The 144,179-nt window shown below is 41.8% G+C and overlaps 4 protein-coding genes across 18 annotated transcripts; 2 read left to right on the top strand and 2 right to left on the bottom strand.

The window, feature by feature from the left end:
• Positions 1 to 2,692: 2,692 nt before the first annotated feature.
• Jchain (joining chain of multimeric IgA and IgM) lies at positions 2,693 to 11,513 on the bottom strand. Its single transcript, XM_048424907.2, has 4 exons — positions 11,253 to 11,513; positions 7,804 to 7,924; positions 4,764 to 4,844; positions 2,693 to 3,604 (listed from the first exon to the last, which is right to left on the bottom strand). The coding sequence occupies exons 1-4, from the start codon at positions 11,317 to 11,319 to the stop codon at positions 3,391 to 3,393; spliced, it is 483 nt and encodes a 160-aa protein (XP_048280864.2). The 5' UTR covers positions 11,320 to 11,513; the 3' UTR covers positions 2,693 to 3,390.
• A 21,765-nt stretch (positions 11,514 to 33,278) lies between these two features.
• Positions 33,279 to 34,944, top strand: Utp3 (UTP3 small subunit processome component). Its single transcript, XM_048424915.3, has one exon. It carries the CDS (start codon positions 33,479 to 33,481, stop codon positions 34,886 to 34,888), a length of 1,410 nt encoding a protein of 469 aa, XP_048280872.2. The 5' UTR covers positions 33,279 to 33,478; the 3' UTR covers positions 34,889 to 34,944.
• A 9,849-nt stretch (positions 34,945 to 44,793) lies between these two features.
• On the top strand, positions 44,794 to 125,083 carry Rufy3 (RUN and FYVE domain containing 3). 14 transcript variants are annotated; one of them, XM_085691668.2, is made up of 19 exons: positions 60,491 to 61,354; positions 77,423 to 77,476; positions 89,488 to 89,661; positions 91,347 to 91,464; positions 92,197 to 92,298; positions 94,513 to 94,636; positions 97,240 to 97,301; positions 98,736 to 98,801; positions 101,379 to 101,448; positions 103,269 to 103,361; positions 105,705 to 105,788; positions 107,038 to 107,205; positions 109,148 to 109,245; positions 113,390 to 113,509; positions 114,666 to 114,762; positions 118,166 to 118,230; positions 119,609 to 119,636; positions 121,651 to 121,831; positions 123,627 to 125,083. In XM_085691668.2, the coding sequence occupies exons 1-19, from the start codon at positions 61,177 to 61,179 to the stop codon at positions 123,659 to 123,661; spliced, it is 1,917 nt and encodes a 638-aa protein (XP_085547794.2). In that variant the 5' UTR covers positions 60,491 to 61,176; the 3' UTR covers positions 123,662 to 125,083. The 14 variants fall into 14 exon arrangements, with proteins under 14 accessions (XP_085547791.2, XP_085547790.2, XP_087765020.1 ...); XM_048424922.3 differs by having other exon boundaries at positions 60,493 to 61,354; positions 121,651 to 121,719; XM_085691665.2 differs by lacking the exons at positions 60,491 to 61,354; positions 77,423 to 77,476 and adding an exon at positions 44,794 to 45,139 and having other exon boundaries at positions 121,651 to 121,719.
• A 2,042-nt stretch (positions 125,084 to 127,125) lies between these two features.
• Positions 127,126 to 143,520, bottom strand: Grsf1 (G-rich RNA sequence binding factor 1). 2 transcript variants are annotated; one of them, XM_087908897.1, is made up of 10 exons: positions 143,117 to 143,520; positions 141,123 to 141,279; positions 139,939 to 140,094; positions 139,017 to 139,160; positions 138,132 to 138,267; positions 133,528 to 133,715; positions 131,994 to 132,148; positions 131,066 to 131,201; positions 130,456 to 130,532; positions 127,126 to 128,803 (listed from the first exon to the last, which is right to left on the bottom strand). In XM_087908897.1, exons 1-9 carry the CDS (start codon positions 143,468 to 143,470, stop codon positions 130,483 to 130,485), a joined length of 1,476 nt encoding a protein of 491 aa, XP_087765023.1. In that variant the 5' UTR covers positions 143,471 to 143,520; the 3' UTR covers positions 127,126 to 128,803; positions 130,456 to 130,482. The 2 variants fall into 2 exon arrangements, with proteins under 2 accessions (XP_087765023.1, XP_087765024.1); XM_087908898.1 differs by having other exon boundaries at positions 132,027 to 132,148; positions 143,117 to 143,515.
• Positions 143,521 to 144,179: the final 659 nt, after the last annotated feature.

Genomic DNA, 144,179 nt, shown 5'->3' with positions numbered 1-144,179 from the left:
AACTTTGGATGGCATCATCCAGGCTTCAACAGTGTTCAGCAATCCACTCCCACACCTCCACCTCCCACAATACATACAGTATCTCTCAAGCTGACTCCACTCTGTGAATTCGACTTTCCTTAGTGGACACCCAAGATCCTGGCTTCCTCAGCATCCTGAGGTCTCCATTCCTACTTAAGTGTCAAAGCTTCTAAGTAAGACTCAAGAAAGAGGCCTCCAAGGCTCTTCTTGCAAGAAATCCCATCATGTCACATATCAGCTTTTCAAAACCATGGCGCAAGCCTTTGTGACTCTGCAGTTCTTGCATTCTGTTTTTCCTGCAGATCCAGAGGCCACCTCAAGATGTAGTTTGGCCTTCTCTTATAGTTGTAGTGGCCTCTGTGTACCTTGGAAGCTGAACCTAGGGAGTTGTTTTCAAGAAGAGAGTCCTTCACCTATATTCTTGCTATCAAGATACCTTTTCTATTGTCCCCACACATTGTTGACAACTTTATAAATTTTCTCACACTCCTTTCCTTGCCAAAATGCACATTTCATATCTTTCCGCTCTATTAGATATTCTTGCTCACTGTGAATCTGGATAAGAACACTAATCAGTAAGTAACCCACAGTCTGAATGCTATTCTGCCTTGAAATTTTCTCTACCAACTAACATAGTCTATTATTTTTTAATTCAGCCTCACTCAAATTTCCAGGACACTGGCAAAATTCAGTCACATTCTACTCTAGAAAGTAGCATGAAGAGCCTCTATGGTCAGTTCTCAACAGAGGCTTTCCCTTCAGGAATTTCATGAGAGGCGTGCACTGTTCACATTTCTCTTGGCAGTCTGATCTTCTCAACTGCCCCCAGAATAATCTATTAAGTTCACTTGACAGCAGTCAAGACTTCTCTAGCCTATAGCTTCAAATTTTTCCACATTCCTCCTGAATATCAGTTCCAAAGGCCTCTGACCCATATGGTCAGGCTCATTACAGTCACACCCTCACTACTCAGTACCAATTTCTCTGTATTTGTTGCTTTTTGATGCTCTAAAAGAGCAGTTTGTTTGGTTCACAGTTTGAAGGCACAGTCCATCATGTCAGGGAAGGCATGGTGTCAAGAGAATGAGTCACACTGCATCTGTATTCAGAAAGCAGAGGGCCATGAATGCTGGGGCTCAGCTTGCTTTCTTTTCTTTTTTCAGTCTAGAATGGACCCAGCCATGGGATGCGGCTGCCCACATCAGAAACCTGCCTATAGGTTTATCTCCTAGGTGATTCTAGATTCTGTCAAGATGACAGTATCAAGAGTCACAGCAACTTAAGGAAGGAAACTGGTTCATGGTTTTGGGAGCATAGTCCACAGTGGGGTGTTGGAGCAGTCATAGTGTTACCTACTCCGACAGCTATCCTAGGTGACACATGAGCATACACATATATATGGATATATCCTTGTTTCCATTGACACATACTAAATAAATAAATGTAACTGTCAAAAACTTTAGGTGAGCTACTTGTAAAGTGAAGATAGTCTTCACAATCCTATGAAGACTAAAGGAGACATGCATATTTAAAAACTCATAGTCACTGTACTTTGTAATCCAACCACTAGGTGGAGGTAGAGGGTCATAATCCTAATGCTATGGCTGAGCTGTCCACAGCAGCAGAAGTTGGGAAATTTTAAGAGCTGCAATTCCCCCAGCTTCCACACCCCAAAACTACTAAATCAGCATCTTTGGGGGAGAAATTTAGTAATCTATTTTCCTGAGTCTCGGCTTATTCTCGTGCACTCTGAAGTTAAGAACCACCGTGCACAGCTGTGTTATTCACTTGTTTGTTGCCTTGGCAGACAAAAAGAAACTTTGAGCAAAAAGAAAATATGAGCAAAAAGAAAATTTACACATAATAACAACTGTAATTTACCAACTATTGCCAACTACTATGACAGATATACGAAATGACATCTAGGCACACATACATACACTGGCTATAAAAATCTATAGGATAGTTATTGTAATTCCATTTTTAAAACAAATGATATTAAATTGAGTTACCTTGCCTGATGTTAATTCAGCCACTTAAGAGTTTGTGTTTTAACTTGGGCCATTAAAGTTACGTATTAGATGAATACACATTTCAGTCAAAACCTGGAGAGTCCACCACTATTCCCAGGTCAGAAGTATCTACACGCTGGCTTCTGAATCAGCATTTACTTTCCGTAGTGCCCTTAGATAAATACATCCGTTGGACATAGCTTTCTGACATATGATTTCTTTGTATGTGATCAGTTATTACTTTGAAATAGCCCTACCATTTATGTGAGAGCTTTCTACTTAGACAAAACTAGATTAGGTTTTTTGGTTTTTTGTTTTGCTTTGGTTTTTTATTTGTTTGTTTGTTTGTTTTTGAAGGGGCATATTTTGTTTTCTTCTTTTTGCAGTTCTGGACATCAAACTCAAGGCCTTAAGCATGATAAGCAAGCTCTCTAGCACTGAGTGTACCTCCTGTTTCCATAGGATGCTACATGCTGCGGAATTTACTTCATTTTAAGTGTGAATTGGCAAAGATTTCTCAGATATTTACTCACATAAACTTAGTGATGAACGTACCATTACATCATAGTTACAATATTTGCCAATAATAAATTATGTTTAATTTACATAAAAGAAGGTTAAACACAAGCAAATTGTTAATAAATTATTTCACACAGGGATATGCTTATTAATCTATTTAATTGTTCAAACTGTGCTAGAGAATACATATTTAGGAATACAAATTTCATTAGATTCAGCTGCAATACAGAGGATTCCTCTAAGAATTTCAGACAATAAGCTGATTGTCAAAAAAATTATCAAAAAAATTTAGTGCCAAGTCTATTGTTATATCAAAATTTCTCATTTGTGCATCAAATTATATCACTTTCAGCAAAGTGGTTTCGCAAATATTAGTAAATAGTTTAAAATGTGCCCTTTCGCCTTTTAGTGAAGATATGCAACTGCCCTCTGTTTATGTGTGTGTTCTCTACACAGTGAGACATTAAAAGAAAGAAGAGTTAGAATGTGCAGAAGCTCCAGCTCTCCACAGCAAAGTAAGAAAGAAAAATAATTCAATTTAATTATGCCTATTAATTTTATTTTTGGAATTTTACTTTCTCCCCTTTGTTTATGTTTTTGAAAACTAGAAAATGAACTCTTGAAAATACCTCCTCAGGCAGGCATGAGATTTAATACATAGGATTGAGAAAGAATTACAAAATAATGATGCACAGTTGATATTTAATTATTTAAAGGGAATGTTAGTTTTTCAAAAGGAAAAAAATACTGATTTCAAATTCATTAGCAGTGAGTATTCCTTCTGGGTATAAATGGAGAGCCCCTAAAGATAGAGTTGCATAGTGAGCAATGACTTGAACTAGTCAGAGTAGCAAGAATCAGGGGTCAAGGCTGATGTCACCATTTTGGTCTCACCACGATACATAAGTGGGACCATATTTACATAACACTTGTTTCTGTCATACATGTAGCAGGTCTCTGGAACAGCGCTGTCTTCATTGCAGATAGTGCTCTGGCTGGCAGTAACGACCTGATTGTCCAGCTCCACTTCCACGGGATCGCATTTCTTACAGCTGAAACAAAGTATGTATTAGAAATCCTCCAGTAACTGTCATCTCAGTAGACAAGTCACTATAGATGTTTATCTAATGTCTGCTAGTTCTTTCAGCTCTAACCTACAATAAACAGTGAGTCTTTCCGGACCTAACCATCTGCACAACAAAGAATAATTTATAAAATTCTGTAATCTTTCATGTACAAAAAGTACTTGAAAAGAAGCAATATAATTAATGATATGATGATATGATCATCTTACTTACAGTATCCAGCAGCTTCCACTGTGTTAGCGTATCCCTAGCTATATGCTTGTTTCAGTGAATTCAGTTCTAGTGACAAGAGGACTTATAAGTAGATACTCATATACATACAGATGTATTTAGGGGAACATAGCTCATGATGGTCAGAAACCGCCAGTACTCCTATTTCTGCACCATCCTCTTGAGGGAATTTTTTGGTTTTCTAGGCTTGATTTTCAAGACAGGGTTTCTCTATGTAGTCCTGGATGTTCTGGAACTGACTCTGGAGACCAGGCTGCCCTTGAACCCAGAGATCTGCCTGTCTCTGCCTCCTGAGTGCTAGGATTAAAGGCATGTGCCACCATACCCAGTGAGGGACTTTTTTTCTATCATCTGCAAAAAAAACATATACATGCTAAAACCTAAAACTCCTTATTAAATATGGAGACAAAATGATTCCTTCTACATAAATAACAATAATTTCTTCTTTGAAATAAAGTTATCATTACTATTTTTCTATGACCAAGTTTTTATGAAGTTTTGGTACTTAAATTAACATAGGATCAGTATATCAAAAGATCATACATTTGTCAATGTTTATATCCTGCTGTAGGAATTCCTACCACCAGTAGTCTTTAAGTTACCTGCCCACTTGGGCATGGCCCGTTATACTATTTATGCCGATGTAAAGCACAAGTCTGGCCTCTTTTTCTGGCTGTGGGATTCAGTTGCTGTTCTCTGTTCCAGCAGAGGATTGTGATTTATGAGTCTACCCCTAAATATATAACCCTTTATTATTCTCAATTCTGAGTTAGTGTGGGATTTCTTTTAAGCATCCTTCTTCAATATCCCAATGTATTTTCAGAAATATCATTATTAATAAGGTTAATTAAGAGTAATTAACTTAAAAATACGTAAGTATGAAGGAAAATCTTACAGGTCTGACAAATGGTACACAAATTTCGTTCTCACTGGAGAGGTGGGATCCGAGATATTCTCCCTGCTGTTCAGAGGGACACTAAAAAAGAGAGAGAAAACAATAAAACAGTAAATACAAATACTGTTGCTTCTGGCACTGAAGTCCTGCAGGACCAGTATTGACTATCTAACGAGAACAGTGCTCACCATGACTTCACTCGATTGTAACTATTACTCAAGCTTCACAACCACCTGTTATCTGTATCAGTTTCTTCTCTATAGTCTAGTTCTTTTCCGAGGCTATATATGGCTCTATATATATAGGTGCTCATTGCTTGCAGAATAAACAGAAAAAAAGATATAAAATTATAAATTATTTTTATTCATTTATTCTATGTGTACAGGTATTTTGTTTGCACATATGTCTGTCTACACCATGTTCATGTAATACCTCTGGGAGCCTGTCATATTTTATGATTTGTTGGGGGGAGTTTTTGTCTGGTTTTTGTTTGAGGATGGGTTTTATTGTGTTTTCATTTCTTTCTTTAGTTTTGGAGGGGTTGTTTGGTGTAATTTTTATTGTTTGGGTATTGAGATGGTGCTTCGTATAGCTCAGGTTTGCTTCAAACTCACTTTGTAGCAAAGGATGACACTGAACTCCTAATTCTTTTGTCTCTGTCTCCCAAATGCTGAGACTACTCAGTGTGTCACCACTCCCAGTTCAGCACAGACTACTTTATATAATTTATATTGCATTCCCAGTACTAATCCTTGAAATTGGCTATTCCCTAAATAAAGATTTTTTGAATGAATTTATCTATTATTTTATTTGATAAGGGCTCTTATGATATTAGAAAGGTTTTTTAACACTTGTTTATATACTATACGTATGTGCTGATGGCCAGTGTGCTCATGCCACAACACGTGTGGAAGTAACTTACGGAGTTAGTGCTTTCCTTCAGGACACCATGCAGGGTCCTGAAGATCAAATCCAAGTTGTCAGCCTTGGCAGCAAATATCTTTATGCAGTGAGTCATCTCATTAACTCAAGAAAAGGTTTTAAATGAAGGGCAATAAACATTTATAAGGGTTTGCTGTGAGCTAAACATTGTTCTTGCATAAATTTATGTTATATAGTCTAAGCCCTAAATACAAATATCTATACATGGTTATCTTTTTTTCACAGCTTAGAAATAAGGTTCAGATTAGGCACATAACTTCCATAAAGCCACATACCATTACACTAAGTAATAGACTTGGCAATGGTGATGTAACGACACAGCAATGGCAATATTCTTTCCGGGGGTGGGGGGACGTCAATACACATCAAGCAAAGTCTCCATGAAGTAAGTAAATTATTTAATTTCAGTAAACTATACAAGTAAAAGATGAATTAGAAAACCATGGATGCCTACTTAAACAACTGCCCCCTTGGGATTCAAACATAAGTGGTTCTTCAATATAGTTTATGTGCAGTGTCATGGACAGTGATTTAATTGTATGTCTCTGTAAAAATCTATAATGGATTTCTCCAGTGATTTCTGTGGGCAAGATCTGAACAAAAACTTCTACCCTCAACTTCTATAAAATTTCTTCAGCTTGTTAACAAAATTCAACTTCATTTAAATTGTGACTCAATATCATTAAAGGCTCTACACATCAAAAGAAGGTTTAAGACACTACATTTAAACAAGGCAATCCCCTTTAAGACCACTCCCTGATAAAGGAAGCTGTTTCTGAAAATTTCCCATGGAAATCAAGGGCTAAATTAAGACACACAGACTGAGGAAGGGTTAACCAAGTTGAATGGGGTGACAGAAATACCTCTTGAACAGACGACCCAGTAGATTTAAAAAAAGAATATAAAAAAATGTGAAAACAGGTAGAAAACACTATAAACATGAGGAAATAAAGACACACCACACAATTTCTAAGTGGGGTTTTTGTTGGTTTGTTTGTTTGTTTGTTTTTAACACAAGGGAAATGAGTGAACAATCTTGAGAATTATGCTAAGCTCTGTAGGCAAGTAAGGCACATTTGTAACAATACTGAAAACAATACTGGATAAAGCACCAAGTGCATTTTATCAGGGTAGTGACACAATGTTAATTCACATAGTGAAGTAAATAATAGTATTGTTTAAATATGTGACAGAAACCATACGATCTTTAAAAAGAATAGATATTCTCAAATTTTAAACAATAATCTATCAGGCTCATCTTTTCTTCTATTTAAAGATGAGAATTTTTCAGTTTGGAGTAGACAAATAATTTGATTATTTTTTGAGCGTACACAGTTACAAACTGATGCAGTCAGACTTTTGAAACAATTTTTTAAATATACTTCCCCCATTGATAGCTAAAATTGATTGTTATGTTCTTTTCCTACAAGAGGTATTTGATTGGACAAAACTATTAAGGTGGGAGTATTTAGCAAGTAAAATTTGTCACTGATTGGACCAAGTAGAAATCTTATTTCTCAAGTATTATCAGTATTCTTGCTATTGATTAAGAGCTACCAAGTATATAAGTCTGGGCTCAATGTGAAATGAAATGAATAGCTCTGAGTCCAATTTATGAGTGAAAAGTCAATTCACCAGTTTTAATTTGCCTGTCTTTATGAAGACAATGTAAAATACTCAAAAATCAATAGTTATGGAACAAAATTAGTGTTTCCCATCATCTGAAGTTGCAGTTCAAGCTGACTAAGAGTAACTGAAAGTTCTGACTCAAACTGAAATCACTGCATATAACTGGCATGTTGGTGACTAACTAGAAGCCTCTGGTTTCCTTTGCTTCTTCTCTCAACTTCTGTAAAATTTCCTCAAGCTTGTTAACAAAATTCAGCTTCAGCTAAGACATGATTTGATCTCATCAAAGGTGCCACACAAAAGGGGATTAAAGACACTTCATTTAAACAAGGCAACCCCCTTTCGGGTTCCCTCCCTGCTACAGAAAGCTGTTTCAGAAAACCATGATTGCCTTTTAAAAGAAAAGAAAGTTTAATAACACACAGTACTCGACTGTAAGAGAAAGAAAGGAAATGTGAACGTCACCTACACAATTCGGATATTTCTCTCCACGATGTCCTCATTAGGATCCTCGCTGGACGGGATGATCCTGGAAGTAACTCGGGCACACATGCATTTGTTGTCAGCAAGAATGGTCTTTTCCTTGTTACCTTGGGTTTGAAAGGTAAAATATATCATGAAAAAGGAAAATAAAAGTTTATATTGTCCTGGGTGTCATGGCACAGGCCCACAATACTAGTGCTTAAAAAATTCAGGAGGAAGGATGGAAAATTCAAGGTCTGCCTGGGTTACCTAGTAAATTTCAAGACAGTCTGCATTACATAAAAAGATATTGTCTCTCAAAAAATGTTCATGTGTTTTAAGATGAATTAATTTGCTTTTCTTGCCTGAATATATAAGACAGTCTCATGTAGCCCAGGCAGGACAGAAACTCACTTTGCAGCTGTGGCTGGTTGTGAACTCTCCATCCCCTGCTTCCACCTCCTGAGTTACAGGTGTTCGACCACATCTGGATCAAAAACTTTAATTTCTATTGTTCATCAATCCTGGTCTTTCTATTTGTTTTATTTTCTAATCTAAAAGAGCAAAGGAAATCTAAATATAATCTAAAAGGAATTTTCTTCTTCATTGTAAAAATTAATAAGAAACTAGGCTGAAAAAAATCTGATTTCTATTTAATGCTTCTAATTTTTTAATGGTGTTACCTAGTAAAAATCAGTGATAAACACAAAGATGAAACATAAAATAGAAATATACATTATTTCTCAACTAAAGCAAATGCTTGAAAGTAAACAACATGAAGCATTTATAAATCCAACTGGAAACACTGATTCATTCCAGAACTCTCATTTCTTCCTGTAAAAAAAAAATTCCCCTTAAATTGTACTAAACAAGTATCTATCCTCTCAAGTCTATGTTATTTCGTAAGATTTAATATTCTTCACCAAAACATTCCTAAACTATTTTCCATAATAGTTACAGTACAGAGATTCAACCAAAAAGAGTAACAAGAGATATACTAATATTTCATAGAACTCTTTTAAAGAAGAGCATGTATATCAATGTAAAACACTGCCTGCAAAGTATTGCTGCAAAAGCAGTTTAGAAAATATTGCTAGGTATGAGTTCAATTAATATACAATATCATTATACAAAAAATTAACAAACATAGGTATGTATTAAAGCTTTAACTTTAGAGTGAATATTTGTTCTCGGATCTGTAGTTCAAAGAGATCTGGTAAATGCTGCAAAGAAAAAATTTTAATTAGCTGATGTTGAATCAAGGTCATTTAAGAACCAATAATAGTATTATTTTACTACTTCTTGTTAAATAACAATGATTGTCAGTATTCTTTTTCTTATAACTTCAGGTAAGCAATATTTAAAATTTCCCCCACTTAGTTTCAGCTAAAACAAAAAACTCATAAAGGGGCTGGGGAGATGGCTCAGTGGTTGAGAGCACCGACTGCTCTTCCAGAGGACGCAGGTTCAATTCCCTACACACACTGTAGCTCACAATTGTTTGTAACTCCTGTTTCAGGGGATCTGACAACCTCATACAGACATACATGCAGGCAAAACACCAATGCACATGAAATAAAAATAGATTTTAAAAACTCATGAGAATTTAGTACAGTCAAACTATAAGGGCTTAAGGGTCAGGACAGACAGATATCATTTTACTTGGAGACCTAAAGCTCCTAAAGCAGAGAGAACTTAATTGAGATTCAATCTTAATGATAATAACTGTTTCAAACATTTTAAGATTGTTATTGCATTTGTAATTGTTTGAAAAACAATGCATTAGTATGCTACGATTCATAAATTCTTAATAAACCACCAAAAACAAGTAAGCATGGTGCTGGAAAAGAAATCTCAGAGGGCAATTTCAGATAATGATACAGCACTTATTAATTCTCTAAAAGGGCAAAATAATTCAATGGTGTTCTCTTCCTTACGTCTGTGTCCATTATTCTTAAATTCTTCTCTTAATGAAATATACATGAGCATGTAATGTCTGATCAAAGATATACATTAATAAGAGTCAAGAAAATTACTTCATTAGTAAGTATTAAATAGAAAATAGCCACACTCTATAAGGCCTATTTATTTCCTTTCCAGAAACCTAAGAGACCATCACTGCTATTCACATTTTTTTAAATCAGGAAGCTTAATACACTTACCAGAAAATGTGAAAAATCATTTTATTTATCAAGACCTAGACTATAACATTTTCTCCCTAACATTAAGTATTTTTCCTAACAAATTATTTTATTTAAAAGCATCTGAGACACAGTAGATGTGCACTAAAATATTTGTTAAATTTTATTGAGTTCAGACAGACAGAATTACATAACACTGTGCTGTGGCTATGACTTCAGTGAGTTCACTAAAAGGTGGCTTCACTGTGCAGACAAAAGATCCCAGTTAGGAACGGGGGTTAAAAGGTCAAATTGCCCAATCCTACCTATCAGTTGCTACTGTGAGCTCAGGTCAGTTATTTCGCCTCAGTGACAAGTGTTTCAACTTGTTGGAAATAAGAGAAGTAGACAGAAAAGGGTATTGTGAGAATTAAGTGGAATGTTATAGGTAATGCTGTTAGCATAATACCAAAATACCATAATAGACAGTTCAATAAAGTGTAACTGGCCAGGTATGATGGCATAAACCTGCAATCCCAGCACTGGGAAGGCAGAGGCAGAGGAATTTGAACTTTGAGATCATCCTGGTCTACATAGTGAGATCCTATCTCAAAAAAACAGAAGATAGAGAACGGCTATTTTCTAAATAGCTACATCTATTTTATACAGACATCTTACAGATATATAAACATGTTTGAAAACACAAGTGTTTATATATACATGTTTTGTTGGTAGTATTTTATATTTTAAATATTATTTTTGAAATATATTATGTTGTTAAAAATATAAAGTGATTATGGTTAACTAGATTTCTGTATTGAAATAAGGATATACTTCTCTATTCAGAGTATGTCCCTTTATTCAGTTTTCTGGAAGACAAAAAACCAAAGTATCAGCAGTTCATACATCATGAATAACACAAAACATTTGTAAATGGTTATGGTGTAAGGAAGTTGTTGAAAATGGTTCCATTTCTCTGAGGAGATAAAATCAAAATACATTTCTATATCATAATTCCACAGTTATTATTTCACTTCTCTAGAATGGTAATCACAGAGACTCAAGAAGAGGACTATTGATTTTTTAAGTTAAACATGGAAATTTACATGTATTACCTATATGTACCCCAAAATATTTATTTTCTCATGGTATAGGCTGAAGTAGCCAAACACAAGGAAAAAAGAACAAAGAATACAATGAGCATTGTCTGTGTATGTATCACCGCCCAGTAAGATCAGAAGGCCACTGTCCAACTAGAAGCATAAACATAAATCTTTAGACCTAAGACTCAGTCTACTCTCTAGTTACCTGGCTTTATTGTATAGGTGTCACCTACCGGTTACAAGGACGGCCTTGACAAAAATGGCCAGGACTCCCCAGAGCAGCAAGTGGGTTGTCTTCATCTTGTCTTCACTTTTGAAACAGTGAAGCCAGAAAGCCGGGGCCAAGGTGTGTGTCTATAAGGAGCGTGCAAATGATGCTGCTTCTGCTTTCTTAAAATAACACCCCAGGCATCAGGCAAGCTGCAAACAATCACAATTGTGGTTCAGGCTTGAGCTGTATTCTACCCTGGAAAGAAGCATGTGGTTCAGATTTAGGTATTTGTTTCCAATCTAAAGCTTTGCTGCAAAGCCAGGGTTTGATGAATCATTTGTGTTTTGCATTTATGCTACAGCAATGAATAAACCCCAAGCCTAATAAGAAGTGGAGTCAGAACTCTATTGAGAATGTTTAAATATGAGTTCTCAACTTTATCATCTTATTAGATGATTTATTTATCATCACATACTTATTAGCCTTCAAATCAAATATTTGGCATTTTTATGGCTGTAACAATAAGTGCAGGAAAAGAGAAGAAAAAGAATAAAGGAACAGAAGTAACAAAGGCCTTCCAGGTTTCTAATTGTATACTGTTTTAGTTTCTCTGCTAGTCTTGAATTAACCAAATTATCATACTTAACATCCATGCGTTTACTTGTACCACTTTCAGTTTATTTTATAAGTTCAGACACGGAAGTAGAATTTGAAAGTGATAGGTCCTGAACCAATGTTACATTTTATTCTGCTAGGACTGAGACAGACTTTCTGCTTTCCTCCTAGTAATTCCTTCTAGAACCCTGCACTACAACATTACCATATTGTCTCAACAAAAAACTGAATCCCTGTAATATTTGTCGCAAATTTTTTCATTTAGTTATTGTCAAATTTAAAAACAAAAAAAAGAAACCTTAGTTTCTACTCCTACCTCCAACATCCTAGAATTTCTTGTCTTGGAAACTAGATGGCTACATTTGTATTCAATATCAACAAATGTGTATTATTTTGATTCTTACCTATAATCCTCTAAAAGTATCCTAAAACTTTGAGTGGTAATAAACAATACTTCAGGTTCATAAGCAGGCAGCCTAAGTGACAGAAGTGACAGAGGTATGAAACTCTAGCACATAATTACAATCCTTCAGAGAATCTGCAGTGAGGGGTTGGGGAGACGGTTTAACAGGTAAGAGCACTGGCTTCTCCTCCAGAGGACCTGGGTTCAATTCCCAGCAGCCACAAGGCAGCTTTCACCTGTCTGTAACACCAGTTCCAGAGGGTCCAGCACCATCTTGTGGCTTCCACAGGTACCAGATAAGTATGTAATACACAGACATACATACAGACAAAAACCTGTACACACAAAATAAAATAAATTTTAAAAAGAATCTTTAGGGGGCTGGAGAGATGGCTCAGCGGTTAAGAGCACTGACTGCTCTTCCAGAGGACCTGGGTTCAATTCCCAGCACCCACAAGGCAGCTCACAACTGTCTGAAAATCCAGATTCCGGGGGATCTGACACCTTCACACCAATGAACATAAAATAAAGTTAAATAAACCATAAAAAATACTAAAAAAAAAAAGGAATCTTTAGTAAAAAGTCTAGCAAAAGCAAAGTATCGGGCACTATTACAAACGATGCCACTGTACCATCAGTGTGTATTCTTGCCAGGGAGTGGTGACACACGCCTTTAATCCCAGCACTTTAAAGGCAGAGGCAGGCAGATCTCTGTGAGTCCAAGGCTAGCCTGGTCTACAGAGTGAGTTCCAGGACAGCCAGAGATACACAGAGAAACCCTGTCTTGAAAAAAAAAGTGTATGTTCATTTTAATACCACTCTGAATGGGATTTAAAAATTACTTAGGTATAAGAAAAATTAATTCTCCTGGTTCTGAGTGTGATGGTGCAAGTCTGTAAACAAGAGTTCAGAAGGCTGAGGTAAAAGAACCATGAGTTCAAGGTCAGTCTGCCTATGCAGCAAAACTCTGACTCCAGAAAAAAGGAAAAGGAGAGAGGGGGGGACACAGGGAGGGAGGGCGTGACGGGAACACAGCAACAGTTTTATCTATCAGAAAAGCAAACAGATCTAAATGGATATTTGGCGTAGTTACGGAAATCAAAACAAATATCAACTATTTTAAGTTCATTACCCCAACTCTAGTTTCTAGACAACTGACTCATTCTATAACACAGAGAGAATGTGAACAACAATGACTGAATGGGTGAACAGAGCTGAGCAATCAGCCACCTATAATCCCAGCACTTGAGAAGTAGAAGCAAAAAGAGCTCATGAGTTCAAGGCTTAACTACATAGCAAACCTAAGGTCAGTCAGTCTGAGCTACATGAGACCCTGATTCCCTCTTACCCCTAAAAGTTAAGTGAGTATTTTAAGTCACTGTTTCCTTGAAAATATGCTCATTTCACCTGCCTCCCTCAAGTAACTTGGAGACATCCCTGGAGAGAGCAATGTTTTCTCAAAATCTTCTTTTGTATAAAAGCAAAGAATATATTTGTGATTACTAACATAAAGGAAAGCTCTGGGCTTGGTGTTTCTGTCTCTAAATCTTATAATTTTTGTCAGCATTTTTTTTTTCTGAGACAGGGTTTCTCTGTAACTTTGGAGCCTGTCCTGGAACTCATTCTATAGACCAGGCTGCCCTCGAACTCACAGAGATCTCTGCCTCCCAAGTGCTGGGATTAAAGGCGTGCGCCGCCACCACCCAGCTTTTGTCATCTTTTTAATCGTGTAGTTTAGTGTCTACATGTAAACTACATATCTAACTAATGAACAGGCGCTGTGCTGTACTTTTGTCACAGAAAGGGAGTAGCCTAAGCTGGCGAAATAGGGTCTGAAACCGTGTTTGCCTGTGCACTCTAGGGATCATCCCTAAAATCACTTGAAACATTAGTTAAAATAGGATTTCCTGTGTACACTGAGACAATTTCTGGAGATATGTCCCAAGAATATGTGTTTTCAAAGGGCACCCCATTTGACTCTGCCGTACTTTAAAGTTTGAAAACTGGTGGATAAGAAGCCTATGGGCAGAGTGGGCACCAGCATTAAGTATTTATGAAGGAGCACGAGTTTAAAAAAAAAATAAAATTTTAAAGCAAATAGTATCACACTGAAAGCAAGTTAGCTGAAATGCTCTTTGGTTTGAGAGGAGGGGTTCTCATATCTTCCTATGTTATCCTAGCTGGCCTGGTACTGACTATGGAGCCAGGTTGGCCTCAAACTCTGAGTAATCCTCCTATCAAAGCTTCCTGAGTGCTGGAGTTCTAGGTCTATGCCGTCATGCTTCTCATGCTTAATACTTAAAAGTGGGGATTTAGATGCGAGATTTGGCCATGGCCTAAGTATCAGACCAACATCACAATCTTTTTTAATCAATATTTTGCAGATAAGTATGTTAGTTTTTTTCTCTCAATTTCGTAATATATGAAAACATGACACATGTGTCATCAGATTTAAATTATTAAGAAACAAATTCAAGGGGGCTGGAGAGATGGCTCAGTAGTTAAGACCACTGGCTGCTCTTCCAGAGGTCCTGAGTTCAACTCCCAGCAACCACATGGTGGCTCACAATCATCTGTAATGAGATTTGGTTCCCTCTTCTGGCGTGTGGGCATACATGGAGGCAGAACACTGCATACACAATAAATAAATCTTTAAAAAAAAGAAACAAATTCAATGGGGTAATACAGGAGAATTTTCTATGATATACCCCTAAAGTCTTATCTACAACCAATAATGGCCCATTAAAAAGTACATTTGTGTGTAGCAATTCATCTCAAGTTATGTTATATAGACATGACCACAAAGACTGAGACTTTGTGTTTTCTTGTTGTTGTTGTTGTTGTTGTTGTTGTTGTTTCAGACAGGGTCTTCACAATGCACCCCAGACGGAACTAATACTTAACTGTATGGTTCCGTGTAAGCTTGAACTCTAGCCTCAGCCTCAGAAGTGCTGGGATAACAGGCATGAGCCACCAAGACCAGCTTCAGATGAAAATGTCCCTTTTCATCCACAAAGAAACAGTGAGTTCTCAGCAATATAGCCAATCCCTCCTTTAACCTCTGTCTTCAGTACCATTGCCCTGTGAAAGCCTCTTCATATAAAGGGATCTTTGATGGCATCCTGGCATTCTGCCACTTAAACACTTTAAGAAGTGATATTTTAATAGTCTTCCTGGCTGAGTCTAAGTCAGAACAGAAATCTCTTGATTTTCTTTTTAAAGGATTATGTTCTACATCTAATGTAATGCTGCATATTTCCCATTTGTCCTAGAACTACAAGTGGAAAAAAACAGGTTTTAATAATAAGAAAAATTTCCCAATCAGTCACAACAAATAGTAAAGGCAGGGCACACATTAAATATTGAACTAAATGTCAGTCTGTAAATTTCAAGTAACCTAATAATCTTTTAGATTTTAAAAGTAAGTTCTGGGGTTAGAGAAATGGCTCAATAGTTAAGAGTACTGGTTGTTCTTGCAGAGGACCTAAATTTAGTTCCCAGCATCCACATGGCAGCTAATAATCATCTGCAACTTTAGTTCTAGGGAATTTGACCCATTTCCTGGCTTCCTTGGATACCTAGCACACATGGTACATAAACATGCAAGCACACAAACACCTAGATACATAAAAAAATACCATTTAAAAACTATCTTCTTAGTATTTCCAAAAATGCTACAAAAAGTACAATATAATGTGAATCCTTAATATGTTTGATAGTGCCTTTGGCTATTTTCATAAAGGATGCATGAGGTAAAAGAGAATAATCACTCTTCAAATTCTCTTATTACCTTCTTTTGCTTTCTTAGCATTCTTAGAAACAAACTCTAAAACACACTGATTTTAAAAAGGAAAAATTAACAATTTTAAAAGAAGACTAACAGGCATACTTGAGACAATGTATAACACATGCAGTCAGTTATAGAGGAACTTCATAGCTGTGTTTATAACCAAGAACCCCTAACACCAGAAGTCCACAATTAGCTGACACTCTCATAAGGACAGTACATGAGGAGAAAACTGGCATGAAAGATTTCTCTCCCGTCAAACACAGCTCATTGTGTGGATATGCTAGTGAGCCATCAGAAACAGCATTTACCATGTCTCCACATAAAGTCTTTCTCTAGCTTTTATAACACTGACACAAAAGACAAAGCAGAAATAATTGTTGGATCAACTCAGAGAAGTAAACTAAGGGAAGATTCTATTAGCACTGGAGGGAAAATCTTCAAAGTAGAGAGAGGTACAGAAAGTAAAACAAAACATTCATAAGTGAAAACTCTGATGTCCCTATAAAACACATGCGACAACATTATCAGTACAACATTAAACAAACTAAAACTTCCCAAATGTCTCTAGTATCATGCACCTGGTTACTAGTGGAGGATAAAGGAGATTTCAGCTAGTCATGGTATCTCACTCCTGCAATCTCAGCACTCATGTGGCTGATATAGAACTGCCATAAGTTCAAAGTCAGCCTAGGCTACAAAGTGAGATGCTGTCTGGAAAGGGAAGGTGGTTTATCCTATTTCAAAACTGAGCTAAAACCTTTGTTCTTACTGACAATCTAACTTCCTGACTAAGGTCCTTGCTGTGTTTTTATCAATATTCTACAAGGGCCTGTTTTCCAAGACATTATACTTTGATGGGTGAGACAGACAAGAAAAAGAAAGTTAAATAAAGACTCACACATGGTGATAAATTTCCCAAAAGAAATCTGCACAGGAATAAAATGAGAGCGTGTAGGGCAGAGTTGGAGTCTGATGTAGATCATCAGACAATGTACTTTGGAAAGGCTCTGAGGAATCACATCTAGACAGAAGCATGAACTAATAAGATGAAGTTTATGCTAGCATCACAAATAATCACACAGAATGATTTAAAACATCATTGTTTTAAATGATTAAAATCATTGATTATTCCAGAATTATGTTACATTCCTATTTAGGCTAAGCTAATGACTCCACTCCAGGTTTGCACTGTAGACTAAAGTGTCCATCAAACTAAGCTGGGGATTTGGGAGTTTCTGTTATTTTTGTCATGACAGATATTGAACTGGAGGGCTATGCGCTGGACAGCAGTCAATTACCAAGCTACATCCCTTGCTCCCAGATTCTCATCTCAACACACTGAGAGATAATCCACTTTCAAGCTTATTCAAATTGTTGGCAGAATTCATGCCTTGCCATTGTTAAGACCTATTCCCCATTTCCTTGCTGGCTAAAAGTTCTTCTGAGCTTCTAGAAGTGAGTGCCTGCCCTGACTTGTAGTCCCTTATCATCAAAATCAGCAAATGAGGTCAGAAGAGGGCATCAGATCCCCTGGAACTGGAGTTATGGATGGTTGTGGGTCACCATGTGGATGCTTGGAATAGAGCCTGGGTCCCCTGAAGAACAACATATGCCCTTAACCATTAAGTTATCTTGTGCATTAAGTTATGCACAAGGCATGGACAGTTTGAAGGACCATTATTCTGCCTACTACAGAAACAAAAAGCACTGCTACAAGAAAACAAAACAGCAAATAAACGGCATTTGACCTGCACAGGTCAAGGAACAAAGAAGAAAAGTCCCTAGATGCAGCAGAGGAGGAAAATGTAAACAACACTGTATGCTTCGTTATAAGAATAATTGTTGTGGAATATTTGATCACACTTTGAAACTCCGAGACTGTGTTAATAAAATTAACTTTGAATCAGGAAAAAATAATAAAAGATAATACTTTTCCTGTTGCGAAAAAATAATACTTTGCCTTCAGAAAAATATAACCAGCCAGAAAAGGAACCTCCCAACACTATGGTTGGGGCAAGGTTTTGTTTTTCTTTCCAGCAGAATAAAATCATCCAGCTATGGAATCTAAAGACCACTGGATAATAAAACATTTAAAGAAAAAGAACAAATTATCAAGAGAAAATGTACCAAGAAAAATAAAAAATTGGCCTAATGCTATAACACAATTCCACTGTCAGAATTTCATTAATTTTCCCAAATGTTTGTTTTTGTTGCTCTGTGCAAACATAAAAGGTAAATGGTCTTTTTGTGGTTACCAACTCAATTAAAAATCAGAGCTGGCTTTGGAATTGGAACATGGCTCTCTCCTTCTCTACCAAGCAAGAATGTTAGGGAAAATCCAAAATCTGTCTCATGTCAGAAGAGTCACCTGGCATAGGACAGAAGAAAATCATAATTAAGGAACTATTCTATTGTAACTAGTTTCACAATCTTTTGGTTTTAGTTTAACTCTTTAAAATTTTCCTAAAGGTATAAATATTATCTCAAAATCTATAAGATCACACACACACACACACATACACACTTTCTGTCAGGATACTAGTAGTCATGCAGAGTACTAACTAATTTTAGAAATAAACTTATCTAGTTTCCTGTACATGTTTTCAGGTTTGAGTTTGAAGCAGGTAACTAGAAACCAAATTTACTCCGAATGTACTTAATAGATTGTGGTCCTCTACTCTTTGGGAGATCTGCTGTATATGACATTTAAAACATTTAAGTTTTCTACAGTGAACCGTGAGCATTCCTAGCAGTGACTTTTGAGGTCTCCAAGAAGAAAATGGGGCTCTGCAATGGTGATACTGCCTGGATTGTGGTGACAAACACCAAAGATCAGCTTCAGGCTAGAAACTGCTCAGGACAACTTCAAACCTGTTTGCTAAGATAGTCCAGCCTCATAGACTACTTGAGGCCAAGACTTCAGAGAAGCCCTGTACTTTTCCATCACACAGAGACTGGACAACAAATGATACAGCTAGCTCTCCTAGGATTTGAACATTATCCCAATTTTTTCAGGGTACCCCGCCCCCAATGATACTATTACCCCCAGACAGAAGGAACTAATTTTAAGAACATGATGCCCACATTCCAAGAGGTAGGGTATGAGTGGTTTTTGTCATTCAGTGTGTTATGGATGTTTATCGTTGTTTTAGGGGTTAGTTGCAAGTTGTTACTGACCATGGTCAAGGAGGAAATTAAGCAAAGGAGATTAGATTCAGGGATCTCTTTCTGTAAATAAGAAAGGGGGAAATAGGAATAATAGGATAAAAGGGTAGATATTGAATCTACTTTTAGACTAAAAAGCAATTACTAGTCTCAAATATTTTATATTCATATGGACTTTTGTATACTGATACAAAATTAAGGTTATTTTTGCTGTAAGGTATTATATCTATGCAACTCATTTAAAATTGTAATGTAAAGTTCAAGTCCTTGAACACTACTATTACAAACTATTTAGGATAATTAAGATAACAATAAAACTTGTAGCAACAGTTTACATGTAGACAGAAATAAACTTTATGTAACCTCATGTATTTTTTAAATAGTCTTCAAACACTTCAGAGATCTACAGAATATGGCATTTAAGATGTTTTAATACTATAAGGCTTTTCATGACAGTGAGACACATCTGCTTCTGGCAACACTAATATACATCAAAAGGGATGATGGGCATTGAAGAACCTCCATATGGAGTTTGTTTCAAATGTGAGCCAAGTTAGCCATTGGACAAGAAACTGCCCTTGCCTCAACTTCTGACAGTGTTCTGTCCAAATTGGACAAGCAGGACACAAATGAGTATGACTACTGAATTTTGCCAAGACAAGATAGGTCAGTCCTTCAAAGTTCCTGCTACACAGAAAAGTCTGTCAGATATTCTAGGTCTGTAGGCCAAAAATGGATGCCCCAACATTGCAGAGGAACCTTGGGTGACTGTCCAGGCACTCATATGTTTTTGTCATTTCTATAGTTTTGGGAGTTGCTTTCTCTGTATTTCCAGTTTATTTGGGTAATCTTTCATCCTTCTCAGGTCTCTGATGGTAGTTAAAGATTAGATAGTTATACCACTTTCTTTTATACCAAATTCAGAAAAGAAACTTACAAAAGAGGTACAAAATGTATACGGTTGGGAGACATAAAAGCTTAAGTGTTTATCTAAGAAAACTTTTTAAGGTCTAAAAAGATATTTTTACATTGATAATACAAGTTATGATATATATATATATATGGTATAGAACTCTGAATTCAACAAGATAGGATAGATATTAATTTTCTCCAAATTTGTCAATTACTACTGGACATTATGAATGTAATTTTTAACTGATAATTGTTCTTTTTGTTTGTTTCTGGTTTTTATTTTTTGAGACAGGGTTTCTCTGTAGCTTCAGAGCCTGTCCTAGAACTAGCTCTTGTAGACCAGGTTGGCCTCAAACGTACAGAGGTCTGCCTGCCTCTGCCTCCTGGGTGCTGGGATAATGGCATGTGCCACCACCGCCTGGCTCTGATAATTGTTCTTCTTGCAAATACTTCTATATTAGAGTTAAAATCTTTCCTTTTTATTTAGACAATATCTGATCATTTTTTCTTATTGTATTTAGTTTTACTGTGTTAGAGTTAAAACAGGGAGCGTTACATTTGATCGCAATATGAAACTCCAAGACTGTTAATAAAATTAACCTTGGATTGGGGGCAGAGGCAGTGACTAATTGACAATAATTAGCCATCGAGAGTACAGAAGACCTGGGAAGATGGATAGAGAGACACACAGGAAGGAGCAGGAAGAGACTTGGAGATTTGTAGGCTTTTTAGATTTGGAATGTGCAGTTGTTCCCAGCCACCCAGACCCGAAATAATCACACAGAAAATATATTATTTGCAATACTGTTTGGCCAAAAGCTTAAGTGTATTTCTAGATAACTCTTACATCTTAAGTTAATCCATTTCTATTCTATGTGTATTGTCACGTGGTTGTGGCCTACTGGTAAGGTCCTGCCCAACATCCACTATCTATCTCCTGTGGCAGCTACATGACCTCTCTTTGACTTTGCCTACTCTCTCCTCCTCTGTCTGCTTGGAATTCCTGCCTTGCCCTATTCTGTGCTGCAGTAAGTCCAAAGCAGCTTCTGTATTAACTAATGGTATTCACAGCATACAGAGGGGAATCCCACATCACCTGCCCTTTTCTGTTTAAATAAAAAGGAAGGTTTTAACTTTAACATAACAAGATTACATACAACAAAACAGTTATTGAGCAAAAATTACAGTTACAATATTTATTTTTACTTTATCTTTTATCATAACTATGAAGAACTATATCTATTCTTCAACTCCATCAAAGACTCCAGAAAGATAGATTACCTAAGTTAACAGGAAGTGCACTGTAAGCAACTTCCAAAACTCTAGAACTGACAGAGACATCTGGCTGCCTAAACAGTCACCCAAAGTTCTTCTGTATCATTGGGGCACCCATCTTCAGCCTACCGGTCCATAGTTTCTGGCAGACTTTTCCATAAAACAGGAAATTTCAAAGACAGTTCCACCTATAAGAATGGTATGGAGAAAAGCTCTATTACTAGGTCTCTGGCAAAAAAAAAAAAAAGTCAACTGGCTGCTTCTCAGCTTCTCTAATCTAGCAGGTTTTAAATCCAATATCTAATTCCTGCGTCTTTATTGGTAAATAGAACAATTTAGATTAAAACACGTAACTGTACCAATCATTTTACTTATTATTATTATTGTGTATATATAATGTGTGTATGAGTGAGGCCTTCTGTGCCACAGTGTATATGTGGAGGTTGGAGGACAACATTTGCGAGTCAGTTCTTTCCTTCCCCTGTGAGTTCTAGCATCAACTCAGAGGTCAGGCTTGGGTCATAAGCTCTTCTACACACTAAGCCAGATCACTAGTCCAAGAGAAACATTTTTTTTTCTATCTTAAATTGTGTAGATTTTTCTAGGCACAGTGGCACATGCCCAGAGTTTCATCACTCTGGCAGATGGAAGCGGGATGATCCAGAGTTTGAGATCATTTCTCAGCTACATAGTAACTTAGGTCACATGGCATCCTACCTCAAAATGAAAAGAAAAAAACAGAAAGAAAAATATGATCTATTTTAAATTTTTGTTTGTTGCATCTTTGTTGAGACAGTGTCTCATGTAGCCCAGGCTGGCCTCATGCATGGTATGGAGATGAGGCTTGCTCTGAACTCCTAGTTTTCTTACCTCCAGATCTGATGTCCTGGGATCACAGATATAGGCCACACACTCAGGTCTAATTTGGATTTTAGAATCACCATCGCCACCTTAAAAGTAAAAGTGGAATCTGGACCTAGCTTCCAGCTTAGTTGACCTTTAAAAGTACCAAAATCCTAGACACTAATTTTTCCACATGTGTATGGAGAAATCTCATAAAAGTGGTATTTTTTTATCCCTAAGTATTTCAGCTTTTGCATGCAGAAATTGCAATGCTGGTGTTTAGTCAATCACCATATTTGTCAAATTTGTATATAGATATCAGAAAGCAAAATCTTACATCTAAAAAGAACTCAAAACAAGAGGTATAAATCTTATTATAAAATGCTTCTAAAAATTAAAAACTAAGGCACCAAAAACTGAACCTGTTTTCTCCCACAGCTTTCCCCACAGACCCTTAGGGCAGGTTTGTGGTTAAATGTTTATGAGGAGACTCGCACCTGGGCCGTGGTCTGTTTTTAAATAAACCTGCACCTGCAGTGGCTTTTCACAGAACTGCCATAGGGATCTGCCTGTCAGTTGGCTGGCATCATCCTGCACTTCCCCTCACCCACGGGTCCTAATCTACAAGTGGCCTACTTCCAAACTTCATCTGAGAAAGTAAGTGTAGAGTTCATGGCCATGTATCTGGAGACACATAATAACAACAATGCAAGGTTTTAGGCCATCAACCCCAGCAGTCTGGTCTAGCTGTGCTTTCAGGAAACAAACATATCATCTCTTTGGGGAGGAGGCTGCTGCTAGGCAAATCTGACTTATTTCCTTTCCTATAATACACAATTTTTTATTTCTTGTTTTAGAACCCTCTTTTACCCTGTCATTTCCTTACCAGAAATGTAACTGTTTCCCACACAATCCTTCTCAAAAATTCTAAATTACTTTAATTGTAGCAAGTCACTATTAATTCAAGCCACCCTTTACTCTTAAAATAAATTGCAGTGCACTCCTCTTGTGTCCCCACATTACCTTTTATAAAGGTTAGCACGTTACTTTACCCTCTTAAGTATTTTCTTCATATGTATACAATTTCTCCAATATACTAAATGGATGCTCCCTTGAAGCAGAGTGGGGTTCATAAAAAGTAGTATCAAGTGGCACATATTAAAAGAATATGGCCAGGTGGTGGTGGCACACATCTTTAAACCCAGCACTTAGGAAGCAGAGGTAGGCAGATCTCTGAGTTTGAGGCCAGCCTAATCTACACAGTTCCAGGACGGCCAGGGCTACACAGAGAAACCCTGTCTTGAAAAAAAAAAAGGAATATGAAGAGAAACCAAACAAGAACCATAGGGCTAGGGGTATGACTCAGTGAGTTCTACCACTACCAACACACACCACACACACATACTCAACACAACACATACACATGAACACATACATCACACACATGCATACATATTCACACACATACACCATACACAAATACACACACATACACAGAGGCACATACTCCATACACACACATACCACACAAACATACACAAATGCACATACACACACATGCATACATACACCACACATACATGCATAACTATGCACATACACACACACATACACAGATGTCATATATGCACATACATAAGGAAATAAACATGTTATATATTTGGGGAGGAGGCTGTTGCTATAGGCACCATACACATACGTACACCACACACACATACACATACTCACATAAACACAGACATGCACACATACACCATATATACATACACCACACACATATGCATACATACACCATGCACACATACACATATGCACACATACACCACACACATACATACACACACCACACACACATACACACACACATTTACCTATATACCACACACACACGAGCCCACACAAGCACACACATACACATACAGCAGGTTTTTTTTATAAAAGAGCCAGACTCAATTCTGGAGACTGAAGCAGGAGGACTATCAAGAGTCTGGAGATTGTCAGGCTACACATTAAACCCCAAGCCAGTTTCAACTACAATGTGAGCAGTGGTTCTCAACCTGTGGGCTGCATATCAGATATTTACATTACAATTCATAACAGTAGCATAATATTTTATGATTGGGGTTCACCACAATATAAGGACTGTATTAGTGGATCTCAGCATTAGGAAGAGTGAGAACCAGTGTGCCAGAAAATGGGGGAAAGAGAATAGAAAATAAAATACATGTTTTCCATGTTCTAATTCTTTTGTCAGGTGTTTGCATTTCTGTCAATACCATACTAAATACATTTTTTCTTAAGAACAAGAAGAAAGAATAATATATATGAGGAATAACAAATTGATTATTTAAAAATGTCAGGCAGATGCAGGCCTGTGGTTGACTCAGTCACACACATGCATGTATGTGTGGTGTATGTATGCATGTGTGTGTATGTGCATTTGTGTATGTAGTGTTAAAAGCACTATAAGCATGAGGACTTGAATTTGAAGTACAGAACCCAAACTTCAGGTGTGCTGACCAGTGCTTCTCATCTCAATGCTGAGAACATGGGACCGGCAGGATCTGTGGGTCTCACTGGCCAGTCTGGCCTAGCCTGTGCACTCTGGACCAATGAGACCCTATCTTATAGGAAGTGAACCACTCCCCTGAGGATGACACACAAGGTTGTCCCTCCAACCTTCGCAAACATACACACATGCTATTGCACCACACACACTCACAGATTCCCCCAAGAACATACATATGCACATAACACATACATATGCAACTGTAAAGATATGCTGAGAAAAATCTCAATTTTCCTATGAATCCAAAGCCACAGATCCATAGTCAGATATTATCTGGGTTCAATAGGATTTTGGAAAGCTATTTAAAATTTCTTTTCCTGGGCTATGGATGAAGTGAAATAGTAGAGCACTTACCTAACATGCATAAAGTCCTGGGGGTTTTATCTATAAGCACTGAAAAACAACGAAAAACTCTCTTCTTAGGTTTCATTTGTATGACTGTGGCATGCATGTCATCAAAGCTAATGAGAATTAACAAGTACAAAGAGCCTAGAACGTGGCTGAGATGTAACAGCACTACTCTTTTAGCATTTATTTTTACTATTAACATTACTGAAGAGCAGCCTTTTTTTCTCCAGATCAACATGAATACTAAGTATGTCATGTCCTTAAGAGCGCGTGAATAAGCTGTATTACACAGCAGAGAGGCATTTGGGTTGGAGTTGGAGTTAAGGTTGCTAATCAATTGGCTTTCAGATGTTTTAAATTGTCCCACTGGATCCAAGATAACCAACCACAAAATTCTTATTGCTGAGAGGCCACAGCAGAGCAAGGGAGAGACGCTAGGATCCTGAATCACTCACTGACTTTGAGATTAAAGGAAGGAGCAATGGCAAGATAATGTGGCAGCAATATCTAGATCTAAGAAAGGCATGGAAACAGACTCTCCCCGAGAGACTCCAGTAAGAACACAGCCCTTCCAACACTTTGACTTTGATTCAAAAAGACCACATCTGGCCTCTAAACTACTGAAAGAAACAATAATTAATGTTTGGTTTTGACCTTTGGGGGTCCAGATGGTCTGCAGTTCCTTCCTCAAGCACAAACCGTGACTGAGATGTGGCCACATGACTTTGGAAAACTGCAGGCTTTAAAGCCTAGGTGGAATGTCTTCTGAAGCAACTCAACACCACAAGGGCAGAGAAGTACCAAACAGAAACTCAGGTAAACGGATCAAAGACACTGTTCAAGCTCTGCTTGCAATGTTATGTCTACTAGCTATCTTTACAATATACAAACAGCATTTGGAGAAAAATCAAAGCTATTCGTTTCTGAAATGAACCCAGAGTCCTGTGTTTCTGTCTAAAATAGTGTTCCTTTCCAGGTCCCTGTGTTGTCTACAACCCTTCTGGCTGTAGTACTGAGCCACTAAGTTTGTGGTTATTTATTATAGCACCAATAAGAGATCAATACTTCCATCTTTGAAGTCCATAACTTCCTTGTATAATTGGAGCAACCACATATTTTCATTTAAAATTTCTCAATGTGGGTCTCTGTCTCAATCTCCATCCATCGCCAGATGAAGGTTCTATGGTGATAAGCAAAATATTCATCAGTATGGTTATGGGCCAAGGCCGGTTCAGGCACCCTCTCCTCTGTCCAGAGAACAATCTGGGGATCTCTCCTTGGACCTGGGATCCCATTTAACTCCCTAGGTCCAAACAGAAGGAAAGAGAACGTGAGCAAAGAAGGCAAGACCAGAGGGAACCTTCATCCGATGATGGATGGCGATACAGATGGAGACCCACATTGAAGCACCGGACTGAGCCCCCCATGGTCCAAATGAGGAGCAGGAGGAGGAAGAAAATGAAAAAGGAAATCAGGACCGCGAGGGGTGCGATCACCCACTGATACAAGGGGACTGATCTAATGAGAGTTCACCAAGGCCAGTTGGACTGGAACTGAACGAGCACGTGATCCAACCAGATTCTCTGAATGTGACTGGCATGGGGTCTTTCTGAAAAGCCATTGACAATGACACTGGGACTTGTTTCCTCTGCATATACTGGATTTTTGGGATCCAGTCTGTTTGGATGCTCACCTTCCTGGATCTGGAGGGAGGGGGGAGGAATTTGATCTTCCCACAGGGCAGGAAACCCTGACTGCTCTTAGGGATGAAGGGGGGGAGTGGGAGGGTGTTGGGAGGAGGGACAGAAATGGAAACTTTATAAATTAATAAATTAAAAAAAAAGAAAAATAATAAAATAAAATTTCTCTTTAAGGCAAACTAAAACAGGGATGCTAGCAGAAAGGCCAAAGCTGCTTTCTTGGTCTTTAAAGTAAATGGTTTTGGTCATTCTTTCAATTGTTAAATATACACTGGCATTTATTCCAAATGGCTGGGCTACACGGAAATGAAGTATGATCTGCGATCAGAGACAAATACAGCCCCGTAGGTAATTAGGATATCTTCACAGCTTTATAAGGTGGAGACAGTTCAGATTATAGAAGGCCTCCCAGAAGAAGTAATATTCAGGCTAAGATTGAAGAGTAAGTAGCAATCAGGCATGAGTGGGATGATGAATGCAGTCTAGGTAAAGTCTGTAATGTCACTGACAAACTGGGAGCTCAAAGAAACCATGCCCATTCAACAAGATAAACTACAGTATACCTAAGACTCTATGCTTCATTTTTTTCAATATAAATATCCTTGAGTATCTAAGACAGTTTATAGAAGACTATAAGATTCTAAATGGGTGTAAATTTGGATTTTATATAGATGATTGTAAAATATATTTGGTTACCTAGTTCAAGTCATTATCAACATGAACTACATTTTCAGAAATAATATCAGAATATTATCAGGGACTTACTCATACCTGAAAATAAACACTTAGGTAATATACTCATTATTATTTTAAATGTTTGCTGGGACAGTAAGTACACGAGTTAGCAGTCATAGTACTAAATGCTTTAATATAACAATCAGGATAGATAAAAATATTGAAAGAAAATCAGTGAATAGATCATCTTTTTATTTTTAAAAATAAATTGTTTCGTTCTTTATTCTGTGTGAATGTGTAAGAGAAAACCTCCAGGAGGTTTCTGTTCTCTCCTTCCACCATGTGAATACCAAGACTTGAACCCAGGGTGACAACAGGTATCTGCCTGCCTCAACGGCCTCAATTAGACAATCTGTCAGGGTGGGGACATAGCACACACCCTGAGTTTCACCTGTACTGCAAACATAGCAAGGCCCCAAAATAAAAACAAGAAAATAGCAATACAATGATGCTCACATTTATTCACATTTGTCTTTACATTGGGCATAGCAGATATGTCTCTAAGTATTGTCAGTCTCTAATCCTGAGGGTTCCAGTTTTCCTAGTACAAACTACCCTGTTGGCTTTTCACGAATGATAGAATGTAGACTAAGAAATAATGCAATAAATCAGAAAGCCAAGGGAAAATAAGAGGCAGATAAAGGAAGGTCATGTATTTTAAGCTAAGGACTATTAGTCTCAAAATGGGGCTGTTTGTTGTAAAGAATGGGAAGAGGGGTGTAGACATGGAGTGCTTGCCTGGCACGGACACAGTCCTGAGGTCAGCACCCATGAGACGAAGAATGGTGGCCCAAACCTGTAGTTTTTCCTAGTTATCTTCAGCTATCTCAAGAGTGTGAGGCCATCTTAGTCTACATGACCCTAGCTCAAAAACAAACAAACAAACAAAAAAACAACAACAACAAAATCAGTCATTCAGGTAACCAAACCAAACTCTTTTTATGATATAAGCTTATAAACTTTCAGTGCTTACACACATTGCCAGGGAGGTTTCACATTATCTCACTTCCAACTCACTTCTAGGTCTTTTGTGACTTAAAATAGATACAGAGCTTATTTGCAAAAGGTTTCTATCAATATTAGTCTCAAAATAAGTGGTTTCTAACGAAAACCAGTGGAAACTATACTTCATCTCTTCCATTTTCTTTCTTACACCTAAAAATAATCCTTCTTTCTTTTTGTACCAAAAATAGTGAACTGTGTGGTACTGATTTGTCTCAATAAGTTAGCAGCTATTAACACCACCATATATTTCCTACTATTCTCATATCAAATTATTAATATTACTATTACTACCTCCTTGAAAGTGAAAAAAGGAACAAGCTACTTTGGACAATTTCAATCATCTGAAACTAGCCAATAGTTCCGGGATATAAATAAATATTAATTTAACTATTATTCCAAGTTCATAAAAACTGTATTTAATATTTCATCATTCAAATACAAATTACTACAAAAAATTTAAAAACCTATCTTGCTGGGCATAACAGTAAATATTTTTAATCCCTACACCCAGGAGGTAGAGGCAGAAGAATCACAAATTCAAGATCAGTCTAGGCTCCATAATGAGATAACCTCAAAAAAACATGGATGTGTTGTCAGGCACCGGCAGTCTCAGCGCTCAGGAGGTAGAGTCACAAGAGTCAGCAGTACAAAGCCAGTCCAGGATACACAGCAAGTTCAAGACCAGCCAGGACTGCTCAAAACTGTCAAAACTGTATCTCCAAACACAACAGCGAATATGCAAAGAAAAAAAGAGGTGATGGAGATATGACTCATTGTTTCAGAGCGACTGTTGCTCTACCAAAGGACATTGGTTCGATTTCGAGCACAGGCATGGTAGCTCACAAATATCCATAATTTCAGTTCCATCGTATCCAACACCTACTTCTGGCCTTTACAGGGTACCAGCAAACATATAAAGCATATAGTACACCTAAAAGAAGAAGAAAAAATAAAAATAAAATATGACAGAACCTGAAACATACAATCACTTAATAGTGTGGGTCAGGGTGTCTTTAAAAATCAAAATCCTCCTGCCTCAGCCTCCTGTCTACTAGGATCTTAGCACACCCAGTATAAATACCATTTTCTTGAAAAAAAATTCCCTCAATTAAGTGGTAAGTAATTCTAACATCAGACTTGGAAAATAAATACTGTAATAGAAGAAATGACTTATAAGCTATTATTTATTTAAAGGATCTCAGATAATTAGACTAGAACATTAATATTGAAACTATTCTAGCCAGGTGGTAGTAGCAAACAGCTTTAGACCCAGGACTCAGAGGCAGAGGCAGGCTGACGTTTGAGTTCCAGGTCAGTCTAGTCTACAAAGTGAGTTCCAGGTCAGTCTAGTCTACAGAGTGAGTTCCAGGTCAGTCTAGTCTACAGAGTGAGTTCCAGAACAGCAGCTAAGGCTACACAGAAAGACCTCGTCTTGAAAAACCAAAAAAAAGAAAGAAAGAAAGAAAAAGAAAAATATTGTAACTATTTTAAATAGATAGGAAATGTTTAGAATAAATGATATTAGTCTAGTCATTCCCATTTAAGATATTTGAAATAGTTTTTAACTTATCTATAATATGTTCATTTTGATCAAAGTATGACTAAGTTTAAGTTTTCACATACTTTGAAAGAAAAAAACGAACAGAACACAAAAGAATTTCATAATAAATGGAAATTTTTAATGCAGTATAATTATAGCCCCCATTTATAATTTAAATGTAACAGTCTTCAAAAACAAAATTCTTGAAATGATCTCTCGGGCCTTTTTAATCTGTCACGGTGTTGAATATATTTCAGTGGCCTGCCTGAGTGCCTTGCCCTTGATGGCGAACTCTGTGAGGTCACATCTTTTCTATCTGATGACATCTTCCTTGACTGTTCAGTTTGCCTTTGGATCCACAGCAGTATAAACTGTGTGCCACAGACCATTAGCCACTAACATAGCATAAACCACAAGCAGTTAATACCTACTAAAGCTTACATTCAAAGGCACCACTCTGCTTTTCCCCACTTTTCCTTAATAATTTATATTCACTTTGCCTTGAAGAAGAAGAAGAAGAAGAAGAAGAAGAAGAAGAAGAAGAAGAAGAAGAAGAAGAAGAAGAAGAAGAAGAAGAAGAAGATCCTAGCACTCAGAAGGCAGAAACAAGCGGATCTAAGTTCAAGGTCAGCCAGGTGTACAAATCAAGTTCCCAGTACAGCCAAGGCTAAGCAGGAAAACCCTTTCTGGGTGGGTGAGGGAGAGGAAGAGGTTGTGGAAGAAGAAAGAAGAAATGGAGGAAAGGAAACCTTTAAGATTCAAATATGAAGTTTATGTTTATTGTCAAAATATGGGCTTCCAGTCACATCTTATTGGTTAAATTGTATTATCTAAAATTGTATAAAGTCTTCTAAAGATTTCAGAAATCTTGGACACTTGTGTACTTTAAGATATCACTTGTTTGAAAAATGTATTAATGTTCTCTTTTTATAGGGTAACATTCTGTTACAGAATTTAAAACCATCATTTTATGATACTGTACCACCCGTATGATGCTCAAGTGGCTGACACACAATATGGATGTCAACTAGCTCACAAGAAATCAACTGCAATGCACACATGCATTTTCTCAACATAACAGGGGACAGATAACATCTAAGCATGAAGTCCTGGTGCAGGTAGGTAGGTAGAGGTTTATGGGCCTGATTTCTTTTTCTTTAATTTTTTTAAAAAGAAAATAAACTATCTTTTTTCATTATACATACCCAATTCAAGTTCCCACTTCCTCCCCTCCTCCCACTCCCTCCACTTACTCCCCAACCCCACCCCCTCCATCCACTCCTCAGAGAAAGTAAGGTACATTGCTTTGGGGAAGGTCCAAGGCTGAGCAAGGTATCCATCCAAAGAGTACAAGCAGTAGGGATAAATCCTGGTGCCAATTCCAGTGGGCCCTCAGTCTGCCCCAGCCATGCAACTGTCACCCACATTCAGAGGGACTAGTTTGAACCTATGCTTGTTCCTTCCCAGTCCAGCTGGAGTTGGTGAGCTCCCATTAGCTCAGGTAGACTCAGTGGGTGTCCCCATCATGGTCTTGACCTCTTTGCTCATATTCTCAATCCTCCCACTCTTCAACCGGACATATGGAGCTCAGTCTAGTGCTCCGATGCAGGTCTCTGTATGGCCCTGATTTCTATAACAGACTCCCTAGTAGAATTACTGCAAGTCTCTGTTTCCACATGTGTAAAACTGAAGTTGAAACTAATGATCGCTGAACCCACTCTAGTACAGTTTAGAGATGGTGCATTTGTATACATCATTCATTAAGCTTTATATAGCTCCTAAGATACCTAGTGAAATAAACTTTTTATATATATATTCATTCAACAAATACTGAACATTCCTCTATCAAATTTAGGGAAAACTAGAGGGCCTTTTTGTAAGTAACTTAAGCTATGATTTTATTCACAACACAAATCCCTTAAATTTGGGCAGAATACTAAACTCCTTTTAAGAGGTTTTGTTGTTGTTGTTAAGGAAGCTGGAGTGTAAAAAGACAGAGACTTGAAGATGACTTAGTCGGTAAAGACGCTCTCTGCTAAGACTGACTCGAGTTCAATCCCCAAGACCCACATGGTGGAAGCAGACTACTACAGGGCCACACTCTTGTTTAAAAGACAGGTAAACCCCACGCTGGTTTCCACCATTGAACGTGTTCTGCTTGGTGCACAACTGCGACCCCCTAGACCGCAAGCTCTCCAAGCTCGGGGAAATCATTTATTGTGGCCACTACCATTCTCTCGCCTAACTACACGCAGCCCAGCATGTTTGGCGCTAAGTCAACGCTGAAGAACACACACTGAAGAGCTGTTCAACACCGTAATTCGATCCTACACCTAGGGGCCAATCCTTTATCAAACCCGCCCCTGAGAGCTTCAGTGTGTCTTCTGCGGAACGTCTAGAAAAACGAAGCTTTTCCAGCACAAGGAAAACCGCGGCGTCTTTTCCCCTTCCCCAGGAGCATCGCCCCCCGAAACTCTCCCGCGCTCCTCCCCGGGGCTCTGCCTCTCGCCGCAGCCCTCGGTCCTAAGGGTGCACTGACTCCTGTCGGGTGGTCCGGGCGTGAGAGGGAGAGAGGGAGAGAGGGAGAGAGAGGGAGAGAGAGGGAGAGAGAGGGAGAGAGAGGGAGAGAGAGAGAGAGAGAGAGAGAGAGAGAGAGAGAGAGAGAGAGAGAGAGAGAGAGGGACGGACGGACGGACGAACGGAGACAAAGAGACAGAGAGAGAGGAACCAAGCTGGTGTAACCCCGCGCCTGGATAACCCGGCGAGGCCCTGCTTCAAAAGTTAAGAGAGAAGGAAAAACAAACAACCTGCCTAACTTCCATTCTGAGGAGCGGAGAGAGCAGACCGTGAGCTGGAGAACTCTCTAGCGCAGCCCACTGGGCGCCGGGCGCCGGGCGCCGGGCCGACCTGTGATGACGGAGACATTCGGCGCCCTCTGCCGGCCCAGAGCGGCCTCGCGGTGCGGACAGGATTCCCGCTCCACGCCCGGGCTCGCGAGAGACGGCCCGGAAGTCGCCCTCTGAGGCCCAGCAGAACGGAATGCCCTCGCCCGATAGCGTTTCCACCCGGAGCTATTTTAATTCGCCGGAACCGACTGGGTTTAAGAAGCACGGTGAGACTAGACTTCCGGGGGCGAGCGGAAGTTCGGCCGCTCACGCTGTGCGGAGAGCATCCTGGGAGCGGAAGGGAGAGGACTTGTCCGCCGGTGATCCCGTGTCCCGCAACACGTGTGGCGCGGAGCGTGTGGGTGTTGGAAGCCTCTGCTCGCTGGAATTGTTCTTTCCGCGCGGAGGTCAGAAGTGGCGTGAATCGCGGCGTCTCTGGGGAACACGAGACGGCGTGAGGGCCATGGTGAAGAAATCCCGGCAGCGTGGAGCGGTCCAGTGGGCAGCTGTCCGGGCCAAGGCAGGTCGCAGCACCACGGACGAGAATGAGGACGATTTAGGGTCGCCACCCTCTCCGGGGGACTCCAGCTACTACCAGGATCAGGTAGATGAGTTCCATGAAGCCCGATCTCAGGCGGCCTTGGCTAAGGGCTGGAACGAGGTCGACAGCGGGGAGGAGGATGACGATGAGGAGGAAGAGGTGCTAGCCCTAGATGTGGATGATGAAGCCGAGGAAGAGAGTTCGGAGGACGAGGAGGATGGCGAGGACGATGATGGTGGGAGCTCTGTGCAGAGTGAGGCTGAGGCCTCTGTGGATCCCAGCTTGTCCTGGGGTCAGAGAAAAAAGCTTTATTATGATACAGACTATGGCTCCAAATCCCGAGGCCGTCAGAGTCAGCAAGAAGTAGAAGAGGAGGAGAGAGAGGAAGAGGAGGAGGCGCAGGTAATTCAGCGGCGCCTGGCCCAGACCCTGCAAGAGGATGATTTTGGAGTCGCTTGGGTAGAGGCCTTTGCAAAACCGGTGCCCCAAGTGGATGAAGCTGAGACTCGGGTCGTGAAGGATTTGGCTAAAGTCTCCGTAAAAGAGAAGCTGAAAATGTTGAGAAAAGAATCACCAGAGCTCTTAGAGCTGATAGAAGACCTCAAAGTCAAGTTGACGGAAGTGAAAGATGAGTTGGAGCCACTGTTAAAGTTGGCGGAGAAGGGAGTCATTCCCCCTGGGAAAGGAAGCCAGTACCTGAGGACCAAGTATAACCTCTACTTGAACTACTGCGCCAACATCAGTTTTTATTTGATCTTAAAAGCCAGGAGAACCCCTGCACATGGACATCCTGTTATAGATAGGCTTGTCACTTACAGAAATCTGATCAACCAGCTGTCAGTGGTGGATCAGAAACTGTCTTCCGAAATCCGTCACCTACTCACGGCCAAGGATGGTGCTATAAAGAAAGAACTGAATCCAAAAGCAAAATTACCCAAAACGAAGCCAAAGTCTGCCTCACAGACTCCTGCTGCTGTTGCTGATCTGTCTGATGATGCTGATTTTGATGAAGCTGCACTAAGACACGATAAGGAAATGGAAGACAGGCAAAAGTTGAAAAGAAAGAAAGAAGAAATTAGTACTGAAGAACAGGTTCCCGAAGATCAAAATGCGAAGAGAGCTATCACCTACCAGATTGCTAAAAATAGGGGACTTACGCCTAGGAGAAAGAAGATTGATAGAAACCCCAGAGTCAAGCATAGGGAGAAGTTCAGAAGAGCCAAGATTCGAAGGCGAGGCCAGGTCCGTGAGGTTCGTAGAGAAGAGCAGCGGTATACTGGTGAACTGTCTGGCATTCGTGCTGGAGTTAAAAAGAGCATTAAGCTTAAATAATCTCTGGCCTAGTTTTTGGCAGCAATTTTAGATCAATAAAATTATTTTGAACTAAAGTGATTGTGTTAGTATGTAATGCGTAGTTTTTATTATGTTTAAAATTGGTCAGCAGGGAAATTGGGGGGGAGGTATTGTTTTGGGCTTGTTGGTTGATCTTTGTACTGGGTGCCACGGTTTTGAACCTGGAAGCTGCATAACTAGCCAGGCACTCTTACCAGAGAGCTATTTTAAGCTTGGGCTACTACTTTATTTGCCCATGAAAGTTCTACAAAGAATTGTGGAAATTATAATTGGAAAGAAAAAAAAATACGGCACTGAAAAGTGTTGCGATATTTTAGCAAATATTAGCCAAGAAGAATTCCTGTGCTAGTTGTGAAGTGTTATTGGTGTTTAAAGCACTTTTATGTAGGTCTTCATATGGAAAGAATGAATCTTTGATAGTCAAGGGTTTCTGTAAAAAGGACCAGGCAGATTTCAATTACAATTCTTGGGGCAGGATATTTACATTTATGGGTTTGATGTTAAAATGGGTTCCATACATCTGTGGTAGAAACTACTTTGGTTAAATGTGACCAAAAGAAGTGGGGAAAAGATGCCTTAATTACACCAGTTGAATTTTTTTAATAATCCTTTTTGTGGTCAATAAGGTAAGAATTCCATATCCCCTCTGCTGGCAATTCACTGCGCTTACTCTTTGGGCTTATTCTCAGTTTGCTGACATTTCTTAAGATTGTGGTATAAAGCTGTTGATCATCCTTAAAGTAACAGGTAGGTACAGTCATTTTACTATCACAGATGAAGAAGCTGCAGTTGTTTTTTTTTTGAAGAGGTTATTTAATGTTCTAGAGCCCTCGTTCTGCAAGTATTCAGACTTGTTTGAATCCCCAACAACAAAAACAAACATGGCTGTTTGGTCTTGTAACCCCAGTTTTGGGAAGTGGAGACATCCCTATAACTCACTGGCCAGCAGCCAGGCCAAAAACAAGCTTCCAGCGCAGTGAGGGACCAATCAAGGCAGTAAGGCAGGAAGGGAAAGAGGAAGACACCAAGGTACCCTGCTCTGGCCTACACATAGCTGCAGTTATGTGAGATTAACTTGCTATAACATGCTAAGGACACCTGCTTGGAATCTGAACAAACCAACTTTAATATTTATTGTCTTAACCTGACAGCTATTTCCCCAGTGAAGCACACATGCCAAATTATTTTTTTTCTTAGAAATAAAAGATGGCTCGGAAATAACATACTAAAATAATTTTCTGATCACTTCATTAGTATTTATTTCCTTATTCTTCAGCATCAAAGTAGCAAATGTTATCTGTATAAATGAATACTGCTTTAGGTCTGTAGAATGTAGGGGACAACGAGAGTTGGTTCTCTTCCTTCAGAGTTGTAAGAATTGAACCATGGCATGGGGACAAGTGCCTTTACCCCGTGATCCTTCACTGGTCCTCTAGTCACATTTGAAGATGAGGAAATTTGAGGCAAAGGGAATTAACTTTGAAAATCACAGGTAGGATTTTAACCCATTTTGCTGACTTCAAAGCTAAACTCCATTCTTCCTTTTTGATAAGTAGAAAACAAAAGTTTCCTGGGTGACTTGAGTTCCATTTTCTCCATCTGTTAATATAACAGTGTTTAAGAGCAGACTGATCAAGCCACGTGAATTCCAAACCACAATTGTACTTAGTAGCTGTGACTTTTGACAAAGTACTTCATGTTTCAGGTTTGTTTTGTTATTTGTGTAAAATCCGGGTAGTGGGGACTGAGGATGTGCTCATTTAGTATAATGCTCGCCTAGATTGCAGGGAGGCCTTGGATTCGGTCCTGCACACTTCCTAAAGTAGACATGACAGGGCACACCCATAATCCCAGCTCTTGGGATGGAAGTGTCAAAATCAGAAATTTTTAAAGGAATTTTCAGGTTCACAGCCAGCTTTTCTCAAAAAAATAAATAAATAATGGCTAAGAGTATTACCTACTTTAGAGGGCTTTTATGAGGATTAAGTGAAGTCATACATGAAATATTTAGAACATATGTTACCTAGCGTCACCTAATAAGTGTTATCAGTAGTGAGTTAATATCCCTGTCATAATAGTTAAAGGATAGCTAGGCTGTGTGTTTCAAGATTATGCTTAGACATATGGTCTAACACAATTATGAGTTTGGCCTCGGGTTAGATGAGTTAATAGTCTCCATTCTAACACTGAGCATGTGGCTGGTCTATTTCACCTTTTCCTCACATTGAACAGTAGATTATTAAAACCATTTAAATAGCCATGTGACAGGTCATGCCTAGGTACTGTTTTAAGGGTTTTTAGTCCAAGAGTTGGGGCTTAAGATAATCTCATGCAGTTCAGGCTGGGGTTGACCTAGTTATGTAGATGGCAGTGTACCAACACCCCTGGCCAATAAACTTTCTTAAACTAAAATGCTAGAAGTCCCATTGGTAAATTTATAATGTGTACTCAGCCAGCTTCTGTAAGCCCCAGGCAGCTCTGGTTTTAACAGGCACTCCAGAGATTCTGGTTCAGATGGGCTATGGGACACTGCAAAATTCTAGGTTGAGCATACTGTGGTAAGTTTCTCCCAGCTGTAACAGGTATATGGATTAACCAAAAGAATGAGGCAAGAAACTACAAAACTGGATAGTCCTAGAGAATGTGTTCCAAACAATGGAGTTTTTTCCTCTAAAACCATAGGATAGAAGTGATCACAATTCATAAGTGAATTACATGGACCCAGAAGCCCCAAAGAGTTTGGTAAGAAAAACCTTAATGGGGTAATGGGGAGGGGGCACTGAGGTGTAGCTCAGGGGTGGAGTGCTTACTTAGAAATGCAGTCAATCCAAGAACTACAAGACAGCCCCATAAAATCTGCAGGGTTGGCCATGGTGGCACTTGGGAGGCTGGAGCAGGAGGATTGCCATGAGTTGTTCAAGACCAGAACTGGCTATGAAATCAGACCCTATATTAAAAAGAAAAGTTAGAGCTGGGCATAGTGGTACAAACTTTTAGTTCCAGCACTCCAGATGCAGAGGCAGGCAGATCTCTGAATTCAAGTCCAGCTTGGTCTACAGAGAGAGTTTCAGGATAGCCAGGGCTACATGCAGAAACCCAGACTTCAAAAACAAAAAAGAAAAATTAGAAATACCATGGAGCTGGGCAGTGGTGGTGCACACCTTTAATCTCAGCATTTGGAAGACAGAGTTCAAGGCCAGCCTGGCCTAAAAGTGAGCCCAAGGGCGACCGAGACTACACAGAGAAACCCTGTCTCAAAAACACAAAACTAAATAAATACTATGGAATTTTCCTTTTAACCTTAGAAGTTGCTTCATTTGTCCTGGGTTTTTATATTAAGTGATCACTTGTAGACAGTTTTATTTCTATTGTATTTAGTATACCTTAAAAATGGGATTAAAAGTCAAATTATTCTTTAAACCCCAAGACTTTTGATATACTTTTAGGAGTTTGAGAATTACTTAAATCTTTTTGTGCATTACAAAATAGAAAAAATAATAAATATGCCAACTTTGGGAGCAAACATAAATAAAAGTAATTAGCCACTTACAAAAGATTTTGTTGGGCCTCAAAAAGGGAGGATAAACCTTTCTAGGTTGAGATATGAGAAAAGCTGTGTATCCATTGGTGCAAAATGCTGGTAGAAAATTGGAAGTAGGGAAAGCAACCTGAGGAATGCCAAGTATGCTGGATCAAAAGCAAGAATGTGAAGCAAGGTAGGAGATAAAACTGGAAAGGTAAGGAGAATTACATCACACACACACACACACACACACCCCTTTACAAACCGCTTAAGGAGCTTAGGTTATATTCCTGACAGGGAGAAGGCAACCAAGATCTCTCGAAAAGTAAGCTGACTCTATGGAACAGAGGAACTGGAATAGATTAAAGTCAGGGGAACCAGCCATTTAAGCACTTCACATCAATGCTGGCATGTAACGATTTAAACTAAAGCACAGAACAAATGAAACCAGAGAGAGATTCAGAGAAGGCAGTGGAGAGCATCAGAATTAAAGCAGGATGAAGTTAGCAACCTTAAGGGGTTGACCGAGAGGGCTGCCATGAATTCCAGCCTGGCCTGGGTACATAGGGTAAAATCTACCACCACCACCACCCCTAAAATGTACTAAACACTATGCACAAAATACAGAAAGCTTATACAGGGCAGAGCTCCAAAGTCTACAGAATTCTGTTTTCCACAGAATAAGCATGGAAGGCAGTTTTACTGCTAATATGATCTTCATAAAAGAAAGATACAAGCCAGGTGGTCGTGATAGTGCACACCTTCAATCCCAGCACTTGGGAGGGAGAGGCACAAGAATCTCTGAGTTTGAGGCCAGCCTGCTGGCCTGCAGAGTAAGTTGCAGGACAGCCAGGGCTACACAGAGAAACCCTGTCTTAAAAAAAAAGAAAGAAAAAAACAGGAAGGAAGGAATATCAAACATAAACTAACAATTCAACATGTTTTATTAGTAGTATAAAATTAATATTGACTGGTCATGGGCACATCCATAATTCCAGCATTTGGATGTAGTCAGAAACAGCTCTTTGATTCACGGCCACCCAGGCCCGAATAATTACACAGAAACTATATTAATTACAACACTGCTTGGCCAACAGTTTAGGCATATTCCTAACTAGCTATTTTTTTATTTTTACTTTTATTTTCGAGACAGGGTTTCTCTGTAGCTTTTGGAGCCTGTCCTGGAACTAGCTCTTGTAGACCAGAATGGCCTCGAACTCACAGAGATCCGCCTGCCTCTACCTCCCGAGTGCTGGGATTAAAGGCATGCGCCACCACTGCCTGGCTCCCACCTAGCTCATCTTAAATTATCCCATGTCTATTAATCTGTGTATCAACATGAGGCTGTGGTTTACCAGGGAAGGTTCTGTTCTGGCATCTACATGGCGTCTCCCTGACTCAAGCTACTCTCGAGATCTCTGATAGGATTTCACGCCTGGCTTTCTGCCCTGCCATAGACCAAAATGGCTTCTTTATTAATCAATGGTAATAAGACATACTCACAGCATAAGCATACAGAGGGGAATCCCACATATTTGGAGTCTGAGGAAGGAAGGTTACCAGAACTTTGAGGCCAGTTTGGGCTAAATAGTGGGTTTCAGGCCAGCCAGGGTTACACAGTGAGGGTACTTCTCAGAAAGTTTTTTTCTTGTTGCTTTTTGTTTTGTTTTTCGAGACAGAGGTTCTCTGTAGTTTTTGAGCCTGTTCTAGAACTCATTCTGTAGACCAGGCTGGCCTCAAACTCACAGACATCTGCCTATCTCTGCCTCCTGACTGCTGGGATTAAAGACATGCATCACCATCATCTGGTTCAAAAAGTTTTTAAAAACATTAAAAGGCAAAATACCTTTTAAAAAAATTTTTAGACTGGCAAATACAAACACATAGGAACATACACCCATGTTTCTACCACCCAAAAGGCTACCATTAACACTTAAGAAAATGTACAACAAATGACAGAAAACCTAATTATCTAATTTTTTTAGCTAATGTTTTAGAAGAATAAAGTTAGTGGGAGCCATCAAAGCCTAGAAGTTCAGAAGTAAAGAACTAGATGTAGTTGTTAATTTCAGATAGGGCCTCGCGTATCCCTGACCAATTTCAAGCCCTCTAAGCAGCCCAGCCGGTCTTGAGCTAAACTTCCTGTGTCTCCCTCCTGAATGCTGGGATTCCAGGCAAATGCTACCACACTCCAGAAAGAACTGAGTTCTGCAGAGCTCTCAGATTTGAGACATACTGACAAAAATTTCTGCATTAAAATAAGTTTAACACGAAGCAGTATACTGACTATATTGTTTTCAGATAAGACATTTTCAAATTCCCACATTATGTCACACAGACGAGTCAAGAAAATGATTGTTTAGAGTGACAAGTGCACACCTTTAACCCCTCAGAAGCAGAGGCAGATGGGGCTCAGAGTCCGGGGTCAATCTGGTCTACCTAGCAAATTCCAGGACATCCAGGACTACGTAATTGAGGGATCTTGTCTCAAAAAACAAATAAATAAAATAACAATAATATTATGCAATACTATGCAATACAGGGAGATGTAAAATCATAATTTATAGTTAACCCGAAAATGTTACCAATTTGAAGACTTGAATTTGCTCTTAAATAAAATATCTCCTCTTTGATTTTTAACATAAAAATAGAATAATTTATGTATTATACTAAAAAGGATAATCAGTTCTTCTCAAGTGATGACTTTTCTCACAGCAGAAAGAAGCTTATACTAAAAATACATGATCATCCATGGCATTAATCTCTACAAGGCTTTATACGTTGTATTATAAATATCTATCCTTGAACTCACCAGAGCTTTCGAAACTCAAACATGGATGACTAAAACTTCAAACCAAATCGAAAGGCACCTTCTGCTTCGTTTCACAAGAAAACAGAGCTAGAGTCTTAATTACAGTGATGGACCTTGTCGTTTTTTTCTTAAACGTCCAGGGAGATGATCTGTTCACTTTCCAGAAGGAACAGGTTCAAGCTTGTTTTTCATAATCTTGGCCTCTGTCATTGTGTCAAGCAGCTGAATCAGCCCATTACGCGTCGCTCACTAACGCTAATGCATAGCTGTGATTCTATTATTGATCAAAAACCTAAAAGCATATGAAAATTGGGAACTTGGAGTACCATCGACCTTTTTTTTTTTTTGCAGACAAAAAGTTCAGAAGTAGCCCTATACATTTTAGCAGACTCATATTTCAGCTGATTTCGTGTATTCATTATGCTGCCATTTAATTAGTGGTAGCAAAACATAAATAGAGTAGCTATTAAAAGCAGAGAAGCACAGACACCAATTCGCTGAAGGACTCCACAGCGTGTACTGTTTCTGTAGCTATGACATCTTAGCTCACCAAGGAGAAAGCTGGAGTTTAGACGGAATTTCTTTTCTTGCTTTATAGACAAGAGACTGTCACCTGCCATTTCCTCACCCAGGAGATGTAGTTCATCCCTGGTTGATTCCTCATCTTAACAATGATTTGTGAAAAGTCTGCTCTTCCTCTACCTCATCCCAGGTATATGCTGTCATAGCTAGACTCACACTCGACTGAAACATTGCCGGGCACCTTTAGGACTGGATCTGACAAGAATATGATTCGTAGGAGTTTCTACATGAAAAATCAAGAAGACCAGTTAAAGTACCGACCCTGGGCTTTCCTCTTTAACAGAATTTTGAAATTCCTAAGAGACAAAATGTCTTTTTTTTTTTAAATCAAGATTCCCACCCTCATTGAAAGATTCAAACGAGCTGGGCTATACTATTACATGCTTGTAATCCCAACATTCAAAAGCGCCAGGATCAGGAGGATTATGAGTTTGTGACCAACCCTGTGCACACTCCCAACCCCACTCAAGCCTTATTTTTAACTAAAACACACACACACACACACACTCAACAAGGGGCTGAAGGGATATAATCATCAGTTAGGTGCTTGCTGTGCCAGGCAGTGGTGGCACATAGCTTTAATCCCTCCGGAGGCAGAGACAGCCAAATCTCTGTGAGTTCTAGACCAGCCTGGTCTACAGAGCAAGTTCCAGGACAACCAGGGTTACACAGAGAAACCTTATCTGGAAAAAACAAACAAACAAAAAAAAAAAAACAAGTAAGCAAAATAGTGCTTGCTACTATTGCCTAGGACTGGCAGATGCCAGTACTCATGTTGGGAAGATCACAGGTGCCTGTGGCTCCAGCTCCAGGGACTCTAACATTGCCTTCTGACTCTTGGGTACACTGAGTCTACACAAACACAGATACAGGTATGAAAATAAATTAATAAATAATGCACCTTGAAAAAGAACACTCCCAGGATGACCAAAGTTATCATGGGAACTCTCCTCTCAACTTGACTTGCTTTGAATTTTTAAAATTATCTATTTGTTATGTACACAGTGTTCTGACTGCTTGTATGCCTGCACACGACAGGAAAGGGCACCAGATCTCATTATAGATGGTTGTGAGACACCATGTGGTTGCCAGGAATTGAACCCAGGACTTCTGGAAGAGCAACAAGTGCTCCTAACCTTGGAGCCATCTCCCCAGTTCGTGTTTTCTTTTCACTTTTTTTAAAGTTACATTTTGTTGCTGGCGTGATGGTGCAGGCCTTTGATCCCAGCACTCAGGAGTCGGAGGCAGATGGATCTTTGTGAGTTAGAGGCCACCCTTGTCTAGGAAGTTAGTTTCAGGATAGCCAAGGTAACCAAGAGACACCTTGTCTAGAAAAACCAAAAAGTTACCTGGTGTTAGTTAGGCTAGACCTACATCTGTAAACTGAACTGAGCACTCTGGAGGTAAGCAGATCTCTGTGAGTTCAAAGTCAGCCTGCTCTACCTACTGACTGCCAGATCAGCAGCCAGGGAAACAAAACAAAACAAAAACAAAAAGACCAAAAAAAAAAAAAAAAAGGAGAGGGAGTAAAAGTAACACGCTGTTTTGTCAAATTAAGGACACACAGCTAGCAATTATTCGATCTTGTGTTCAACCACGTTGTAAAGGATTTATTTACTCTTCTTATTTAACCTTTGCAACATTTCTATAAATAATTTTAGAGAAGAGGTCAAATAACTTAGGCAGAAACTAAAAGTTTCTAGTTAATTTTCTAAGGGTGTTTAGAGTTAGCTTTCTGTAATGTAAACACTTCCTTTTCTAATGTTTATTTAAAAAAAATTGAAGTCTGGCATTAGAAGTCCCGTGAGAATTTCTAGTGGTAACTCAAGAGCCATTTGTAGAATAACAAAGATTTTCTCTCTGAAAGTTTATCTTCCTTTCCGGGGGCAGGGGGCGAGGAGGAGAGACAAAATGTACCAAACGTCAAGACAGTGATTTCTAATTGAGCCCATACAAATTCTGTGCCGGCATTTTGCGAGTCGAAGCTAATCAGCAAGCAACCCACGATAAATAAGAGTGAGTTGTCATGCCTGTAAATGCCACCCTTTGGAGTTGAGGCAGGCATTTCAAGTGGAACCTAGCCTGCGCTTCCAGTGAGCCCTCCCATCCCCTCAAACAAAAAACTAGGAATTTTCTTTTGGGGGGTAAAGTTTACTTTGGGCACTTACTGATGCAAATATCTGAAATAAAATAGCAACACCCAATTTACTAACAAAACACAAACACTACGAAAGGGAAAACTACCACCCTGTAATAGACGAGTGTGCTTTAAATTTTGAATTAGCTGGTTTAACCAACCCATGCGCTCCTGGAGATCTGGAAAACCAGGGAACAAAGTAAAAGCAAATCCACGGTTTCTACATCTCCCTCATGAAAAAGAAAACCGGTGGAAAGAATATCGTCTCCTAGTTTATCGTATATAAAGTTCCTGAATCAAAATCATGAATTAACGGTTGAAGTTCTAGTGTTTGAACAGCAAACTATAGTTCAACACCGGGAGTGGGGGCTGTCACTAATAATGAGCGTTGGCCTTTCAGGCCACATCTCTGTGCCTCTTACTATCATATCAAGTTGGCGGCCGCACACAGAAAACGCCGCCCGGTTCGAGCGCCGCACCTGACCTGCAGGGTCGAGCCGGGCGGCGGCGGACCAGGCCCCGCACACCGTCGGCTCCGGGGTTCGGGAGGGATCGGTGCGCCGGAGGAGCGGGGCGGGGCGGCGGCGGAGGACGCTGCCCTCTAGGGGCGCCGAGTCGCGGCGGGGGGCGGCGAGAGGGGCGGAGGCCGGAGGCGGTGCTGGGCAGGCCGCGCCGTCGGGCGGGGCGGTCCTCGGCTGGCCGGGCCCCGGCGGGGCGGGCAGAACACCGAGCCCAAGCGGCGGCGGCGGCGAACGGCGGCGGCTGCGCGGGCACGACGGAGCGCGGGATCCTCACCGTGAGCCTCGGGCTCGGGCCTGGCGAGGCGGCGACACCGCGAAGCCACTACCAGCGAGATGGCTGAGTCCCCGCCGCCCGGCGCGGCCGCTCAAAGTTGCGGCGAGGACCTGGAGAGGGGCGGGGAGCGGCGATCGGAGGAACCCGAGGAACCGCGCGGTGCTGCCGCCCGCGGCACGGACCGGGAGGACGAGGCGGGGCCCTCAGAGCAGGACTCGCCGGTGGCCGCCCCCTTCTTCCTGCTGTACCCGGGCGATGGAGGCGCGGGCTTCGCAGCGCGGCCCCCGCCGCAGCGCGCCTGGAGGACCCCGCCGTCGCCCGGCTCCCCGCTGCCCTTCCTGCTTCTGAGCTACCCGAGCGGCGGGAGCGGCGGCAAGCACCGTGAGTGTTGGGGACGGGGACGCGGCGGCGGCGACCGGCTCAGCAGAGCCCCGCCTCTCGCCTGGCTCCGAAGCCGCGCGGGCTGGGGCTGGTGGGGTCCGCGCGCGGGGACGGGGGCGGTGGCCGTGCCCCTCGGTGGCCGTGTCCCCTCGGTGGGATCCACCTCGTCTCGCCCAGGCCGCGGCCCCGGCGGCAGCTCGCTCCCCCTCGGCCTCCACGTGCTGGGACCGAGGCGTCCCCTGGCGCCGGCCGGCGGCGCCGCGCACTGGCGCCCTTCCCGGAGGAACCTCGGAGCTGGCGTCCGGGTCCGGCTGATGCGCCCCCGCCGGTTCCCAGCCGCCTTGGCCAAGTAGGTGTGGCTGCCGCGCCGCCGCCCTGCGGCCTCAGCCCGGCGGGGCGAGGGAATTTCTCGGAGCTGTTCCCAAACCCATAAGTGAGAGACGTAACCACCCCCTACCCCACCGCGCAAGTGAGAAGCAAAATGGTTTCGGGGTGCGCGAGAAGAAGGGAAGAGAAAGTGTGGCTCGGGAAGGGCACCTCCCAGTGTTGTGTCTTTTGTCAGGAAGATGCTTCCACATCTTAAAGCCATGGCCACACTCTAGCCCCCTAAATGCCGCGACTAACACTCCCCCCCCCACCCCCCGCCGCCGCCGCCACCGCTGTTGTTTCAGGCAACAAATGTTTGTGGCCGCTGGCCATGAGCCGGCCTTTAAGAATAGGTAATGTGAGGACTGAAGTGTCGGGATGGTTTAAAGAGACAAGACCTTTCGATAAGAAAATGTCGCTGATAACTCAAAGGATGCTACTGTAAATGCCAAACACCTTGCTATAGGTAGAAGTTCTGAAAAGGGAAGGAAAGTTGCCTGGGTGGGGTAAGTGAGGCTGCCCCTCCCTCCGTATTTTTAAAGCTCTTCGGTGCATATCTTGATTTGCAACCAAGAAACTGACTTGGCCTTTTCTGTCTCCCCATCCAACTCTGTGGAAAAGATAAACATTTGTTGAATGTCTCATATGCACATGTACCGTGATTATCATGGCTTTCAAGTCTCCGTGAGTGTACAGTGCCCCCTTTTCAAATGAGGAAACTGAAGATCAGACTAAATTACATTATTTGTCCTCAGTAAACCTAAGAGAAACAAACATGACCCAGATTCCTTCTCTTCCATGACGGTGCTCTTTAATCAAACATCAGATGTCCAAAACTGAGTTTGTAGTGTATGTCAGGAAGTTAGCAGGAAGGAACTACTGGATTCAGCTAGTGTAAGTCTCGTGGTTGTCTCTCTGCTTGCCTAAAAGGTGGTCCTAGATTGACCTGGCTGAGTCTCACAAATGCCGCGTTTTGTTTGAGGAGTGTGCTCAAATCTCCAGATAGGAAGAATTCAGGTAGGAGTTCAGTCCCTTTGTATGGCGGAGAAGGTAAATTAAGAATTTTCTCCATACTGAATACTTTTCATTTTCAAGGAAGAGGCTTGCTTTGTGCAGCTGTTCCTTTTCTGTGTGTTCTGCTTGTTACCACCGCATCACTGTAGAATGAAGGAGGCACTCTGAGGAGTTCTCCGTGCAGCAGCTCTGCGTGATTTGACATCGATTTTCTTTTCACCTGTTGGCTATTTCCAATTGTAGGGATTATTTTAATTCTTCTTCATTTCATTTGACTCTCTCTGCTCAGAAAAGACTGACTTTATTTTCAAGTATTTACTTTTAAGTATTATTAGAACTGAGGAGCTAAGTGTGACCATGATAGGAATCAAAGTTTCTGGGGTTGAATCTTGCACATGCCAAGCAAGCACTCTGCCACCCAAGGTCATGCGTGTGATGTTACACTGTGGGCCTGGTACTAGCATGTGGACTGATGTCTTAGCACATAAACATCTTAGAATTAACTTTTTTTTCTGAAACAGTTCAGGTATAAAAGCTCAGAAGAATACTGAGAAAGCATGACTCCCCCTCCTCTGTTTGACTAGTTATTGACTGTCCATTCTAGAAAAGCATCCTGGACTGTGTCTCACTATGTAGCTCTGGCTGTCCCGAAACTCTTTTTGTAGACCAGGCTGGCCTCAAGCTCACAGCGATCCACCTGCTTCTGCCTCCCAAGTGCTGGGATTAAAAGTGTGCACCACTATGCCATGCTACATACTCCTGAAAAGATTTGTTTTTAATTACATGTATGTGTGCATGTGTAAGGGAGTGCCAGTGCCCATAGGAGTGGTTAAGAGTGTACTGAAGTCCCAGAGGACCCGAGTTCGGTTCCCAGCACCCACTCCAAGCAGCTCACAGCTGTCTGTAGTGCCAATGGGCATCCACTCCTGTGGAGCACTGGCTAGCCTGGAACTTAGTATGCAGACCAAACTGGCCATGAACTCACAGAGATCTACCTGCCTCTGCCTCCTGAGTGCCGGGATTCAAGGCATGCGTCTCCACGCCTGGTTATGCTCTCGTTCCTAAATTTTATATTTTTTACCATACTTGTGAAAATTAACTGTATAATAACTACAAATAGCACATAGATCTGCTGTCATTGCTTAGATGTTTTATGGGACAAGTGTTCGACATGGAAAGTGCCTTTCTGTTTCGTGGGCCCCAGGCCCACTACCCCATCACGTCCAATGTCAGATGACACCACACTTTTGAACTGGATGAACTTCCAGGACTTTTTCATAATTCGAGTGCATCTATGTTCATATTGTATGGTCTCTTTTCCCTCTTGGTATATGTGACCTGTGACTTCTGATCAGCTGTTTTGCAGTTGACTTTTAATGCCTTCCTTTTTCTGTTGCACCATACAGGTCTTGTTGTGAGTAGACAGCACAGAGTTGTAAACTCACTTAAAGCATGAGACGAGGGGGCATGGCAAGCTTTAATTATCAGCTTCACACAATCTAGAATCACCTGGGAAAAGACGCTCAGTGGCGGATTATATAGATGAGGTTGTCACGTGAGCATGGATGTGAGGTGTTATCTTTGTTACATTATAGAAGCAAAAAAGACCTTCTCATTGTGGGGAACACCATTGTTGGGCAGGGGATCTTGGACTGTGTAAGTATAGAGGGTGCTGAGTATAAGGAGCTCTTGTCTGTGGATGAGACTAATTGCTTCAAATTCCTGCTTTGACTTTCCCACAATGATAGACTTGTCACGTTGAATTGTCAGCCAAACGAGCCCTTTCTTCCTGGAAGTTGCTTTTGTCGCCGTGTTTCTCCTGAAGCCACAGGAGACAGACATGGTCCAGTGTGTGTAGTTGTGAGTGGGCACGCACGGAGAGGTCAGAAGACAGCTTTGGGGTATTGGTTCTTTCCTTCTGTTGTGGGTTGCAAGAATCGAACTCGGGGCATCATGCTTGCACAGCATGTGTTTTTACCTGCTGGGCCATCTTGCTGACCTAGTTGTTGTTTTAAACTTGGTTACACAGTTCTTCAGCAGGAGCTTTGTAGATGACAAGATTGTGTATCAGAAGGCTGACCTCCCCGCCCCACAAACACATAGCCTCTATCTGTAGTAATTCTCTTTTCTGTATATCAAGGTGGCTTCAAGCTCCGCTCAGCCCGCCTCTGCCTCCCAAGGTCTGGGATTAAAGGTGTGCCGCTGCCACAGCCCCCAGGAGTTCTTCTCTTCGTCCAACTCACAGAGCTACAGCAGATATTTATGTTTAAGGTTATGCAAGGAAAAGAACCCACACCTCTTGTCATTTTTTTTCCCATTACAACAGGATACAAACTACATCTCGTTCATAAAAAAGACACTGTCATCCTGTCTTTGTGTGTGCCTGTTTGAGACTGAAAAGAGCTAGAAGAGAAATAAGGGTGGGGGGGTAAGAATCTCAAAAAAGCCATTGTCACTGTGACTACTTATTTCAAAGACTACCCAACAGTGAGGACCATGGTTGACTCCTGATAGCTCTGATGATGAGACATGGAGGTGAACTTGATTCTCGGGAGTGCACTTGCAAATCCATAATGTGTGCAGGGAACTTCTAGATTTACAAATAAGTGTATGGATGTCATGCCTGCATGTATGTCTGTACCGTGTGTGCGTGTAGAAAAGGACATCAGATCTCTGGAACTGGAGTTACAGATGGTTGTGAGCTGCCATGTCAGTACTGAGAATTGAACCTGGATCAAAATTGCGAGCAGCATGCAACAGTCCTGAGTTTAATCACCAATGCAGAAAGAAAGAAGCAAAACAAATTATATGGAAGGAAGTATTTTCAGAATTACAAAGCAGGGGCACTTAGAGGGCACTAATAGGGTTGTGACCTGTACATCTCCTTTTCTCTGTAAGACAGGAGCTTGTAATGTGCCACAGCTGGCTTCAAACTCATGCTCGTAGCTCATCCTTCTCAGTGCTGGGGTTACAGATGTGCACCATTATACTCTGTTTACTGCAGCTGTTTTCTGGATAACTGTGGAAAGATCCATAGTCCTAAAACTTCCCAGGGCTCCTGGCCAGAATGGCATTCCTCTTGGTAAAGCCTAATTAGCAACCCACTGGCTCGAATCTTTTTCTTTTCTTTTTCTTTTGGTTTTTTCGAGACAGGGTTTCTCTGTAGCTTTGGGGCCTGTCCTGGAACTAGCTCTTCTAGACCAGGCTAGCCTTGAACTCACAGAGATTCGCCTGCCTTTGCTTCCCAAGTGCTGGGATTAAAGGCGTGCGCCACCACCGCCTGGCATGGCTCTAATCTTGTTTGGTATCAAGTGGACTGGACGCTCAGCTTATGTTGGAAGGACTGGGAGTGGGGCAAAGGTGAGAGAGTTTGAAAGAATATAAGGTCTGCTCAAGTGCATGAGAAGAGATCGGCAGGACAAGAGGCATGGGAAAGGAGAAGTCATCTAGAATGTAAATCTTCTAACTTTAGAATCTGTTAGGGACTCTCCACGGATGTTTCTCTACTTCTGCTGTCCCTTTTACAGTGTTAATACTTGGTAGAATCCTGACCCATCACTCCTCCTTCCTCACAACATGAAAATTATCACAGTGAACCCTTTGCTCACACCTGCTTTTTTCCTGAGTTGCTCTCATAAACATCTGTCTTTACAAATTTGTTGTGAAGAGAACCATATTTTGTTTCGAGCATTCTCAGAAGCAGAAGCACTTACTGTAATGGTGGTGGCTGGCGCTACTTACTGCTTGCTCCATGCCAAGTGCCGTGCCAGCACTTTATTTAATTCTAAAGTAGCTAACACTGTTTCCTGTTTGGTAGTGAGAAACGCACAAAGGCAGAAGCAGGTAGATCTCTGAATTCAAGGCCAACCTGGTCTATACAGAGGGAGTTCCAGGCCAGCCAAGGCTGCACAGTGAGACCCTGTCTCAAGAGAGAGGGAGAACCGGGAGGAACAGACACGTTAGTTGGGAAAGGTTCCTTGGTTTCTCTGTGGTGACAGAGGACTCCCTGAGGACTTTCTGCTTCTAGAGGCGACGTGGCTCTACCAAGAACCTCTCCTTTCCTTTTTCTTTTCTTCTTTTTTTTTTTTAAAAAAAAACTTTATTTAACTTTATTTCATGCATATTGGTATAATGATGTCAGATTCTCTTGAACTGGATTTATGAACATGGCAGCTGTGAGCTGCCATGTGGGTGCTGGGAATTGAACCCAGGTCCTCTGGAGGAGCAGTCAGTGCTCTTAACCACTGAGCCATCTCACCAGCCCCTCTCCTTTCCTTTTTCATTTGGAATCACGGCCTAGATTGGGCTTGTCTTTTCAGGCAACAGCCCTCTAGAGTTTGTTCTTTACTAAAACCATCTCTGCTATCAGTGAATGAATGGACTACTGAAATCGTAAGTCATAAATTTGATAGAATAGTTTATGTATGTACTGACGGGTCCACGTGTGTGACAGGGACTTTGGAACTTCGTGGACACCTGTGGCGCTGCTAGTGTAGTCCTTGTTTTTTCTTCAGTCTTTCCAAGTTAACACGCTGTTCTTGCCCTGTGTGTGTTAAGTGCCTGAATCTTGTATGCACTGGAAAAGGTCCTTTGGGAAGCTGGGGTGGGAGGATCTTAAGAGGAGGCCAGCTCGGGCTACATAGCAAGACCCCGTCAAAAAGGAAGGGAAGAAGGGAAAAACATTCTGGAATCTTGTTTCTTGCGTTTAGTTTGATTGTGTAGAACTGAAGATTTTTCAAGGTTGAAGTGTTTTGTTTTGTTTTGTTTTTTAAGTGGGAAAATACTGCTATATAGAGTGAGTGCTCTGACATTGCATCTCTCCACCAGTAAGCATCCATGGGCACTGATGTTTGGTAGTTACTGTGCTGAGTGACATCTGTACATTTCTTCTCATGGGGCTGTGCTCTCTGCAGCGCTGGTTATTTGGTTTATTTTGTGGCTGAGCAAATGGAGGGGAAGGGAGGAGAGAGTTCCCAGAGACATTTAATAGTAAGCTGTTGAAGTCAGCATGTGTAAGCCGTTGCTTTCTGCCCCTGAGCCATGAAGTCAGCTCTACATCCCAAGGTGGAAGTTATTTCTGGTCTTATGCTGGTTAATTTTATTAAGTAAAGATGAGCCGTTGCAGTCCTCCACTGGAATTTGCTTCTGGCAAAATAATAACTCAGCTTCCTGGGTATAATCATTTTATACTCGCTTATTGTCATCTTTGGTTAATATCTACAAACTGATAATGAGCCTACCGAGTATAGAAACCTCAGATTGCAGAATTCTGACAACTCCAGGTAAACCTGGTGGATTTTGGTGATGGGAAAAAAGATATTGGAGGAAAGAGTGGACCGTGTGAAATACCCGTGCTCTTGGCCCTTCTACCAGTTTTAAGATGGTGGAAACTAGTTCGAGTTTTCCTGGTTCTGGATGTGGTCTGTTACTTGTAATAATCATGTCAAGACAACAGTCAGTAGTGAAATGGGAAGATATTTTTCTTGAGTCGTGAAACTATAAACCCAGAAAGAAGCATTAGGAAACAGAATTTTATGAGTATCTGCAAATTGATTTAGACAATCTTTTGGGGGGGGGTGTTTCAAGACAGGGTTTCTCTGTGTAGCTTTGGAGCCCTTCCTGGAACTCACTCTGTAGACCAGACTGACCTTGAACTCATAGAGATACCTCTGCCTCTGCTTTCCAAGTCCTAGAATTAAGGATTAAAGGCGTGTACCACCACCACCCAACCAAATTGACAATTTTTAAAGAGCCATTATGTGCAGATCAGGAACTGTAGTAAGGAGGCCACTAGTTAGTTCCCAGCCGCTTAGCCTCAAAATAATCACAGAAACTGTAATTTTTTTTTGTGTGTGTGTGTGTATGTGGTTATCTTTTTTTAAAAATTTTATTGATTTTTATTGAGCTCTGCATTTTTCTCTGCTTCCCTCCTTGCCTTTCCCCTGCCCTTCTACCCTCTCCCAAGGTCCCATGCTCCCAATTTACTCAGAAGATCTTGTCTTTTTCTACTTCCCATGTAGATTAGATCTATGTATATCTCTCTTAGGGTCCTCATTGTTGTCTAGGTTCTCTGGGATTGTGATTTGTAGGCTGGTTCTTTGCTTTATATTTAAAAACCACTTATGAGTGAGTACGTGTGATTCTTTCTGGGTCTGGGTTACCTCACTCAAAATGATGTTTTCTAGCTCCATCCATTTGCCTACAAAATTCAAGATGTCATTATTTTTTTTCTGCTGTGTGGTACTCGATTGTGCAAATGTAACACATTTTCCTTATCCATTCTTCCATCAAGGGGCATTTAGGTTGTTTCCAGGTTCTGGCTATGACAAACAATGCTGTTATGAACATAGTTGAGCACATGTCTTTGTGGCACAATTGAGCATCCTTTGGATATATACCCAAAAGTGGTACTACTGGGTCTTGAGGAAGGTTGTTTCCTAATTTTCTGAGAGATCGCCTCACTGCCATCCAAAGGGGCTGTACCAGCTTGCACTCCCACCAGCAATGCAGGAGTGTGCCCTTTACCCCACAACCTCTCCAGTGTAAGTTCCTTTAATAACCGATATTCACAGCATACAGAGGGGAATCCCACATCACCTCCTTTTTTCTGTTAAATGAAAAGGAGGGTTTTAACTTTAACATAGTAAAATTATATATAACAAAGCCTATATCAAGCAAGAATTAGCTACAATATTTATATCTACTTTATCTTTTATCATAACTAAGAAAAACTGTATTATTACTATCTACTCTTCAACTCCATCAAAGACTCCAGAAGGATATAATACTACCTAAGCAAACAAGAAGTGCATAAGCAGCTTCCAAAACTCTAGAATTGAAGGAGACATCTCTCTGCCTGGACAGTCACCCAAAGGTCTTTGTACTGTTGGGGCATCCATCTTCAGCCTACAGGCCCATAGTATCCAGAAGACTTTTCCATGATGCAGAAAATTTCAAAGACAGTTCTACCTGCATTGGCAGTTTGTCAGTCACTTTCTTCTGTGTCTTACAGAATGTCTGGCAGACTCTTTCATGAATCCGGAACCCCGAAGGATCATCTCACCTTTAGGCAAGTTCCGCAGTCGTTTCTCTGTGATCCTGCATGTCCAGTTTATATAACAGTCCAGGCAGAGCAGTTTCTTGCCCAAATGGCTAACCAATTCCATAAGGAGCCTCTTCAATGCCCATCTTCCTCTTGAAGTAGATTGGTGCTGCTAGGAGCAGATGTGTCTCATTATCAGGAAATGTCCTAAGTTCTTAAGACGTTTTAAATGTCATATTCTGAAGGTCTTTGAAAGATTTGAAAAATGCCTATTTAACTGAAATATATCTCTATATATCTAGAAAAATCTAACTAACATGACTAGATTCTTGACTATTATAGATGACTCTCTATTAACCTATTTTTCTTAATTATACATTACATTTTTAAATGAGCTTCACAAACACAATACCTTAATCAAGAGCAGAAATATACATATAATAAAATTGACCTTAAATTTGTATCAATAAACCAAGATCCATATCAATACAAATCTCTAGAGCAAGGAGCTAAAGAAAAACAGGAGGCGACTAAGTTGAGGCGTGAGAAGTGGAGCTCAGTTGGGAGAGGGCATGACTTGCATGCACAAAGTCCTGTGTTCTATCCCTGGCAGCCCATAAACTAGCCCTGCTGCTATACACATAGAATCTCAGAACTCGGCAGGTGGCAGCCAGAGGATAAGAAGTTCAGGACCATTAAGCTACATAGTGAGTTCAAGGCCACCTGAAATACCTGAGACCCTGTCTGTAGAACATGGAGAGAGGGGGAGCCTGGGCATGTAGTTCAAGTGGTGGAGTGTTTGCCACTCAAGCATGAGGACCCAGTTTTAATCCCCAGATTCCAGTTAAAAAGCTGGGTGTGGTAGCACCTGCTGTAAGCACTGCAGAGAGAGACAGGTGGACCCCTGGGTCTTCTGTCTAGCCAGTCTAGCCTGTTTGCTGAGCTTCAGCACAAATGAGAGACCCTGTTTCAAACAAGATTAATGGCACCTTTACAACAGCACCCAAGGTTGACCTTGGACCTCCTTGTGCTTCTGTTGTTGGTGTGTGGAGCTGAAGCAGTGAAGTACTTACAAGGACAAGGACCTATCAGTCCTTGGGCCTATGAAAAATAGTCAGACCTGCATGGAGACAGACAGGTGAATCCTGGGATTTGCTGACCACAGACAGCCTACCTTAACTGCTAAGTTCTGGGCTAGTGAGAGACCCTGTTCAGATGAGTGTGCATAACACACACACACACACTCACAGTGTGTGCACACACACAAATGTACACACGCACACACAGTAAATATACAATATTGAGTGAAAGACTTAGAAGTTATTTATTATCATGAAACTTTATTAGAACCAAGCTAAATGTATTGTTCATATATTCATATATTTGTGATCTTTTTTGTTTTGTTTTGTTTTGTTTTGAGACAGGGTTTCTCTGCGTAACAGCCCTCGCTCTCCCGGAACTAGCTCTGTAGACCAGGCTGGCTTCGAACTCACAGAGATCCTTCTGCCTCTGCTTCCCAAGTGCTGGGATTAAAGGTGTGCACCACTACTGCCCAGCAGTGTGATCCTGTTTTTAAAGTAAAGAAATATTTTTTCTTTAAAAATAAATAAATAAGGTCTCATATAGCTCAGACTGGTCTCTAATTCAGTATGTAAATTTTGATCTTCCTGTTAGGGATTGTATGTATGTGCTATTACACGTAAGATAATATGACATAACACCCAGAATATGGTGTCCATATGGAAGGAAAACAAGGACTGGAGATATGGTGCAGCTGATAAGAGCTCTGTTCTTGCAAAGGACCTGGGTTTGGTTCCCAGCACCTACATGGCAGCTTACAACCATCTCTAACTCCAGTTCCTAACATCTGATGCCCCTTTCTGGCCTCCTTGGAAATGAGAAACTAATGTTGTGCACAGGACATGAATGCATGCAAATAAAACATTGCTCATTGCCGGGCGGTGGTGGCCCACGCCTTTAATCCCAGCACTCGGGAGGCAGAAGCAGGTGGATCTCTGTGAATTTGAGGCCAGCCTGGACTACAAGAGCTAGTTCGAGAAGCCACAGAGAAACCCTGTCTTGAAAAACCAAAAACAAAAAAAAGACACTTGGCCACCTAGAGTGAAAATAAACATTTGAAAAGCAAAGGTTGAGTACTGCCCCTACTGCAGTTCCTTTTGAAAAGCAAAGGCAGTTCAGAGGAGAGAGCGTGCACACATACATCCTTGTCAATCATTGGTCCATTTCTCCAGCTGAGCCGTTTTTTCATAGATGATGGTTAATGCTTTGCAGAATTAAAACTGTACAGTGAAGCAGTTCTTTAAAAGCCTGCAGGGCTCATTTTAGAAGATGATTTTCCCTTCATTTATCTTCTCCCTGGATCTGGATGTATCATATGTTCTTTTTTTTTCTTTTTTTGGTTTTTTTGTGACACGGTTTTCTCTGTGTAGCCCTGGCTGTCCTGGAAGTCACTTTGTAGACCAGGCTGACCTCGAACCCACAGAGATCGACTTGTCTCTGCCTCCCGAGTGCTGGGGTTGAGGGCGTGCGCCACCACTCCTGTCTGCATCACGTGTTCTTAACCTAGAGGTCTACCTGAGTAAACAGTACACAGTGAGGTGGTTTCCAGCTGTCTCCCCAGGTGACAGCAGAGGGAACCAAGTGAGGCATCCATCATGGTGTCTGGGGGCAGGGCTAGCCCTCGCCACCACAGAACAGGAAGAATGTGAGAGGGTTGGTTCTCCCTCTCTCAGAAGCTTTCCATTTATGAAGTGTTTCTGAGCTGAGTGTGGAAGCCTAGGGGAGAGGGAGGCCAGGAGGAGCTGGTTTGTGAGACTTCAGAGTGTGAACTAAAAAGGCTGATTTTTAAAAGGTTCTCTTCAGATCAGGGACTGGACACTCATGTTTAGGATCTTTGGAAGGACCCTGCCTGAGTGCTGAAGTTGCAGAGTGTTAAAGAAAACAGCTTGGGGGTGTCACCTAGGTGACCCAAGCAGCGTGGAGGAGCAGACAGCAGATCGGCCACCTGGCCATTGCGTGATCCTGGGCCTGTTCCTTATGTGTATGAGGATACACTAGTGTCTGCTCTGCAGCGTGCTTGGGAAAACTCCGTGTGGCATTTTGTAAGCACCTAACAGAAAACAGAAATTCCGTGAATGAAGTCATTACCTTGATGAGAGTTTTTCCATACTGCACAACAGGGGCCTTGGACCTAACAAGTCAGCCTTTGTCTTGTAGCCACATCTGAGCGAGAGCCGCAGTCTACGAGGAATGTAACTTCCACCCAAGATGTGCGTCTTGTTTGCTTTGAGTCACTCAGTGTAGAAAACTCAAGCTGTATAAACAGGTAGAGCACAATCCATAGTGGTTTGGGTTCCATGCCTTCACCCTTCTCACAGCCACCTTGCAAATACATGCGCTTATTGACAAATAGGACAGATGAGGAAAACAGTCTAATGTAGCTCATAGTTAGTGTATACAGGAGAAAAGGTAATGTTTTTCGTGATGCTGGGGACAGAACTTAGTGCATGCTAGGGCAGTAATGCTACCAATACTAAACCGTTCAGAAGTCCAGATTGCATGTCTTACTGATGGCTTAATGTTTTCTTTTTATGTGACGACGCTGATGTATTTATGTATTAGTAAAGACCATGTATAAAACGGCACTTTGAAATACTTTGAAATGTTTTTGTTAACTTCTTTAAGTTGTGCTGTTTTATAATAATTTCATTGCTTTTGAACAATGAGCTATTGTGATGATGACTCAGTGGCCTTTATCTGATGGGCAGGTGTAACTCACGGTGAAGGTAAGGGTGCTCTTACCAGATGCTGTTGTTTTTTTAAATCACTCCAATCCTGCCACAGACTGACAGATAAGGCAAATTAATAGTATTGGGTTTTCCTCTCCTAGTCAAAGCTGTAGTTGCAGTGGGTTCTCTCTCTGTGTCCTCTGGCTGAGTAGAATGGGATTGGGAGAGGTCAGAGGGATCTTAGCCAAGCTTCTTACTCCATAACCAAACATTCCTGCTGTGCTGTCTTCATCAGTCTGGATCCCTTTCATGGTTAGTAAGGTTACCTGGCTGGTGAAAAGATAGCATATCATAGTTTGTGACCAGTCTGAACTAGTTCAGTTTTTGTCCATTAGCATGATTCTTGTTTGGGGATTCACTCTCTGCAGCTCCACTGTAGTCTGAAAACTCTAAGGTGAACATTCCAGAACCCTTCGAGACAGGGTTTCTCTGTAGCTTTGGAGCCTGTCCAGGAGCTATCTCTTGTAGACCAGGCTGGCCTCAGAACTCACAGAGATCCGCCTGCCTCTGCCTTCCGAGTGCTGGGATTAAAGGCGTGCGCCACCACCACCCAGCTTAATTTCATTAGTTTTAAATTGCACTCCATTCTAAAGAGTGTTATGAGATCTCTCCTCTTTCTGCTCCTGAGCTCAAAGCATGGATCTCTTTGTCTAGTGCATTCACCCTGGAGGTGCTGCCCTCCTGTTACCAGGTCAGCTGCCCTGTGGTAGTGTTCTCATTGTGCTGTCGTCTGACACTGTCATAATGCCCCATAATCCACCACAGCCGGCCATGGTACCATCTTCTATCATTGCAAGAAGAGACGGGAGTTCAGGGAAATAAGGTGTGTGTATGTGTGTGCGCACACACGTGAGCATGTGGAGGCCGCAGGAAATGTTCCACAGGACGGCTCCACCTTGGTTTTTGAGACAATCTCTCATTGGCCTGGATTTCATCCATTAGGCTAGGCTGACTGCCCAGCAAGCCCCAGGAATGCACCTGTCTCTGTCTCCCTCGAGCTGCGCCCCCAGGCCCAACTGCTTTACTTGGTCCCTGGGGATTGAGTTCCGGTCCTCATCCTCCCTTGACATGCCCTTTCCTGACTGAGTCATCTCTACAGCACAACAAGATGTTTTAGGGGCTGGGAACATAGTTCAGTTGGTAGAATGCTTTCTTAGCATTGCACAATGTTCTGGAATTGATCTTCAGAACAGTATAAACCACATGTAGTGGCAAAACCCGTAATTTTCGCACTTGGGAGATATGAGCAAGGAGATCAACTGTTTCACCCTTAGCTATATAGGGAGTTCAAGGCCAGCCTGTACCACACAAGTTCCTGTCTTAAGGAAAAAGGAGGAAAAGGTTATTTTCAACAGGCCACATGCATTTAACCTTTACTGCAATATTTTAATAATTCTATTTTATAATTAGATATCGATTTCTTTGGTTTTGTTTGTTTTTCAAGACTGGATTTCTCTGTATATCCCTGGCTGTCCAGGAATTCCCTCTGTAGATGATGCTGGCCTTGAACTTGGGTATCCACCTGTCAGTGCCTCCTGAGTACTAGGATTAAAGGCACGTGTGCCCCGCAGTTACTAATCCCTTCTTACTGTACCTAATTTATAAATTTAGCAGTCATATGTACGTACAGTATAAGAAAACAGCTATCATTGCTTTCAGACATCTGGAAAACATGGAATATATCCCTGCAGATACTGGGGGAGTCTGTATTGGACCCTAGACAAACACAGAGCATCCAAAGTTATTATGTATATGTTGTCCTATGTTTTCAACTATGTCATTGACCTGGAGCCTTTTCTCCCCCCATGCTCCTCCTCACCCATCACTTTTTTGAGACAGAGTCTCGTGTGGCCTAGGCTGGACTGGTGTCAAACTTGCTATGTGGCTGCCAAGCATGTGCCATTCTCCATGCCTGCCTGGATTAGATTTCTTTATGTGATAGGGTCTCTCTCTCCATAGCCCTCGCTGTTTGAGTTAGACTTCTTTTCTTTTTAAAATAATTTATCTTTATTTTATGCGCATTGGCATTTTGTCTGTGTGTATGAGGGTATCAGTTCTTGGAGTTACAGACACTTGTGAGCTGCCATGTGGGCGCTAGGAATTGAACCTGGCTCCTCAGGAAGAGCACTCAGTGCTCTCAACCACTGAGCCACCTCTCCAGCCCTGAGTTAGATTTCTCGAAGAGATATTTTTTCTCCTTTAAACTGAAATCCTTAAATGGGAGGAAGGTGTCTTTGGTCACTAAAATATTTTAAAAGTGTTGTTCTTTCCTCTTAGGTCAAGGCTTTGTGTGGTCAGGGCATGAATAGTAACACAAATTGCTATTGCACACATATTGACTGATTTAAGAATTTAATTATGTGTCCAGTACATTCCAGGAAAGGAAGATTTTTAAAAATATAACATGGTTTTAATTTCTTTTTAGAAATGCACTTCTTATTTATAGCAGACACTTAGTTAATATATCAAAAGCAAAAGGAGTTGGCATTGATCAGGAAGGATTTTATTTTTTTTTTAGCTTTAAGATTGTGTGTGTGTGTGTGTGTGTGTATGTGTGTATTCCTGTACTGTCTTAAAAAGCAAGTCCTTCGTATTTTATAAAACCAAATTATAAATGCCTAAGAATAAGATACCTTATAAAACCCATTTTAGCTGTTCATAAAATGTCATCTTTTGCCAGGTGGTGGAGGCTCATGTCTTTAACCCCAGAATTCAGGAAGCTGAGGCAGGCAGATCTATGTAAGTTCAGGGCCAGCCTGGCCTACAGAGTGAGTTCCACGACATCCAGGGCTGCACAGAGAAACCCTGTCTTGAGGGGAGGGGGAAGAAAAAAGTCAGCTTTTATGTAGTCAAGAATTTTAGTAACAGAATGTACAAGGGGAGAAGTGAATCAAGTGCTTAGTAAATTTTTCTGATTGCTTCTTATCACAGAGCATTATTTAATATTGCCCTACTTTCCTGCCCTTCTGCTCAAGAGAGTAAACAATTGATGAGGATCTGTGCATTGTGTTAGGTCTGATCATAGTTTGACTAGCACAGTCTGGAAGTGGGCTGTGCAGGATGAGAGAAGCAGCCTAATTGCTCTTCCTGCATCAGCAGCATCTATAAAGCATCCTGGGAATTGCTCGCCCAGCGCTCTCTCGGAGCAGCTGGTCACATGAGCCTGAATTTTCAGTTCAGTTCATTAGTCAGCCATTTTGGTCAACACCCTGCTTACTGCGCACAGCCAATCCTGTTAGAACTCAGCATCCCGGCTCGTCTGAGCAGGTCCTGTAGTGATTTCTGCTGCTCAAATTTTTTTCAGATAAATTTAAAATATAGGTTGATTTTTTTTGTATTTTTTCTTTTGTATTTTTTTCTGCACAAAGAAGGAGGATTTTTTTATTTATCCATGCTAAGACCAATTTTTGAAAACCAGCTTTGTAAGACAGCATTGGGTGTGTAGGATTTTAGCCTATAGATAGCCTGGCTGGAATAAAGGGAAAGGAAGATAAAGGAGAGGACGCTGGGAGAAGACGGACACCATCTAATTTTGCTAACTGTTAGGAATTGTCAGTAAGAAAAGATAGTATAGAATTGTTTATTTTGAGCAATTTGCACTACAAGACATTTTTATTTTCTCTTTCTTTTTTTCCCCAACGTCTCCTATTCCATTTTCTGAAAGCTTTGTTTAAGAGCTTGGGATTTGGTAATTTTTTTTTTTTTGGTTCCAAGGTCTTATTTGTTTGTGTGTGTGTGTGTGTGTGTGTGTGTGTGTGTGTGTGTGTGTGTGTGTGTGTGTGTGTTGTGGTCCCAGCTGAGTCATCATGTCGGCCCTGACGCCTCCGACTGACATGCCAACCCCCACCACTGACAAGATCACACAGGCTGCCATGGAGACCATCTACCTTTGCAAATTCCGAGTGTCAATGGACGGAGAATGGCTCTGCCTGCGAGAGCTGGATGACATCTCCCTTACACCTGACCCGGAGCCTACCCACGAAGGTACGGTCAGATCCCAGCTGTTTCAGATCCCAGCTGTTAGCACCGCTCTCAGCAGCTGGATGACATCTCCCTTACACCTGACCCAGAGCCCACCCACGAAGGTACGGTCAGATCCCAGCTGTTAGCACCGCTCTCAGCAGCATCCTCATTGTCTCAGGGCCGGGAGGGTCAGAGGAGGAGAGAAGCCCCTCTTGGCTTTTCTTATTATCTAGGGCTCAGCTTCCCTGCATCCCCCGCCCCACCCCTGTCTCTGCCTACTGGGGAAAGGATTTTTTCCCTACCCCCTCAGGTCTCCTCTCAGCACAGGCTTGTGTTCTATTACAGTTCTTTGTCTGAAAGCCCTTCAAAGGGAACAGTTGAGGTCATTTAGACATCGGTTGCTAACAGATAGGGAAAGAACTATCAATTGTGTTTTCTTTAAAATATCGAGATTAGTGATTTCTAACAGTAAATTAAGAAAGCACAATTGTAGTTACAGGATATAGCAAATTCAGTGGAAAAGCTAGAGGAGTGTTCTGTCAGCTGGATATTGGGAAACAGGCGATGGCACCCAGAAAACATGCAGAAAAGTTACTCTTTTTAAATAGTATTAAGTGGGAAAGCAGTTTCCAATTCATTGCTTAAGGGATGTGGACTCTTATCAAAAGCCTATCTTGAAGAGGCTAAGCGTTATTAGTAAGGTCATTCCTGTGTCTTTTTGTACATGGATATGTGTGTGTGTGTGTGTGTGTATACATATGTACGTGTATATGTATACACACACAGACTTATTTACCTATGTTTACAGTTGCAACTAATCTTGTAGGGTGTTTTTAGCTTATACTCCTTAATTTCCCTGATGCCAAGCTGCTGCAAATATAGTGGCTTCTTGGCTATGTTTTTCTTTAAAAAACAAGAATAAAAACATCAGCGTGCAACAAGAAATCCTTTATGAACGCCGACTGGTACTTAGGCTTCTCTGCAGGACAGGTGCACTGCCCGTAGCAGGTTGGAGTTAGGAAAGTGATTCCACGCCTTTGACCTTGGATTGCAATTGGGTTGCAATTGTATCCTGATTCAGATTGATTCTACTATGTGTGGTGAGGATTTCTTCTTTCCAGTCAGATCGAGCCTTGAGAAAGTTTTAGAGTTAAGATAACAAAACAAAAGCCGTCACTTTGTATGTTTCTTCCTAACAATGTTTTAGTAGTTTCAAAGATGTTTGGCATTTGTTAAGTTGAACAGCTTCCTTTAGTTATGTTTCAGAATGTGCGCAAGGGTTAGAGGCCAGCAGCTGGGATTCTGTACGCTGCCGGTACTGTTTACACACCTCCAGCGCTTTGGCCGTCTTTACGAAAGAAAATCACAGTCCCAAGAAGTCTTTTAGCTAGTGCTCTGAATGTATTTGGTTTGAGAGTCCCCATTCATTTTGAAAGTCATACTATGAAATATTACCCTAATTATAAAACCTAGTTTCTCCATTTCCTAAAGATACTTTTGAGTATGTATTTGCCTCTGTGGTGAGCACAACTTTGCTGTTCAGTTTGTTTAAACATTTGTAATAATACTGTTTGAATTCTTCATTGAGAAATGTGTCGCTGCTGACAGGAGCTTTAGTAGTAAGGACAAAGAGTGAGAGGTGCAGACTATCAGGGCACACCCTGATCTAGGAAGCCAGGCCCCTAGTCATTTAGAAAGGATGCGAAACTTAATAAGATTCTAACAGTATATTGGGGGCATTTTACCTTAAATTGATTGAAAGAAACAATTATTTCACATGAATTTTTTTTTAGTATAAAGCCAAGGAAACATTTGAATTGTAATGTTATAGAAAACCAGGAGGTACTCCATGGGAGGTTTATTTCCTTGCTCTACAGACTGTGTCTAAACAGTGATTTAGACTCAAAAAATGTCTGCTTTCCTTCTAAAACCCTTGACAATTATTCAGTTCAACTGTGTGGTCAGTGGCTGTATGAGTAACTGAGAAACTGGAATTCCTAATGCCTAGACTGGCCCCTGGTTGATTTATACAGAAAAGATCTGACCACTCAAAATCCCAGAGACCCCTCGATTTCACAAAAGAAAATGGACAAAATCGTTCTCTCTGGAGATGACGTGGACTCCAAGTCTTGTTTTCTGAAACAGTTCCTGTCCCTCACCATGAAGGCACCATGTAGGAAGGCCCTTCTGCCCACTGCAGTGCCTCACCATGAGGACACCATGTAGGATGGCCTTTCTGCCCACTGCAGTCCCTAGAGAATAAGCGCTTTGATTCCTTCACTCCGTGCTTATTGGCATTCAAAATGACCCCTCATTCTTGTGTATCCTCTCCCCAAACTAAAAGCTAATCTGGTCAGAGAAAAGGATTGAGTCTGCTGGAAAGGAGAGGGAGGGGCCAGGGAAGCTTCACGGCACGGGCCTGAGCTAGTCCTTGAAACATAACGGATGTGGGGCAGGGCTCCTCCGTCTGTCCTGAGTTATCCCTGTCAAGGAAGAGCAGGTGGTCAGAAACCTGCAGCACTGTGTGTGGCATCGCAGGGCGTGAGGTTGGAAAGATAACTCTGGCGCGGGGCACCTGGGCTTGACTCTAAGCTGTGGGGCTTTATACCTAGGCATACTGTGAATGAAGTTTCTTAATACAGAGTGAGCACGCTTGCAGCAACGTTGTGGATAGATCAGGACGATAAATGCTCTCTAGGGACCCTAGCCATGACGATTAAAATCATCCAGGTGAGATAGCAAATCCAGTCTAAAGCAGTGAAAAGTGAACACAGAGGGAAGGCACAGCCACCTGAGGAGTGGAAGTTTCTTGATGAAAAGTGGCCAGCCCGTGGGGCTGGAGATGCGAATGTCACAAGTGTTAGCCTGGGGTGGCTGCCAAGCTTTTATCTTCAGGTCCCGAGTCCCTTTTCACCAGTAAAGAATGCAAAAGCAAGACAAGGCTTGCTGTCTGTGCTAATAGACCATGATAAAGGAGGCTTTATCATGTCATCGTTTAACCTTCCAGCCAACCCCAACACGGCTCACGTTGACTCTCTACTAATTAGTATCCAATCCTGTCATATAAACAATATACAGCTCCCTTAAAGAGCTGAATTTAATGTTTTAGGATATGACTTGTTTTCTTTTGCCTTGTCAACACCAGAGGAACAGTCTCACCTGTGTGAAATTGAGTTTTTTTGGCTGTTGTGTTGTTTTGCTTTTGAGACAGGGTCTCCTAAAGCCCAAACTGGCCTTGAACCTGCTATGAAGGCTTGGCTGGCCTTAAACCCTTGATCCTCCTGCCTCCACTTCTCAAGTACTTTGATTGCAGATATGTGCTGATTTAGAAACACAGCTGCCGCTGAACTGAACTACCAAAAATAGTCTTTTTAAGTTTCTGGAAGCATAGTGAAAGTTTGAAGTAAAGGACTTGTAAAACTAGCATACCCTACATGGCGTGGGTCTGGGAGCCGGCTGGGGCAGTGAGGGGAGAAAGGACAGACACACATGCAGAAGAGCTGGGCTCACATCGAGTGGCACCAACTACCGCAGCAGTCAGGAACCTCTGTGTGTGTTGTGCTCAGTATTGAGGGAGGAGTCAGCTAGTCTCCACGGGTATCCAAGGATGAGCAGTCTCAGGCAGTAAACATCCAGGAGGAGGGAGCCGCACTCACTAGTTTCTGCACACACTGGTCAATCATTTGTAAACACTCATACTTGGACCAGACCAAGGCCTTCCCGGTCCTGAGCTGGGCCCGTGTCAGACAACATACATGGACTGAGGGCTTCCTCAGCCCGCTCCATGAAGCACTATGGGTACTCAGAGACTGTGCCCTTGGTTTTCCCAGGAATGAAAGCAAAACGCTTTACACATGTTTCTGGTCCTTTAGAAGTGCTGCCGTTTCAGAGATGAAGTGATGTGCTTTGTGGGATTTTGTGTTCCTTTGCATCTTGATTTCTTAGAGCAGCATTCTTGAAACAAGTTTGTGTACTTCCTCTAGAATCAGGAGAACAAGAAACAAGACTGTTTTCAGAGACCTCTCGTAAGCATCAGGTATAGGGACAGGGTAGGTGTCACCGTCGTGGTTCCAAGTGTTAGCAACAACTTGTCTGTGGTTGTGGCCCCATTTAAAACCAGGTTATCCCATTGGTTAACTAGCTGGCAGTGTATGTTTATAAATCTTTTGGTATCTTAAAGAGAATCTTTAAAAGAGTGAAGTCCTGAGCCTTTGTGTTTTATCTGTTATGGGATTAAATTGATTTTAAGTTAAAAGTCTCAAATAGTATTCTATTTCAAGAGAGAAAATAGTATGTTTAGTTTTATTACCTTTACTCCGTAAATTGATGGTTTTTGAATAGATTTGTGATCTAAATGAAACCTCTAAATCATTCTTAAACTAAATATCCAGCTTTCTAATATCCTTTTCTTCCATTTTTTTTTTTTAATTCTTCAGTGTAGAGCTGGAGAGGGCTCAGAGGGTAAGGTGCTTGTCATGCAAGCTCAAGGATCTGGGTTCCTATGCCCAGACGTGTGGCTGCACAGACATGAAATCCCAGCCCTGGAGACAAACAGGAGAGGAGGCTCCATGGGGGTCTCTGGCCAGCCAGGCTCGCCTCACCAATGAGCTCCAGGTTCGGTTCAGTGTGAGGTCAAAAGCTACTGAGAATGACACTAGATGTCAGTATCTGGCCCAGGCTCATGCACCTGCATATATGTGCGCATATATGTATACATGCATATACCACATGCATAATGACATAGGCTTACACAGAAGTTGTAGTACACATCAGAAATGGTAGCTACTTGGGAGTCTGAGGCAAGATGATAAAACCTAGATTAATCCTTGCTGCATTCCAGTTTCCTGCTCAAAAACAGAAAACGGTAGGAAAGTAAACCTGTTACCAGGAAATGTCCAGTTCTCCTTTAACCTAATCCGGCATTTAGAAGAGATGCATGGATGGTCTATTAGCTGTATTAAACAAACAGAAAGCAACTCTAAGTTTGCATAACTCTGCGTTTGAAGTTCATTTTTTTGTTTGTTTTGTTTTTTCAAGATGTGGGTTTCTCTGTGTAGTCCTAGTCCTGGCTGTCCTTGAACTCACTCTGTAGACAGACTGACCTTGAATTCAGAGATCCACCTGCCTCTGCCCTCTGAGTGCTGGGATTAAAAGGCCTACACCGCCACTACCGAGCTTTTTTTTTTCCTTAAGGCAGCATCTTCCTGTGTAGACTGGGCTAACCTTATACTCACTGTTTAGCCTAGGCTAGCCCCAACCTCTTGACCTCCTGAGAACTGGGATTGCACAGTTACTGACTTAAAATACTCTTCTCAAATACAGATAACAAAAAATGTTATGAAGGGAATATTTATTCATTTATTATTTAGTTATTTATTTTGGTCAGGGTCTCACTCTGTAGCCCTGGCTGGCTTAGGAGGAATTACATGTTTTAGGACATGCTGAGAAATGAGGCTCTGCTCCTTTAACTTAGGGTTGCTGTGCAGAATGGTGCATGATAACAGAACATGCCGATGCTGACAGTGCAGAACCAGGGCTCCCTCCAGCATCTGCCTCTAGTTCAGCATCTATACTAGCAAGAAGAGAGAGATTTGTAGGAAATACCAGCGGGCAGAGGGCATAGGACTTCAGACCAGGAGTGTGTTTTTGTCTGTTAGTTTATTAGGATTGTGCATCCCTCGAGGCAGTTTTGTCCTTGGGGCTGAACATCGCCTGCTTGCCAAGACCTTGTAATCAGAGTGAAGGTTACAGTGAACTGAAGACATCAAAGGTTCCTGTGAAGCGAGTGTGAGCTGCTGGTTTGTCAGAGGGCAGTCCTGGTTTCTCAGAAACTGCAATGTAGATTCAAACCCAGACAGCACTTCCACTGGTGAGATGTCCCAAAGGGTAGTACAGGGGTGGGTTTGGAGTAAGGTGTTTGTGTACTCCCACTGGGTTGATGGTCTCAAGGTGAGAGAGTAGGGTTTGCCATCTAGAGACTGGTAGACATGCTGATGCCAACATCTCCCTCTTGACATGAAGTATTTCTACCCATTCATGTGTACAAACATAGCCGGGGATTCACATATGTTTTAATAAAAAAAATAGTACGTATCCCAGAGTGTATTTTACAGGAGAAGCACAAGGAGGTCAGAAGAAGGCACCAGACCCTCCAGAACTGGAGTTATGATTGGTTGTGAGCATACGGGTGCTGGAAACCAAAGCTTGGTCCTCTGCAAGAACAGTCGGTGCTTAAGTCATCCCTTCAGCCCCATCAATCTTATGAGAAAGATTACCAAAATATCTTTCCTCTGCTTGTTTCTGATGTTTAAAAACTATTTAGCTCATGTCCACTTTACCTACCATATTAGAAAATGGTTTCATATAGTTTTACTGCTGTGAATAATGGCATTCAGTACTGATGGAAGTATGGGAAGAAGACGCGTGCTCTGCCAGGAGCATGGGCTGCAAAGCCTTTTTTGTTCATTTGGTTTTGTTTTTTCGAGACAGGGTTTCTCTGTGTAGCTTTGGAACCTTCCCTGGAACTCACTCTGTAGACCAGGCTGGCCTCAAACTCACAGAGATCTACCTGCTTCCCCAAGTGCTAGAATTAAAAGTGTGCACCACCACCACCCAGTGTAAAAGCCTTTCTAATGAATTATTTGTTAATATTTTGTGTGTGTGTGCATGAGCACACACATTCATGATGTAGGTTGTGGTGTGCATGACACAGCTCACGTGTGGAGGTCAGAGGACAACTGTGAAGTCACTTTTCTCCTACCTTTTGTGGGTTCTGGTATTCACCTCGACAGATCTCTAGGTTTGCTAAGAAAATGCCTTTACCCACTGAGCAGTCTTGCCAGCCCAGGGACGGCCCTTTAGGAAATTACTTTATCAATTTAAGTTAAAGGTCTTGAGAAAATAGTTCCAGCAACCATATAAGACATCTACCTTAAGAAAATAACAATACAGGCAAAGAATATTTTTTAGAGTTTATTTATGTGGTCGGGCAGTGGTGGCGCACACCTTTAATCCCAGCACTTGGGAGACAGAAGCAAGCAGATCTCTGTGAGTTTGAGGCCAGTCTACAAGAGCTAGTTCCAGGACAGGCTCCAAAACTACAGCAAACCCCATCTCAAAAAAAAACAAAAAGAAATATTTATGTATTTATGTGTATGTGTATGAGTCTGAGTGACATCCTGCACTATGTGTGTGCAGGAACCCACGGAGGGCAAAAGAGAGTGTCAGATCTCTGGGAACTTGAATGTCAGGCAGCTGTAAGAGGCCATGCTATTGCTGGTAACCAGACATGGGCCCTCTGCACAAGCAGTAAGTACTCATAGCTGATTAGCCATCTTTCCAGCCTACAGGTAAAAAATTTTCATCATATATATGTTAAAATATTCTGGCTTGTGGTAGCAGAACCTCAAAAGGCATTTAATATAGCCTAAGAGAAAAACAAGGCAAATGTGTAAAACATCTACATAACAAGCCCTAAATACTGTTGTGGAAGAATATTTAGTAGGCTAATGCTCAGAATATAATTTTCACAACACTTTTTCATAATTCATCACAATTATCCTATTATAATATATAGCCTAATGTACTATTGTAATTCTCCTTTTGCTATGCTTGGTTTATAAATTAAACTTTATTGTAGTTGTGTTTGTATACAAACACAAAAGTGCAGAGTATTTAGAGGGGAAAACATAATAGTCAGAGTGTGTTGGTTGCAGATTTGAGCATGGAAAAGAGGGACCACTGTATGTAAAGCATTCTCCCTCCCAAAGGTCAGAATGCATACTCTTTGTAAGGTTTTAAGGAATATTCTGAAGAGTAGACCCCATGCTAGGCCTTAAAAGAAGTTACATTCACTTCCTGTATTTCCATTTCCAGAGGTGGCGCCCTAAAGCAGCAGAGGTTTATTCTGTCACAGTTATGGGTACCAGATGTCAGAAACCTTTGTTTTAAGCTAAGATTAAAGCTGCTCTTTCCAAGAGACTTGGGAGAGTCTGTCCTTGCTGCTTCCGGTACTTGGTGGCTGACAGCATCCCATGGCTTATGGGTTCATCACTTGAATCTGCCTTCACGTTTGCTTTGCTTCTGTTCCCTTGTCTTGCCTTCTGTTACAAGGACGTAGATGATTGCATTTCCAAGGTAGTCACAGAGTTTGTCATTCAATTACATCTGTAGAAACTACTTCCAAATCAGTAGCATTTATAAGTTCCAGGGACTGGGACATGAATATCTTTTGGGGCCTTTTGTTTTAACTCATCACAAAGTATCAGTGAACATTAAATCTTAAAATAATATAAAGTATGGTTTTCTGATAAAATGCTTAAATTTATAATCACTGGTTAAATATGAAAAATTGCACCTTTGGAAACTAAAATGCAGACTTCTAAGTATTCATAAATCAAGTCACAAAAAAAAATAACTCAAGCTGAATGAACATGGAGGCTCAACATTTCAGAACTTATAGGAAGCAGTAAACAACACCTAAGGAAAAATTTATGGATTTAAACTCTTGTATTTGCAAAGAAAGTTCTAAACTTTTTTTTAGCTTAAGCATTCTCAAAAAATAGCAAGAAAATTGGCTGTAGTGGCACACCTGTGACTCCAGGAATATGATTTTGAAGGAGTTTATGTATGTGCTGTAGCCCCTTGTGTACTGTAGCCACTGTGGGCTTTAGCCATGCATGTGCCATAGCCAGTGTGTGCCATAGATACCTATGTGCCATCACCACAACTTTCACATAAACATGCAATACACATAAACATGCAAAAGAAAATATAAAAATTAATTATCTCTAGATAGTGAAATTGCAAGTGATTTCTTTTTTTTTTGTAGTGGGAAGGATTTATTTGGCTTATAGTTTCACATCATAGTCCTGCAAGTGATTTCTATATTGTTCCTACACCTTTAACGTAGTCAGCAAAGGGTGTCATCATCTAGTCCAGAAATCACTTTTTTAAAAGGCCTTTTTATTTTTTATATATACATGTATGGGGGATTATGGTTGGAGTTGCAGACAGCTGTGAACCGCCTTTTATGGGGCCTAGGAACAGAACTCAGTTCCTCTGTAAGAGCAATACTTGCTCTGAACTCCAAGCCTCTTTCTAACCAGGGAAATGACGCCCCCCACACACAACACTTAGGAAGACTTGTACTTGTTCATCAGTTCGTCTCACTTGTACCCCAATATTTCCTGTGAGGAGCTTCCTGTGAACGTGAGCAGAGACTGTAGCCCAAAGCGGGAGCATCACTTTGGATTCCTTTTCCAATATATTGTTTAATTCTTATTTTATGTGTGTGGGTATTTTGTTTGTGCACTCAATGGGTGCAGTGCCAATGGAGGCCAGAAGAGGACATCGGACCCCTTAGACCTAGAATTATGGATAGTTGTGAGCCACCACGTGAGTGCTGGGAATAAACCTGGGTCCTCTGGAAGAGGATTCAGTGTTCTTAACCACTGAGTCACCTCTCCATCCTTGAATTTGCAGTATTTATTTTTCACATTTCTGTTAAAAGTCACAGTGTTACGCTTGCTGACTGCCGTGCCCATGAGCATGTCAGTGCCATCCTGCATGCCAGCTGCGCAGTGACCCCGGGTGTCTAGACCTGGATGTAGTCAGCACAGCATTCCCTTTATTCCCGTAGCATCCTGAAAAGCTCAGGCCAGGCTTGAAGTTGCTGTGTAGCCCCCACCTCTTTATCACAAATGCCTGGGTTACAGAAGGAGGCCTCTCTGACTTACTGCTTTCCTGAGTGTTCAGAACATAAGTCCTGGGGGCTGGAAGGTGGCTCAGTGGATGAGGTGCTTGTGCTGTGAGTCTGAGGACCTGAGATCGTGTTTTCAGTGCTCATGCTCAGTCTGGGTGCAGTGACGCAATGGTGGGCATCCAACCCCAGGGCTGGCAAAGCCAAGACAGGAAGATGGACGCCTGCAGCCCACTGGCAGTCAGTCATTCTAGAGAAACGGAGCTCTGGGCTCTATAAGAGTCAGTGTCTCAAAAAAGAAGGTAGAAAGCAATAGAGGACATCATCCTGCATCCTACACACACACACACACTCACACACACACGCACACACACATGTAAGCCCACGTGCATGTGCACACACATGTACGCGGACACACCCCTTTTGCAATCAGCCCTTGGGGAAACTTAGCACATTTCTTGCCAGTGGCAGTTAGTGATAGATTTATATTGTCAGTTTCTCAGACTGCACAAGGCAGTCTTTGTGAACGCGTGCAAGGCCAGGTGCAAAGTACTCTGGGCAAGGTTCATGTTTTCCAGTTGCTCTGCTGGGAGAGCGGTGTGTTGGGCCACCCTCCTGGGTAAGTTTTCCCCTTCTAGCCTCTGGATTCTGTAAATTCCTAAGTCTAGTAAGAAATATTAGTAGATTTTAATTGTGTTGCAGTCCTCCAGTCGCCGGCTCGGATTGCTGTAGGAGCATTGTAACAAACAGTGCTGCTGTGGGGATGCCCCCTCTCTGCCTGCCTTCCTACTCACCCCCAGGTATTCCCACACTGCTGTCTGCGGCTGTGGTTCTTTGCAGAGCCTTCCAGTTTTACTCTCCAGTAGACAGCTGCTATGTTAATCTTTAATTGTTTAATCTTTAACCCTAAAAAAATAAACTGCTTGGGTTGTTTGTTTTTGTTTAGCTGATTGTTTTGTTTTGCTACAGTATCTGGCCATGTGCCCCAGGCTGGTCTTGTCCTCCTGCCTCCACCTACCAGTGCCGGAGATTATAGGTGTGTTTGTGTACCACAACGCCTGCTTCCCTTCTGCCTTTAAAGTATATATGTGTTTATTTGTGTGCATGTGTGTGTGTGTCCACGTGTGAGCATATATAATGTGTCTGGGCATGCACAGAAGACAGAAGAGGACATCGGCTCCCTTGGAGAAGGAATTAGAGACATTTTGGGGGGGCATCAGGCTTGTTACCTGGATGTTGGATCTGAACTCTGATCTTCAATGCGCTTACCCACCGGGGTCATCTCACCCCACCCCCACTCCCCACCTTTCGTGCCTTTGTAATGAATGAAGAGCTCACACAAATTCTTCTTGGATTGTTAGCTTCTACATCACAAGTAAATGAAGTCATTCACTCTAATCTCTGAAATATAAATCATTTTCAATTTTTTTTTCCAGCCACGATAGTGCTTGCATGAAATTCAATCTTATCCAAATTCCAGAGTCCCAAGCCTGGGGATCAAGTTCTGGCTGGAAAGGGGCAAATGCTGTGCGTGCCCACCGTGCCCTCTGCTTTTCAGTTGCATTTCTCTCTTCCTCTCTTCCTTTTTCACAGGGTGGGGCAGTTTTGTGGGTTTTGTGGTGCTGAGAAATCAAATCAAGTCTCCCATGCACGCATCAGCTGGTACTTGACCACTGAGCTGCGTCTCTAGCAGAGAGCTTTTCTGTTGTGGCTTCTTTTGCCCCTGCCAGTTGCTATGGCTATCAGAAAGTGTTAGCAACTCTCTCTGTTGTCCAGGGTTAACTTTGAGTTTGGTGTCCTCCTGTCTCAGCATTTTGAGTAGCTTTCAGAGGAGTAATCCTTTATATTTTTTGTTTTGTTTGTGTGTGTTTGTGTGGAGCGTGTGTGTGTATGTGTGGTGTGTGTGTGAAGTATATGTATGTACACAATATGTACAGGTGTGTCTGTGTGTGTAGAGTATACATGTACACAGTATGTGTAGGTCTGTGCATACACTCAAAGAGGCAGAGGTTGACCTCAGGTGTTGTCCGCTATCATCTCCACTTTACTGATGAGAGACAAGAGAACCTGGTTTTCACTGATGGGCTGGACTGACTGGCCAGCAGGCATGGCCCAGAACTGGAGTTACAGACATGGATGAGCATGGGTTTTGGGGTCTACACTGAGGTGCTTACACTTGCATACTAGGTATTTTGCCCAATGACCATCCCAACCCCCAGTTTTTGTTGGCTACTGTTCTAGAGAAGAAATAGGATTTTTTTTTGAGCTAGAACCATTTATGTAGATAAATGAAACTGTTCCTAAGCAATTGTTTGCTTTTCACTATATTTGTATTTCCCAGAAATACAAGTTTCTGTGTCAATATGTTCAAGAGAATGGAATTTTAAAAAATGAAATGTTTAGTGTTGTTATTCATGTATATTTTAATTGAAACATTATTTTTCTAGTTGAAATCACAATACACACAAAAAATAGAAAATAAAAATTAATACATTTTACTTAAAATTCTATCTGGATGCTCTTTCTGAACATGCTTTCTCAGTGTGCGCATCCATATCAGTGTTCTACATCTGTGGCCATAGCCGGCATTACCTGTGTGCTTCCCTGCAGTGTCTTAGCCCTGGAGTTCCAGCTGCTCAGAAGGCTGAAGCAGGAGGATCAAAGGTTCAAGGCCTGAGTAGGGTACAGAGTGACTCTGAAGCCGACCTTGGCAATTTAATGAGCTCCTGTTTCAAAATGTAAAAGTACAGGATTTTAAGTGGGATGCAGCCAGACGTAAAGCTCTTGCCCAGCATGTGCAGGCCCCGGGCTTCGTCCCCAGGGTGGCTAATGGTAAGTGACTGACAACCGACCCCTCCTTTAGTATCTTTAGCCAGAGTTCCTTTGGCCATTGCTGTGTGGCGGACAAATGAGTTCTCAGTTTTCTAATGGAGTTTGGGTGTCTGTTGCTACACCTTGACTATTTTGCCAGTTTTCATTTTAGAAGTAAAATATCTGAGACCTCTAGTAATGCTTGAGTCTTTAAAAATGCATTGTCAGGGTGCTCTAACCATTTAAACCTTTATTTTGAACTGAGCAACACTGGGGACGTTGAGGCAGGAGGATCACAAGTTACAGGCCCTGCAGCTAGAGAGATAGATAGATAAACAGACAGGCAGACAGTCTTAAATAGCCCATACTAACCTCAAACTCACTGTGTAGTAGGGAATATCTTTACATCATACACTCATACACATTAATAAATAATAACCGATTTTTAAGTATTTTAAGTAAGCTAAGTGTTTGGAAGAGTAGTGACCACGTGTTTGCTCTCAGTCACATGGCACCACACAGGCCATGAGAGCACTAGGTTTCCTTCTGGGTCAGATGGGAATTGAAACTCTTTAGACAAAGCGTTTCAGAAGCTTCCAGAACATGCTTTAATACTTTGATAAGATCTGGTGCAGTTCTTCATCTGTAGCAAATTCTTGTTTTGTTTTCTTTTTCTGAGACCTATGTAGTTGGGAACTTGATCTGTAGACCAGGCTGGCCTTGAACTCAGAGATCTTCCAGCCTTTGCCTCTAGTGCCAGGATTAGAGTGTGTCACCACACCTGCTCTACAGCAAATTCTTAAAGCACACCTGTCTATGGTGTTAGGTAGTGGTCATTTCAGATTACTTTCTGTTGCTGCAAAAATACAACTACAGATGGGAGGTGGTGCACAGCTTTAATCCTAGTGCCTGGGAGGCAGAGGCAAGTGGATCTCTGTGAGTTCAAGGCCAGGGCTACACAGAGAAACCCTGTCTTGAAAAAGGAAGGAAGGAAGGAAAAGGAAGGAAGGAAGGCAGGGAGAAAGAAAGGAAGAAAGAAAAAGGAAAATGCAATCAGAACGAACTTTGGGTAAGAAAATGTCTATTACATCGTACTTAAAGGAAGAATGTCAAGGAAGTGTATATGGCTCAAGCAAGAACCTAGAGAAAATTGCTGGAGGTTCCCTCTTTCCAGGTTATTCCAGCTCAGCGGTTCTCACTCTGTAGGTCGTGACACCTTTGTGGGTCAAATGGCGCTTTCATGGGGTCACATATCAGATATCCTGCTTATCAGATATTTATGTTACGATTCATAACATTAGCAAAATTACAGTTACGAGGTAGCAACAAAATAACTTTGTGGTTGGGGTCAGCACAGCATGAGGGGCTGTATTAAAGGGCCACGGCGTTAAGACGGTTGAGACCGCCGCTCTAGTTTGTGTCAGTTGATGAAAGCGTAACCAGCCGGCAGGCATTGAGTTTGCTAGTCTCTCTCCCTAGTTTGTAAATGCATTTTCTTGTACATCTTGTTAATATAGTTGCTTGCAGCAGGTAAAGCATGCATGAGGCAAAAATATACTCTCTTTAGAAAAACCATGTGTTAGGAAAGAAGCAGGTATTGTATGCCTGCTTTTTAATGTATTAAATACTGTTGTAACTGGAGCGGCAGAAGCTGGTGGATCTCTTGAGTTCGAGACCAGCCTGGTCTACATAGTGAGACCCTGCCCCCAAAACAAAGCAAAACAAAAATATTTTATAAGACTTAGAGTTTGAATTATAAAAGAATAGCATGTCTGTTCTTCCACTCTGCTGTAAATTCCCAAGATGCCGAGAAAAGAGAAGTGAAAGTGAAGCAGCCCTTGCTCTCTGAGAGAGAACACACTTCTTGGTGGGCTGTGTTGCTCAGATACTTTTGAAAAAGAAAACAGACTTGAGCATGATACTGTATTTCTGAAATCCCACCCCATAATCCCAGCACTCGGAAAAATGAGGCAGAAAGATTGCTCTGAGCTCTTCCAGGCCAGCCTGGGATGGACCCTAGAGTGAGGCCCTGTAGAGGTGGTAGGGGGAGGCATCAGAAACTGCTCTACACAGGACACATAGGAGGAAACATCACAGAGACCCCCTGTTGGACAATACACTTTGCAGACCCTCTACAGAAGTCTTGGAGGAGCTTTGTTTTTGTCTTACTAAGGAGAGATTTTGTTTTATTAGGTGACCAGTAAAATTTTAGTGAATAAAAGGTAAGACGAGATGTCCATCCTGTTTGCTGGCAAGATACCATGGTGAATCTGTAGACCAGTAATGTGAATGAGTGGCTGAAAGCACATTTGCATGAGCCGTGAGCTTCCGTGACCTTCTGTGAGCTTCCGTGACCTTCTGTGAGCTTCTGTGACCTTCTGTGAGCTTCCGTGACCTTCCGTGGTATATAGTGGTAGCACATAATGTAGTCAAGGGCTTAGAACGAGAACAACACACTCAGCCACGTCTCCACGGAAGATGTTTAAATATCAGCGTACCTTGAAGTCATAGGAGTGGCGTTGGAAGTCTCCTTCTCCTGTGGGAGACACTTTCTAAGGGATATTTGCATACACGAAGCCACAGTTTTGAAAAATCTCTGGGGATTGTAAAGGTGGCTCAGGGATGAAGAGCACTTGCTGCTCTTCCAGAGAACCTGAGTTTGGTTCCCAGCACCCACATCTGGCCACTTGAGCTACAGCTACCTGTAACTCCAGCTCCAGGGACTCTGGCACCCTCTTCAGGCTTGTGTGGGTGTCAGCACATTTCAATAGACACACAGAAACACACACATACACATAAAAAATTCTTTAGAAAGAAGAAAGAAAACAAACTCCTGGAAACCTGGAATGTTTCATAACTGTTCCTTAACTCATTTGGTAAAAGCGCATGCTTTGCATTTTTTTGAGGTTGTTTTATATTTCACTATTTAATCTGAATACCGTTCATGTCATGTAGAAACATTATTTGTGGTTGTGGGGTGCTGCCCACACCTTCCCAGTTCTGCACAATGAAGGCCACCTGATTTTAGTGACATTTAGATGGTTTGTTTTATGTGTTCACAGAATGACAACTTTTGTCTTTGTTCTGTGGGCAAGAATTAGAAATTATGTGCTTAAATTTTTTATTATTATTTTAAGAAAGTTGATCATTTTCATCATGATATTTATTCGTCCTGAGTCTGAAGAAAAAAACATCCACATGCTTTCAGCTTTGCTGAAGTGTTCCACATAAGTGCCAAAGGATGTGGCTGGGGCATACATTTAGATTTCAGAGTCTAATTTAGCTCTCAACAGAAGAACATCTGTGTTGCTTGTTTGCGAAGTAAGCGTACTTGTTTCTGTCCACTGGGAACCTTGAGGTAACTGACCTTAGCGTGTAGCATTCAGTGGTGCAATACTACCTCTGCCTCCTTGGCTGTAGTCCCAGCCCCTTTCCCTGCTAATCTCTGTTAAAGGACAGAATCCCAGGCTGCCTCCCTCTCAGTTACCCCTTGGGGAATCTTATTTTTAATAGCACTTTCCTTTCTTGCCTGCATGACATTTTATCTTTCTTTTCCTTTCTTTTTGCCGTTTGCAAAGACTCTTGGGAGGATTTGACTGATTTGGTGGAACAAGTGCGTGATGATACAGAAGGTGCGTGCCTCACCAGCCTCTCTCGGCCTTTCTCCCGCTGCCTTTTCCTTTGCTCCTTTTCTTTTTGTCTATTTTCTAACCGCCTTTTAATTGTCTTCCGTAAGAAGGAGTGTCTGATTTGGGTTTTATGTATCATGGCGATAACGGAGAAGTCCCTGTGCTTGCTCTCAAGTAGTATAGCGTTCTGTGTATTTACAGTTTTCCTTAGGATTTTTGTCAAAACATTTAAAAGGGGCATTGTTTTTCTTAAGATAAAAAGGGTAATACTGTAAAATTACATCAAACTTTCCTATGACTTGTTTTTAAATTTGCTTTTATATTTGTGAGTTTCACAGCAGTCAAAAGTAACAGCAATTTCTGAAAAGTATTAAAAGTTCAGCCCACTTTTCAGACTATTGGATCTCTGGTGTCTTTGTTTCAGTGGTCTGCATCAAGGTGATACAAAGCATACATCACTGCCTCTTGAATCTCTCAGTTTTTTTTCTCAATGTCAGCTTTATTGGGATGTAATTTTCACAGCGGGTAAGGACTACCATTTTACAGTGTGCAGAGTGACGTTGATGCTTTCACAAAGCTGCGTGTTTCCATCACCACCATCCAGCTCTAGAATGTTGTCACCTCCCGAAACGGGAACCCACGTGCCCGTTATCAACCATTCCCATTTCTCCTGCCTGCCTCTCCATGCCAATCCCCAGTCTCCTTTTCGTCTTTGTAGATTGCCTACTCTGGACATCCCATAGAAACACTGTCATGAAATCCATGTCTTTTTGTTCGTGACTTCGCTCACTCAGCATATTTTCAGGGCTTGTCCATATTATGGCCAGAAAACATGCTGTTGTATGGACACACTATATGTTGTCTAGCCATTATGTTTATAGTTAATTGTAAGGAATGTTTATGTGAAAACACACAATGGGTTCATAATGTTTCATAGTGAGAAAATATCTTGAAGTGGAATTCTAGATAAAATGGTAATTCAATAATTTTAATTTTTTTATTTTATATGTATTGGTGTTTTACCCAGAAATGTCTTTGCACCACAGGTGTACTTGGTACACACGGGGTCCAGAAGAGGACATCATGAGACAGCTGTAAGCCACCATGTGGGTACTAGGACTCCAACCCAGGGCCTCTGGAAGAACAGTCAGGGCTCTTAACCAATGAGCATGTCTCCAGCCTAGACTCTAACATTTCTGAGACATGTCAGACTTGCCTAAGCCTCTGCGCCACTTTACATACAACCAGCAGCACACAAGGTTGTAGCTTCGTTAGATCCTTAACTAGTACTTTCTAGTTTCCTTTTTTAAAAAACTTATTATGTATGTGTTTGTATGTGGGAGTGTTTTGTCTGCATGTATATATGTGCGCCATGTATGCACCATGTGAATGTCAAATGCCCTGGAACTGGAGTTACAGATGGTTGTGAGCTGCTATGCAATGCTAACGTCTGAGTTGTCTCTCCAGCCCTCTTTCTTCCTTCCTTTTTTGTTTTCTTTTTATTTATTTTGTATACAGTGTTCTGTCTGCATGTTCGCCTACTCACCAGAAGAGGGCTTCAGGCATCTTTATAGATGGTTGTGAGCCACCATGTGGATGCTGGAAATTGAACTCAGGATCTCTGAAAGAGCATCTTTGAGCCATCTTTCCAGTCTCTTGTTTTTCAGTGTTTTACTGTATATTTTTGGCTGGCCTGGAACTCTCTATATAAATCAGGCTGGCCTTGACTTTAGAAGAGATCTGAGCACCTCTGCCTCCTGAGTGCTAGAATAAAGGTGTGTGTCTTTTTACTTTCCTGATTGTAGTCTTTGAAATACAAATTTTGTTTTGTTTTGTTTGTTTGTTTGTTTGTTTGTTTAGACAGGTCTCTCAGTGTAGTTTTTGGAGACTGTCCTGGAACTTGCTCCGTAGATCAGGCTGGCCTTGACCTCGGAGAGATCCACCTGCCTCTGCCTCCCTAGTACTGGGATTAAAGGCTAAAGGTGTGCACCACCGCCGCCCAGAAGCACAAATGTTTTCTAATTATATTGAAATATAGCTATTCTATTTTTTCCTTTTGTTGCATGCTCTATGGATCTGATCTTCTGTATCTAAGAAAACACTTTCCCAAGCTTACAAAAATTTGGATCCCTGTTTTCTATGATGAGTTTTATAGTTTTAGCTATTGAATTTTGGTCTCTGGCCCTGGTTATTTTGTGTGTGTGTATCTGTGTGTGTATATCTGTATCTGTGTGTGTGTGTGTGTGTGTGTGTGTGTGTGTGTGTGTGTGTGTGTGTGTCTGTATCTCTGTGTGTATCTGTATCTCTGTGTATGTCAGTGTGTGCATGTCTGTGTGTCTGGGTACACTCATAAGTGCAGAGGTTGCAGATTCCCTGGAGCTGGAGTTGCAGGTGGTTGTGGGGTGCCTGCTGTGGGTGCTGGGAATCAAACTTGGGCCCTCTGCACGTTTAATTGCTGAGACATCTCTCCTGATCCTTTCTTTTTCAGGATTTATTTAGACTCAGCTGGGTCTTTTGCATTCCTGTAGATATTTTAGGATAAGCTTGCCAATTCCTGTAAATAAGACAGCTGGGATTTTGATAGGGATTGGTTTGAATCTGTATTAACTTAAAGAGTATTGCCATCTTAGCATAATTAAGTCTTGAAATCTATTGACATTAGATTTCTGTTTATTTTGATGCTTTAAATTTTCATTTCCAGCCAGTGATGGCGTACGCCTTTAATCCCAGCACTCGGAAGGCACAGATAGGCGGATCTTTGTGAGTTTGAGGCCATCCTGGTCTGCAGAGCAAGTTCCAGGACAGGCTCCAAAGCTGCAGAGAAACTGTCTCGACAAAAAAATAAATAAATAAAGTAAAGTAAAAATAACTCATTTCCACATTTTGTTTTCAGTGCACAAAACATGCACATCTTTTGTCAATTTATTTGTAAGTATTTTCTTTTTGATACCATGCAAGCGAAGTCATTTTTGAGCTTTTTGCTACTGATTTGGTCCTTTCTCATCTACAAGTTGATTTTTGAAACTGTAGTAATGCTGAAAGCTGTATGCAGTATGCTTTTTCTATGTATACTTTTCAAAGAAAACATTTGGTTTGTTATTAGTCAGGATTCGAGATTAGCATTAGCTAATAAGCAATAACAATTATAATAATATTGTGCAGTAGGTTGATTGGACACAACCTCAGATACTTTATGGTGCTGAAGCGTCTTTTTCCCTGGTAAAACAGAGAATGCTTATTTTCTCACTGAACAGAAACACTGTACAACGGACTGTCTCTTTGGCATATCTAAATTTCCAGTTTCACTACTCTTGCATTTTCAAGTCATTATTAAATAATAGCCATTAATGAATAATAGACACACTGTGATACTGTAACTAAGGCGGCTTCTGAGTGACTGACAGGCATATAGACAGCTTATACGGCGTAGAGATGACCTGACAGAGAGGTGATTCATTTTCCACTGTGGGCAAGAAAGGAATACATTTCCATTACACTGCATAGAAAAGCATGCAATTTAAAACTTATTAGTTATTTCTGAAATTTTCCATTTAATATTTTTAGATCATGGTGACTTGCAGAAAGCAATATGCCAGAGAAGAGACTGCTATCCAATTAAGTCTTGTATTGATCTTGTATCCTGCGGCCTTGCCAAGTATTATTATTAGCTAATATTTTGTTTATGGAATCCTTAAATCTATAATAACATAATCTCCCAAACTATGATTTTATCCCTTCCTTCATCTAGATGCCTTTTGTTTTTCCTAATTGCCCTGACTAAACTCTCCTCTAGGGTGTTTTTTAGAACTGGTGAGAATGACCGTGTGTATCCTGTTGCTGACCTCTAGTGAAATCTTTTACTCTTAGATATTATTGTAGTAGTTTTCCCTAGTTGCATTTTACCAGGTTAAAGAAATTTCTTTCTCAGCTGGTCAGTGGTGGCCCACGCCTTTAATCTTAGCACTGGGGAGGCAGAGGCAGGGGGATCTCAGTAAGTCTACAAAGCAAGTTCCAGGACAGTCAGAGCTGTTACATAGAGAAACCATGTCACGAAAAAACAAAAAGACACAAAAAGGAAATTTTTTTTTAACGATTTATTTATTTATTATGTACACAGTGTTCAGCCTCCATGCCTGCAGGCCAGAAGAGGGCACCAGATCTCATTACAGATGGTTGTGAGCCACCATGTGGTTGCTGGGAATTGAACTCAGGACCTCCAGAAGAGCAGTCAGTGCTCTTAACCTCTGAGCCATCTCTCCAGTCCCAGGAAATTCTTTTCTTTTCCTAGTTTGTTACATATAAGTGTTTTTAGATATGTCAGCCTACATGTTGTTTATGTCTATGTCTATTGAAATCACAGCCTTTATTAACTTAACATATTGCATTGCTTGACTTATGTATGCTGAATCCATGCAAACCTTCATACTGGCCTCAGTCCTGCTTGGTTGTGTTATGATCTTCTATGTATGTTGCCAGTGTTTGGTTGAGGCTTTTTACATCTGCATTTGTAAGGAATATTATAGTGCAGGTCTCTCTTTTCTTTTTTCTGTCCTAAGGAAATATTATTTTCTGGAATAGTTTGCAAAAGATTGATATTAATTCTAAATGATTAACTTCAACAGTGAGGTCATTTGCTTCCGGTTTTCTATCTGGGATTTAGGTTTTGCTTTATTACCAATTCAGTATCTTTTCTTGTTACTTACTTGCTCATGTTTTCTGTTTCTTGTTAGTTTTAATTGATTTGTGTATTTCTAGGAAATCACCCACATGTTTTTCCTTTACAATTTCACTTGTTGCTAGGCAGTGGTGGTGCACACCTTTAATCCCAGTACTGGGTGGGGGGGCAGAAGCAGGTGAATTTGTGGGAGTTCAAGGCCAGCCTGGTTTACAGAGCAAATTCTAGGACACAGAGAAACCCTGTCTCAAAAAACAATTTTTTAAAAAATCTTTTTTTTCACTTATTTCTGTGAGGTCGGTGAGCCCAGTGTCTCATCTTTCCTTTCTTTGTTTTTAAGTCATTCGACTTTTGTGTTGGTCAATGGTAAATGTTTGCTAATGTTATCTTCCTATTGTTATCTTCCTATTCTTCCTATCTTCCTATTGTTATCTTCCTATTGTTGCTGTAGGGAAAGAAAGGATTGTTGGGATTACAGTGTGAGAAGAGATAGAGTTCATCAGGGCAGGGAAGGAAGGGCAGCTAGAGTGGGAGGCGGTGGTCACATTACATGTGGAGTCATGAAGGCTATTGTTTTTGAGTCAGGACATTGCCAGGTAGCCCGGGCTGACCTCAGATCATGATTCTCTTGCTTCAGTCTTCTGGCTACTAGGATTACAGACATGGGTCAGTATTTCTGGCTTCAATATTGCTGATCTTTATCAAAGATTCAGCTTTGAGTTTTGTTGATGTTTCTTAAGTTTTGGGTTTTGTTAGTTTGTTCTCCCCCCACACACACACTATTTAGTTATTTCTTTTCCTTTTAATTTCATTCATTCTCATATATTATTAAATTATATGTTATATTATAATACGTTATTTGCCTGTGTGGAATCGTGAAGTTTTGACATACTGGAGACAAGAATCTTCTAAGTAAGTGTCTCACAAATGTATAAGCGGATTGCTTGGAGTTTCACTTCATGGTAAATTACAGACAAGATTCACTAGCCCCACTGCGCCTGAGCGCTAACCCCCATGGCTTTCCTGTGTTCTGATGCTGATGCTCCAGGACCACGGAGTTCATGGTACTTGGTGTCAGAGGAATTTGGTGGGGGGACATGGTCATTTCTCTACATCCCGCGGAGAACCCGTGTCCCAGTGTGTCGTGAGTATGGTTGATATGAATGTGTGTTGTTTTCACAGCAAAACTAGACCTGCACTCTCTCTCTCACTGTTACCTCACTTCAGGGGAATTTGAGCCTCAAAGTGACAAAATTCCATAAAGTCAAACGTTAGTCTACCCAAGTAAATAGTTGATGCCAAAGATTAAGAGTGGATATAAACTTTCTGAAAGAGCCACATTTCAGCAAAGCCCATTTTGGATTATACCGTTAACAAGAAAAGGTAGTGATGAAGATGAATTTATCATGAGATACTCTTGACCAGCTGCCTTAACAGAGTTCCTCAGAAAAGTGGTACAGAAGTCAATTTGCTCCGCACTTCTGCTGAGTAGAAATGTGGGTGACATCTGACATGGCTTATGGAGCGTGTGCAGATAGGACTATGCATAATCAGGCTAGTGATGAAGACTCCCGAATTCTCAGAAATAAGTGTCTTCACGTTCATTAGGTGCTGTTTTATTATAAAGGCCTTTTTTAGAGTTTTCATATGTTTCTTTTACTGTCAAAAACAACTCACAAACTGAGCTGTGGGAGTCAGAGGCAGGAGGATCTCTGTGAGTTCAAGGCTAGCCTGGTCTACATAGCTAGTTCCAGGACAGCCAGGGCTACATAGTGAGACTGTGTGTGTTGTGGAGGGTGATAATGCTTTCGTTTTTTCTCAAAACTAAAAATTAAAACTAGGTTCCCACAGATGCTAGGCAAGCTCTCTAGCCCTGAGCTACATCCCGGGTCCTTTTTTATTTTTAAATTTATTTGTTTTTATTTTGATACAAGTTACCTTGAACCCATTCTGTATCCCAGGCGGACCTTAAATTTAGCCTCCTGAGAATCTGGCATTACAGGTCACATGCCAGTTCACCAAGAGAAAACTTTGATCTTCCAAATAATAAGGAAATCTTGAAGAATAACTGCTGCAAAAAAAACCAAATTAGTTCAGCTTTAGTAGAAATTAAGTTTACCTTAACATATTACATAGTAATATAACATTAAGTATCTCTTGTACTTCCTATAGGCATCCATAATGAAGGTTTTGTTGTATAGACATTTTATGTTAATACTCTCTAAGGGTCTTGTGAATTCCTGTCAGGTATTTTGTCCTGCTAGGTTGAACTCACAAATCTGCTCTGAGAGTTCATAGACATCCACATGCCCTTGAGTCTGACGGAGTAGGAGTGACTAGCTCCCAAACTGGTGGTCCACAGGACTGAAGCATAGCAATGCTACTGAGGCAGGCCGCCAGGGATCTGGTCCGTCTCCTGCCGTCTGTTGAGAGGGGTGAAGTCGGGTGTCTAATAGCTCTCTAAAATACTATCCCCACACCACCACTGATTATAAGATATTAGAAACACTGGATGGTGCATCCTGCTGCTAAGAAAATTAATATTTTTGGTATATTCTGCTTTGAGAGGAAAAAAAAATTTGTTTTTTTTGACAGGGTTTCTCTGTAGCTTTGGAACCTGTTCTGGATCTCACTCTGTAAGCCAGGCTGGCCTTGAACTCACAGATATCCACCTGTGTCTATCTCCCAAGTCCTGGGATTAAAAGTGCGCACCACCATCTCCCAGCTAGATGATAAATTTTTGTATATTTCACTGTCCCTGTTTGACTTTCTCCCTTGCCCCCCTCCCCCAGTGCTGAGAGACACTAACCCAGGACCTCATATATCTAAGCAAGTACTCTGTTTTTTAAATTTGTATTAGACATGAATTATACATAATGGTTTCATTGTGACATTTTCATAAATATACACAATATATTTTGATCATCTATACACACACCTAATGCCAACATTTCCCTTCTCTGAGTTTACCTGAGCCTTGGAGGGGGTAATATAGATATCTCATTGGTGAATCCAAAACCACTCACACACAGCATTGTGATCAGTTATGAGTGTCTGCTGTTAAATACTGACTGCTGCAAGAAGAAATTCCTCTGATCAAAGCTGGCCCCACGAATCTGGGAACATAAATCCATGTGTAAGGCAGTTGGATGAACACACCATGTCTGCTCGGCAGAACAGCAGCAACAGCCTGCCAGTAGACCTGTAACCAGGTTTACAATTCCAGATGTGAATTCCTGCTTACGGAATAGGCTGCAAATCCAATCAGAAAGTGGTTGGTTACTCTTGTAACAGATCACACTACTGAGCAAATCAGCGCTTCTTGCCTGGTAGTTGGTATTGTTGCGTTTCTCTGTGTCCAACAACCATGACATGTAGCATCTTTGTTAAGAAGGATCTTATTAGCTCAATCTTGTAGGCATCCAAGGACAGTGGCATATGTTGGTATTACTAGGGGGGAGGCTTGAAATTTTTGAACTTGTATACAATGAAGTATGATTATTCCCCACTCCAATTTTCTCTATATCCCCTCCAAAACATTCCACCCTCAATTTTTTAGGTTTTTGAGTCAGGATTTTTCTGTGTAGCCCTGGCTGTCCTGGAACTCTGTAGAATAGGCTGGCCTTGAACTCAGAAATCTGCCTGCCTCTGCCTGCTGAGTGCTAGGATTAAAAGCAAGTGCCACTATGCCCAGCTCAACTTTTTTTTTTCCAGACAAGGTCTTACTATGTGGTCTTGACTAGTCTAGCATTTACTATGTAGACAAGAGCGGCCTTAGACTCACAGAGATTTGCCTGCCTGTACCCCCTGAGTACTAAGATTAAAGACACACGCCACACAATGCCTAGCCTGTTTTTGTCATTCTGTTATTATTTGTATAACCCTCTAAGAACAGTTAATGCTGCCCATATAAGTGGGGTGTGGGACTATGCATTGAAACATGGGAATCTTACCAGTGGCCACATTTTCAGAAAGAATGTTTTCCATCTGTCCCCAAAGCAATTATCAACTGCCAATAGTACCTCAGTGAGGGTACTCACCTAGCCCATCTATCATAATTTCATCTCGTTTATGTGGTTCCGGTCTTGTGCAGGTATGGGCTGCTGTGCACTTCGGAGTCTGATAGCCATGTCCTGTTCAGAAGACAGCAGCACATCACTCCTCTCTATCCCCTGCACTCACACTGTTTCCACTTCCTCCTCCCAGACGTTCCAAGCCTTGGTGGTGGTGCGTGGTGCTATCCATTTATTTTTTATTAGTTTATCAAGTATCAGATTTCCTTATGGCTTTTTAAAAAATACATTATTGCTTTGGTCTAACCTCTCCCTCTCCTTTCTGTCCCTCAACTCCCTGAACTCTCCCCACTTCAGCTTTTCTACCTCCACTACTCCCCCACCTCTCATATCACAGCGTTCTACTGCCCTCCCCAACTTAAATCATTTCCCCCTTTGACTTAATAATCCCCTTCCTAGTTTCCTGATGTGTTCTCACTCCCACATAAATGCACATGCATAAAAATTAATAGCTAAGATCTACATTTAAAAGAGAATATGTGTCTGTCTATCTGAGCCCGAGTTTTTCCCTTAATATAGTATTTTCTAGTTCCGTTCCTTTTCCGACACATTTAATAACCTCATTTTTCTTCGTGTCTGAATAGAGTTAGATTGTGTATGTGTGCTACATTTTCATTGTCCTTCCTGAGTTGGTGGTCGTCTACACTGGTTCCACTTCCTTGCCATTGTGAGCATAGATGTGCAGGTGCCTTCCCTTAACAAGTTAGTGTAGAATGGACAAAGAGCTACGTCTGAGACTGGAGAGAAGATGGCTGCGCTGCACAGAGCACTGACTTCTCCTCCAGCGGACCCAGGTTCAATTCCCAGAACCCACATGGCAGCTCACAGCCTTCTGTAACTCCAGTTCTAGGGGATTCTATGCCCTCTTCTGGCCTCTGTGGGCACCAGACATACATGTATATGTGGACATATGCATGCAGAACATCCCTGTACATAAAAAGGAGATGCCTGATGGTAGCCTTAAATGTGTTAATGTGCAAGAAATAGGTAATGATAACATAGACCAATTTGACTTTGATGTAAAGTGTTTCTCTAAAATGTTGCCTAAACTAGATGAAAAGGTGTTCATCCATTATCGTGACTGCTCAGGGTGCTGAGGCAAAAAAGATTGTTAGTTCAAGACTGGCCTGGGCCATGTAGTGAGACATTACCTCTAAAAGTTAGTTAATGGGTAATTACAATAGTACCTATGAGAACACTATAACAAATAAGAGTTTTTATAGTTGGGGATGTAAGTCTATTAGTCTGTAAAGTTAATGTAAATTAGTTTAGGATTTGGTCATTTTTGCTTTATTGACTTAAGTATGAAGGCAGATATAAAGGAAAGCATTGTGTGACAAAATAGCCTGTTTTTGTCTTGTTGTTTATTTGAATTATGAAAGTGTAGTTTTAGCAGGACTTTGGACTTTCTTGCAGAAGTAAAATGTTTTATAGAGCACTGGGCAGCTTTTAGTTTATTTACACAAATTTGATATTTGCTGATGCACGGGAGGGTTTACACATACATGTGTATTCCTATGTGATTTCTGTGTATATGCATGCACATAGTCTTCATGGTAAATCCAAGTCCAAATCCTTCCTCTGTGGATTGTGGAGCCTCAGCCCCCAGCACTGTTCTGTCCCTGGTCTTTCATCTAAACCGAAGAGGAGGCAGGGCTGGTGCCTTTCACAGCACTCACTGCTCTCAGAGGACCGAGATTCTAGTTCCAGGATATGCATGGCGGCTCACAGAACTACAGTTCCGGGTGATCTGACTGTTCTCCTGGCCCCCACAAGCACGGCGTGGACATGGTGTACTAATACACAGGCAAAGCACTCAGTCACATAAAAATAAATAGATCTTTAAAGGAAGGAAAAATACTTCAGCAGTAATAGTGAAATAGTGGGTACATAAGATAATCGTGTTAGGACTGGAGGATCAAAAGCATCTGTCCCCATCAGTTCGTTTATAAGTAGATTGTGGTGGGGGAGGAACACAGGCACTGTGTTGGAGTCGAGCAAAGGCATTCTGGACTCTGGTTCTGTCACTGGTCACTGTGCTATGGACCAGCTGCATAACTCATTACAAGAAACAGTTAAGACCATAATTGGATATGTTTGGTTATACATGGATATGATCCCAGCACTATGGAGGCTCAGGCTGAGGCTGAGAATTGTTACTGGTTCTAGTGAAACCTGTTTCAGGGGCGAAAAAAGGATCATAATTCTAAGAAGCACACAGTAGTACCTGGACCTTCTGTGTTCTGTAAATACAATAAGGTCCTGGTGCTGCTTTCCTCAAATAGGTTATTTCTGGTGCTTAGAGCCAGACACTGTGTATTGAGTATTGAAAACTTGGGAGTTAATTTCTTGTACCATATTGTACCAATAGTTCATTAATAGTATGAAGGAATTTAGTAAGTAATGTCTTAGTTAGAGTTAATATTACTGTGATGAAACACCATTGGCCAAACCAGCTTGGGAAGGAAAGGTTTTATTTGCTTATAAAACCTGAATCACAGTTCATTGAGGGAAGCCAAACCTGAAGGCAAGCGCTCATGCAGAGGCGTGTTGGTTACTGGCTTGCTCCTCGTGGGTTTCTCAGCTGCTTTCTTACAGCTAGCCCAGGAGTGGCACAACTTCCAATGGGCTGGGCACTTCCCAATCAGTCACTAAGAAAATGCCCTACTGGATTGCCTACAGACTGATCTTTTGGGGGGCATTTTCTCAATAGAGGTTCCCTGAGTTGACTCCAGGTTGTATCAAGTAGACATAAATCTAGCAAGTGAGGTGGGCATGGTGGATCTCGCCTTTAATCCCAGTAGCAATTGTTATTGATACCAAGAAAGTAAATGGTACACTTGGAGTAGCTTGTCCAAGCACTTTCCCCCCATCTTGGATCTCTTTAAGCACACCATGCCAGGCGCTCTCAGAGGAGTAGTGAGGATGGAGGTCCAGCCATGTGTCAGGATAGCAAGTAGCGCGCTGTGGAGGTGCCCAGGTAGGTAGCTACCAGAGGAGTATTTAAGACTTAAGCATTGATAAAATGGCTCAGTTTTGCTTTTAAAATGACTAAACAAGGAAACATCTTTTTCTACAGCAAGTACATAGCCAGGAAGAATACAATGGAAAATAACTATTTGGTGCCACTTCCTTGGTTCAGGACAAATCGCCAGCAGTCTTGCTCACCGTTGCTTTTATGCCGTCAATGTAGACATCAGTATGGTGAAATGGTACTGTTTTCATGGTGTGCTTTCCCACTAAGTGAGCTCATTCCCTTCCCACAGATCCTAATTATCTCATGGCTAACGAACGCATGAATCTGATGAACATGGCAAAGCTGAGTATCAAAGGCCTGATTGAATCTGCTCTGAACCTGGGGCGAACCCTGGACTCGGACTATGCCCCCCTCCAGCAGTTCTTCGTGGTGATGGAGCACTGCCTGAAGCACGGCTTGAAAGGTGGGCTGTGGCCTCAGAATGCAAATGTGCAGCCAGTCCTTAGCAATGCCTACCCGGAAAGAAGCCTTTTCCATGGAAACAAAAAGCAGAAATCTTGGATGCACAGTATTAACGGCCTTGGCATGGTGGCTCACGCCTTTACTTCCCAGCGCTTAGGAGACAGGAGATTTCTGTGGGTTCAGGACTAGCTCATCTATAGAGAAAGTTTCTTGCCAGCTAGGGCTACATAGTAAGAGACCCTGTCTTTGAAAAAAATAGTAGGATGCAACCTTTGTAGGAGCAGAATTTTAGTTGACTTAAAGGACTTACAGTCCATAAAAGTGCAACTGTCTTTGAATGTTAGAGTTGAAAGGGCCTTCGTTACTAAGCAAACAAAGATGGCTGCTCCGTCAATTGACAGGAGAAGAGCCCTGCCTAGAACTGACTAGTTACCAGCCCAGATCAAAAGTTGGGGCAGGGGGCTGGAGAGATGGCTCAGTGGTTAAGAGCATGACCTGCTCTTCCAAAGGTCCTGAGTTCAATTCCCAACAACCACATGGTGGCTCACAACCACCTGTAATGGGGTCTGATGCCCTCTTCTGGCCTGCAGGCATACACGCAGACAGAATATTGTGTACATACTAAGTAAATAAATATTAAAAAAAAAAAGTTGGGGCAGAACGGGTGCTGTAGTCAGGCTTCCTGCTCTGCTCACGTAAGCAGTTTGGGGGGACCCTAGTCAGGCCATCTTAGTTCCTTACCCCTCCCTTTTCACTGTTCAGTTTTTTACTGGGCTGTTTTCATCACTAATACTATATGGTTTTAACTACGGAATCATTAAATATTATTATGGACTAGATCACTAATTCTTTTTTATTTTATTTTTATGTATATGGGTGTTTTGTCTACATTTATGCCTGTGCACTATGTTTGTGCCTGGTGCCCATAGAAACCAGAAGATGACATCAGATCCCCTGGAACTGTAGTTACAGACAGTTATGAGCTGTCGTATGGGTGCTGGGAGTTTTATCTGAGTCTTCTACAAGAACAGTCAATACTTTTAGTTGCTGATTCATCTCTCCAGCCCCATCACAAATTCTTTAAAAAAAAAAAAAAAGGAAGAACTGAGTCTTGGAAGTACAGAATTTTTTATTTTTGTAAATTTTTATCTATTATGAAACCATAATTTTTACATGTGTTTCTATGTGTGTGGTATACATATATATATCTGGGGCACACATCTGTGGAAATGTGTGTGAGTGAAGGCCAGAGATTGATGGCGAGTATCTTTCCTATTCTCAATTTTTTTACTTACCAGCAAAGGGTCTTAGGCAGTCTGGAGCTCACAGACTTGCTAGGGTAACTAGCCAACTTGCCCCAGGATGCTCCGTCTCAGTCCTTCTTGTGCTGGGATTACAGGTCAGCCACCACGCCCACCTGGTTTTTATGTGGGCCTTAGGGATCCAAACTCTGGCCACACTTGTGTGGCAAACACTTGCTTCACTGAGCCATCTCTCAACTTGCATGAAAAGTTTGAAACTAATAGCCTAGGATTGGATACCCAGAACGAATGCTGGAGAGAGAGAGAATGAGAGAATGTGAACGAGAATGCTGGCACAGATATGCAAGCACCTTTATGTGTTTGTAGTATAGGGGTATTTTTGTTGTAAAGAATATTAAAATACTGTTTCTCTTTGTTTTCTTAGCCAAGAAAACTTTTCTTGGACAAAATAAATCCTTCTGGGGGCCTCTAGAGCTAGTAGAAAAGCTTGTTCCAGAAGCTGCAGAGATAACAGCAAGTGTTAAAGATCTCCCAGGACTTAAGTAAGTCTTGGGCTAAGTTTTCTTTCTCTCTTTGAAGAATGGGGCTAATGATGATGTGTACATTTTTATAACAACCCAAGTTTGTAATGCTGTTATCACTGTTAATCACTGTTATCACTGTTAGTGTCTCTTGAAGGGTACTTCCTAAAGAGAGGTTGTCTTCATATAATAATACCAGAATCTCTGTTTGATTACAAAAATGCACATGAGAATCAGCAGGTCTTAAGAAATTTGACCTAGGAAGATGTTATGCCTGGCTGGATTTCAGGAAAACAACTGTGATCCATGGATTTTAGAGCCAAGATTAAGTGAGCCTGAGGAAAATGAGATCTGCCTTCAAACTTGGGGAATAAAAGTAGAGATTAGCTTCCCACGGGAAACTGGTTTAATGTTAACCGAATGAAAGCACACTTTGCCTGTGTCCATCTGAGTATCCGGTTTCCTGCATACCCTGCTCTAAACTTAGGGCTCATTGCACACTAAACTGATGGGACATTTCCAGCTGTGCCGAAAAGTGTACTGGTCTTCAGACTACCGCACATTTACTTACTAATGCAAATGCAAGATTGTTTGTCCCAGACACCCAAGACTCACAATCCCACCCACAATTACAAGTGCAAGCACAGGTGGGGACCTCAGTAAGGCCATTGGAAGAGCACGAGTCCTGTCCCACACTGGACCCGCCCTACTGCCTTTCCTGTTCTCAGTCACTTGGTTTCTGTGCTCTTGTAGGACACCAGTTGGCAGAGGAAGAGCCTGGCTTCGTTTGGCATTAATGCAGAAGAAGCTTTCTGAGTATATGAAAGCCTTGATCAATAAGAAGGAACTCCTCAGGTATGAACACAAGTCAAACTTTCTTATTGACATATTCTGCCAGTATCATTCAAAGTCAAGTCATAGAAACTTGCTGATTGCGTAGGTCAGAAAGACGTATACGTAACAGTTTGATCAGTTCTCTGTACTGCACCTCACATACTCCCAGTCCTGACAGGGTGTTTTATGCAGTGTATGTCCTCTATGTAGCTGTGGCTATCTATATGTGGTCCTTTGTAGGGCAGTTCAGAACTTTACAGCACCAGAAAACAAGGAAAGCTTATGGCCCACAGCCTGTGCATAGACCCAATAGGACAACGGGTTGATAATCCTTTCATACGTACCATTCACATAGATCATGTGTTGCCTAGGTTACATAGAAAATCTTCATAACAAAACCAAACAGATACAACCATAATGTTAAAAATAAAAGGCAACCTATAGAGTGAAGGAGATTTTTTAATAATTATATAATTATATGCATATTTAACAAAGAATATACATAAAGAATGTGGCTGGCAGGCATAGGGCACACACCTGTAACTCCAACACTTGAGGGCAAACACAGGAGGATCTTTGTGAGTTCAGGATCATCCTGGTGTAGAACATAAACTCCAGGACACTCTGTCTCAATAGTAATAATAATAATCCTACTAAAGTAAAAACAATACAAACATATGAACACAGACAGAAAATTTAAGCTTCAAAAAGGAAAAATTAACCGGGCTGTGGTGATGCATGCTTTCAATTCCAGCATTTGGGAGGCAGAGGTAGATGGATCGCTGTGAGCTCAAGGCCAGCCTGGTCTACAGAGTGAGTTCCAGGACAGCCAGGGCTACACAGAGAAACCCTGTCTCCAAAACAAAATAAAACAAATGACTTGTAAACATAGAAAAAGATGTGTGACTTTACCGACCATCATAAAAGTATATTTTAAAACAAGATACAAGGGTCAACAAAATGGCTTAGTGGGTAAAATCACTTACCCATAAGCCTAGTTCCCAGAGTTTAAGCCCCAGAACCCACATGGCAGAAGGAGAGGACCAATTCCTGCAAATTGTTTTCTGACTTTCATACACATACTGTGGCACACACACACCCATACACAAACAAGTAAATAAATGCAATAAAGCAAGGTGATACTGGTATTTGCCCAAAATAAACAAAATGAAAGGGCAGATGGTACCAACTATTGGCCAGGTATGATGGCACACACCTGTAATCCAACACCAGGGCATATGAAGAATTACTCCAAGTTCTAGGCCAAGTTCAGATTCCAAGTTCAGCCTTGCATCGTGAGACTTTGTCTCAATATATATACATTATATATATATATCATACACATATATGTGTGTGTGTGTAATGTTAGAAGGGATATGAAGTAACTTTCTGCTAATGCTGAATGGGGTCTGAAATATCCTACAAAGAAAAGGTGCCAGAAAGTCTAGTTCTGTGCTCTTGGCCACTGCAGCAGCTCCTCCCCTGAAGTTGCAAGTAGCCCAAGACCCCTCTTAAAGGTTTTGACTGTACTTGGGCACAAACCAAGCTTGTAGAGGACATGTCATCACACCATCACTTGCAGGGTATAAAAGCTCCCTGCTTTACTTCCAGTGTGTGACTTCTCTGGCCTTGATATCTGGGGCAGAGGGACTCACCCAGGAGTTGCTTTGCTCAAACAAACCTGTTCTTTTACTTTTTCCTTCCGGCTTGATCTGGCTTACTGCGGCCGCAGAGAAACCTGTTATCAGGAAACCTATTAGGTTTCACATGTGTTTCTTTTACTTTAGTTTTTTAGTAATAACTATTTTTACCTAAGTTATACAGGAAATGATTCTTTAAAACTCTGAGATCAGGGACTGGAGAGATGGCTCAGTGGTTAAGAGCACAAACTGCTCTTCCAGAGGTCACAGGTTCAATTCCCAGCACCCACATAGCAGCTCACAACTGTCTGTAACTCAGGATCTAACACCTTTACATCGATGCACATAAAATAAAAATTAAAAAAAATAAAACTGTAAGATCATCGTCAGGATATTTACAGTACAATGTTATTTGATAGGCAACAGTGGTGCTGGGGTGGGGCTTGGTGGTAGAGGACTTGCATAGCATTCAGAAAGATTGGCATTCAGTCTCTAGCAGAGCCTCGTTTTCTAGCCATGTACGTGTGTGCATATGCACATACACATATGAATATATATGCCGAGGTCTTACTGTGCTCCCTGGTTTCTGTTGTAGTGAGTTCTACGAAGCCAATGCCCTCATGATGGAAGAGGAAGGAGCTATTATTGCTGGTCTCCTGGTGGGCCTGAATGTCATCGATGCCAATTTCTGCATGAAAGGAGAGGACCTGGACTCTCAGGTATGGGAAATTCTCCTGTAACCAATGGTATCACTCTGTGCCCTGTCCTCTCAGAGCCTGGATTGGTCAGATCACACCAACCAAGTTAGAAGACATTGTGAGCATCAGAAACAGGATTTCCTTTCGTTTTGTTGTTCCTGTAGAGTTAATGTGCCTTTGAAGTGAGAAACCACTCTGCACACTTAGAGGTCAGTAAACGAAGAAGCTCTATTAGTTTGTGACTGGTTCTGGCTAGGCACAAAAGGGAACCAGCCCCAGAGAGAAAATTTTACCAATTTACATCTATGGAGCCCAGGCTTATGCAATTTACACATATTGTTTCGGCCCCAGGTTACACTTTGAACAGTTTTAACAAGCTAGGAAACCGAAAGTGACCACTTGGCAGATGGGACATGTGCACAGCACGGACAATGCCTGATGGCTTAAGTGCACCAGTGGTCACCTTTCCGTGCAGTCGTTACCCAGGTTTCTCCTGCCTGCCTGTCAGAATTAGGCTTTACCTAGTAAGCGCACTGGGGATTTAATGGCAGACCAGGGTTTAATGGTGGTTGTGACCCTCTGATATTCCTGGACCATGTTCTTTGTTCTGGGTTGGGCCTAAGGGACTTGAAGTCAGGATTGTCTCCTTCTGTTGTGGAAATGGAGCCTCACTGGAGGTCAGTGTTGGCCAACAGACGTTAGCAGAAACTTTCTCAGCAACTGCAAACTTCAGTTATGGAACAAAATGTTTTTTCTCGCGGTTTCTAACAAGCCTGCTCAGTACATTACTGTTTTTCAGTCATATTGGAGGCAGCGTCCCCTTAGAGAAATTCACGTTCTATAGCTTAGTATTCCCCAAGCAAGTTTATTAGTAAATCCTTCATAGCATTAGTTGCCCTGCTTCAAATTCCCCCTTTGTCTCAGTGTGAATAGGAAAAATTAGGTTTTTGTCTTTTTCAAATTCTGGCCTCAGCTGTTCTTCCAGGATTTATATTAAAAGCCAGGGCAGCAAGGAAGTGCAGTGAAGGCTCGAAGGCTCAACTGCTTAGTTTCACAGTTTTATTTTCTAGCTGGATATATCGTCTAGTTGTTTTTGGTGCTTTCCATTTCTTGATATGCACACATAAAAAAGAGTAGTTAGTGGGGTTTTTGTAAATACAGTTCGCTTTGATCAGGGCCATGCTTGAGTTAATTGCCCAATAATAAAGATGTTTCACTGAGACCATTTCTCACCCCTTATAATGTGGTGAGTTTGCTCCATTTCACTAGGAGAAATAGGAAAGGTTGCGTTGTGTGATTTGGATTTTTAAAAAAGAAATAAGATGGTAATAAAGTGACAGATTTGAAAAAATGAAGATGTTCCTCAGTGAAAGTTGAAACAGACACCAGAATGTTAGTAGTGGTCGTTAGGGGCAGTGTAAAGGGTGTAGGTATTTTAAATTGCTTTTATTTTTCTGATCCTGTCAAGCATAAACAAGGGAATAGGTGTTGTTTCTGCATTTTAACTATAATGGTTTTATTTTTTCTTTTACATTATAATGTAATTACATCATTTCTCTCTTCACTTTCCTCCCTCGGATCTTCTAGTAACTTCCTCTTCAATGTCTTTCAGACTCATAGCCCCCAGTCTTAACGGTTGTTACCTGCTTATATGTTTATGTGTATGCGTGTATAGTCCTAGATATACCCTGCTCATTCTGTGTACTGTTACTTGTGTGGGTGATTTCCGGGCTGACCCTTTGGTCTTGGATAAGCAGTTGTGTGCTCTTCCCTGGAGGAGACCTCCTTCCCATTGTTGGCATTCCTTGGCGGCCTGTCATTCTTTGTGTGTGCGTGGGGCCTGACCGTCCCCTGCCCGCTTTGACATGTCTTCTGTTGCTGTCCTTGTTCACCTCGGGTTTAGGCTATGTTGGTGACACTTTGTGGGTGTAGCTTCTGACTATACACTTTTAAACTTTAAAACTAAATAGGAGACCGCAAAGGGGATGGGGAGGTCAAAAGGTCACATGTGATATGAAAGTGCAGAGTAAGCTACGGGGGTGAGGGGACAAGGAAGAAGGGACGAGGCACCGAAGAGTGCGTAATGAAACCCAATTCTCTGCACGCTTGTAGAATTTAAGTTTAAAAAAAAACTTTTAAAGTAACTTTTATAAATAACTTTTAAAAAGCTTTTTCTAGAAGAAAATAAAGCCAGTAGCAGAATGCCTGAAAAAAAAGAAAATTTAAACTTTATTCTTTGTGCTAAGTATTCGTTGACTGTCATGAATTTTCTTCCTTTTTCCTTTGTTGTTATTTTTGGTGGTGGTGGTGGTGGTGGCGTGTGTGTGTGTGTGTGTGTGTGTGTGTGTGTGTGTGTGTGTGTGTGTTGCTGGGCATGGAAGTGAGTTTGTGCCTATTAGGGGCACAGTCGGCTGTACTGAGCCACACCCTCACCCCTGTGGCTCACTTTGGCTTTTTACATTTTTCACTTTATATTACGTTCATAGTACAATGTTAAACGTTCATCATGGACTTCTGGTGATGGTCCCGGTTATGTTATTTTTGAATGCCTAGAAAGCAACATTGTTTTATGTCTCAGGAATAGTGTCAAATTTTCTATTAACTTCTGAAAATTCTCCCTGTAGGTTGGAGTTATAGATTTTTCGATGTATCTCAAAGATGGAAACAGCAGTAAAGGTAGTGAGGGGTATGTATGATGAAATTGCTTTTTCCCCTCAGATGTAGTGTTTTGTTTTGTTTTGTTTTTTGTTTCGTTTTGTTTTCAAGACACAACGTTTCTCTATGTAGCTTTGGAACCTGTCCTGGAAGTCAGTCTGTAGACCAGCTGGCCTGGAACTCACAGAGATCCACTTGCCTCTGCCAACCAAGTTTTGGGATTAAAGGCATGTGCAACCATCGCCCGGCTAGATGTAGCATGTTTTTTTTTGTCTAAGTTTATAACAATATTGTGTTAGCAGATTTAGTAGAAGAATTTTTGATTATATAACTTTAATAAAGTCTTGACAAAAATATCAAATTATGGGGCTGGAGAGATGGCTCAAAGGTTAAGAGCACTGACTGCTTTTCCAGAGGTCCTGAGTTCAATTCCCAGCAACTACATGGTGGCTCACAGCCATCTGTGATGAGATCTGGTACCCTCTTCGGGCCTGCAAACATATAGATAGACAGAACACTGTATGTATATTAAATAAATAAAATTTTAAAAATTATCTAATTATTGGGTCTATGATTAAAAGGACTTTTATGTGAATGACTTTTCTGCTAGGTATTTCAGAGGGAGACATAGTAAAGATATATACAGTCAATCCAGTTCTCCATATTGTTTTGTTTTTGTTTTTCTGATAGCCTCATACTATAGCCCTGAGTGGCCTAACATGGATAAAGCTGACCTTGAACTCGGGCTTCCCTGCTGCTTCCGCTTCTCAGCATAGGATCCAAGTGTAAAATCACCCCATCCAGCCAGCTCTCCATAGCTTTAAGTAGAGCTTGAAAATTTAGACAAGCCCATCATTGCTGCGCCCCATCTATGTCCCACCCTGGGAGGCTGAGCCTCAGTGACCAAAACTCAGACAAAGAAACAAGCCAGCCATGATGGCACATGGCTTTAATCCCAGCACTTGAGAGGCAGAGACAGGCAGATCTCTGTGCATTCCAGGACAACCAGAGCTGCGTAGAGAGACCCTGTATTAGAAAGAAATGAACTGGGGCTGGTGAGCTGGTTCAGTGGAAAGAGCACTGGCTGCTCTTCCAGAGGACCTGGGCCCCATTCCCAGCACCCACATAGTGGCTCACAACCATTGGTAACTCCATTTCCAGGGGACCCGGGGGTACTGCGCACATATTGTGCAGTCATACACAAAGGCAAAACATGCAATCACAGAAAATCATTTTTTAAATATCTTGACTCTTATGAAAGCCGTATTAATGTAGGTTGTTTCTCCTACTTTTGAACCACTGACTCTTCCTTGTTGACATGTCCACATAGTGACGTATCAAGTGTGAGCTCTGGTTCAGTGTGTCTGTGGCCAGCAGACTCGGGCTTTAGGAAGAGTGGGATGAAAGCTCTGTCGGGTATTTCTGCCACTTCGCTTACTTCTGTTTCCGTTGTTTTTCCCTCCAGGGATGGTCAGATTACCGCAATTCTAGACCAGAAGAACTACGTGGAAGAACTCAACAGACATCTGAAGTAAAGACTGAATAAAATTCTTTTCTTGGGGCTTATTGAGAGGGGAAGGAATCATAAAACAGTGAGCAATGAAGACCCGTTCTGTCAGCGTTCAGCAAATATACAGAAAATTCCATTTGCCAATCACAGAACTAAGTACTGGATAAGTTAAGGAACTTTTAGCAGATGGCAATAAAAGGTTATCATGAGATTGTAACTTAGAGGTTAAGTAAGCTACTCAATAAGAACCATAAAACGTAACACATATACCTTGGCCTTGGATAAAGCCACCTACTGCAGTACTGATCTTGGGTAAACCATCTCTCTTGTTCCCTTGCATGTCTCGCTTACACACTAAATTGATATATTAACTTGCCCTCTCCTTGCTCATTACCACTAATTTATCACCAGATATTTCACACTCTCCAGAATTACCCCCCCACACACACACACTCTGCCCTCTCTCTCTTGAGACAGGGTTTTACCTTGTACTGTGGCTGGTCTGGAAATTACTATATAGACCAGACTGGTACCTGGCTTTGAACTCATGGAGATCACCTGCACCGGCTTCAAGGGCTGGGATTAAAGGTGTGTGCCACCATGTCTAGCATAAAAGGCATTATAACTGACTTATAATGTAGATACAATTTTCTGCAGAGGCCGAGTACCCTTTGCAGGTCTCTGGTTTCATTATAGAATAATTTTAAAATGGATTGGGGACTTGAGAGATGGCTCGGCAGTTATGACCTCTGACTGTCCTTTAGGAGGATCCAGGTTCACTTCCCAGCACCCACATGAGGACTCACAACTGTCTGGAACTCCAGTTCTGCTGTGGGCACAGGCACACACGTGGTACACAACATACATATCAGCAAAACATCCATACACATGAAATAAAAATTTAAAAAGAAATCAGAAGGGATCTCAGGGGCAAATTATTGGAATTCAAGAGAAAGTCCCAAACAGGCAAGTCAAAGATCTTGACAGCTGCTAAGCTGAAGAAGGGGGAAAAGCTATATCTTAACAGTATACAAGTAAAAGGATACATCCCGAAGACCAAGTTTCTAGGAAGGAAAAGAGCTGGGTCCTAAGACAGTTCCTTATCATTTTGTTGAAGGGTGCAATGTTGCACTTCTTCCAGAGTAACTGAGTGTGGTTGCAGAAGCAGGATTCTGCCCTGTAGGGCCAACCAAGGAAGAAATGTTCCCTTCAGTTTCTTTATTTAGCCTCGTGGCCTCCTAAGAGTTGCTCTGGGCAGCCCTGCTGTGAGGATGTGTCTCAGGTGGAAGGGTGCTAACTAGCAGCATTTTCTGTCAGTTAAGTTCTTCAGTCCTTAGCTCAGGGCTGGGTGGGAACAGCCAATAGCAGCTGCTTCTGTCGGTTTAGCCTTTGACTTCTGACTTTGGGCTAGTTAAAGCCAAAGCCCATGCCATTGGGGTATCTTTAACTTTGCAGTTTGTTTCAACTTTTAGATCTGTATGAACTGCACGGAAGACCAGTCACGGTAGTTTATTCTTAATCTAGCCGGAAAGGCTAGCACTTGAAAATGAGTTAGGAGCAGCTTGGGATTTTCCACAGTAGTGCTTGATATTGGCCTCCTTTATATATTTATTTTTATATTTGTTTTTGGTTTTCACCAAAATATTATGATTGTTAATTTGTCTCAGAGGAAGCTGGCATATTGATATTCATATTTCAAACGGCACCTAAGGAAATGATAGTGATCAAGGACCCTTTATTTCCTTTCCTCATGCCTAGAATCCTCTGTCAGTATCAATATAAATTTTGAGTAGTCTTGGTTCCAGCTAGGAAATCCAAGAACAATTTAAGTATATTTTCTCTGGGGATTAAGAAGTAAGCATGAGCTGGGTGGTGGTGGCGCACGCCTTTAATCCAGCACTCAGGAGGCAGAGGCAGGCGGATCTCTGTGAGTTCAAGGCCAGCCTGGTCTACAAGAGCTAGTTCCAGCACAGGCTCCAAAACCATAGAGAAACCTTGTCTTGAAAGTAAAAAACAAAACAAAACAAACAAGAGGTAAACGTGACCATAATGATCTGCAGCCACGCCAGTCAAGCACAGATGTGCTTGTATTTGATACCCAAACATAGCCTTGATTCTTCCTTATCCTTGCTGCACCTCAGTTCTCTGTCTGTAGTGAGAGATGCCTAACAAAAGCTGTTGAAGGAAGGAAGCGGTCGAGTGCAGTGAAACCATCACAAGAGTAGTTGGTGTATATGTGGGCTGTTTTGTCTCATGTAGGGAGCGCTCAGAATGTACCAGGAATTCACTCTTTGATTTCACTCACTGAGCACTGCCTCTGTGCCAAGGACTGGCACTCATGTATGCTGTCTCCGAGCATGCCAGTCTGACAGAAATTGTGTGTATTATTAAGAAGGTATTGGGATATAGATACAATCAGAACATGTTGTATGCATGTATGAAAAATCACAAACTCATTCTATACAATTAATGATCTCGTTAGCTTGTGAAGAGTTGCTATAGACTGATAGCTATGGTGGGGTTAAGAAGGCAAGTGCAAGCTATTGTCCTGTTTTTCAGGAGACTCTTATGTGTTGTTTTTTTTTTTTGTCTTAATAGTGCTACTGTAAACAACCTTCAGGCAAAAGTAGATGCATTAGAAAAATCCAACACTAAATTAACAGAGGAGGTAAGTGTTTGGGAATCAATCATTTGACCTATAAATTTAATAATATAAATTAGTGAAACCAATCATTCCTGTTGCCTTGGACATGATTTGACTTTTCAGGTAGGAACCACTGTAGGAAACATCTTCCTGCCCTGGCTGCGTAGTCGTTCATTTTCCCGGTGGGATTAGATAGAATACAGCCTGATACTCAGGATTCAGTAAGCATTTTGGTCACTGTTGATTGGTACAACTAGACAAAGACAACCCCCTCCCCCACTCTTTTAGACAGATTTCTGTGGAACACTGATATGTGTGTTCCAAGCTGGCAAGCTCCTGAGCCCCACATCCTATCTGTTCTTGAGTATGCCTGATCAAGCAGCTTTGGCCGCTGATCCCTGCCTCTTGTAATGCTTCTTATTGTCATGTGCTCCTGACTAAGAGCACATGACCTCTAAAAAAGCCCAGATTCCCCACTGGCAAATGGGGGTGCTTTTACTTCCTCTTTCAACTCCACAACGACTCTGGAGATTAGGCAAGAATATAAATGAGAACGCTCTTAGAAAAGCCCTTAGAATAGGAAGGGGAAATTAACCTCAAGGCTGGCATCTGATTAGTAGGCTAAATCTGTAGCTTAGCCTTTGTTTAATAGAAGCAGACGTCTTCATCAGGATCCTATGTGAACTAGTCAGAATGCAAGCTCATTCGCTGTTTCTAATCGTCCTGTTAGGCACAGTGAGATAAACCTGGTTTAAAGAAATTCAGTGCATTAAAGTATGCTAATTAGTTTTTCTTTAGAACATGGATAGATAGATAGATAGATAGATAGATAGATGATAGATAGATAGATAGATAGATAGATAGATAGATAGATGATAGATAGATAATATATAGTTTGTGTCTTTTTTGAAACACAGTCTTATTTAGCTCTCTCTGACTTTAAATTTAAACCCTCCTCCTTAGCCTCCTAAGTGCTGAATTACCTATAACAGGTCTTTTGGAGAGTTTCCAATGTGATTCCCATGACAGGAAGTGAATACTTGATTAAACCTTTGTTTAGACAGTGCTTCATGATCTTCTGTTCATTTGTTTTTTGAGACAGGACCTCATCCTGTGAGCATTTTAAAAGCATTCTCACTAAATGTGTTTAGAATGTAGCCATGGAGATGCTCTTGAATTAAACAGTCTCAGCACTGGGACTTAGTAAAAAGGCAGCAGAACGGGGAAGGTGGCCGAGTGGCTGAGCACCCATATAAAAGCTGGGTGTGTCCGCACATGTTTGCAGTCCAGCCTTGGGGGATGGTCGCAGACAGATCCTGGGCATCACTGGCAAGCCATTGTAGGCCAAAACTTGAGTGTCAGGTTCAGTGAGAGGCCTTGTCTCAGACAGTAGGGGAAAGAACACTAAAGGAAGACTCCCCACGTGAACCTCTGACCTGCACGTGTATGTACACACTCACAGTGCACCCATGCACACACATCCAAAATAAAAGTATTCACAATAGAGAAGCAATATCAGGTGATTTTCATTTTTATTTTACGTACTTGAAAGATACTTCCCCTATGTTCCTCATTAGAACTTTTCTTTTCCTGAGACTGGATCTCTCTTTGTAGTTGAAGCTATGAGAATCTACTAGCCCCAGTCTCCAAAGTGCTGGGATTACAGCACGTACCGCATATCTGACTGATAAGAACAATTTTAGAGGGTGATAGACAGCTTCCTTTAGCTATAGATTTCCTAAGAATATTCAAGTCTGAAATTATTCCTTAGCAGATAATAAAATATTCAAATAAAAGAATAAAAAGTTTTTGGTTTTTTTTTTTTTTTAAATTTTGGTCAACAGCTTGCCGTTGCCAACAACAGAATTATTACCTTACAAGAAGAAATGGAACGAGTTAAAGAAGAAAGCTCCTATCTACTGGAATCCAGTCGGAAGGTAAGTCCTAAGTGGGTTCTAAGACCTCCGTGAGGGGACACTGTGCATTGTGTAAGCCACAGGGAGGTGGCCAGTTCTGGGCACTGACATATATCAAGCATCCTCTTTACCTGGACTCTGTAACCGAGAGCAGGGTACAGCTCTCCACGGCTCGCACCCTCCACTCTGCCATAGCGCATCCTTTGTTTAGAGACTTGGAAAGGCTAATTCAGGCTCTTGTTTGTGTGAGCTAATAACTTGTTCTGTGTTTAGTGGTTACAGTGTTTATAATGGAGCTGGAGAGATGGCTCCGTGGTTAAGGAAGTTATTGCTGTTTCTGAGGACCTGGGTTCAGTTCTCAGCTCCTCCATGGCAGCTCACAGCTATCTGTAGCTCCTGTTCTAGATGATCCAGTTCCCTCTTTTGCCCTCTGGGATCACCAGGCACACAGGTGCACAGACATACATATAGGCAAAACATTCATATTTTAAAATAATTTTATGTGATAATAAATATACCATTATTTTTACACCATGCTACTCCTTTAAAAGTGAGTAACCTAGTTATGTGTTGCCACTGGATAAATTAGCACGAAAATGTATTTTCTACATAGCAATACTTCCAAGGACCAAGCTTTTGGTTTTTTTGTTTGTTTGTTTTGTTTTGGGGGGGGGGGGGCGTGATTGTTGGTTTGAGACAAGCTTTCTCTTTGTAGCCCTGACTGTCCTGGATCTCATTCTGTGGACCAGGCTGGTTTCGAACTCAGAGAGTCACCTGCTTCTGTCTCCCAAGTACTGGGATTAAAAGTGTGCACCACCAACTGCCCACCCAAGGACCAAGCTTTTTAGGTAGTATAGTTGTTGCAAAAAAATTCATCACTCTGGTTTAATAAAGAGCTGACCAGCCAAGAGCTAGGCAGGACTTGCAGAAATAGAGGATGCTGGGAAGAAGCACAGAGTTGCCAGCCAGGCACAAAGGAAGCAGGAAGACAGCATGGGCAGTACATAGTAAAGGTAATAAAGCCATGAGACAGAAAATAAATTAATAGGAATGGCTTAATTTGTAAGATCTAGTTAGAAGCAAGCCTAAGCTAAGGTTGAGCATTCATAATTACTAAGAAGTTTCCGTGCAGTTATTTGGGAGCTGCCTAGTGAGACAGAAAACTGCCTATTGTGTAGATTTGCAAACCTATTTTATATCTTTCAGTTGTCTTTTTATTTTTCTTGTTGTTATCCTTTGAGACAGAGTTTCCCTGTGTGACCCAGATTGACCTGACTCTTGCCTCTGCCTCCTAGGTGCTGGGCTTAGAAGTGAGCATACCTGTGTCCAGCCTCCTTAGGGAGCATAACATGATGCTTTCAGCCCTGATAATGGCTTGGTGCCAGTACTGTTCTAAATTATGACAGAATTACATTAGGGGAGTATTCTAATTGATAGATCTATCCGCTGTGTATAGAGTTGCTTGTTTGTTTATGACTTCACTGGCATCTTTCCTTGCTACTGCTAGTGTTTCTAGAGGTATAATGGAATAAAAACAGTTTCCTATGTAGAGTATTAGTATTTGACTTTGAGGCATGGATATAGTTAAAACAACTGTAAATGCTCAGAAGAATTTTGTTAGTGGCTTCCTTCCTTTTAGCCATGATCTTTGGACAGTGACGTGTGAATTTTCTGGGAAAATAATGTAGTACCACCCACACCTCTGAACCAACTCATGTTTTGCAGTGAATCAGGGTATTGGGGTTTTGTGTTTTTTGTTTTCAAGCCATGGTCCCATTGAACCCAAGTTGGCCTAGAACTTTATATATAACTAAGGATGGCTTGAAATCCTAATCCTTCTGCCTCCACTTCCCAGTGCCAGGGTTAAAGATCTGAGCTGTTCCCAGTTTTAGGAGGAGCTAGGGGTTGAATGCAAGGCTCGTGCAGGCTGAGCAGTCACTCTGCCATCTGCACTGTAACCCAGCCCCTTTGCTTGTTTGCGTGCTTGGGTAGGTGGGTGAGTGTTTTTGTTTTGTGTGTGTGTGTGGTGTATGTATGTGTGGTGTGTGGTCTTTGTTTTTTATACAGTGTCTTAGTCTGTACTCCAGGCTGGCCTCAGACTCTGAGCAGTCTTCTTGCTAGGCTCCACGTGTTCAGACTACTGGCATTGGCAACCACACACAGCTATGGCAGTGTTTTCCAGGACTGAGGGGGCGAATCTCCACCACCAGTTTTGGTAACTCACTTTTAGGGTTTTTAATAAAGAGACAACAAATTTCCAATCCAACATAACCTTATGCTCAATGTGCATTTCTTTATTGTGTCTGCAAATTTGGTGTCGAGTCTTTAAGTCCTTAAATATGTACTCTTCTTTACCTTTTCAAGGGCCCTAAACAAGACAGAACTGCAGAAGGGCAAGCACTGAGTGAAGCAAGAAGGCACTTAAAGGAGGAGACACAATTACGATTGGTAAACAACTTTAACTTCTTTAACTTCTAGTAGCGAGAACACACAAGAAGGCTGGGCTCTCGAGAAGCTGCAAATGTCCCATCAAAGTTCCAACACTCAATAATGTGCCCCTGTTTTTACAAACCCTATGAAACAGTTTCTTGCCCTGCCCACTCTGCAGTATCTCTAAGAATGTGGAATTGAAAATGAGAGATGGTTTAATCTGTGCTTAATAAGTTACTTCAAGTTAAGAGCACATGGCAGAGGGGGTTGGAGAGATGGCTCAGCGGTTGAGAGCACTGGCTGCTCTTCCAGGTTCTGAGTTCAATTCTCAGCGACCACGTGGTGGCTCCCAAGCATCTATAGTGGGATCTGATGCCCTCGTCTGGCAGAAAGTTGTACATGCAGACAAAGGACTCATGCATAAAATGAGTAAATCTTTAAAAGAAAGAGTACATGGCAGAATTCAGGTTTTCTGCAAATAGAACCTTCTTAATGCACTTTAATAACTACCATTTACTGTCTGTATGTTTGTAAATTAGGGACTAAAATGTTTTCCATTAAAAGTATCCTAGAAATAATGTCAGCATGTGGCAGCATGATTCATTTTTACCATAACTATTTAAAAAGGGAACACATGATCCAGAACTTGAAAGTTGTCATATGCTCGTATCACATTAACGATATGAAACTAGGTAAGACCAGTCCAAGGTGTGCCCTGAGCACAGCCTAAATGTGGAAGAAAACTCCAGTCTGTATCTTTGTTCTGCTAAAGATGCTGCCATGACTATAGTAGAAACCAAAGAGTCACATAGTAGTGATGAAATTTCACTTGACCTTACTGACCATCCCCAGTAACTGAACTGTTACTACAGGTATCTCAGCTCTATCAAGAACATCCCAGTACAATGTTCTTCTTCTTAATCCTAATCGTTGTTATTATTATTTTGTTTTATTCTGAGACTGGGTTTCTCTGTGTAGCCTTGGTTGTCCTGGAACTCACTTTGTAGACCAGACTGGCCTCTAGCCCGTATATCCACCTGCCTCTGCCTCCCAATTGCTGAATTAAACATGTGTGGATTAAACTGCCACCCAGCTCCTAATAGTTACTATTAGTGTCTTATTAATTATTATTAGTCATTAATGTCTCTTAAATACCTTCTGCCAAAATGCTCAGCACTAAAGGTATCCATCTACCTTTTCTTGTGAAACCTTACGGCATTTATATAATGGGGGCAAGAGTGTAAGCAGTTCATCTGCTTTGCGGCAGGACGTGGAGAAGGAACTGGAGCTGCAGATCAGCATGAGGCAGGAGATGGAGCTGGCAATGAAGATGCTGGAGAAAGATGTCTGTGAGAAGCAGGATGCCCTGGTGTCTCTGCGGCAGCAACTGGATGATCTCCGGGCTCTCAAGCATGAGCTTGCCTTCAAGCTGCAGGTAGGGAAAGAAAAGGAGTAGACTCCCTGGCTCTCTCTCTCTCTCTCTCTCTCTCTCTCTCTCTCTCTCTCTCACACACACACACACACACACACACACACACACACACACACACACACTCACCCGTGCTGGCTAGTTTTAGGTCAATTTGACACAAGCTAGTGTCATTCTGGAAGAGGGAACCTCAATTGAGAAAATGCCCTCACCAGATTGGCCTGCGGGTAAACCCGTGGTACATTTTCTTGATTGATGATTGATGTGGGAGGGTCCAGATGTCCAGATCACTGTGGGTGGTGCCACCCTGGTCTAGGCTTTAAGAAAGCAGGCTAAGGAAACCAGGAGGAACAAGCCGATAAACAGCCTCCTCCATGGCCTGTGCTTCAGTTCCTGCCTCCAGGTTCCTGCCCTGACTTCTCTTGATGATGGACTGAGATCTGCAAGGTGAAATAAACCCTTTTTAACCCCAACTTGCTCTTGGCCGTGGTGTTTATCACAGTAATAGCAATAGACAGCATCAAAATATGGGTTTCTGCTAGGCAGTAGTGGTGCACATCTTTAATCCCAGCCCTTGGGAGGCAGAAGCAGGTGGATCTCTGTGAGTTTGAGGCCAACCTGGGCTACAGAGCTAGTTTCAGAACTAGCTAAACAGAAACCCTGTCTCGAAAAACAAAAAAAAGGAAAAAAAAAACACAACAACAACAAAAAGAAAACCTGCGGGTTTCTCTTTCTTCGAAGATTTATTTTTCTTTTATGTCTGTGTGGTCTGTGTACTCACGTCCTCAGCGTATCAGAGTGTTACATCACCTAGAACAGGGACTGTCAGGGTTTATGAGCTGCTAACCTGGGTGCTGGGAGCCAGATTCAGGTCTCTGCAGGAGCGGTGTGTGCTCTTGTTCACTGAGCCATATCTGTAGCTCAAAATTGGGGTTTCTTTTCTTTTCTTTTTCTTTAAATGTTCATTTTTATTTTATGTATATGGTTGTTCTGCCTGCATATATGTCTGCATGCACCATGTGATGCCTGCCTGCTGCTCACAGAGATCAGAAGAAGGTGTCCGATCCCTCTGGAACTGGAGTTACAGGTGGTTGTGAGCCACTCACTATATGGGTGCTGAGAATTGAACCCTGGTCCTCTACAAGAGCAGCGAGTCCTCTTAACTCTCGAGACACCTCTCCAGCCTGAAATAGGGGTTTCTTAATGAGATTTTTGTGCACATATTTAACATTGAACACCATTCATATTCATCCTCAAGTCCCTTCCTTGTCTCACTCCCTCTTTTTACTGTTCCTTTCCTTTATATATTAAGCAAATAATGTGTATTTAAATCTAGGTTCCACGCGAGAGGACATGTGATATCTGTCTTTTCTTCCCGTTACCCTCTGTCCTCTTGTCCCCACTTCCGCCATGGACTCTCCCTCTCCCCTCCTAGTTCTCCTTTTACCTTTATGTTGTACTTTCCCTTCATATCATATTTAGATATATGTTTAATTTATTTAATATCAATATTTGTGAGTGTATGGGCAACACAAATTAGATTTAGTGTATATTTTTCTTTTGGGGGGAAGGCAGAAGGGTGGAAAGGTGGAACCTGAGAAGAAAGGGAAGTGACTGATTGGGGTGCACTGTATGAAATTCCCAATAATCAGTGAAAATATTATGTTGGAAAAAAGTTACAAAGATTAGAATAATAATAATATAAATATTTGTATCCTATAATTTCTGCTCCACAGCTTAGCATGTCAGCTGAATTGTAAATTGCATTAGATCTCTAATGGACAGATAAATTAATGAGCCTTCTGATATTGTAGTAAACTTCATTTAATAATACTTATTTTAGAAAAATGCTCCTTGACTTCCTTTTTCTACTTAGAAATTAATGATATACTAATGAAGAACAGTTCCATTTATTTCCTATAAATCTTTATAATTCTTTTTTACCCAGAGTTCAGACCTAGGAGTAAAACAGAAAAGTGAATTAAACAGTCGCTTAGAAGAGAAGACTAATCAGATGGCTGCCACCATTAAACAGCTGGAGCAAAGGTAAAAGTGCTGTTTCTGTATTGGAAGTACTGAGAGTATGTTCAGCGAATAGAAAATAGAAGAAGTTTTTGCAACCTAAGTAAGATATGCTGGTTAAATTTTATCTGTGTGTTTCATGACATTCCAAAATATTGTTAAGAGTGGTCTGTCTAACGGGCAGACTAACATGGATTGACTCTCACATCCCCACAGCTCTAGAGAGAACTACAGTTGCCTATAGCTGGGCATCCAATACCAAGTGTTCAGTGCTAAAGTCATGCTCATACAAGCAACACAAAATGGACTCAGCGGGTTGTAGGGGTGTGTGTGTGTGTGTGTGTGTGTGTGTGTGTGTGTGTGTAATAAGAAAAGGCCATGAGTTTGAGAGAGAGTAAGAGGGACACAGGAAAGACTGGAGGGAGGAAAGCAACAAATTATGTAATTATATTTTAAGTTTTAAGGGTTTTTTTTAATGGTCTTATATAGCGAGTTCCAGGCCAGGTTGGGTTGAAGTGTGTGACCCTATCTAACTGAACAGTGTTTGTAATTGTGTAGTTTGTGTGTCACTGAAGTCTTTAGACGTCTTCACGTTAGGTGAGGTAGGGATTCTGAAAGGCAGATGTCCTCCAAGTATTGACCGTGGCTCTCTCCCATCTTGAACTTTTTTCTCTATTCTCTCTCATCTCCCCCTTTTTCTCCGGAGTCGTTGTGTGGCTTTTGCTGATGCCTCCGCTGTGTCTCTCTCACCTCCACCTGTCTGTTGGGAGTTCCCTCTTCTACTCCGTCCTGCCCACCAGTGCTTGTCTTCTTCCTGTGAGATCCTCTTTCTCCTTTTGTCTGACGTCACCCCCTCCCCCTGTACCTCTGTAGCAACAGAGAAATATCTGAGACTTCACAGTTCAGTGCACTGTAGCTCCCGAGATCATCTGCCATTCCTACCGCCAGTCCCTGCTCACCACCCTTGTTATGCTTGAGCAAACCCGAGCCATGTAGGCCATGCTTTCTGCTGTCTCATCCCTGTTGTTCTGATAGTTCCACCAGTTATGCATGGTCCCTTCCCACTCCCCTCTTCAAATCCATTTTTTACATGAAGCTTCAAATGCCACCTCCTGATATTGGCTTCCTCTGATACCTCTTTCCAGCTAGGATTGGCGCTTTGTTCCACCGATCCCATCCTGCCTGGCATCTCTCACTGTGCACCTCACCTTGTAGTCTGCATCAGTCTCTGGTCTTCTCAGAGTGTGAGCTCTTTGCAGTTAGTTAACTAATCGTTCCAGTCCTGTCACAGGATCTCTCACAGTTCTTGAATGTACATGGCATAAGTTGATGTATGAATGAATGGATGAATGGGATGGGTGACTTCCTTCAGGTGAGTCTTCACCAGGGAGGAGAGTCCTGAACAGTGGAGCATGTTAGTGTTAACAGTAAAGCTAACTGCAGACTTACAAATGAGGCCGAAACTTTGGCATGGTTGGTACTGCTATGAATGATAGATGGAAATGACTCCATTTCTATAGCAGATTACCCAAGTGCTTGCTCATCATCACTGATAATTTATGATTTAATAAACTAATGTTCATGTTCATAAGTTGTACTTTTGTGATGTTTGAAACTATTTCTCGGATTTTGACTTGGCAGTTAAGGCCAACAGAACTAAAATAATGATGACTCATCTGACTGATTTTCTTGCTGTCTTTGTTTCCTGTTTATCCATTTTCTCATTCCCCTTCCAACTCATTTTTTATTTTATTAAGTGAAAAAGATTTGGTGAAACAGGCAAAGACCTTAAATAGTGCCGCAAATAAACTGATCCCAAAACATCACTAGACACTTCATAGATGGTCGCCTCTCAAGTCTGATGTTACAAAATAATTATAAGAGGAAGAAGTCGGAAATTCCTACATTTAAGCTCTGATTCTCTATTTAAAAAGTCACCAAAAGTTGACCTTGAATTTGTTGGATTTAAAAAAAATAGTTGGATATATAGGTTGGGTTTTGTTGTTGTTGCTGCTGCTGTTATTTTCTCCCCCAGAGTTAGAAATTTTGGTATGGGTTCCTCATTAAATACCAAATAAACTTTGAGAAATATTTCTGAGTTGAACAATAAATCAAAAGACCATTTTCAGGAAGCCTGGGGAACGGAAGCATTGTACATGTGTCCTTGATAGTGATCGGACTCTGTAGGTGGCCCATGTCCACATCAGTGAGCCTGTTCTCTGCCGTGTAATGCGGGCAGGTGTCACCTGGGCACCTTGGGCCTAAAGTAGCTCTGTCTCTTAGACCGTGACTCCTCTTCTCTTGCCTTGTGTAGGTTTAATCCCCAGCCCAAGAAAAGTACTTAGTATTTCATTACACTTCTATTCTCAGTAACCAAGACTGCTTGCAGTTTATTTTTCCCTTAGTGATTTTGAACAAAAAAACAGCATCCTTGCATTTCTTTAAAGTACTTAGAAGCAAAGTAGTAATTAGGTAGCTCTTAATGTCATAGTGCGAAAGCTGGGAAACCCCTCTTGACACGCGTCACCTCTACCTCTGCCCTTCTCTGTCATCCTCCGTACTACTTAGGTAGCTCACAGAGAACACTTTAATACAAATACGATTTTCAAATCTACCCTGCTTTCTTCCTCTTGGGATAGAGAGGCCACAGTGTAGTCACGACTTCCGACCTGCCGTCCTTGCTGGAACACTGTCCTAAGATCTATCACTTTTTTTGTGATAGATATTTGCTAAAGGTTCTAGTTACAAAAAAAAATCAAATGAGAAATAAATAATGCACTGGCATTGGTTAATATCAAAACAAAAAATCCTCAGTAGATAGCCACAGCAATACTAGCAGGGCTTTTTTCCTAAGTGACTGCACAGCTAACCCTTTCTAGGCTCTACATTGTAAATAATCCTATAAATACTTGGATTTAGAAAAAACTATTTTTGATTTGGGGAGGCAGGCTTTTCTATACATGAGCCTTTACTCCATCCAGCGGGTTTGGCACAGTGCCTGGGGTTTTGTTCCATGTTTTCTGTCCTTCCTTCTGGCATGCTATGTAGCATTGCCCCTGCTAAGAGAGAGGCAAAGATAATTCCTTTGCTTCAATTTTTTTTACCTTCTTGGCAAACCATAATTAAGAGTGCAACCGAGTGTGTGTGCTTTTGTAGGTCCTCAAAGGGCCTGTGTTAGAGCCAACTTAATGGAGGATCCTTAAACTCATTTTAATTCTTACAATTTTGCACCTCTATAAACCTCCTATTGCGTTCTGCTGCTCATCAACCTTTTATGCTGATGAGTTGCTTTTTACATACACATTGAAAGACAATAATCAAACCAATAAAGACTACATATAGCATGCCTATAAATTCTATTACAGAAAGCCTCAAATATTCCACCATATAAAAATGACCCTTTATAGGTGCAAAGACATTTAGAAGAAATTTAATAAGAATTTTATAAGACATTTAGAAGAAAGCATCCATAAGAAGCTTCCAGAGAATATGGTCAGGAGTCTTAGGAACCCCAATGCTGGAGAATATGGTCAGGAGTCTTAGGAACCCCAATGCTGAGTGTTTTACTGCTTGGTCACATACCCCGTGATAGAAGTGGAAAGGGCAGACACAGCCAGACTTTAAGAGAGGCTTGTCCTTGTGGAATCATGAGAAGCTTGGGTAAGGCTTGCTAGTGATTGCCTTCCAGCTTTCTGTGGTCAGGGAAGAGTCAGGAAATCGTGATAACCCCACATGAGAAGGCAGCTCCGCCTGCACCTTCAGCTGTGTGTGGAAGGCAGAAGGATAATGTCCCAGCCTGTTAGGAAAGAAAGACAGTGGCTTCAACATAATTGACTGTGTACTTGAGGGTGGCTCTGGATATGGATTTCCAAAAAGTGATGTCTTCTTGTTGATCACCTAATGGCTGTAAACTGTAGTACTAGAATAAAAAAAAATAGAAAATCAGCTTTCCCTCTGCCTGGTTCACCTTCATCTTGCTTTTCTTTAGAATTTGTTTCTTCTCCATCTTTTTCCCCATCATAATTTCTTCCTGTGTCCTGCATTTTTTTTCTCCCTCTTTCTCCCCATACTTTCTCCCTTGGGTTGTTTTATTTTGTGTTTGTGAACTTGGTCTTCCTCCCCACCATGGCTTTTGTTTTTATCACAAGTTCATATGGCTCACATTCAGATTGCGCCAGGCTGAGCGAGGCCGCCAATCTGCCGAGTTGGACAACCGGCTCTTCAAACAGGATTTCGGAGAGAAGATCAACAGTCTACAGCTGGAAGTGGAGGCACTCACCAGGCAGCGGTGAACAGGGGCAGCTTGACCAGCAGGGTGGTGGTGGGTACTGCACAGGAGGGTGGTGGTGGGTACTGCACAGCAGGGTGGTGGTGGGTACTGCACAGGAGGGTGGTGGTGGGTACTGCACAGGAGGGTGGTGGTGGGTACTGCACAGCAGGGTGGTGGTGGGTACTGCACAGGAGGGAGGCTCGGCAGCAAAGAGGAAGTCGGGTCTTGAGCCGCCTAGGCTTGATCTTTCCAGTGTCCTTTGCAAACAGTGGGAACTCAGAAAGTGTCACATGACTGGTTAGTTCCAAAATCCACTCAACATTTTTTTTATCAAATAGTTTTGAACTGACTGCTGAACATGGTGGCGCAGGCCTGAAATCGCAGCCGAGACAAGAGTCCAAAGCCAAGTTGAGCTGCACATAGTGACACTCTTGTCTTCAAAAACTAAAATAAAAAGAGAATTTGAGACCAAATTCCCAAATATATAGTAATTGATATCTAATCTGATTTTAGTGATAACAGCTAACATCTTCTGAATTTCTACAGTGTCTTGTATATGTTTCACAACACTTCTTATTGCCCCTACTTTGAGATGGAGCGACAGCTTAGAGGGATTAGTGTGTCCCAGTTCACACTAGTAAGCTAGTAAGTGGTGGTTACAGTATCCCTTTAAAAACCTGTTTCTCTGACTAAATCCTAAGTACTCTCTCATGCCAACTGTCATGTTGGATGCACTTTGGTGCTGAAGCCACTGACTGCAAATGCGGGAGTCTGGTGGCTGAAGAACACAAAGCTACCAGGGGTGCTTTGGGGATGGGTGTGTGGGAGCTAAGCATAGACCTATAGAGACCAGCCAGACATCTCCCACTCAGCTGTCGTATAAGTACATTGGCATCCAGATAACTGCAGCTCTTCATTAAGAATTAGTGTGAAATAATTGACCTGCTAAACTGGGCACTCCTAACTGGCACTCTGAATTCAGAGAGTGAACATGTGAGCATTCCTAGCTTCACTGTGTCCTGCTGTTTTCACAGCTCGGTTGTCCATGTATTCCTGGTAACTTTATTAGGCGTTAAAACTTAATTGCTGGACTTTAAGGGAAAACTCTGGTATTCTTTAGACTATATGGATGTAGAAATCAGAATTTTCATCCTTTCTTCTCTCACCTGACCAGGACTCAGCTGGAGTTAGAACTGAAGCAAGAAAAGGAGAAGAGGTCACAAAACAGGGGCACCCCAGGAAAGGGGACCCAGAAGCCAGAGCCCCACCCAGTGAGTGTGCTCTTTATTCCGGTGCTCATTCCACCTACACGTTATGGCCTAGCCTCATGGGTCCCGCAGGTCTGTCACTGCCCACACGCTACGCTTAGTTCCTCAGGTTCACAGCAGGCAGACATGCTTAGTTCTTGTGGGCTACAGAATGTAGACATGCTTAGTTCCTGTGGGCCACAGTGTGCAGACAGCAAAGTGAGCTTTTCAGAATGGAGGAAACTGTGATCCTGAACTGACCTCTAAGATGATCTTAGATCTAAGATGGACTTGCTCTGCTGGAAAAGAAAATGACTCTTTGAATTGTTTAGTAAAACTATTCTGGTATCATTGTAAATGTGTTGACAGAAGTTTCTGTCCTGCCTGGTCCTGCAACTGTTCATCCCAAAGAAACACATAAAGACCCACATTAAGTATAAACTCATTGGCCTATTAGTTCAAGCTTCTTATTAATTAACTCTTAAATTAATCCATAATTCTTGTCTGTATTAGCCACATGGCTTGGTACCTTTTATTAGTGAGGCATTCTTATTTTACATCCTCTGCATCTGGGTGACGACTGCAGACTGAGCCTTTCCTCTTCCTAGAATTCTCCTATTATTCCTGTTGCCCCACCTATACTTCCTGCTTGGCTTCTGGCCAATCAGCATTTTATTAAACTAATATAAGTGACAGATCCTTACAGGGTACAAGACGATTGTCCCACAGCACTTCCCCTTTTTTTATTTCTTCTCAAAACAAGAATTCTGTATCTGATCTCCTTTGTTTAGCTTTTTTCCTGACCATTATCCATGACAACTTGTAACCAACACTCTAAACAAAGACAGACATCCATAATCCATGTTCTGGGAATGTGGGTGTAGTTTTCTAGGCTACTTCTTGCTGATTGGCGGTACTGATATTCTTATGGGGAACCTAAAGAAAATTCAAGAGTATGGTCAAATCCTGACTGGAATATTCTGTGAGGCTTGGTCATCTCAGCCAGCAGTCTTGAGGCTGTTCTCGATGTAGAACTCAGAGGAAGCCCCAACAGAGGTCCTCTGAAATGTTGGATCATCTGGGTCATCCACTTCTATCGGAGACTTTTCAGGGGGTCTTCCTTGATCAGACCTCATTTTTCTTAACCCAAAATGAATCCACAGCCTCTCATTTCCTGTGGAAACAAAAGCAAAACCTCTTCTCCAAAGTAACATATTTTTTGACTTAAATTTTGAAGTCAAGGCATTTCCAAAATATATTGGTTAGGTTAATCCAGCAGCATTTATAATCAAATGTCTTTTAGCAGCTGTTGCTCCTTTCTCGGCCGTCAAACAATTCAAAGACAACACAATAGCATACAGTATCCAGATTCTCTGTGTATTTTCCATCTTTATGTGGCTTTATTTTAAACTCTATTTCTTTTATTTTTCTTTTTAATTTTTGTTTGTTTTTTTTTTTTGAGACAGGATTTCTCTGTGTATCTTTGGGTTTCCTAGAACTCACTCTGTAGACCAGGTTGTTCTTGAACTCACAGAGATCTGCCTGCCTCTGTCTCCCAAGTCTTGGGATTAAAGGTGTGTGCCCATGTTAGGCACCAATTGTTTTTGCTTTTTGTTTTTCAAGACAGGGTTTCTCTGTATAGTAGTCCTGGCTGTCCTGGAACTAGCTCTTGTAGACCAGGCTGGCCTCGAACTCAGAGATCTGCCTGCCTCTGCCTCCTGAGTGCTGGGATTAAAGGCGCACCACCACTTCCTGGCAGCACCAGTTTTTGACAGAAGTTTTCATCCTGCCCAGTTCCACAGTCATCCAATCCCAAAGAAACACACAGAGGCTTACATTAATTATAAATTGGTTGGCCTATTAGCTCAGGCTTCTTATTAATTAACTCATATATCTTACGTTAACCCATAATTCTTGTCTGTGTTAGCCACGTGGCTTGGTACCTTTTATTAGTGAGGCATTCTCATCTTATGTCCTCTGCATCTGGGTGACAACTGCAGTCTGAGTCTTTCCTCTTCCCAGAATTTTCCTGTTCTGGTTGACCCGCCTATACTTCCTGCCTGGCTACTGGCCAATCAGCATTTTATTAAACTAATACAAGTGACAGATCTTTACAGGGTATAAGACCATTGTCCCACAGCATAAATGTGTGTTTCTTGGAGTCCTAATTAATACTGTTTAATATGGTATTAAACAGTAATAATGTTAATATGGTTCCTTCTAACACCCAGTTTCCCTTCAACAGAATTTCCTCAGCTGTGGGTTTGCTTCTTGGGGCCCTCTGTGTCATGTGGATTTCAGTGGGAATATACACAAGGAGCTTCTTTTAGAAGGAGAAGAAAGTAGAATTACAGAATAACATCATGTAGCATGGTCACTAGCACCTGCAGGGGTGAGGAGCCACAAGATCATCTCTGGGACCAGGAACAGGGCCAGCCTCTGGAAATGATGAAACTTAAAAGGCATGAGACATTTCTATTCTATTCAGAGGAGCAAGCACCTTTGTGTGTATTAGCTCATACAGCATAGGGCATGCGGTATAATTTCTAGAGAACTAATTGCTAATTTGCTGCAGAGTCCAAAGGAATGGTAACTAGAACTGTGTTATCTAGTACACACTGCTATTTGCAATGTGCAGAGAAGCACCATGCAGTGTGTTCTTTACTACTTTGAGTGCAGGTAAATCTGAAGGCCTGAGGAGGTCTACCTATCTTGCTTTACTTTCCCAAGAAGACTATAAGTTTTTGCCTTGAATTGATTGCTGTGAAGAGAGCTTCTTGGAAGGTAAATGTTGCATTGACCTCTCTTGCCTGATGCTTTGGTGGTCTAAGAACTTAGTCTGCTTTTGGAAGCAGATGGACTGCAGTTCAGAGCACATATTCGTATTTATAGATATAGATATCTACCACTGCCTCCTCTGATATATATACATATATATAGATATAGAGAAATACCTCACAGAAGTTGATCTAGAGACTACCCAGGCTGACAAGGCCCTTCAGAGCAGAAAACTCACCTGTGTATAGGTTAGAGTCACACGTCCAATGGTTAGACGGTGCTGCTGGGTTTGGCCTGTTTTTCAGAGAAAAGTCAGGAAAGAAGATACTTTTCACAAGTACCAGCTTACCTTGAACCCATTAAAGAGGCCATATTTTTTAGATTGTATTTGAATTCCAGGAAACAAAATACTCTCTAAATTCTATCAGAATGTTTTAATAACTTTTGGAGTAGAGTATGAGGAAGCTGGTCTGAAAGTTAAGTCCTTTCTATAAGTAAGTACAGAAGGAAGGAAAGGGAGAGAGAGAGGGAGGGGAGGGAGGAAGAGAGGGAGAACGAGCTACTCTTTGTTACCCAAGCTGAGAAGGTACAGAAGCGTCGGGTACCATCACTATTTAGGGTCCTGAACAATGCTGTTTCCTTTTGGCAGGATGGGAAGCGCAGACTTCAAGAGGAAAATGTTAAACAGAAAAAGCCACTGGAAGAAAGCCACAGGTGTTTATAATGCATATTAAGCTATAAAGTCATATTGTGTTGGTGGGAAGGGGGGCTCCTAATAGAAGGATACTGACACGGAGTTGTGACGTAGAAAGACAGTTAAAGGGAAAGCTAGTAGATAATAAACCAAATAACATATTAGCCAAGTCACCTAACCAGCCTGTCCCCTGACTGTTCCTCAACTTATCATTTAAAAAGATTATTTCTCAACTGAGTATAGTTCCTCACACCAGTAGTCCAAACCCTTGGGAGGGTAAATCAGGATGTGAATTCAGTGCCAACGTGGTTTATACTGTGCTACCCTGTTCAAAAAGAAAAAAATTTATATATATATATATCCCTGATCATTACCAAATCAAAATCTCAGGAGAATGAAGCACCAGTAGTTCTTAGATTTGTGAGTGTTAGTATTGTTTCCACTCCCCTGCCAAACTTAAGATAAACATTCTCATTCTCTTCTCATTCCCTTATGTCAGTGTTTTGATTGTTTTTATTTTTTTTAATTTGTTTGTCTGAGACAGGGTTTCCCTTTGTAGCCATGGCTGTTTGGGAACTCACTCTGTAGACCAGGCTGACCTCAACTCAATCCACCTGCCTCTGCCTCCTGAGCGCTGGGATTAAAGGTGTGCTCCACCACTCCCAGCTCCTGTCTGTTGTTTTTAATTGCTTTATCTCTGGGACACTGTGGCAAATTCTAGGACCTATTTCAGCCAGAACAACCACAGGACACAGGACAGTTAACGGGGCGTTCGGAGGCTTGTTCAGCATAGGTGTGTGTCTGTCCTCTGCTTCTCAACTGAGGAACACCAGAACCGTTGTGGCTGTGTTGCATTTTACTGAACATGAGTGGGCTCTTTGCTACGCTGCTGAAGGACGAGTTCAGCCTGTGTGATACGGGTTTTTATACGCGGTCTCAGGACAGTCTGAGTCACGTGACGAGTTTCCTAAAGCTTCCAATGTAAGAGTATTTGAGGAAGGAAGACAAATATATGGCATATGATAATGGGTAGATTCCCATAATATCAGATATAAAACTTTAAAAAATATATGGTTAATGAGCCATTGGAATTTTACATGATATAAGCCAAATGCTATTTTCTAGGTAGTCAAAAGGAAAGATAAAATAAACTCCATATATGTTTGTAAATCAGATCTGTGATGTATATCAGGGGTCAGATAGTCTAGTAAAACATTTAACCAAATTGTCCAGAATCCTGGAGGTCAAGATTAATAATTACATTGTTTAGAGCTGTATAAAGGGAGGGCAGCATTGCTTGTTTAATGAGTATTGTCCTGAGCATTTCTTTAGGCTGTATAGTGGAAATACAGTAAGTTATATTTGACATTTGTTACCCTCTTTATTTCCCCACTATAGGCTGCTGACTCACTCTGCAGACGAATGGGTAAGACTCCCCTTTTAAAACATCTTGCACACGATTACAAAGTCTGTGTGCCGTGGCTAGCCAGGAAACAAGATAACATGGGAGGATGACAGGCGGACACAGTCCTCGGTGTAGCATTTTCAAACAATCTTTTTTTTAATTTATTTATTTACGGTTGTTTTTTCGAGACAAGGTTTCTCTATGTAGCCTTGGCTGTCCTGGAACTAGCTCTGTAGTCCAGGGTGGCCCTAAACTCAAAAGAGATCCACCTGCATCTACCTCTGCCTCCCGAGTGCTGGGATCAAAGGCGTGCACCGCCACTGCCTGGCTATCTCCTTAATAATCTAATGTGTTAGAAACAGATGCACTTGATGTGTTGGAAAACAAAATTGCAAAGTGTAACCAGTTTGTAAATGGGAATCATGTGACGGGAATCAGTGGTAGAGTTCGGAGCTTTGGACATTTGGCCAGCAGCAATTCTTATTTCCTACATGATGTCAGCTCTGAGGAACCAGCACCTAAGAACGCTCACTGCTCCTCTCAGTTTCCCTTACTTAAAATGGAGAGGAAAAAGATTCTTTTTGGTTACTAGTAAAAAAGTTTTTGTTGTATTTTATTTCAGAATGTATTGATATCCTGCCTATATGCATTTCTGTGTGCCATGTCCATGCCTGGCACCCACGGAGGCTAGAAGAGGGTGTCGGATCCCCTAGAACTGGAGTTAGGGACAGTTGTGAGCTGCCGTGTGAGTGCTAGGACTCGAACCGAGTTTCTCCAGAAAAGCAGCCAGTGTTCTTAACTGCTGAGCATTCTCTCCATCCCCCCCCCTTTTTTTTTATCACTTTTGAACATTTTAAAAATTTCTTTCTTTTAATCGATTCTCTCATATGTTACATCCCAACAGCACTTCCCCCTCCCATCTACCCCTCCTCTGCTTCCCTTCAGAACAGGGCAGGCCTCCACCTCCCAGGGATATCTCAACCAAACTTAGAATATCAAGTTGCAATAACACTGGGCACCTCCCCTTACATTAAGGCTGGACAGGGCATCCCAGTAGGAGAAAAGGGGTCCCAAAAGCAGGCAAAAGAGTCAGAGACAACCCCTCACCCTACTCCCACTGTTAGGAGTCCCACAAGAAGACCAAACTACACAACTGTAACATATATGCAGAGGTCATAGGTCAGACCTGTATGTTCCCTGATTATTGGTTCAGTCTCTGTGAGCCCCTATGAGCCCTGATTAATTGATTTTGTGAGCTTTCTTGTTGTGTTCTTGACCCCTCTGACTCCTACAATACTTCCCCCTTTTCAGCTGGATTCCTCAAGCTCTGCCTAATATTTGGCTGTGGGTCTCTGCATCCGCTCCCATAGTTGCTGGATGAAGCTTCTCTGACTATAATGCTAGGCTCCTGTCTACGAGCATAGCAGCGTCTCATTAGGAGTCGTTTCATTGGGCTTTGTTTGGTTCTATCCTAGGTCCCTGGGCTGTCCATCCTCTGGGTCCTGGGCATTCCAGGCAGTGTCAGGTGGGCTCCCACTTGTGGCATGGTCTCAGACAGACCAGTCATTGGTGACCACTCCCACAGTTTCTGTGACACCTCTACTCCAGCACATCTTGCAGGCAGGACAAATTGTAGGTTGAAGGTTTTGTGGCTGGATTGGAATTCCAACTGGAAGTCTTGCCTGGTTACAGGAGATGGTGGTTTAGGCAATTATAAAACAAAAAATTGAAAATACAATCCGGCAACCCCATGAGATAGACATGTACTGCTACTATGCCTGGGGCAACTAATCACCTTACAAGACTTAAAATGAAGCCAATGTTTTCATGCTCAGTGAGCAATGGAAGAGTAATGAGGCCGTGAATGCTTGAGTTTTCCTGTTAGAAACAGAATTCTGAGCTAAGATGATAGAACCCTTGAGACTGTGTAATTTGTGTCTTCATTATCAATGTGTAGTCTGGCTTTGGAAGCTAAAAATGTTATGACAGTCTCATGTTCTTGTGCTCAGGAATTAACTGGCTTACTGTGTCTTAGGGTCAGCCCGAGCTCTCTGGAGAGCCCCAGCTATGCCAGCTGTGCCAGCACGAGGACAGCCTGACGGAGGTGAGCTTCTCACAGACGTGCTCTTCCGGCTCCTTGCCAAGAGCAAGCTGCACTTTGCTTTGTGGAACACAGAATGCCTCTCATGATGCCGGGAGGAAGCCAGAAAGCCAAGGCGAGGAACTTACTCTTTAACAGAAATACAAATAAGAACATACATAATTTGAAACAAATAAGGAAGTACTAATTTATAAAGTACACTATTTGGTGAGCACCCAGTTTTGTTGTTACTTTTTATTATAACTGGGTGAGAGAGAAGGGGTGGGGAGGGAGGGACATTACTCATGGTGTCCATGCAGAGGTCAGAGGACAACTTTGAAGGGTCTGTTTCCTTCTCCAACCATGGGTTCTAGGTTCTCAGTCTTTCATATTAAGCCCTTTTACCTGAATCTCACTGGGACCTTGTGTGGGTCATGAGGCCCGGTCTCCTGTGTAGTTCAGATGGCCTAGGACTGGCTGTGATGTGTGGACCAACCATCACCAAACCGTACTCCCTGGCCTATGTAACATCAAGAGCTGAAGTTGTGGTGTATACCTGCAACTAAGTCTGTGTTTCATTTTGCTTTCTGTTGATGGAATCCAGAGTGCCCTCCCTCCCCCCTCCCCCCCCCCCGCCCCGTGTACCCCAGGCAAGTGCTCTACACTGAGCCACATCCAACTCCACACTACACAGCACATTATCCCAGCTCCATGGCTGGAGACTGCTAACACAGATTCTGTGCTCCCACGCCCTAGTCTTTGGCTCATGTTCCTCTCAGGCTGTTGCGTGCTCAGAAGAGCAGAGGCGCTCTCCCCACCAAGCCGCTTTCCATGTGCTTTTGCCAGTTTGCCACCAGAGAGTAGGTAAAGTCTAGATCGGAAAGACCCAACATCCTCAGTGGTTGGGCCTGGGACTAGCAAATCCCTCAGCATCAATATGGTGCCCAGAGAAGCTCGAGAGGTCTTATGTTCAAAGGGATGTTACATATAAGTGCTTGAAGAATTTTAAGAAATGTGCCCAAATTCTGGATTACATCATGTTGGATCTTAACAAAATTACAGTGTGGTATAGCCATAGATTAGCAGAACCATTGCTATATGGTTGGAAATTCATAAATATTACAAAACAGAAGTAACTGCTAACTTAATTCAGTCTTTCACCTCCTATGTCCCGCTAACAAACTTTCAATAAAAATGACAAGCTTATGCCAACAAGCTGAAGCAGGAGGGTACCAAGTTCAAGCTTAAATCCTTGTCTTAAAAAAAAAAAAACAGCCAGGTACGCCTGTTCAGGTAGTGTACGCCTTTCATTCCAGCACTCCTAGAGGCAGGCTGGTCTCTGTTAGTTCAAGGCCAGCAAAGGCTACACAGGGAGACCCTGCCTCAAAAACAAAAGGAACCCCCACCTTATTCCATGCACTCTTCAGATGAAGGTGTCTCTGGAGCGGAAGCACTGTCTGTGTGACCCCGTTGCAGCAGCCCTGGTGGCACTGTTGTGGCAACACATCGTTTGGCTACCAAAGGGTCAGAATGATGGAGACTAGCATCCTTAGAAACAAGATGCAGGTAGCAGAATAGGGGCATCGGAGAGAAGCATTAAGCTTACCAGTGCTCTGGGAACTTTGAGGTGCTATTAGCACACTTTAACTTCTCCAAACCATTTCAGGGTGCTTAGACACTGGCTAGAACCTAGCCTACCCAACAGGGACTGTGGGGGTCAAAAGTATGAAGTGTGCTCCAGAGACTGAATATACTGTTGTCTCTCTTGATTCTGTGTATCCATGCTAAATGATTAGGTCTAATAGCTGACTTCATGTTCCTTAGGAACATGTCTGGTCAGGGCTGTTTGGCACACAGCGGCCACGCTGTACTTTATTATGCACTGAGCAATGACGCATTTGACCCTTTCTACCCCACCCCCAATCTTACAGAGCATGTGTACGAACTGCAGAGGAACCTTCTGTAATGCCTGCATGGCAGACCAACTGCCTCTTCCTTCAAGCATCAAGCCAGAACGAGTGTGTAGTCCCTGTCACAAGCAGCTGATGAAGCAGTATTCCACCAGCTCATCCTAAGACTGGAGACCAAGACCCAGGCCAGAGTGTTAACACTGGGCCTCTCCCTCCACGTGTTAGATGCAACATGTCCTGGAACCAGTCCTCAGAACCAACCTTAGTTGGTAGTGAAGATAGAAGTAAACCAGGTCCATGGGGCAAGGCAGCAGCTGGAGGTGCTCATCTTCTCTAATGAGTGTATAAATAAAAGTTGCTGAGCCTTTCTCAACACCTAAAGAAGCCCACTTTGGAGGGTGTAGAGGCACAGTCTTTGGGCTTTTATATATATATATATATATATACATATATATATGTATATATATAGCTGACTAGAAAAGCACTGCCTAGCAAGTATGAGACCCTGACCGCAGCATCATCACTGCCAAAAAAAGATGAAAGGAAACATTACATTTCCATTCTCAGGGGATAACATAATGTTGCCAGGCGGTGGTGATGCACATCTTTAATCCCAGCACTCGGGAAGCAGAGGCAAGCAAATCTCAGTGTTCTAGGCCAGCCTGGTCTCAGTGAGCTTCAGGACAGCCAAGACTGTTACACAGAGAAACCCTGTCTTGAGAGAAATAAAAACAAAAAACAGTTGTTGTCCAGGTGCTGCTGGACAGTTTCCTCTCGCCTCCCACTACCTACCTCTTTAATCTACCAAACTGTGAACCCAATCTCAGGGAAAGAAATTAAGAGTAATATAAATTCTGAATGTATTGGTAATAATATTGTAATGCATTATAATTTCAGGACCAGATTTTCTTTCTGGGGGTGGGGGAGACACTTACCTATGAGGGTTTTGTGTGAACAAGAACATCTGATTTATTCCACATAATGGCCCCAGAAGAATCTGCTCTCCTAGGATCCCTACCACAGCAAGTCATCTCTGTTGCCAGTCCCTCCCTCTTGCAAGATTAAAGTAAAGCTAAGCCAGGTACTCATAATTTGTCAATGACTGAGGACAGGAACTCAACATTTAACTGTTCACTTGATGAGAAGTCCTTAACAGATCAGAACCTGTAGACAGGGTTCTCTGAAAGATAATATTCAAACATCTCTTCTTGATAAACCCTCTGTAGAAGAGTGGGAGCAGGGCACACTGAATAAAGATTGAAAGAAATGGTTTCATTGCTGATTATGTTGAATGTTTGAATTGTTTGATTCGTTAAGACTCAGAAGACATGCATGGAATTCTGGGCTAAATGATGAATACTGACAAATCTGTCTTCTAGAAAGGGGGAAAGCCTGGGAAAGTCGTAATTTCAGAAGTTTGCCTGCTGGTGAAACTGAAGTTTAAGAATATTAGGAGGAAATAAAATTAGCAATTCTAACCTACTGTGTTGGTTGCCTCTTTTAAAATGTTTTTATGTGAATGAGTGTTCGTCCAGGAGGGAGTCAGTTCCCCTAGAACCATAGAGACAGCTGGGAGCTTCCCTGTGAATGTTGAACTGAACCCCAGTCCTCTGAAAGAGCAGCCAGTGCTCTTAACCACTGAGCCACATCTCTAGCCCCCACGTTTTTTTTTACTTGTTTGCTTCACAAAATACTTTTTTGGGGGGTGGGTGGCTTGAGACAGGATTTCTCTGTGTAGCCCTATCTAGGAACTAGCTTTGTAAACCAGGCTGGCCTCAAACTCTGCCTCCTGAGTGCTGGAATTAAAAGGCATGTGCTACCACTGCCTGGCATGCAAATTTTTTTTGATTTTTTTTTGTTGTTGTTCATAGTTTTTGGTGACAGGAGTCAGCAGTTGTTGGGACTATATATGAGGGGTAGAAGGTCTAATTAGCTTTGAATTAAGGAGCCAGCTGCTTAGCATGGAATATAAGAAAGAATAAACACATAGATTTGAGGCTGTTACTTTGCACCCCCATCCCAAAAGCAAAAACAAGGTGCCAAGTCATGAATACTCAAATGTAATTACCCCTAGAGAATCTTCCTTAAAATTGCTTCCTAACATTTAACAACAGCATCAATCAAGTAAAAGTGAGATTAACTAGATGCAAGAACTCACACAGTAAAAACTACAGAATGTTTCACATAAAATTAACTGACACTATGTTCATAGACTAGAAAACATCACCATGCAAACACTGCAGGAGGCAGGCCCTGAATCCACTCTCAAAGACTAGGCAAAGGGATCACAAATTTAGGGCCTGACCTACATGGGAAGATCCTTTAGGGGAAAAAAAAAGGGTATCCCCATACCATCCAAACTTTCTGCAGAAATGGGGGGGTGGGCTCTTTCCTAAGATTTTATTGATACAATTTCAAGGAACTCCCTAGTCAACTCTATAAAGTATGGATTCAGAGGCCATATAATTAATTTCAACACTTAAAACTACAGTAACCACGTCAAAATGATACTGGCATAAAGCACAGGCAGCCTAGAAATAAACCTGTTAAGTATAAATCTCTGACAAGGGCGCCAAGATCACTTGCTACAACAAAGTATTGAGGAAACTGGACACCCATGTGCACAGAAATAAAGTTGGACTCTTGTATCACACAGAAGACAAAGTTGACCAGCACTTAAGCATAAGGGCTAAACTTCTGAAAAAGTTTCATGACACTGGATTCAGTGATGACGTTCTAGATACGACATAAAAGCATGGGCAGCAAAAGAAAAACCTGCAGAAATAAGTCTGTCTAGTTGAGCTTGTGCATGCCTACAGTCCCACCAATTCAGCAGGTGAAGGCACTACAGATTAAACGGGGACCCAAATGCTGAAAATGTCTGCAACTTACCCAGTGTGCTGGCCAGTTTTCTGTCAGTTTAACACATCTGCTCCTGGCAGCACCAATTACTTCAAAGAGGCACCAAAGAAACTCTATATGGAGTTTGTTTTCTTTATGGCAAAAGCTAGCCATGTAGGCAAAGAAAATGCCCTTGCCTCAATTGCTACCAGTTACAATCCAAACTGGACCAGTAGGATACAAGAAAGGCAACTGCCAAACTTTGCTCAGACAGGTAGAACAGTCTTTCAGAATTCCCTGCTTCACAGGAACGTCTGTCAGGTATGCTAAGCCTGTAGGCCAAAGATAGATGCTGCAACATTACAGAGGAACTTTGGGTGACTGTCCAGGCAGCTTGAGGTTAGGTCATTATGTAACATTTCACCCCTTCTGGATCTTTGATGGAGTTGAAGACTAGATATTTATCGTTTTCCTTCATTATAATAGATAAGTTAGGTACAAAACTTTGGACTTCTGTAGTAAATTTTTTCTCTAATTTTGCCAAATACAAATAGACTAAATATTGTAACTATAATTCTTACTTGATAACTTTTTGCTATGTAAAATTTAAAACCTTTCTTTTTAATTATGATAAAAAGGAGAAAATGCTGTGGAATAATTATTCATCTTGTACACTGTAAAGATTTGTCACTTGTATTGGTTTAATAAAGCACTGATTGGCCAGTAACAAGGCAGAAAGTACAGGTGGGGCAACCAAACTAAGGATGCTGGAAGGAGAAGGGTGGAGTCAGGAGTCATCAGCCAGATGCAGAGGGAGCAGATGAATGTGCCATGCTAATAAAGGCACCACGTGGCAGAGCATAAATACGGAATATGGGTTAACTTAAAATGTAAGAGCTATTTAGTAATAAGCCTGAACTATCAGCCAAACATTTACAAGTAATATTAAGTCTCTGAGTGGTTATTTGTAAACTGACAGGCAGGAGAAATGTCTGACTACAGTGGGAACAGTAGATTCAAGTGCAGCTGCAGTACCAGTGATAAGACTTCAGAGAGGATTTGGAAACCTCAAACTAGAAATTGATTACCTGGTCCTAGACCAGATTCCTCAAACTGGAACACCCCAGAGTGTACGTACAAACAGAGAGAGAGAGAGAGACAGAGAGAGAGAGAAGAGAGAATGAGAATTATCTGTTGGTGGCACTTGTCATCCCCAAAACAAGAACAAGGTAAAGAAAATATACAGGACTTTGATTCTTTTACAGATATACATAAAGTTAAGTTTATTAATGACTATTTTTTAAGCCAGCCATTTTGTCCAATATTTAAATAACAAGCTATTTAGTATTAAAGCAGAAGGTACTGCCACAATGTGACAGAAATACAGCTCTATTCATAAACCCTTCACACAATTCAATTATATATTAAATGCTAGTTTTATTTAAGCAAGGCACCCCTACTTGTTCTAAAACATGGGGTGGCTACCCCACTAAAAAAGCAAATGAGGAGAGTCGGATTGTTTTATCTCCAACAAGACCTGGTGTAATTCAAGTGAAGCTATGAATGTCCTTATAGTCTGGACTGCTTTGATGTCACTTTATGATTTCAAACCTAACAAACAGCCTTATGATTTGTTCAAAACCAAAAAAAAAAAAAAAAAAGATAAAGAAAAAAGGGAAAGGAAAGGAAGACTCAGTGAAATAATTTTAAATTAATCTAAATTTCTCAATACAGACAGGTGCCAACGTTAAAACCTTTAGGTCAAGGCTTAGGGAGGCAAAGTGATTCTAGTGTTTCTAAAGACAAAACTGCCAGGTGACCACTTATGCTCAATAACCTGTGGTTTATATTTTTCAAAATTTCTACCCCTAAGCAATCAAATACAGACAAAATTAAACACTACTTGACCAAATCACACTGCCTTATTAAAGTTCTGAAACCTTCCCTTGCTTTGGTGAATGTCTGGTATAAATACACCACTATTTTATTTCATGAGAAATTTTACATCAGAGCTCTCAGTCATAGGCAAAAACAAGCAGGAATAAGGTTCTAAAGAGCAGCACTGAATGGAAACATCATCTGACAACTGCAGTGTATCCTCTATGACAGAAACTAAGTTACAGAAACCAGACTTTCCAATCATGACCCAGGACTATTTAAACGGAATTTTAAATTTGTAGCTTATTTCATAATCCTAAACTGAATCTTTCTCAATCTAAACACTCCACTGTGAATTTTCCTTCAGAGCACTGTCGTCAGATGCCCAGATCCTTTCTCTAGCGGTCACAGTCAATCAACTGGATCTTTGTATCCCATGTTCAAGAGAGATGTGCAAAGGAGATGCTTCCTGCTTCATCCTGAAGATAAAAATAAATAAATATTCACAATAAAAGGTATTTACACAGTTTCCTACATAAAGCGACAAATTCAACTTCACCCCAATAAACTAGTGCAAATTATTGAACAAATCAATTAATATAGATAAGGAAAATTAGACATTAGTGTATGTACAAAGCCTAGAATAAATTCAGAAGTGAACATAAAATATATTTTGTAGAGAACCGAGCTAATATATGTGTTTAACAGTTATAATGTATTGAAGCTTTATGTCCAAAAATATATTACCCATGTCTTTAAAAGACAGTAAGTTCCTTAAAGAATCCATCACTACATTCAGAAAACAACTAAAGAGCAATATATCAAATACATGTAAACATTTAAGAAAAAGGGCACTTCATACTCATAAAAAAAAGACAACAAAACATTTTCAGCAAAATGTTACAGGTAAGTTAACCTATATACGACATCATGTACTTACAACAGAAATGTATTTTACAGCCAGGTACAGTATACATGACAATAAACCCCAGCACTCAAGACGCTAAACTGAGGATTAAAAGTTCAAGGCTAGGAGAGCTATGTAACACAAACCCTTTCTAAAAAGTCGAAACAAATAACAGAAAGATCAAAAAGAGCCAAATTCACTCTGAATCAATGATAGGAATGTCAGGTATAGCGCTCACCCTTCATCAGAGAAAGACCCAAAAACAGGGACCCAAAATAGGCAATGTGCAAAGAATGACTGTGGGTGGCCAGCCCTACTGACACATGTACTACACAAGTCGCCCGAAGGCTCAGGGAGAACCTCATAGGGGGTGGGAAGGAGAGGGAAGGCTGCACAGTGACATCTCAAGAGCATGGCTGCCTGTAAGACCTACATAATGACGCCATCAGCTGACATGTCAACATGGATGGAGGGAATGTCACAAGGCAGCACCTCAGATCAAGAACTATAGTCAATCAGCTGGGCGGTGGTGGTGCATGCCTTTAATCCCATCACTCAGGAGGTAGACACAGGCGCATCTCTGAGGTAGAGGCCAGCCTGGTCTATAGGGGGCAGTCAGGACCATAATATACAGAAAACTTGTCTCAAAAAAACCCAAAAAAGAAAAAAAAAAAAGCTATAGGCAATTCCGTAGGGATGAGATCTGAAATAAGGTATCCAATCCTGAGTGCTCAGCTCAAAATAAACACACAGACAACACTAAATGGACCCGGTAGGGGAAGTGTATGTGTGCACATAAAATCATCAACGCAGTAGTCATTAATTTGAGAGGACGGAGTGGGGGCCATGGGAGGAACTGGACGGGAGAAGGATAGAAAAGATGTAAATACAGCATTAAAGTATGAAATTCTAAAAAGAAATTTGTGTGTGTGTGTATGACAAATGAGGAAATGTACCTAAGTTTTAAAGGGATAAGAAGATAATGTAAAATACATTTTCTGTGTTATGATTACAGCTATTAAAACTAACTGTAGAATTAGTTTATGCAAAAAGAATATATACAAAGATGATGCTTAAAGCCACCACACAAATTTTAAAAATTTTTATATTGATGCTTCACAATCATTAATTAGATCCTTAGTGAAGAGAATCATTTCTGCCATAGTATCAATTAATGAGTCTACTATTAATTAATGTAAGTTTTCACAGTTGTAGCTTAATTACCTTATCATCTGGGGTTCTGCTGAACTCTTATTTTCCCTTAGGACACGAATTTAGGAACAGCTCAATATACCTATGTTCTGAATATATTAAAAAAAAAAGTTAGTTTTGCAAAGACTAAAAGACTTAACACCCCTTGTATCTTACTTCAGAGAACAACACAAATCCTTTGCCCTTTCCCTCGTTAGACAGAAACAAAGCTAAGTGTGGGGACATACACCTCTATCCCCAGCTTCTTGGAAGCTGTGGAGGATCACTGGAGTCCCTTGAGTTTGAGATCATAGGTTCAGTAGGTTAGTCTGGATCTCAAATGATAATAAAGACTGGGCGTGCTGGCCTGTATCTTTACCCTGGGACAGGGAACCTGAGGAAAGACAACCGTGAGTCTGACACTGGTCCAGTCTACAAAGTAAGACTCTGTCTCAAGCTAAATACATACAAACACGAAATTAAACAAACAAAAACAGACATCAAGGAAAACTAACTAAACAGAAATACGTAAACTAATCAGACAAATTTTGACCCTTTGCACTCAGTTGGTAGTACTAAAGGGATCCAATTTGCCAAAGGAAAACTTCTCGGCACCTACAGGAAAACAATGGGTCATACTCACGAACATGGGACCGGTCCTTGAGCATAGCTGCTACGGCGTCCTCATGGGTCTTAAAGTGCACGTCAGCTTCTCCAGTGGCCTTCCCACTAGAGCTGTACTCCATGGTGATCCTCACAGGCTTCAATGGAGCAAAGAACTGAGCAGGGCCAACAAAAACAAACAAACAAAAAAATTATGAATTGTACTTTTTTTTTTTTTTGCAGCAAGATGGCTCAGCAAGTAAAGGCACTTAACTACCAAGCCCTATACCTGAGGTTCAATTCCAGGACCCACATGGTGGAAAGAGAAATCTGACTTCGGCTAAGTGACTTTTGACTTCCATATAACCATGGAACCATGGAACACCATGGTTCTTCCCACCCCACCCCAAAAAAAAAATTCACACAATAGTTTTTAAAAGCTGTTGCTAAGTGCCAGCAAGCCAAAAGTTCCAGACAACCACGAGAACACAATCATCACTCCACAGAATTTGCTGCTAAGCTAGGTTCAGTAGGTTAGTTGTATGAAGTGTACTTCAACTTGAGAGGGGAGTATCAGGACACCACCCAGGTGCAGCCCGAGTCTAAGCACCTAAACTAAAAGTAAATGGATGGAATCAACTTCCTCAAAAAACCACCTCTCCTATTCTGATGATTAACCTTACACCTTAGTTGTCTCTATAAAATCCTGATGTTTTCCATCTTAAATTATAATTACTTTTTTGAAGTGATAGGGTCTAACTACATTGGCGAAGCTGGCTCCAAACTCCTGGGACCACGTCCTGTGTCAGTCACACATTTCAGTACAGAAGATGGGACAAGCCTCTGCTGGAATGGGATGGAGGCTAGCTAACAAAGGCCTCGCCAGAAACAATGCTTTCCCCAACCTGCTTCAAATTAACACAAGTCCAACTTTAGATGTGCAACTTTGTGAAGCTTACTGCACACACATTTATAATGTCTCTAAGGCTTACTGCACACACATTTATAATGTCTTGGGCATTGGCTTGGAAGGGCAAGCCCCGCATGTGGACAAAATGGAGTGAAGGTGCAGATCCAAAGTCGACGGCCTCTGGAGGTTTCTCTGAAGTCTCCTTAGGCAGTTCTGAGGAAGGAAAACAAACAAACAAACAAGAACAAAAAGCTTCCAGAGCTGTAAGCAGATTATAATTAGACAAATCCTCAATTCATCTTGACCCAGAGTGCATGGACTTAAAGCCAAAAACCTGAAATTTCTGCTACTTTACATCACCTGAACAACCATTAAAAGCACTTAGGAACTCAAACCACTCCCAAATGAAGAATTTATCACATGAGATATTAAGATAAATGGGCATTAATTAAACTGTAAAGTAGGAGAACCTGTCTCAGCTGTGGGTACTAAGAACAGCAAATACAGTAATAGAACGATGCCAGAGCACTGGGTCTGTATGCATTCCCAAATTTCAAAAGACCCCAAATGTTGCTTTGGAATCAGAGATGAAAGAAAAATTTAAATCCAGAGGCCAACAAAAGTCCTGAGTCAACATCCCACTCTATCCAAATCATTCCCCATACCGGGCAGTGGTGGTGCGCGCCTTTAATCCCAACACTTGGGAGGCAGAGGTAGGCAGATCTCTGTGAGTTCAAGGCCAGCCTGGTCTACAAGAGCTAGTTCCAGGTCAGGCTCTAAAGCTACGGAGAGACCCTGTCTTGAAAAATCCAAAAAAGAAACAAATAATTTCCCACTTTAGCTTAAATGCTGGCATTCTGCCTTGGTCTGTTACACTTGCACTGCACCCAGCTTTTGGGCACCTGTGAAATGACAGTGTACAAACAAACAAGTGGCGTCTGCGCGAAAGCCTGGTGGTCCAGGGCCACAGCGGCACACAGCCATGTGATGCACAAACATACAGCCACACACACAAAATAAATAAATATAATAATAAAAACTAATAAAGGACTGAAGAGATGGTTCAATGGTTAGAATATACTTCTCTAGCAGACGACCTGAGTTCAGTTTCCAGACCGTATCAGGCAACTCTCAACTGCTTTTAACTCCAGCTCTAGGATTGCCCTTTGGCCTCCACTGGTACTATCACAGAGACACACATACACTAATTAAAAATAATAATGTTTAAAACTAACAGTAGCTGTCAGCCAAGTTCAGTCAGGAACGGCGCCCACCGCCAACCCTGAGAACCTAAGTTCTATTCCTAGGCCCCCTAGCAGAGAGACCCAACTCTGGAAGTTGTCCTCTGACCCCTACACATGTGTGTGCCCACCTGGATTCATATAGATATATATACATGCAAAATACATGCAAATTTTTATGTAAAAACATAATTTGTGCATCCAGACAAAGTACATTTTACACTCATATTCAATCTTTAACTCAACATCCCTATTCTGAATCTCATAATTTCATATAAGCTGACCATGAAAACAGCTCAACAAAACCTAAACATACATACAAGGCAATCCTCAGAAGAGGCAGGACCTTACCTATCTCTTTATCACTTTCAAAAGCTGTCACAGGCTGAATATCCTCATTTACTTCATGTTCCTCAAATACTACTTCTGGCTCAGTTATATATTTAGCAGAAGGAGACGACGATACCACTTTCTTTCCCTTATAAGCTCCAACGTGTGTTCGAACTTCATTTCTTCTGCTTGGGAATATCTCTATGTATCTATATACAACAAAGCAAAATGAAAAGGCACAAATTAACTTTACAATAAACTTAAAAAAAAATTAGGTATGTATGGCTAGAGAGATGGCTCAGCAGTTAAGAGCACTTGCTGCTCTTGTTCAGTTCCCAGCCCCCACATGGGGCAGCTCACAACCATCTGCAACCCCAGCACAAGGGACTCTGACATCCTCTTCTGGCATCTTGGGGCACTACACACACGTGCACACACAATATACCAATTTTTTTAAAAATTAAAATAACCAGGTTATATATATTCCAACAGCTTATAAAACATGGATATCCAAAGACAACAGGAATAAAAAGTCCACCTACACATTAATTCATGACAAGTGCTTTTGAAAAGATTAGGTCAACATGATAATTTTAGTAATATTGTTGCCAAAATATCAGGTTCATTTCTGTATGCTTATGTATATGGTACTTTTTAATTAGGTAGTTTTAAATGTATGTTTCTTGAAAGAAATTACTATTATTATTATTATTTGGCTTTTCAAAAATAGGTTTTCTATGTGTAACAGCACTGGTCATCCTGGAACTCACTCTGTAGGACAGGCTGGCCTCGAACTCAAGAGGTTCACTTGCCTCTGCCTCCCAAGTGCTGGGATTAAAGGTGTGAGCCACCACCACCCAGCACTTGGGAGGTAGAAGCAGGTGGATCTCTGTGAGTTCAAGGCCAGCCTGGTCTACAGAGAAAGTTCTAGGACATAGAGAAACCCTGTCTCAATAAACCAAAAGAGAGAGAGAGAACTGAGAGATACTGTGCAGCTTTTAAGAGAGAAGACGCGGGGAGATGTTGTCTGCACTGACTATGGAAAGTTCTCAGGCCACTAGAAAACTATTACGTAAATATGACCTTACATAACCTCAGTCATCTTAAAGCTTCTTTTTCTAAAATGTATTTTTAACTTTATTATTATTGTGCAAATTACTACAGAATATTTGATCACACTGAACCCCAAAATTGCATTATTTATTAGAAAAACCAGTTTCTAGTTGTGGTATGGCCTAGCACACACTTTTAATCCAAGAGCTTTCTGCTTGAATATTGTAAACAGGATTAAATAAAGTCAATTATAGGTCAAGAGGCAGAGAAGGCAACTAGTCAATAGGAAGTAAACAGAAGATTATTAAGAAAAAAACCATAGAGTAAGGGGGAGTCAGGAGGACGGATGGAGGCACACATAGAAGTAGAAGGGAGGGACATTCAGTCTGGGCAGAAGAGAGAAGCAGAGAAAGGTCAGCTGGGTGCTTGCTTCCTCTGTCTGTTTTCACCCCAGCATGCAGTCCCCAAGTCTTTATTGGTAAAAATCAAAAGACTGAGATTTTGTTAAAAACAGTACATGTGCAAGTATGAGTGTTTGTGTTGAGGTCAAAGAACAACTCTGTGGAGTCTGTTTCCTCCTTCAACCCTGACATGGGTCTGGGAGTTAAGCTCAGGTCGGTCCTTGGGCTAGGGAGTAGCCACTTTAGCCTGCTAAGCCTCCCTCCCAGCCCATGATCTATTTTTTGTTTATTCACACACTAACTGCTCTTGGCCATTCAGGATCAAGATTTTGAGGGGCTGGACTCCAAATCCTCACCACACTCGACTTTTAAGCATCTAAAACTTGGAACTAAATAAGCACATTCTTTTGTAAAGTCAGCATACCCTAAAAATTTCTTATAATAATGAAAACAGACAAATATTCTTGTTGGAGCCAGGTGGTAGTGGCACACATCCAGCACTTGGGAGGCAGAGGCCGGTGAATCTCTGTGAGTTCAAGGCCAGCCTAGTCTACAAGAGCTAGTTCCAGGACAGGCTCCAAAGCTACAGAGAAACCCTGTCTCAATAAATAAATAAAATTTTTTATTCTTTTTCTTTCCACAGCTAATAATCTCAATGGCTTACAGGTCGATTTTGCATAGTTAATTCTATATAAAACACTAAAAGCTATAAAGAAATTCTCCAGAACTTCACTAAGCAGCTAATGAGAAATTCAAGAATTATCCTAATACCATCAGGCACAGTGGTACACACCTTTAATCCCAGCATTAGGGGTGGAAACAGGAAAATCAAAGTTTCACACCAGCCTGGGATACAAATCAAGCTAGGGAGCCAGTGAGATAGCTCAGTGGGCAATGGCGCTGCTACCAAGCCTGACAATGTGATTTTGATCTCCAGAACACATGTGATGGAATGATGTCCAGGTTGTCCTCTGACTTCAAAGACAAGCTTTGACACAAGCATGTACTCACATGTACACATGAACATAAATAGAAAAGTTTTAAGTGAATGCAAATTTAAGGCCAACCTGGGTTCCAGGGTAGATAAATGAGCACTGTTCACGGATAAAGCACCTCACTTAGCACACATACGCAAAGCCCTAGGTTCCGTCCTTAAGCCCCAGGAAGGACAACTAAGAAGACCAAATAAACACCACTTCTTTGAATAACTGCAGCGGTGACACACACAGAGGCAGAGGCTGGAGTATGGCAAGTCTGAGCCAGTCTGGTTCATTTTGTAAATTTCAGGCTAGTCTAGGCTACAAGAAAGACTGTGTGCCAGTAGGTAAGAGCACTTGCTCTTTCCGAGGAGCCAGGGTCAATCCCCATCATTCCATATGGTGGCACACACCATCACTAACCCCAGTTTCACCAGATCCAACAAGAGGCATGCATGTGGTACACATATATGCATGCACACAACCCAGTCACATATAAAACAAAAATAAATCAATCTCTTTAAAAGAGGCCTTGTACCCTCCAGAAGAACCCAAGAACTCTGATCAGTTCAAGAGGATCCTAAAATACACAAGCTTTGAAAAGCTTCTTCTGCTTTTAATTTTAAAAAGAGCTAAGTAAAAGGCAACAAAACAGCCTAGAGTTGGCTCAGCAGTTAAGAGCACTTATTCTTGCAGAGAACCCTGGCTCAATTCCCAGCACCCAAATGATGGCTCACAACCATCCTAACTCCAGTTCCAGGGGATCTGACACCCTCTTCTGACATTCCTGGGTATTAGGCATGCATGCAGGGCCCAGATAATCCGTATGAACAAAATGTAAGTAAATCTAAAAAAATTTTCTAAAGAACATTGCAAAACAGTGATTTAAAAAGTATACAATTTTATTAATCTCCAAAAATGAAGATAAGCACATATCTCTCCTACCTCCTTATTATTATATTCTAATATGATCAGAACATGAACACTATACAAGACAACTCACTTCAAGAAGCCAATCATCGTATTTTTAAAAGGAGAGGGATGGATGGGCTAAGGAGAAGGCTCAGACGCTTGCTACACACGCATGAGGCTGAGCTCAGATCCCCAGTATCAATGTAAAAGCTGGGTATGGTAACCTCTATTGACCTCAGAGCTGGAGGGGAGGAGGGCAGAGTCAGATGGATCTCAGGGACTTGCTGACCATCAATCTGGCTAATCAAGCCCCAGGTTCAGTGGAGCTGAAATAAGTAAGGTGGAAAGAAATTGAAGAAGATACATTATTAAATTCTGGCCTTCAGCATCGTTATGTGCATACATGGGTGTGCATGCATACCTACCACATAATACACCACAAACACATAAAAAGGAGAGGAACTGCTAGCGGTGGTGGCTCATGCCTTTAATCCTTTAACCCCAGCACTCAGAAAGCAGAGGCAGGCCACTCTGTGAGTTTGAGGCCAACCTGACCCTCAGAGTGAATTCTAGGATAACCAGGGCCACACAGAGAAGCTGTCTTAAAAATAAATAAATAAATAAATAAAAAATAAACAAGAAAAAAAAGATAAAACAAAATAAAAGAGAGGTATTAAAAAAATGCGGACGTGCTCTAGTTTTCTAAAATTGGTGGAATTAGTGCTACAACACATGAACTATCTGAAGGGCTTAGATCCTGGCTCACAAGTCAATTATAAAGATATTCTCGTTACAAATGGGAAAATGTGATTGACTGTGGGCAGCTATGAGCAATATTTTAATAGTGCTAATGTTGTTAAATGTTACAATACAGTGATTATGAAAGAAAACCTCATTAAAAGCACCTACTAAAGAAAAACAACAAAGAAAGCTTTTGCTTGGTAGTGGTGGCACAAGTCTTTATCCCAGCAGCTGGGACACAGAAGCAGGTGAATCTCTGAATTTGAGGCCAGCCTGTTCTACAAAGCTAGTTCTAGAACAGCCAACACTATACAAAAGAAATCCTGGATTGAAATACAAAAACAAAGGGAGCACAGAACACAGCTACACTCGGATTTTAGGACTACCTGTCACGTAGACCTCTCACTCAACATTCCTGAAGAAATGAGTTGGAGTGATGAGCATTTACTGGTTCACTGTGGCACACCTAGTTTTCCATGTCTGGATAACTTGACATCAACGCACTCATCAAAATGACCTGGCTAACGGCTGCTCCACTCACCTGTTCCCAATCTCTTCCCTGTGCTTTAGAAGTGCTTGGCTGGCCATTTCTGGTTCCTCAAACTGTACGTAGGCTTCCCCTGTTTTTCTTCTTCCTCTATAGTCCATCACGAAAGTAATGTCTACTATGTTCAGTCCTAGAATACAAAAGAATTTACAAATCAGTGCTGCCAACAGCACTTTCTTTATTAGAGTTAACAAGTTTATTCATGCACTAATAAAATTTAGATACTATTTGCCAATTTCAAAGCTGTACAAGCACAAGGACAAACAGTTATTATGTGACCCAAACCCCCAGAACTTGTCAGGCAAAGACAGGAAGATACAAAAGCAAGGTCAGACTTGGCTTCATAGTATGTTTGAAGCCTGGAGAATGTTACAAATAAACACACTCCTATGTCTCTTAAAGTGTTTCCTCAGTCCTCCACCCCACCCCCCTTGGGTCACTGGTTATACCTTAGGAGACAGTATTTAGACAAGCAAAGTTACTGATATGCACATTTCCCAGTTAGAAGTTAGATGATGTTTTTTTTTCCTCCTTCTCCTACGGTGTTGGGATTATAAGTGTGCACCACCATACCCAGTTTAGGTGGCACTGGGATCTAATTCAGGGCTCTGCAAATGCTAGGCAAGCATTCTACTAACTGATGTACATCTCCAGCCCAGATGCTTTTAAGTCATGTAAATTATTATTGTCTCTGACAAATATGACCACTATTTTAAGAAAATAATTTCTTCATAGTTAAAACAAATGTCATGGAACTACTCTGAAAGATGACATGACCCAAAGATCTGCCTGAAAGGCTGAAACATCTCAGAGGTACAAAAGGAAGAACAGCACTGGGAAAGACAGCATCAGTCCAAACACGCTATAACTGCCAAGCACCTGCAAAGAAGTCAACAATGTCTTTCTCGTTGCAGCTATAAGGAAGTCCTCTCAAGCGAACCACACCATCATTTACCACAGGAGAAGACTTGACCTGCAGGTTCTTCATTAAGGCATCCACATCTTCATTGTTTATCTCATACACTACAGGGGAAAAAGCACAAAAATGGATTCGAAACTTATATAACAAAGGAAACTCAACTTTAAAAAAAACATCAATTACACTGCTACTTAAATTCAAACATTAATAGTTTTAATACTTTTGAATTTCTGTCAAGAATGTAATAAGTAACATTTATTGAATATTTGTGTTCTGGTTATAACCTATCTAATCCTCACAATTTTACGTTAAACTATGCAATACTTTAGATTTAAAAACTGCGACTGAGCCAAGGAGAAGGGGCTCAGTAGTTCCAAGTGCACTAGAAACCATAAAATGAAAGGAGAAAATCATCTTCTTAGAATTGTTCTCTGGTATTACCTTTTGGACCCTATCACACAAATAATCAGAAAAACTATCTTTAAAAAACAAAACAAAGCAGAGTTGAAGACACAGCTCAGCAGCTAAGGGCATGTAATTTTTTCCAAAAAGACCCAGTCTGGTTCCCAGCAACCATATCAGGTTCACAACAGTCTGCTAGCTCCAGCTGCAAGGGATCTGACACCTGTCACCCTCAGGGCACCAGCGTTCACTTGAACATTCCACAGACAGACAGACAGACAGAAACACACACACACAAATGCGCACGCTTCACTTTCACAAGTTGTAAAATAATTAACATTTTATTTGAAAAACGCTACATAACGAAACCTAAATCTTAGTAAGCTAATAAAATCTGTACAATGTGTAACATTTAACCATGCACCACTGTTAACACATGACAACCGCCTTGAAAAGTTAAGTCGGAACCAGAGCTCTCACCTTCCACATAGCGCTGCCCCATGTACATCCGGTGCTTTTCTAAGGCCTTCTGCACATCCTGCTCGGACTCCATCTCAATTAAGGCATCACCCCTCCGTTTCCCATCTCTATTTAAGAGGAAATGGATTCCATTTTCACTGTTGCGGATTCTGCAGTCTAAAAATATATGATTAAAGTCACTTAAAAATAGAAATCAAAGTTTTGTCTCAATTTTACATATCACTACAATGCAATTTTGCAACAGTGCAGGAACCAAAAATGCCCACCAAATTCTTTTCATGTTTTTCATGGACAATATATTTTTACCATATTTCCCCTCCTCCACCACTCTCCCAGATTCTTCACTTAAACCGTTCAAATGCTAATGAAGGTGGTGGTAGAGTCTAAAAGTGTTCTAAGCAAAAAAGATATGTGGCGCATGCTTTTAATCACAGCAGTTGGGAGGCAGAGGCAGGCAGATCTCTTGAGTTTGAAGCCAGGCTGGTCTACACGGGGAGACCCTGGGAGGGGCAGGAGCATTTAAAAAAAAAGCAAACCAAGCACAGAAACTCATCACTGCCCAACCATTAAATGACAACTTGTTTAATCCTAATCGCCTTCCTTTAAAAACATATCCATAAAGCACTTGCTACAAAAATAATCACTAAGATAATCTAACCTTGCCCCTTTTCCTGATACCAAAAGACAACTTTATACTGCCCATTTCTTATCATGGAAACCCAAGACATAAGTGGTCAGGGGCTTACAGAACATCAGACCCACACGACGCCATCAAGTTTACAGTGGTTGATACATTCAGTTTAAGAGAAAAATTTAAAATCACAGTCAGAGGGATAATAAAAACTAACCACACACTAGGAAATTTCCCCAAATGGATTAATGTATTAGGAGGACTCAGTTCAACTGATCTAAATGTATGACAAGAGCAGCTTCTACAGATTCCCATTGACATAGTCAAGCACATAAGAAACCAAGTGTTAACTGATCTCACACTGTCATTTTAACATGACTTATTTGTGCTAAATCCAGTCTTTAAGCATGTACTACATGTAGCACCCAGAGTGTTATGGTATGAAGAGGTAACCCGTCCTCCCCGAGAGAGAACCGCCTTCAGAGCATCTAGACTTGGGTTTTGTAGGACTACTTTCCCCAAGCTTCTTACTTAAAACACATGAAAGACATACCTGAGAAAAAGTTAAGAACGTCCTCCACAGTGCAGGACCACGGCAGCCCCTGAGCTCGAATGAGATAGACATCACCCACCTCCTGGCCTAACTTGGGCGGGCTCACTTCGTACTCAGGTAGCGGTGGGAGGTCTTCCAGGTAGGTAGTTTGGGACTCCTTTCAAGAAAAAAGAATTGTAAAAACATTTCTTGGACAACTTGCTTAGAAAATGCTTACATCTACAGACGCACATGAGGTTATTTCAGGGAGAAAGCACACTTCTCCAACCTTTGCTTCTGCTTGGGTTTGAGAGTGTGTGTCTCCATGTGGCCCAGGTCGCCCCCAACCTCACCATAATCCTCCTGCCTCAGCCTCCAGAGTGCTGGGGCTTTGTTTGGGGTTTATATTTGATATCCTAAGACAACATTCAAGTATATTCTGGTGGTAGTACATGCACTGAAGGCACTACTGCCTTTCCAACACTGGCAGAAAAGCGTTCATTAAAATTGGTACAACAGCTCCTTCAATTGACTATACTTAAGGGCCCCATACCCACAAATCACATCAGGCCATCTCAAAGCACTGACTATCTAGAACAAGGTTAGATACAGAACAAGCTGCCTTACGTGTTATAATTAAAATACAAAGTATTGTAAATTTCAAAAAATACAGAAAGAAAGAATAAACACACGAGATGGCCTTACAAGAGTTATAAAAGATAGGACCTTCCGATTTGAGAGGCATGGGGAAGTAGTAGCATTTGAAAAAATGGCTATCTCATCTGTCTAAACCGGACAGTAGAAGTAAGAGTCAGACTCTGGCTGGCAAAGAGAACTCAGGGTCACACAGCAGCCGCTGATGGCCTTGCATGTTGGACTCCATGAAGGATACTTAACTCTGTAGGCAAAGGAAGATAATAAAAAGACATTGAGATGTGGATAAAAGATTAACGTGAGAACAAGAGGATACTGGAAAGACCATCAAAGGCCACGAAGCAATAGCCTGAGACACTGCTAATTTCCCGAGTTTCCCCAGAATTCCATAAACATCAGGCAGAAAAGGGCAGCAGAAAGTATTGGGCCGGGATTCAAATCAATTAGCTCAGCTACTGGCAGACATCAGCCATGCAGATTAACCTCCCAAATATCATAAATTCAAGCAGACGCAAAACTGAATTAAGATAAACATGGCCCGTGGCATCAGTGGGTAGGGAGACCAAAAGCGTGCGGGCACTTCCCCGATGCCACCTAAGACGCGAAAGCGAAACGTTTCACAGACAGAGGACAAAGTAGTTGCAACCGGAATTTTTTAAACGTCTTTCTTAAGAGACGGGAAACGATAAAGAATGAGAGCGCAGGTTCACAGTTGTGGCCCCTAAACCCTCACCCACGGTCCCCCCCAACTTCCCACGGTCTCCCCTGAGCTCCCCGCATCCGCGGAGACCCGCAGCCCGAAAGGCCCTTCTGTCAAGACAAGTGGACTTGCAGAGGTGACCTTCAGTCAGGTGGACGGCCGCCGGCTCCTCGCGAACGCGGGAGAGGGGCGCGCGGGGTCCGTTCCCAGGTTAGCCCACGCTCCCGTGCGCGCGGGGCTGCGCGTCGGTGGCCGGCCGAGGAGGCCCGAGCCGCCAGGCCTACCGCACCCACCGCACGACCGGCCCCGACCCTCCGCGGGCTCCGGCCTCTCAGCTTCCCCTCCGGCGGGCAGAAGGCTAAGGGGGGGACGCGGGATGGGGGGCGTCGGGCGGCCCCCCCAAAACCTACCATGGGCCCGGCGGGAAACAAGGCCTCAACATTCACCCCAGCCACACTTACACTGCCCAACCGCCCAACCGTCGGAGGGAACAAAACAAGGAGAAAAGCCAGGGCCGGGAGAGCGTCCCTTGTTCCCGTGCCCAATAGGAGGACGGAGCGGGAGGGAGGCGGGGGTGCGGCGCGTGCCGCGGATCCCCGGGCGCGCACGCGAGGCGCACGCGGACGGCGCGGACGGGGACGGGCGCGCGGCCGCCACCTACCTGGCTGTAACCCCGCGCCGGGCCCGCGGCGGCCGCCAGCGACGGCGGGAGCAGCGGGGCGCGCAGGGCCGAGTAGGAGGCGGCGGCGGCCGCGGCGGCGGAGGGTCGGGCGGGCACGGGACCCGCCAGTCTCCCGGCGGGCGCGGGCCCGAGCTGCAGGCCGCGCGTCTGCGAGGCGGCGGCCGCGGCGGCCCCGAGCAGCAGCAGCAGGCGGCGGCGTCCCGAGACGCCCGACGGGAAGGTGCCGGCGGCCGAGTAGAAGGGCAGGCAGGCGGCGCCGGTGCGCTGGCAGCTGCTGCAGTTGCAGCCGCAGCCCCGGAGCAACGCCCCTAGCACCCAGCGTGTCCCGGCCATGGGATCCGGAGGCGGTGCGGGGCCCGGTGGTGGCCGCTGTGGCGCGAGCCGAGGGAAAGCGGAATCCAGGGCGGGGGAGGGGAGCACCGCGCACATGCGCCGCGCGCACCGGGGGCTGAGACCGAGGCTGGGAGGTGAGCGAGCGGCTCCGCCTGGGCTCCGCCCTGGGGGCGGGGCTGCCTGGCCGGTGTGGGTGCGGACGGGGTGACCTGAGAGCGTCAGGTCAGGGTAGAGCTGAGAGGTTTCTGGAAGGAATGTGATATCTAAAACATGTTGGGACGATGCTGAGGGACTGTTGGTACCCTCAACCTTGAGATAGGTTCAGAAGGCCAAACTCTGATGGGAACTGAAGAACTGGTTTTAAATTGTGTGTGGATAATTTGTGTTATATATAATATCTATGTATAATATATAGAGTATGAAGCCTTCCTTAAGACAGCAAAATCAAGTGTATTATGAAGCCTTCCTTAATAAGACAACATACTCGCAAGTGGACATGCAGAGAGTTCACATAAATAAATGATGAGTGGTTGTGTAGTTTTCCTCCTGTGGCCAGGACCTGTCAAAGGCAAAAAAGATAAAGACAAATGAGAGTTCTTAGATTTTAAAAAGTGGAGAGCCTGGTAGTGTGGGAGAAATCTCTGTGTGGGTCGTGTAGCTTCGTGGCAGATAACCTAGATCACCCCTACCTTATCGTGGGTGTGGATAC

Source organism: Myodes glareolus, chromosome 8, assembly GCF_982192425.1.
Source record: "Myodes glareolus chromosome 8, mMyoGla1.1, whole genome shotgun sequence".
Taxonomy (NCBI): Eukaryota; Metazoa; Chordata; class Mammalia; order Rodentia; family Cricetidae; genus Myodes; species Myodes glareolus.
Note: the sequence above shows the minus strand (reverse complement) of the source record. Positions and strands in the feature narration are given on the sequence as shown.

Bases quoted from the DNA above. Each gene is read 5' to 3' on its own strand.
- Jchain (XM_048424907.2), bottom strand. From the start codon at position 11,319: ATGAAGACAACCCACTTGCTGCTCTGGGGAGTCCTGGCCATTTTTGTC. The intron at 7,925-11,252 runs GTAGGTGACACC...TTCAAACCCAAG, and splicing joins CAAGGCCGTCCTTGTAACCG to GTAACAAGGAAAAGACCATT. The intron at 3,605-4,763 runs GTAAGATTTTCC...ACTTTGTTTCAG, and splicing joins GTGTACCATTTGTCAGACCT to CTGTAAGAAATGCGATCCCG.
- Grsf1 (XM_087908897.1), bottom strand. From the start codon at position 143,470: ATGGCCGGGACACGCTGGGTGCTAGGGGCGTTGCTCCGGGGCTGCGGC. The intron at 140,095-141,122 runs GTATGTCTTTCA...ATATATTTTTAG, and splicing joins CGTTCTTAACTTTTTCTCAG to ACTGCAGAATCCGCAACAGT. The intron at 139,161-139,938 runs GTGAGAGCTCTG...TTTCCCCTGTAG, and splicing joins GGGGCAGCGCTATGTGGAAG to TGTATGAGATAAACAATGAA.
- Utp3 (XM_048424915.3), top strand. From the start codon at position 33,479: ATGGTGAAGAAATCCCGGCAGCGTGGAGCGGTCCAGTGGGCAGCTGTC.
- Rufy3 (XM_085691664.2), top strand. From the start codon at position 44,818: ATGGCTGAGTCCCCGCCGCCCGGCGCGGCCGCTCAAAGTTGCGGCGAG. The intron at 89,662-91,346 runs GTGGGCTGTGGC...TTGTTTTCTTAG, and splicing joins CCTGAAGCACGGCTTGAAAG to CCAAGAAAACTTTTCTTGGA. The intron at 113,510-114,665 runs GTGAACAGGGGC...TCACCTGACCAG, and splicing joins GAGGCACTCACCAGGCAGCG to GACTCAGCTGGAGTTAGAAC.